Source organism: Carya illinoinensis, chromosome 5 (genome assembly GCF_018687715.1).
Source record: "Carya illinoinensis cultivar Pawnee chromosome 5, C.illinoinensisPawnee_v1, whole genome shotgun sequence".
Classification (NCBI taxonomy): Eukaryota; Viridiplantae; Streptophyta; class Magnoliopsida; order Fagales; family Juglandaceae; genus Carya; species Carya illinoinensis.
The window spans coordinates 14,699,834-14,822,369 of NC_056756.1; the positions used below are offsets into that span (position 1 = coordinate 14,699,834).

Below are 122,536 nucleotides of genomic sequence, written 5' to 3' on the forward strand. Positions count from 1 at the left end.
AAGTCATTAATTTCTGGGCATGATATTTTTTATATTAAACCCAACAATAAATAAGAAGCTCGAATACACAAAATAGCTTCCAGTCCATAACAAATTTTTCCATTCCAACCCAGCAACAAAGAAGCTCAAATACACAACATATATTCATTTGTTGACAAAATTTTCCAATCCAACCCAACAAAGAAGAAGCTCAAATACACTAAAATAATTTAACTGGGAACCCATCATTGCAAAGGTTTTGATCCATCCAACCCAATTTACATCTGTAAATATTAAACAACAAATATATTATTTACGTAATAGAGATTAGTATTAAACTCGAAAATGAGTTAGAATCACTTACGCTTTCTTGACTCTGCATCACTATTTCTTGGAGCTGGGTTCCAATAATGGCTGAAACCGTGCTTTCTCTTTCTTGAATTGCCTGTTGATATTCAAACTCATCAATATTTCCAAATATTGGGATGAATTCATAAATATAAACTTATTAATATACCTACATGTTGGACACATCCATCTCAGAAGGGCCAAATAAATTCCTGCATACTTCCACAACAGGTGTATCTTCTCTTTCCATGACTCAGGTGTCTCCTCCATCTCGCTAATAATGTCGAAACAAATAAAAATACATTAAATCTTTTAATTCATTTATAAAATAAATTCAATTTCATATTAAGATATATGCACCTCTTTACGCTTCTCCTTTGCTGGTGCTTTCTTCGTCTTTGCTTTAACTTTCCACATGTCTATCTCCATCCTGGATGCTCTCCTTAGAGATGGAGGTCTGCCTTTACCTTTAACCACATGTGGACTGTAACGCCCCCAAATTCCATTTGGGATCGAACGAAAATTTGAAGCGTCGAGACATGCAACACAAGGTTACCTGCCCCCGTTCATGACATATAAGATGCAATGTTCCTAACATGCATCTAACAATATGCAATATTCGCAGCGGATAAATTTTTTTTTCTTTAGCAATACTATGCACCAAATTGAAAATATCTCAAATGCTTAAAACATACTCCATACATAAAAACCTATTGAACAACTAAAATCACAACACTAGTCCAAAATAGTTATAATCCAAAAGTACTGGAGATGCAACTCCATCGTACAAGTAGTAATTTAACTACTATATTAACATTAACGACGCACCGTCGTTCAATCGACTGTGTCTAGTTGGTCAGCTCCTGATCCTCCTTCAGGTCCTGTAACAAGATCTACCATTCAAGGGGAATGGTAGTTGGGACTACCACAGTGAGATTTGATTTCAAATCTCAGCAAGTTAACAAAAAACTTCCACACATGCTAATGATGCATGGATGACAGTAAAAGCATAAATGTATAATCAAATTCATAAATAATTAAAGCATAATTGACATAACTTAAATTGAAACATGAACTGAACTTGACTTAGTATGAACTTACTCTGAAACTTGAATTAACATGAAAAATACATACTCCACAGTTGTTGTGGCCCCATGTATTCTACGTGTAAATACATACTCCACAGTTGTTGTGGCCCCATGTATTCTACGCAAACTTGACTTAACATGAAAAATACATACTCCACAGTTGTTGTGGCCCCATGTATTCTACGTGTAAATACATACTCCATAGTTGTTGTGGCCCCATGTATTCTACACATCACAATGCTGTTAAATACATACTCCACAGTTGTTGTGGCCCCATGTATTGTACACAAACTGAATGTACTCAAGATGAAACGTGACTAGAAAACTAAAGGACTGGAGCCCTGACGTAATATAACTTGATTTGAATATAACTTGAAATACATGACCAACTTGAGATAGAAACATTTCGTAACATGGCATAACATATAATAGACAACATATTTAACATGACATACTTGTAATGTACAGTAATACATGACAGAATATATTATGTAACAGATAAAAATTGATGACAGAATAAATTCTGTATAATAGATAATTACGTGATAACTTGACATGTCATGACATATATGATAACATACATACATACACTATAGTTCCTTTACTTAGCACACATACACAGTAGACTGCTAGTAAGTTAAAAGCTAACTTACCTCGATCTCCGCGTTTCTTATAAAACTTCAAGTGCGATCACGAGGAACTGTAATTAGTGATTCTAAAAGTTAGAACTAAATCACTAATAATTTGAAATATGAAAAATACTAACTTAAAGAGTAAAATTTTCATTTTACTCTCTACATGTGGGAAAATGACCGTTTTACCCATAACTTAAGGATTTTGCATACTAACTCCAAAAGTTTTCAAAATTTACATTCCTCATGTAAATTTTGTCCTAAACTTAAATATCAACTCAGAAAAATTTAAAACAAAACACAACTATGAAGAACACACTATGGTCGAAACATCCATAGGCAATTTCCCTTTATTTTTGTTGCAATTCCTTCCAACTTCAAAACTCATGCTTAAACCAAAAATTTGCAACAAACATCTTCCAATCCTAAGTTCAAAACCATACTTAAAACATCCATTTAGAAAAAGCTAATAATCAACACCAAACTTTTTTGTAAAAAGATCCAAGCACTTGAATCACAAGTTTTGACCTTAAATCAAAACATCTCCAAGAATTTCAAAAATCAAATCTTACTTCTAACATATTCATAATATCATCCTAACATCAACCATGCTTTAAATCATCAAACTAAAGTCACCAAAATCACAAAATAACATTTGGAGTTTTTGGTTTTACACTTAGTCCAAAAACAGGAACTTTTTCCTCAACTAGTTTTGATAAATCTCTTGATCTATGACTTATAAATATATGATCTTCAAACCAAACCATTACATGGTTTAAAAAGATGTCCTAAAACATATACGAGCTTCTAATTCAAGATCACATGGTTAGAAATTAACCAAAACATAAATTTAGCCAAGAATATCCACACTTTGGCTTATCTGAATATCTCTTTGCATAAAATTTTATATCTTTGAAACTAACATCAAATATCTACAAAATAATAATATAACATGTATATAAGATGTTTAGGATCCTCCAATAAAATTATCAAAGTCATTAGAATAGGTTTAGACCACCAAAGAGTTAAACTTTCTCAAAACAGAAACTGTTTTTCCTCTTCCAGTTTCTAAGTTTCTAAATCTAAGAACATCTTTCATCAAAACCTTTAATCATGCAAAAATCCTCAACCAATAGTCACATATACATGTTAACAATACTCCATAAAAATTTCGGACCAATATCTATCCATTAGCTTGGTCAAAAACTCCAAACTATAACATATTCTCCAGTTTATCTCCCAGAATGACCTTTTTATAGTTTACACAATATTTGACTGACCAAATGATATTCAAATGGGGCAAATAAGATATCCATGTAAACTAGACTAAAAAAGAAACAACTTATATGAAGGAGACTTTATGATAAAACACTTAAAACAGCTTCGAAATGGGCATGCAAAAGATCTCCTAAAATCTGTCCGAGAGAGAGAGTGTTTGATAATCTTTTATTAGAAGGAGTAATTGAAGATAAGTTCATGGGTGCTGGCTGGACACATTTATGGACGAGATAAGGGAGGTGATAAGGCTGGAGTTGAGAGTTGAGTGTGGTTTTCTCCTACCCAAAATATCTATAAAAGATTATCTCATAATATTCTATCCAATAATATCTACAAAAATCAACTTAAGATATTTTTATCTAATAATATCTATAAAAATCAACTCAAAATATTTTTACCCAATAATATTCATGAAAATTACCTCAAGATATTTCTTTTTATCCAATAATATCTACAGTTTTGAACAGACGTTTTGTCCGAAAATATGAAAAAAATGTTATTGCGCCATAAGACTTTAAATAACCCTCCGAGTCTAATGGCACAAATCATAATACATTTTGACACTTCTAACTATCTCCAATAATCAAAAATACACTTCTGATACCATAGTAAATAATAACACTAACTATGTAGTTAGACAAAAACCTATACGATTAATGGATTCGTGAAAACTTATGGGTTTTTCACGAGATTCCTAAAGTTAATAGAAATTTCACAATTGAATTTCTAGCGGGCTGTTACATGGACTGTGTACTTCCCCAGAATAACCGATCGTAGTGTCCTTTGTCGTACTATCAACATTGAAACCAATTTGAGTTATCGATGGGGGTTCTTCATTAGCACGATACAGCTTAATCATTGCATATAACTTAGTTCCCGCATCCTCAATATGCTTACTCAAACTCACTGCATGAGTAATCATCTGATAACAGATACTTAAAAGACTTGAATATCTATTAGAATCTGGCCGTTGTTCCCCTTCATCATAGTTACTGTATATTAATATGTATCGCCTTTTAATATCCTTCCTCCATTGATCTAAAATGTACATTTTTGACAAATATTTAATATCGTTACACCTGAATACGGACAAAATGTACGGACACAATATCCCCCTCATCTCAAATAATCCACAAGAGCATTTTACAACTGCATCTTCCTCACTAAAGTCCACAATATGTGTAACCAACTTAGTGAACTCTTCCAAACAAACTTCATCCTCTACCATATATGTCTTTACTACACCATCACTTTTATGTAACTTTGGATTCAAGTCAACGATACCGTTGACTTGCTGCTGAACTTCCTTGAACTTAGCAATCGTGTACAACTCTTGGAACCTCTTTTCAATCGGAGATCTAGATATGCAGGGGATTGTGACATTAAATGACTAAAAGTCCGCGAGATTTTCATTCTCAATCTTTTTTTTCAACGCGTTATCAAATTGGTCTACAAACTCCTTTAAGTTTGTCCTAGAATAAACATAACCGTCAAAGAATGCATTCATGCTCTGGCTTCGCTACTTTGTACTCATTTCAACCCAAAAATACTCCTTAAAAAATGCTGGTATCCAATGTTCACGCTCAACGTATAGGCTCTACAACCACGTATTCTCATGCAAGTTGTAAGTGATAAGCAACTGATCCAAACATTTCTCAAACTCATCAACACGTTGGGTGTCATAAACACATTTCATCAATGCATTTTTCATCCCCATCTTTAGGAACCATATGAGCCAAGCTTCTCAAGAACTTTCTTCAGTATATGCCAAAGAAAAAATCTATGCCGGGTATTTGGAAAGACAATTGCGATTGCATTTTTCATTACTCTATCTTGATTAATGATAATAACTTTCGGAGCTATACCATCCATGCATTGCAACCATGTCTCGAATAACCACACAAATGTCTCGGTATCCTCGCTGGAAATCAAGCCTGCTCCCAACAAAATTGACTGCCCATGATGGTTTACACAAACAAATGGTGCAAAGGGCATCCCATATCGATTCGTTAGGTATGTGGTGTCGAATGTGACCACATCGCCGAAATATTGGTACGCTGCTCTACTACGAGAGTCTGCCCAAAAGATGTTCTTTAACCTCCCGTCATCATCTATATCCATCGTATAGAAGAACCTAGAATTCTTGTATTGCATCCGTAAAAAGTATTGTCGGAGCGCTCCAACACCACCTACGCCAAGTCGTAGATGTCTTGCCTTATCAATATAATTATGACAATCCTTTTTCAAAAATGGGAGATTCTCGAATCCACCCGCGCCAGCAACAAGAGATCCGAAACTCTTATTCGTTCGGATGCCAACCAAATCATTTGTATCTAGGATCCTTTTTATGGCATCACTAACTTCTCTATTACATCGAAAGAAGCGGGATTTTTTTGGACTGAGGGCATGGTTATGGATATTATGTACTGTCGTCAACCGAAGCACTCCATCTTGCCTTACATTCCATCTTTCTTGTCGAACGTGGGTTGGCAACATTCAATGTCCTATTCTGGGCCTTCCCACCACGGGCACAAGCAAGAGTGACGTATCTAACAGACTCATCTTCTTCCCTCTCAGTCTGTTTTGTCATCACCCCAAACCCACATTTCTTACCATATTCCTTATAATAACTTAATAGCTCTTCAAAGAAATTAAACTCCATTCCCGACTTTGGCTCCTCAATCATATCATCATCAACCACTTGTACATTTTGAGATTTCTCGGCACTGCCATTATTAGATTCCGTAAGATTTGGTCTATCCTCAGTACATTTTTCAGCTATAGGAAATCCACATGGCGCTTCAGTTTCCCCACCATCAGATCTATTATTGAGCTCTGAACCAACTATTTTGCTTGTAGCAAAGCTTGTATTGCTGATAGAAGTCGAAGGTTCCATGATATGTTGAAATGAGTAACCAGCATTCTACAAAAACATAAAAGGTCAACAATTAAACTGCTGCAAATAAGTTGCCTTATTTATTTATTTTACAAAGAAGCCAACTTATTAAGAATAAATCCAAATTAGTTATCACCACCTGTATGTTGATTGGAAATTGGTTACCAACCAGATATGGTAGAAAAGTTGGTAACCACGTAGGCACTGGTCCAAAGTAATCAGACATGTAATTTGGAATGTTTTGACTAGTTGATGGTATGACCTAACATGTTATTAGATAAAGTTATTGATGTATTTTGAAAAAAAAAAAAATATCAACAATACCAATGTTTACGATTTTTTCAGTCATATAACATACATACCTTGGATGGGGGATTTGAGTTAGATAATATATGCGTAGTTGGCTGTTCTTTCTCTTTTCCTATGCTGGGAAAATATAATAGAACCAGCACCAATGAAGTAATTCAACATAAATCTAAAATCTTAAATACTTTTTAATTCCATTTAATTAGATGAACGCATAGTGTTAATTGCAACCTCAAGTAACAACCAAACAGAATAACGAATGGCACATATGTAAAATCCAATATTTTCATAGTATTAATTGCAACCTCAATTACTATTTTCAATCAATGAACTATTAAAATGTTTAAAGTATCACTTCAGCAATATCATGCATCATATGTAAAATCCAATATTTTCATATTTTTGTTTATGGAAGTAGCAAAAAGTAAAAACTGATGAGTTTAAAAAATAAATTAAAAAACGAAATTGGTATGCTAGCAGAACAGTTTATGCAAATAATGTATATAATAAAAATTTATTGAGATTGATGAGTACTAAGATATCTTGGGTGCATCCTTCATTCAAAAATTGTAGTATTTGCAATCAATCTACATGAAAGAAATAATTGGAATAAATAACATACACAACATATTCTTTCTCATTCATTGTAACAAGTTCCATATAATAAAAATGAACAAAAACTAAAAATCATTTTAGACGCCTGTGGCACTAGACATCTTTAACAAAGTGTATCTATGACCAAGGCATCTCAGTGATCAATGGAATTGTTAGGTGATTTATGCATGTAATTTCCTTGTAGCAACTTACCATCTAGTATGAAAAAAAAATCATTTCAATTAGCTTTTCACCTAACAAATCGTTATTAATTGGCATAAGTGTGGACACCCAAAACATACAAATGAATTTTTGTTGTTACATGTAGAGACGTAGAGCCACTTGGTTTGTTAACACGCCAAGGACACTGAGAAATAATAATGATGGGAATGGTTAAGGCCCAAGGACATATTTCTGCACCATACTCATTCGAGTCCAAGATGTACATGCCTATTGCTCTTTCAAACCATGGTTAACAAAAAATCAGAATTAAGGGGAGTGCCTCCAAAACAAATTGTCAACTTTATTCAAACATCTTGACTTTGGAAATAGGTTTTGGTAAAGACTTATGCCAACCCCTGTTGTTTCATATGCATACTTAATTAAATATGCAATGCAAATTGTAGAATGTGATTTCTTTCCCATAGCACAGGAATGAAAGACAACCTTTGCATGTACAAAGAAAGTAGAATGTCATGAGAAATTGGTCATCAAATGACAGCCAAAAAAAAAAAAAGGGGGAAAAGAAAGAAAGAAACAAGAAACCCAGATCAACAACCCAGATCAAAACCAGAACAAAGAAAAACACAGTTAAAACCATTCTCTTACCCACAAATGCAGATGAAAAAACAAGCTAAAAACCTAGTTAAAGCTCGTTGGCGAGATCTTTGGTTCCAGTTTTGGGATCCTGCGCAAGTTTCCCTCGTTGTTCTTCAAAATGAAATGAATTCCCCCCCCCCCCCCCTCTCCCATGTTACCTTTCTGGGTTGGGTTACTTTCCCTTTTTTTTTTTTTAATTATCGGCCGAGGCCGCACCGGGGTTAACATTGAAATGTTATTTAAAGCTAACAATTTTCATGCTTTACCGATGCATAATTGGTATGGAAACTGTTGCTTTCCCCAAACATTTTACAATGCAAACATCTGCATGTATAATCTAATGAGAAATGATACAGATCAGCCACTGTAGCAGTGTGCAATTTTGCACACCCTACGTGGCAATCCTTTTTTTTTAATTAATCGGAACGCACCGTTTTTTGTGCTATTTTCATTTTACCCAATTCGAATTGAAGCCCCCCCTCCCCGCACATTGAATTCATTCGAGCCCTCGTCCACTGTTCTCCCTAGCCGCGTCGAACCTCCTCTATCCACCGCCAGGCACCAGCGACACCGACACTGAGCTCGTCTGCACAGCTGCCCTCCCCGTGTCTCCCAACTCTCCTCCCTCCCTCTCACCCACCCATCTCCTTTTGTTTCTCTCCTCCAAGGTCTATCTCTCCCCTTCTTCTTTTACTGGGCATTTGAGGTTACTTTTGGGACAGCTCTCCTCCACAATTTCTAACTCTCTCTCTTCCCTGCTTCAGAATCGAAGTCAAATTTCCAAATCTACATTTCGGCAACCAGGTGAGTGGTTTCTTTCCCTAGAGTCCCTCCCTATCTTGCATATTTCAACCCAAAATGCTTGGGCTTTAGTTTTGAGTACTGTTGTTGATGTTTGGTTTGTGGTTTATAGTTTGTGCAAACCATTATTTGTGATTTTGGGTGTCTTCTATCGCACGATTGCTATAATAGTCCGAATGAAGTAAGATTAGTAATTAGAAATAATCATGATTAAGATTATATATAAACAGGTTGGGAGCGCTTGCCATGATGATGGGATTGATTAATTTGAAAAAAGCCCTAGAAAAGTTGATGTTGAGATATGTATGATAGCCTCATTTGTTTCAAAGGAAAATGACACAGAAAGATTGATATCATCCACCAAGAAAGTAGATTTTATTTTTATTTTTTTTTTCCCTCTGAATATCAACAAAGTAGTTGTGAGTTGAGAGGAATGTTGGAGAATAAAGCAAGAAAAGCAAATCCCATTAAAAGAAACCCACATCCTTTTATGGTTCAGGAAAAAAGCTTGGCAAAGTGACTCTCAATAAGGATGGAATTTCTTTAGCATGATGAGCATGCAGTGCTTTTTGTTAGAACTCATTGAGAATTTTTCCTTATTTTTGTGTTGTAGCCTTCCATTTCCTTCAAGTTCCAATCCATGCACATTTCCATTAATCCCCCTGCCGTTTGACCCACTTTTCTTAGAATTAAAATAGCCCCACTTTTCACACCATGAATAATATGCCTTCAGTTCTGTCTTTGAGCATTTTTTTTTTTTTTTCTACCGTGAATAATATGGCTTTAGTTTTGTCTTTGGGTAATGACAAAGTATCCCCTTATGCTTAAATGCTTTTTATTTTTATTTTTACTTTTCATATTCTTTTTGCTTCTCCTTATTTTTTTTTAACTGTTATCAATTATGGTTGGGTATATATAAGACAACATGATTGGGTAGTATAACACGAACCAAGTTCAATTTAATTCAAATGAGAAAAAAAGATAAACTAAATTGCTTTAGCAAGCGTAGCACTTCATGAATATCCTACAAATCAACCCTTGGAATAATTAGAAGTAAATTCCACATAAGGATAAAATAGTAGAGTAAGTAACCAAATCTATGCAAGAATGATAAAGTATCCCCTTATGCTTAAATGTTTTTTATTTTTATTTTTACTTTTCATATTCTTTTTTTTTTTTTTTGTTATCAATGATGAGACTTTAATGTTCCTTTTTTTTTTCTTTTGCCATCATGTGCTTCCCCTTTAAAGTCTTGGAAGGCTTTCATATAATTAGTGTGATGGGGGAAGAGGAAGATGGAATGGTACGCAAGCCTTCGACATCGACTTCGAAGTCATTAATGACGTTCGAAAATACATTTGGAGATCCAAATGTAGATTCACATGTGAGTGCGCATGTTGATGTCTTTTATTGTTTTAAAAAAGTGTGTTTGACGTGCCCATTACTATAATTAATTGCAATTTTGCAGCATAATTTTGATGTAAATATGTCCTACATTTCGCCTCCGAGTAATCCGAATAACTTTAGGCAATAATTTTCTACCTGTGGAGAATTTGAAGAAAATGTTGGTTATACATTTTTTGATGTTGCTAAAGGTATTAAACTTTTATTTGCTTTCACTTTAATGACACTAATTTTGAATTGATGCTAATCCATCTCTATATTAGATTGTTTAGAAATGTTATTTGACATAAATGAAGATTTAAAGGGTACCACTATTGTCCTGGATGATGAGGTACAGGTTGAAGCACCAAGATCCGGAATGAAATTTGAGAGTGAGAATGAGCTTGTGGCCTATTATAAGAAATATGTCAAGCAAGAGGGATTTGGTGTAAAGACGCATAGGACTAAGAGAGATGATGATGGGAGACCGATGTATGTGACCATTGGTTGTGCCCTTGGTGGAAAATACCAACCTAAGAACATTAATATGTCGAAGCCATGTGCAACAACTAAAATGGATTGTAAAACAAAGGTAAATGCGATGTTGAACAAGAACGACAAATGGCTTATCACTACAGTTGAAAGTGCACACAACCATATTACTATCAGTCCCAAGAAGACAAGACTCTTGCGATCTCACAAGCGTCTAGATGACTACAGTCCAAGGATCCTCGACCTCAATGATAGAGCCGGGATTCGAATGAACAAGAATTATTTTTCTCTTATCGTTGACGTGGGGGGTTTTGAAAATCTAGATTTTCAAGAGAAAGATTGTCGGAATTTCATTGACAATGCTAGACATTTAAGATGGGTAAAGCAGGTGGCCGGCGATGCCCTTAATGTGTATTTTCAAAGAATGAGAAATCAGAATGATGGCTTCGTTTCTTCCATGGATGTCGATGATGATGGAAGGTTACGGAATGTGTTTTGGGTTGATGCACGGAGTCGAGCTGCCTATGAGTATTTCGGAGACGTTGTAACCTTTGATACAACATATCTAACAAACCAATACGGGATGCCTTTCGCTCCATTTGTCGATATTAGTCATCATGGGCAATCCATACTACTAGGGGCGGGATTGCTGTCAAGCAAGGACACGCATTCGTTTGTTTGATTGTTCCTCATATGGTTGGATTGCATGAATGGTCGAGCGTCCAAAGCCATCATAACCGACCAAGGTTTTGTAATATATTCCAAAGAACTTTTTTATTTGTTTTATGTTTGTGTTTCTATGTGCGTGTTGTGAGGGTCTGAATTACTAGATCATGTTGGCAAGTGTTGCGATATGGGAACTATTTTTTTAAAGTCATATCCCAATAAGACTTTGGCTAGACTCCTTGGGCGTTGGATTTTTTTAGTTTAGTAATCTACATCATTTTAGGCTATCAGCTTTTGGTTTCTGCATAACTGGTAGGTGTTATGTTCTACAGGAGATGTTTCTTCTTCAAATGAGCCAATGCTTTTATTTCCCAAAAGGACTTTCCAACCTAGCATCATCCAGCGTAAGAGGAATCATGGCTTCTTTGCTCGAGCAAGAATTACGCAAAAGCAACTCATCTTTGCCTCTGGTATTGAGTAAAATAAGGTCCTAAAATTGATGAACTTGTAGCTTTATTTGTTTCTTCATTTTTTTCGTACCTCATGTAGTTTAAGATGGACCGGGAAGCCTTGGCATACAAAAGGGTTTTTACTTTGCAATATTTGACAATATTTTGATGACTTTTTCTTTTTCTTATGTGCGTTTACGAGGAGTTCTTTGTTTGAGTGTAGTAAGTTACATGGCAGCAATTGATGAGTTGCTTTTCAAAATTTTTATTATTGGGATTTTAATTCAGATTCATTTTATGTTGCAGCTCAGTTTCACTTGTGTAATATCTGTACCTTATGCAGTTTATCTACTGAACAGAGTCGAAAAACTCCGAGTATGGTTGTTTGACATTTTATGTAGATATTGTACATTATATTTGCGGTGGCTTCGGGATCTACTCACCGCAGGAAATACACTCAAAATTTACTATATCTTGGTGTTGTTTTGCAGCAAGAGAATGGCAACCTTTATAGACTTTGTGGTGTTAAAGAGGTTCATGGTGGCAGCTTGAAGGATTTGCCATTTGAACATAATAGCCCAGAAAAATATTTTACTTGTGCTGCAGGTAGAACTGTTGTGATGTAACATTGTAGGACCCGAAAGACTCAAACTCCTAATATTGTCATATCATTGGATGCTATAACATTTTTTTACAGTAACAATGCTATAACCTTTTATTGAGAGACCCTGGTGGTTTGCACGCAATAAATGGTTTGAAATATCAATATAATTTTGGGACGAGAAATGGTTTATATCAGTTTTTATTATAAAGTAAAATTATAATAAATCTAACATAAATAAATTATACAGAAGAAATAAATTTATATCATTGAATGATGGGAATTTCTCGAAATGAGGTATATATACAGAATTTCATTTGATCAAAAGTAGTTTACATAACCAAAACATATCCCTTTTGTACATCATAACCAAAACATAGAGGAAGTAAAATTACATAGGAAGTGTTTAAAAATGATGCACTCCGTATAACGTTTAAATTTACAGCGTGAGTTATCCAAACCAAGCTAAAACTATTACAATTACGACAACCCAATACAAACACAATAATTTTCAATAGTTCTTTTGAAGTGTTCTCTCTCTCTTACTTGATCTTCCCTTTTCCGAACTTCATATTCGCACGTAAGTACATCATCCCACATCTTCCAAACTTTATTATCCCTTATATGTTTCTGATTTAGCAAATTAAATATATCCGTCCAAATGAAAAATCCACATCTCGCATCTCCCTGCACACAGTACGAACTTGCAATTAACATGATAAAGTACACCAGGCAAGTAGCAAATAAATATGTGAGAATGACAAATATAAAGTTGCTTTACCATATCATATTTTGGGTAGGCAAAAAAACTCCTTCCAAGATTAAACTTAGTGTGAGATGTCTTTAGTCGTATTTTCAAGCCACACCAACAATTTAGTGATTCCATCACAAAATCATTAGACAACGATGGTAATTGGGATGATACCATGCGTGATTTTGAAAAACTAAAGACAAGTTTCAAACACAGGCGTCTATCTCATTTACAGAATTGAATACATAGTAATAGAGTCTAGTGGATGTCTAAGCAACAAAGAATGATAGGAATTTAAACTACAAAATATTTTAATGGAAATATGGTTAAGGACTAAGCCAATAAAAAGTGTAAAATCAATAAACAGTCATATCAGTGCTTGTTTCAACATTTTAATCGACCATGATGCTTGACACAATAAATACCATAGTCTTATAAAAAAGATAAAACTTGTGCACAAAATCACAATGGCCATAGAAGACCATATTTAAACGCCAACATCCTATTCATGCCCTTATGGAAATTTTTTAATTATAAAGCTTCATCTACATTTTATCAATTGCAAAACTATTATAAAGCTTCATCTACATTATATCTTAGGAACATCTTTGTTCAGTGTATTGTGGAATTCCTATACGCCATAGGGTTTTTAGTCCTCTTTTGCAGACATTCTGAGGATTAATAAGAGCCCTTTACAGTTGCCTTGTTGAGCATGAGCTACTTGAACGGAAAGTTGACTAATTTCGTTGGAAAGTGGAGCCAATTTCGGTTTGTTATTAACCAAATTATTCCTGAAAAATCTGTCTTTTACCCATTCAGCAAGCAGGCGCAGGACTCAGAGTTGTGATTATGGCACCCGAGAAAAGAGAAATCACTGGATATTTGTACTAAATCATCCAATATTGCCGATCTGAGACGAGGGAAAGAGAGACAGACATGTTGAGCTAATACCAAATTGCCAAGTACTTTTTTTCAATGATTCTGGAACAGATTGACTAACCCACAAAGCAGAGATACAGACCACATTACATTCCACAGGGTAAACCCACAAAGCAGAGATACAGACCACATTATACAGCACATAAACGAGAAAAAGGAAAAACAGCAGAAAGATGCAGCAAAGCAGCTGTCGGAATCAACGTTTCTTCAAGAAACCTTCAGCCATCTTGAGGTAATCCCCATACCCACTTCCAGAATGGCCATCATCACCACTCGGTGGTGCTGAGTGTGCGGTTTGGGTTGCAGAGTGACCGGAACCAGTGGAAGTGGTGGAGGAATGGGAGGTGTGGTACTGGTGGAGATAAGTCTCCGCCTTTTCGACATACTTGCCATAGCTCTTTTCCTCCAACTTTCCGTAGCGAGAGGCAGCGTCTAGAAGGTCTTCAGCGGCACCAGCGACCCTGCCCTTGTCAACCTTGTCGTTCTCGTTGCTCAGAGAGGATTTGGCGGCCTCCGCCACCAGCTTGGCACTGGCGATGAGCTCACTGGTGGATGGTTGGCGGTGCCTCTGAGGGTGGTGTTCTTGGAGGTTGGTGTTTGGTTTGTTGTGGGAATCTGAATAATCCATCGATGCTTGCAAATCAAGGAAACGGGCGATCAAAGGCGAGGACTTTGGAGGCTAATAGGAAGGATCACAGGAGAGAAAAAGAAGAGCTGGTCTCCTTGGAGGTTTTGGCCAAGAGAACGTGTAAATAATTGAAGAAGATAAAGAGGATGAGGATAGAGTGATTGAGCCTTTTCAGTGTTGGTTACGCGTCCCTTTCCTCATTCAATTCGATACACGTATCTTGTTGCTGGTCAACTGCCCCCATGTGTGTGAACTGTATTCTAATATTTTGAAGTAGTCTTCTCTGTTTCTAACCATATATTTCTTCTTTCCTTTCATCTGTTCTGCACTTTAATAATGAGTAAGAAAAATATCATTCCTATCATATATTATAAATTATTTTTTAATTTTTTTCCTCGCTAAATATATTATTTTTTTTTTTTAATATCGAAGAACCTTTTCAAGGTAAAGCTTTTCATATCTATTCTTGTAAAGTAAATATTGATCTCGTCTACCACATTCTTAAAAGTTTCTTTACTAAATATATAATGTATTAATAATAAATAAAAAATTTTAATTAGTTTAATAAAAATAATAAAAAATTAAAATAAGTAATATTACGTACAGTCCATAAATAGAGATTATAATAAAGGTCTAGGCAATTTTATTTTAAAAATTTTTTAAAATCATAAAAATATTCTTTTTAAAATTATATTTTTTCTCATTTAATAAAAAACTTACACATACGCCAAAAGTTAATGGTTCAGATGACATGAGATCCCGTCTCTAGAAAGAGGTCTTGAGTTCGATTCCCTTCTCAAATTTGCTAATATTAAATAAAATTAAAAAATTAAAAAATTAAAAAAAAAAAAAAAGAAATTCCACACATATAATCTCCACTTAAAAACTAAATTTCTCTATATCTAACGTACATGAGATCCAGCCTCTAAAAAGAGATCTAGGATTCAATTCCCTTCTCAAATTCATCAATATTAAATAAAATTAAAAAATTAAAAAAAAAAAAAAAAAAAGAAATTCCACATATATAATCTCCACTTAAAAACTAAATTTCTCTATATCTAACGCGTCAATCATATAAACTTGCCTCAAGCATGCAGGAAATTTTCAACTGATTTATATGTGAGCTAAAAATTAAATAATCTGAAAGCAATCCCACTCAAAGATAATGGTTTTAATTCGCTGTTTCAACTTAATGATTATTGTAGGTTGACCCAAGCTCCCCTTTCCTAAATTTCTTCCCCGTGTCTGTGTAAACATAAAGGGGACTGTTACTGAGAGTGATGTTTAACGGAACGAATTGATAGATAAATGTAAATGTATTTTTTTATATTTTTTTATATATCTTTAAATATTAAAAAAAACTCAATTTATTAATAATTATTATTTTTAATTATTAAGTAAATAATAATAATAAATTTAATTGACTAGTATTTTCCAAACATAAAAATCCCACGAGATATCACAGTCGGAGTTCACGTTTTGTTTATTTCGAACCTTGCGAAGTCTAAGATAAGTTTAGAAGTAAGATATCATCTCATTTTATTTTATTATTATAATTTTTTTAAATTTTTATTTAAAATATAATAAATAATTCAACTTTTTCAAATCTCAATTTAAATTTTTTAAATTTTAAAATAATAATAATGTTAAAAAATAATATTTTATTCAATTTTTAACTTTTATCTCAAATTAAAAATTTTCATCTCAATATTCATACCTATGAGATTCCGAATGGGTATTTTATATTTTTCTTTGAAATAGATTTTTTATATATTATATTCTTCTAAATTTACTGTTTAGATATAATATAAAAGTTTGGCTTCCAATTTGTTAAAATTTAACTGAATACATTCGGTTAAAAATGAACAGACAATATTGATTTAAGTGAAAAAGAAAAAATAGAGCTTTTCATCAATTTTATTTATTCATTTTTCAAGCGAATGTATATAATGAAATTCTAATGGGATGTAAGCCAAACTCGAAATATAATTCATCCATCAATGAATTAATTATTTTAAAAATTAAGAAGTTGTATTTAACATAACTCTTTTCTATTTTTCTTAATATATATATATATATATTTATGAAAACAAATCAAAACAAAAAAGCACATATTTGAGCTTTTCTTATTGGAGGAGATAAAATATACTAAGCCTAAATAAAAATGTCAGTTCATCAAAAGGCCTCCAATAAAAGACAATAGAATGAGAGAGAAAGAAAAGAGAAGGATGGGACAAAGATGGAGGAAGGAAAGAGTGTTAAGAAGAAAATTAGAGATTTGACACAAATGAGGGAAGATGTAACATAAAATAAGGGAGCAGTAGATGATAAAGGGGGCTTCCAAATGACTTTTTGGGAGGACTTCAAGTTCTCCTCCAGCTTCTTCAATCTTACAATAGGGAATCTAGCGACGAGATCTCTAACAGAAGATAGAGATTCGATCTCCATTGTACAGTAAGAATGAAAAATCATAAGAGATTGTAAAACAATCACATTATAGTGAATTATCCCCTCCCCAAAACCCTCTGGATGTTTACACATTACGTCGAATTATGAAATTTGTGTGTTTCAATCTCTTTGTTTTCTCTTTATTTATTTACTATTCATTGTTATGGAAATGCGCACTGACACTATATAGTCACACTAGATCACTATTGGTGGGACTCCACACAATACCGATCGAGGCTCTAATAATCTCAAATGGTCGGGATAGACTCTTTTTTCCCTTCTAACTTGTTACTGTATTTGTAGGCACTAATACCTACTTTTCATTTCACTTCACTAACCGAGAGAGAGAGAGAGAAAAAAATAGATGAGACGATGTGCAGAGATATTAGTAGAAACTGGGAGTGCAAAAAATAGAATCAGTACACAACATTTGTAAGATTTAAATGTTTGAACATTGAAATGCTATTTAAAGCTAACAATTCTCATGCTTAACCGATGCATAATTGGTATGGAAACTTTTGCTTTCCCTTAACATTTTACAATGCAAACATCTGCGTGTATAAGTTAATTCTATGTGTATATTAAAACATACTGTTTTATGTACGGTATTTTAAGTAGGAAGATGTTATCTCGTAATTAATTATTTTCACGGTATGTTTCAATAAGAGGTCAATAACATATGAGAAATGCTATTGTACTGCTGAAGTTTTATTATTGTTCACTTTATCTCATTGATGTGTCACTATTATATGGTATCACGTGGCTTGTTAAAAAATTAAAAATATAAATATAAAAAAATAAAAAATAAATAAAAATTTCAATTTCAATATTTCTCTTTTCAGACGTCATTATATAAATAAATATATATATATATATATATATATATATATTAACAAGCCACGTTCCAACTTCCACCACATTCATGATTCATTGTTGGTAATCTAGGAAAATCTCTTTTACAAGTTCCTTTTCCCAAATCCAAGCCCAACAAACTATATTCACTTTGGGGGTTGAATTTTTGGCATGTTGGGAATTGCCACCATTTCTTTTCTTCTGTTTTCTCTTGTTGGCCGTGTGTGGAGATGTTGTCATTTTATGGTGTCGGTAGGATGACAACATGGTGACAGGCGACCTGGAGACCTCTAAACAACAGAAGCCTAGAAAATCCATTTTCAGAGAGACAACATGCCATTGTGTCGATAAAATGACAACACATGGTGACGAATAGGCGCCGTTAGAGCCTTATAAAAGACAGATGAATTTTCTCATATTCCATTATTATAGCAGAGTTCACTTCATATAACAGAGTACACCCCAGAGGAGTGATATCTGAGAACACAAGGAAGGGTTTTGAATCTTTGATGCTATAAAGGATATGGCTAATGCACTTTGTGTTCTCAGGTCACCCCTTTGGGGATTCCTGTTTACATGGCATGCACGACAACTTTATGAGAGAATGACCAAGAAAACCAAAATCACAGAAAGTCCATTTTAACATTCAATTCCACTTCATAGAACAGTGTGCGCCCCAGAGGGGTGACCCTGAGAATACTTTTTGTGGGTTGGCTACCATCACATGGCCATTCTAAGTGTTCTCAGGTTACCCCTATTGGGGCACCCTGTTTACATGCCATCTTAGTTTTTTTTTTTTAATGCTTTTTTTTTTTTTTTTTTGGGTTATATGGAGGGGTAAATATTATTTTGAGAAATTTTGTTCTAAGTGTTCTTTATCTCGAATTTCATTAGCCATCAAATGGTCACTCACGCTTATAGTTTACAGCCTTGCAGGAAAAATGCAGTCAGTGTTGTCTCTTTCCGTTGGTTGGAGCACGAACTCGTCAACCAAAGGTCCAAAAATATAAATATAGGAGGAGCCTGATCTATATTGCAGAAGACGTGCCGTCGACGTGCCAACATGTTCACTAAACCATCCTCATTATTGCCGATATCTTTACTCTGGATTCTGCTACTTGATGTATCGTTCGGTGTGGGACGAAACAGTCATAGAAATGTAAGATACAAATAATTTTTTATGATGATTAATATTACATTCGTCTACATCAATATCGTGTTCGATTTAAGCTTGTAAATAGAAATTTAATAAAATATTCTAAATTCAGTATTATAAGCTGTCACAATTATGAAACCAAAATGTGGACAATGGAGATGTTATTTTATGGTTTTGTATGGCAGCCTATAATCCTATCGATAAGAGAAATAATATTTGCAATCATAATTGTGTAAATACCATACAATCTCTTTGAAAAAAGTAAATTAATACGAGACTCACATGATAAAAAATTAACTTTTTTAATCGTGGACTTCACTCTTTTTCAAAGCGATTACGCAATATTTATACATTCCATGACTGTATATAGCATTACTCTAATATATTAAATATAGGAGAAGTTGACATGAGATCTGGAAAAGGGCCATAAAAGCTCTACCTGTTCTATCAAGCAAATTTCTGATTCGTTGTTCGATATTTTTAGATTATTTTATTATTTTTTATAAATAATTTATTGTTATTTATAAACTATTAATAAATTATTTTATAATTATTTATAAATGATTTGAGTTATTCTTAACATTGAAATGGAGTCCGAAACTAGCTCGGACAATCATAGAATTCTATTACTCCATTCTTACAGTGGCTTGGCTTTGTCACTTTTGCCACACTTGACCAGATAGGAATTGCATATGGCTCTAAGGATGGGAAAGGAGCGTAGAATATCATTCTTTACAGCCAAGCGGGGGTTGTCTTCTTATAGAAATGTCATAAGTTCAGTTCTGGATTATCGAAGAAGATTGTGGTTTTTGAAAAGAGTAATGTTATGTAGTATGTACAATTATTTTTGCATATCTCTGCATAGTCTATTAATATAATTGATTAGATTAATTTTTTTTAATATACAATTAATCATATCAATAAAATATACAAAAAATTATATATAAATAACTGTACGTAAAATTTTTGTCTTGAAAATTTCTTGATATAGTACTTTTATGCTGTTTCAAGGTAACCTCGTATTCTTGCTTGAATTTGAGAGCAAGTAGAAGAGAGATTGACGCATGAGTTGCCTTCAACATGTGTTGTTCATTTAATGTTACATGAGATATTTATAATAGCAATAATAAATATTGTAGTGTCTACTTCGTATATATCTAATCTCTACGATTTTATAAACTTTAAGAGAAATATATTGTGTCCAAATTAATTGATTAATTTGATTTTTAAGTTTTGTGTCAAAGGTTTGTACTCAATTCTATAATAAGAGTATTCTGCAGCAAAGCAAAATAGAGATATAATAATAATAATAATAATAATAAATAAATAAATAAATAAATAGAGACAAAACATCATAATGTGGCAATAAGTGAATCTGAATTAAAATGAGGTTTAAGAATTTTATAAAATTAATAAATACTAATTTGGTCCTATTAATTGTAAAAACAGTTACTCAGTTTTTTATTTTTCGCAAGACCAAAAAAAAAAATCCTTATTTTTTCATAATTTCAGTTTATTCCATGTATTTGAAAATTTTAAAAAGTTATAATTAAATACTCTCGTCCATATTGCTCCTTTAAATAAGCAAATGTCACTTATCACTCTCCTAAGCGTTCAATAGTAATGTGGCACGTGTCAAGATTTAGTCTTATTTGGTTAATTAAAATTGAAAATCTCATCTCATTTTATCTTATTTCAACTCATCGTTATAATTTTTTTAAATTTTTGTACAAAATATAATAAATAATCTAATTTTTTTAAATTTTAATACAAAATTAATATTTAAAAATTATATTATTATAATATTTTATTCATTATTATTTAAAATATTTCATTTTATCTCATATTATCTATATAATTAAACGGGATCTAAAATAGCTTTAAAAGATACTCGCCGCATCAACTTAAAAACATACGAATTAAAAAATGTTGAAAATAAAAAATAATAATATTACAAAATAAATAGCAAACAAACCAACCCATTTCTCACTAGCCACTGTTCAAGATGGATTTGTCAAGCACTCCGAACGTGTTTGTCTTGCCACTCTGAGGCCCTATTTTAACATCAGAAATGATTTTTATAATCGGTAAATACAGTCAGCGTGCAGTCACTTTAAAAAAAAATGAATTAATATAAGACTTACATGAAAAAAAAATTATTTTTATAACTTTTTTTTATTCATTCCGTACAACCATAAAAAAAAATATTTTTATAATTTTATTTATTTATTCCGTACAGTCGTTTGCATCCCGACTGCATCTAGCAAACCCCTTTTAACATTTCAACCCATGTCATTTAATTTTAATATTTAAATATAAATATTTTTTAATTTTCAACATTTAACTCTTTCATCTAATCATTATTATATAATTATTAAAAAAAATTTAAATTTTTAAATAAAACACAAAAAACAATTCAATTTTTTTAAATCTCAAAATAAAAATTATATTATAAAAATATTTTAACTTTATAATATTTTTATTCAACTTTTTCTCTCTCATTTATCATAATTTTATAAAATATTTTAACTCAAATTATCTCACTATTATTCACATATTTCTCTCATCATTTTAACATTAAGCTCGAGGATCTTCGACCCCTCCACCCTGAATTGCATAGGTAAGTGGATTCTATAATTAATAACTCAACTATTAATTTTTTGTTTTATCGTCTTTCAAGCTAATTTGACGATCAGTTGGAGGATGCAACTCAGCAACTCTTTCATTTCTCTCAATAAAACCCACATCCCACATACACATTTATATTTTTCAGCTTGCAAGTATTTTCCAAGAGCTACAAACAATAATAAAATAAAATGCTCAAAACTCAAACTTCATTCTCAGATTTGAGTAGTAATAGTAAAACCCAAATCTGAGATGGTCTGAATTGTTTTCATCACCAACATCCCACATCCAGTGGGAGGGCAAGGGAGTCTCGAGCATAGGGATGGAATTAGGGAATTAGGAATGTTCAAAGAGCACCATTTCAACGGAGGAGGGGTTCATCAGATTGATTTTTTTCTTCAGATTCCAAGCGGCTAAATGCAGCGTTTCATTTGATCCACGTAGGATGTCATGCGCACGGCCTTCCCCTGCACACTTACGTTTAGAGTTTTTCTTTGACAATTGCTTTTGAGTTTTGTTATATACAAGTACGGTCGCGTAATAATCTGTATATTAATATTGATTCATTCATACTTAAAATTTAAATTAATATTATTTTTAATAAAATTTAATTTTTAACCAATCACATCATATTGATACAAATATTTATACACAATTATGCTTGCAATTATATTTTTCTATTGCTTTTACATCTTAGAGCTATTTCTCAAGTTTTACATGTGTCATATTATTATTGGCGTACCACATGGTTTTATGAACATAAGACAAGACTACTATTAACTTGTTCAATGGAATATGATCAGAAGGATCTGATTGTAAATTTCATCCAATCCATAAATTCAACCAAAAAAAAATCCCAATAAAGGTTTTTGTTGAAAGGTGAAAACCGAATTAGTGGTCCTACAATTAATTCTTAAAGAATCCAAACATGGAAGTATCAAAACTATACGACATTCTATACTGCCCTTCAATTACAAATAAAAGATGATACTTGGAGTGCACAAAAGTTATTTAATTTTTTTATTTTAGATAAGTATATACGAGATCTATATAAAAAATAATTAATTTTTTAATAATAGATACTACTATTTTTTAAAAAATAAAATAAAACGTTTATACTCTACGACTATATCTAACATTCCTCTTTATAAATTGGCTTAGAATTAAAACCTCTCGTTCCCATGATGCATCTCATTCGGGAAGTCTCCTCCATTTCAAAAAGTACTCCTTATATGCTGGGACGCCCTGTCGACTCGTCCAGCGTTCCGCTAGTTGCCACAGTCCAAGAAAGTGTACAATGACCCAATAACATAGTTAGAGCTGATATGTTTGTTGGGCCATGGACAATCTTACACTTAGATAGTTATTTTCATTATTCGTTGGGCTGTCGTTGTTTTAAGTGGATTTTAAGTGGCAGTGGATTAATGGGCTTAGGCCTTTTAGAGTAGATCTCTTTTCAGTGGTTATTTTAGTATGCTTTTAGTCTAGGCCCATATGTGGGTCAGCCTTGTTGAAGTCTGCATAGAAATTATTTCTGGAATGATATAGAAATTCTTATTTTTCTTCCATTTTTTCTCATTTTCCCACTCATTTTATTGGAGGAGCTTCCTCGTAGAGAGCAAATTAGTGTTATCTTATTTTAATCATTGAGATGTGTTACACTAGTATGCACTCCACATCTTTGTCAAAAGATGTCATAATCGTTGCTGGTGCACGCCGCGAAATGCCTCTCACTGGGTCTTCCATGCCCTCATAATAAGCTTCAAACAACAACCATGGAATGTTTGGAAAAAGGGACATTGTTTCCACAGCTAGATGAAATTATAGAATTTCATACAAAATATATATTTACTATTAATATATATATATATATATATATATATATAATATGAGTATTGTTATTGACATAATATGGTCTACAACTTACCACTCAAATGATGACACAACCACGTAGTACCACATGGTTTTATTAAAAAAACATAAAAATATATTCAAACTAAAGGGATATCTGAAAATATAAAAAGAGGAAGACTGAAGCTCTTAAAGGTGTAATCAATTTGGTCTCCGGTTGGTCCAAATGGGGATTTTCCATTCATTTTCAACCTCGATTATGGACCGATTATATCTACAGACTGGATCGGATTAGACTAGACCATTATTTATCGTTCCTGTCGGTCCATTTAATCCATTTCGGTATGGGTCACTTTTTGTTAAAGGACCAACTTACCTTTTATTGTGTGTTTCTGCCAAAAAAAAAAAAATCCATTAAATTAAATGATAATAATTATATAAAATAATGAAATTAAAATTAAATGAGCTCTTTAACATAGATTATCTAATTAACTCATCAATAAAATTATTAATTATAATTATATTAATGATGTTATTAACTATACTCAACACCCAATATTATATGTATGAATTATTATAGTTAATACATAATTACTTATATTAAGATTTTAATATTTTATATATGGTTAATAAATTACTAGTCCTTAGATATTTCATTCTTGTAACTTAGGCATCTTACAAAAAATGTATATAACTATTTTAATTAGGTGTAGATACTAGGTAACAAGAGTATGTATAATTGTATATAATGTTATGCTTTATTATATAGTATTAGGGGTGTCAAATCGTGTTAACGGGTCGTATTCGTGTTGTGTCAAAACATGTATATTATATTATATAGCTCAACCCTAACCTGACCCGTTAAGCTTTTCGTGTCAAAATCTCAAACCCTAACACGACCCGTTAACATAACGGATTGTGTCGTGTCAACCCGTTTTAATCCATTAGTAAATATTATGAACTAGGTTAACATGATACAATACAACACATTTCAAACTATTTATGTAAATGGATTGAATAGGTTCAAAATTAATCAGTTTGACCTGATTAAATTTAGCATAATTTTATATAAAATTTAAAATTATAATATTTATAAAAACTATAAAGTTAACTACAAGTCTAAAATTACAATTCAAACAATAAAAATATAGAAATTGAAATTCTAACAATTTTACTTTTAGGTATACGGGTATAATTATAATTTTAACTTTCTTAAGTGTCATAACGGGTTGACCCGTTATCAACCCGTTAAGAAATCGTGTCTTAACTGGTCAACCCGCTTTAACCCGAACCCTTTAAGACTTAAAATCCTAACCTGCTATTATCATATCGTGTTCATGTTAGATTAACAGGTCGTGTAATAAATTATCACCCCTATATAGTATATTAGTTCATTGTCAATAGCTATTAGTTAATATTTGACAATATATTTAATATATATGATTAATGATTATAGGTTGGATGAAAATTACATAAATTATATAACTATTATATAAAATACTATATAAAAAGTAATTAAAATTTTATATGTATTTCAGTTGGTCAGGTCAAAAAAATCACTGCACCAAAATTAAAAAATTAGAAAATTAATGTATCGAAACCAACCATTAGTGTTATTAGTCTGGTCCAATTAAGTTTTCGGGGCTAAATCAGTTAACTTACTATCCTAAAAATTCTAGTTTTTCCCTAACCCTTTTGAATTTGTGTTTTTTTTTTTTTAATAAATCACAAGAAACTACGGGATAATTCTACACCTAAAAATTCATTTGAGCGATAAACTTGAGGTGAACTAATAACATTATTTATTTATATAAGAGTTTTGTTATATACAAATAAAAATACGTACTAATCTATATATTAATATTTATTTTTTTATATTTAAAATTTAAATTAATATTATTTTTAATAAAATTTATTTTTTAAATAATTATATTAAATTAATATACATATTAATATTCAATTATACTTCTAACTAGAGTTTTCTTTTAATAATACGTTGCGTTGGGGATTAGGAGGAGGTCCTAAATGGAATTTAGAGAAAGATGGAGGGGGGTTTATGAAATTCTGAGATCAACGACACGAAAGGACAAATAACGTATATAAAATGGCATATTTTCCTGGTAGTTTCCTGGTTAAATGATGAGCGTTCGCCGCTGCAAGCTCCTCGACCCACCAAAAATAGTTGTCCTTCTCATCCACCCGATAGAATAAAAAGAACAATATTAATTATTATTTTTTAAATATTTTTTTTCCAAGCCCAGGCTCACAATCACAGGTACTCTCTCTCCGTCCCTCTAGTGATGAATTTCATGGTTTTTTTGGGTTTTTCTTTGTTTAATTCCTCATTTTTGCGGAAATTTCAGGTTAGGTTTTTGACACTCAAACGAGTCAAATTACGTATCCGTTTGCTTGCTATGTGAACCGTCCGAATACACAAAACAAAAGCGAAATTCTGAATTTTACGTGGTGTTTTGATTTAATTAAATCCAATTAGCTACACTAGGCTTTTGGTTTTCAGGAAGGAGATTTTTTTCCAAACGAATATTCGGGTCCTGTGTAATGAGAATCTGCGATCCGTAGATTTTGTTTTCGTCATTTTCTAAGCTGCCAAGCGTTGGCGATTCAAAACTGGAGTGATCTTTGTTTTTAATCTGTGCAATCTTTTGCGAGTTTCGTTTAGCAAAATTGAGTATATTTTTCTGTCTTGTAACTCTTAATTGAGTTTCTTTGAAATTATAATTGGCTTAATAATGAGGATTGCGTTTATACTTTACTCTTGGTTAAATATTATGAACATTGAAGAAAATTATGCCAACTTGATTGTAATACGGTAATATAATTTACTTTGGTGCGCATATGATATTAGCTCTGGTTGAAATTTGCTTATTATATTTATATTTATGTGATTAGTTGGATTATTATATAATTTTATTATGTTGTTTTCGGGCTAATTATGTGATTAGTTTGGTTGCATTAAACTATTCTTTTATGTGGCTGTTGAAGTTTTGATTCTGAAAGGACTGACGTATAGTGCATGGGTGTGTGTGATACCGTGTTCCAGAGAAGTCCATTCATTAATAAGGGAAGTGAGAGTAATTGGGAGTTGTAAAGATGTACCGGACTGTGGCCACGGCCGCAACCCGGGGTGGAGTGGCAACAGATAGTGGAGACTCTATTGTGAGTTTGGATCAAGTTCCGCGTTGGAGTGATGCAGAGCATAGGTCGTCTTTGGAGTTTGAGAATGAAGATCCTTCATTTTCTAATTCCTACTTTCCTGATCCTTTGACATCTCTGGGGTCGGAGATTGGTAGCTATGGAATGGTGTCAAGATTTCCTGTTGATCATGACATTAACTCAAAGATATATCTTTGGAGGGGGAACCCATGGAATCTTGAGGTAGATGCTGTTGTGAACTCAACAAATGAGGTGAGCACTTAATACTTTGTAGTCTGTTCTTGCTTAAATAGTTTTATGATGATAATTATTAGGTAAAAGAACAACAAATGGCACTTTGGAAATCTTGAAGCTGTTACTTTCACACCAAATTGACATGTGGTGCTTACCCAAAAAAACTGACACACGGACATGCTTTTGCTTTTATATGGACGATAAAACTTGTGAAAAAGAATTACCAATTTTGGAGTTGTGTTGATGTGTAATATAAGGCCTAAATTTTGGAGAGACTTATTTTCGGAACCAAACTTGGACTTGTCCAAAAGTTTTCGGTTGATCTATTACATAATACTATCAAACTTTTGGGCTCTTTTACATATGTTCTGTATTATGAATTGCTTTTTTTCTTAATCTGTCCAAGTGGAAAAATGTAGCTGATTTCTGTTGCTACTGCACTTAATGTGAAGGGTTTCAGGGTCTGCAAAAACTCCTTTTCTTTTTCTTTTTAATTAATGTATGGATGTACCAGATATGCGGGTGAAAATCGTTCGAGTTCTGATTGAAATGGAGATGTCTAATGATGGTTCTGGAGCACTAACTTTTGATTAAAAATTCCTTAATAAGAGTGATTCTAAAATTTGCTTGAATCCCCACTACAAGTGTCACGATAGTTTCTAACAGATACACGACAAGCTCCCCAAGGGAGCATGGTTCCTTGTTATATTTTCAAATACGTTTTATGCAGTTGATTTTTCCCAGTTGAAGTACAACATCAGGCATGCATGCATTGGAATACTATGTTTAACATGCATAAAATGTAACTGATATATTGGTTGGTTAACAGAACTTGGATGAAGCACACAGCAGCCCTGGTCTGTATGCTGCAGCCGGACCTGGTCTTGCAGAAGAATGTGCTACGCTGGTATGTTAATTGTTTTTTCAGCCCTTACTTTGCCTCTTGAAAATCTTCATTTGTATGCATTCAATGTCAACTAGATGTGGTCTTAAGGCAGCATCATTTCCCAGATCCTTGACAATTCGGCATGACAAGCTGTGCATAGGGTTTTATAAGATAAGATTAAAGATATTAAATATTCAGGATACACTATCATTAACGACTATGTAGATTGCCATTTTTTTTTTTTTATTATCAACAAAGTCTAACTTTCCATTCATGACTTGGTTTGAAGCAATTGGTTTCTTGCTTAAATCAATCCTTCTGATTGGTAAGGCACTTTGCTGGAGATAAGATATTTCCACAGTTGACCAAACTGATATATCTTTGATTATCGACAGGGTGGATGCCGGACAGGGATGGCAAAAGTTACTAATGCGTATGACCTTCCTGCTAGGTGGGGATATTGTTCATTTCTTATATCTATCATTTATCTTATATCTATCATTTATTGGAAAACAAGAAAGCATAAACATATACAATATCAGATGCCCATCTCTGTACCATTTTGCTCTTAAGCTCTGTGCCTACACCTAGGAGACCGTAGACACTGATGATGCCTTGATTTCTAACTTGTAGTTGTAGTACTTGCAGCGATTCCCCTGCCTTCTTTTTTGTTGTTTTTTAATTGACTTCACTGCTGTGGTTTATCTTTAGTTAACGGTGGATGAAGCATAGGGTTTCCATTGATATTACTAGTGATTTTTTAATTTTCCAGATTTTGTTGACGAACAAGTAAGCTACTTTGGTCATTGGATCAGTTCTGGATTTTTCTTGCATCAGACCCTTTAATGTCCATACTTCATGAGGTGGCTGTCATAACTTGTGTTTGGTGATTTACCATGATGTGCATGTTGCATGCTGTGCTCCAATTTCCATAACTCCTGGTTATTTTACTATGATTGAGTTACATGTGTCACTTTGATTCTGACAAGTGTTACATTTGTTGTTTTGTTCCCTTTTCTTTAAGTATCCATACTGCATTCTCAACAAAGGAAAAACAAACTAATTCAATATTTCTTTGTCCATCTTGGCAGGAGAGTTATCCATACCGTTGGCCCCAAATATGCTGTAAAATACCATACTGCGGCAGAGAATGCTCTTAGTCATTGCTATCGTGCTTGCCTTGAACTTCTCATTGAAAATGGGCTTAAAAGGTTGTTTAGTAGCAGATGCTTTGTCATTCTCTTTCTTCTAGTTTGCTCATCTCATGTGCTTTTCCTGTAGTTTCATAAATATGGAACTTACTTTTATTGGCATCTATGATGCAGTATTGCTATGGGCTGTATATATACAGAGGCCAAAAACTATCCTCGTGAACCAGCTGCTCATGTGGCTATAAGTGAGATATTTTCCTACTTGTTAAGCTTTGTTTGTGATATTTTCCACAGATCACCATATTACTTAGTTGACATCTGGGCAACCCATGTTAATTGTGTCCCGTATTGCTATATGTTGGGTTCGTGTTAATTGTGTTCCATATTGCTATATGTTGGGTTCATGTGTGAATTGAATCATCATAAATACCACCAGTACATAAACTGATAACCATCAATGAAGACAATCTGAAAAGCTAAAATGCTGTTCTTAACAGTAGAAAGAGACGAAAAAAAAGGAAAACTGAAAGTCTGTGGTGTGTTCTAGCTTAATAAAGTCCTGCAATTGACCTCTACCTTTTTTTCTGCAGTGATTGCTCCTTGGTAAAATTGTCAAATGGCATGCATCTAATATCCTTGCCATCATGCATAAACTCATTTCTTATTTGTATTTGTGTGCAGTAGAATAGTTTGTTCATGTAGATACATCTGAGAATCTTTTGAATGTTTGTGAGTTATAGTTATTGTGTCAATGGTTGTTTTGGAAGGCCAAATGTTTATAGTTTGTTCCTTCTTGTCCAATTCACCCTTGGTTTACTTTTCAGGAACTGTGCGACGATTTCTTGAGAAGCAGAAAGATAAAATAACAGCCGTTGTTTTTTGTAATACCACAACAAGTGATACTGAAATATATAAGAGGTATAACTGTGCTTATTTTTATATATCTTACCTTCTAGATGTAAAGTGCATTGCTTTATTACATCAATATGATATGCTTTCTCAAGTCTTATATTGAATTTTCTATTATTTACATTTTGACAACTCTTTTTTGGGACTCTTTTGGCTTTAGGCCTTATCCTTTTTACATTTTTCCAATTTAGGTTGCTTCCACTCTACTTTCCTAGAGATAAACATGAGGAAGAGGTTGCCATCTCGAAGCTTCCTTCAGATGTTGGGGATGAAAACGGTGAGACAATTATAGACGAACGTAAAATCAGAATAAAGCCTTTACCCAAGAAGACAGCTCCCAAACCACCCAAAGCTCCAGTCGATCTTCCTGTTAGTGATGTTGGCTTGGTGCGAAGGTCAGTGAACTTCAATACATCTTAGGAAATCAACCGCCATTGCAAATGGTGTGTTCTTCCATTAGAGTCACACCTCTCTTTCTTGTATGCTACACTGTGTTTCTAATTTATGATTGAATTTTGTATAAGGAGTGGTTTAAATTAATTTTGGTAAGCAAAAATCTATTAGCTAAAGGTTAGGCTTCTTAGAAAGCATTTCTTGTGATATTAAATGTAAATTTGCGTCCTTAGTTGTTCCTTGGAGATTTCAATGTGTTTTTCCCATTTCACAAAGTTGCACTCCACTATCGGGACACTTTAAACTTGTGATGGGAAATTTGTGTAGGTGTAACGTCCCAATGGAAGGCCCAAATCACATGGCCTATACTTCAAAAGGACTAGTCAATAATACAATTGGAGCCCCATTGGAACTTTATAAAGAGCAAGAACTTCTCATTCCCAAGCAATGTGGGATCTCATACATCACCTACCTATATCCTTATCATATGGGGTATCTGTCCCCCTTAAATTCCCGACGTCCTCGTCGGGCTTATCTATTGTAAGTGGCACGGCTCAAGTCCCACATTTATTGTTGGGATAGACTCTGATACAAGTCTAATTGTATCATTGACTAGTCCTTTTGGAGTATAGGCCATGTGGTTTGGGTCTTCTATTGGGGTATTACAATAGGCTACCATTATCACAAAATATTATGCAAGGCTTATCTGATGTATCAGGTTGTCATTATTGTTAAGTTTCTTTTTGTCGTGGATGTTGGTATATATTGGGAGTCTGGGATGAGATTGTTCCAGCCTCAGTTACAATCGTTATTGGCAACTGCTTTATGTGAAAGCCTGGAAAACATGATTTAATATTGCCTAGATAAACACCAAACTTTAATAAGCCTTCTACACTTTTTATTCCTGGTTGCTTTTCTACTCCTGTAAGTCCTTTATTGTCAACATCTTAGAAGTGCTTTACATATCCAAGCAGAAATTAAAGAAATTTTAAGAAAGCATAGTGTACAAGAATGTTAACTTAACAATATTTTGTAATTACTTATCAAAAAACAATATTTTGTAATTTGGTTCTTCATATATGACTCGCTGTTTTCCCTTTTGTTTATGCCAATATTTTCCAGCTATTGGTGCAGAGATTTGCTCTCTTTTCATATTTATCATTTTGTCGGTCATTTTTATGGAATGAGTTAAAATATGGCTGGATTATTAGTTTTCAACATACAACTACTTTATTGGGTGATTGTTTTATAGGAATTCATCATACTTGGATTCATTTCTCGATCCTGCCTTCATGTCTTTAATCAAAGATCCAGATCAGAGACGCAAGGAACAATGGGAAAAAACTGCTCAAGCACAAAAGGGTTGGAATTGTGCTAAAGTGCTTGGATTTGGTGACCTTGGTGGACCTCCATTATCTGTCTCTGAAGAATACTCACTCCATTCTAGATACCTTGCAAAAGCTAATTCTCTTAATCTTTCAGAAATTGCAGAGATGAAAATTGTGTAAACGTCCATACTTCTTGTTCTTTCTCTGTTTTACATGCCTGCGACATATTTATTTGTTTTTACAATTAATAAATAATAGCATATTTTCTGCTGTTCTGAATGAGTTTTTCTCCATCATATGAGATCCACCTTGACGGCTGCAATATATTAAACTCTTTAAACCTAGATTCTTCCTTGTCTGTTTTATTCTGCCATTTCAGTATATTTGGAGCCTTTTCTTTTGGGGAACTCTTGTGCACAATATCATAAGGGTGCTTTTGTTAATTATCAAAAAAGCACATTTTTTTTATTAATTATCAAAAATAAATAAAAAATCATAAGGGTGTGCTTTTGTTATGCCTAGATAATGAAAAGACTAAAACTACCTGTGTAATGGGCCCCAACTATGAGATGCATCAACGATAAAAATTTTCATTTTTGTGGAACAAATTTTTTGGTAGGGAGTTTTTTTTTTTTTTTTAAATCCCTCATGGATAACATTAGGTAGTATTTATTGTCTGGGTACATATGTAATTTTTTGTTCATGCATTCAAAGTGGTGGCCGGTCTACATTTAACAACAACACTTATTTCTATTCCAGTTACCGTGGCGGGGTAGATAGTGAGGGTCGTCCTGTAATGGTTGTTGTGGGGGCACATTTTCTGCTGCGATGTCTTGATTTGGAACGGTTTGTGCTCTATGTAATAAAGGTAATTAGGTTAAATGGTAGTTGTGTTAATTGGTTTTAGATTTACCTCTCCTTGATGTTGTTTTTGTGACTAAGATCAACATCTTTCTTATTAAATGTCAGGAGTTCGAGCCCTTGATTCAGAAGCCCTATACTATTGTATACTTCCACTCTGCTGCATCTTTACAACCGTAAGTATTAAAAGAAAAATGCATGACTTATGTTGATGTCCCAGTTCCATTGGTAGCTACTGGCCCTATTAGATACAGAATGAGAGGTACCTTCCGCCATCCCATATATTCCTTCTCAGTGAAGTTGGGATTTGATCAATGTCTCTTGTGTATCCTAGGAGAATTTGCCTACTTAATTATCGGATGCCGTTTTTAGCATTCAATGGTCTTTCCTCTCTGCAAATTATATTTGGCTAGTTTGCCAAGGGTAGTCATATGCTGACTCAGGAATTAATGTATATCAAGGGTAACCTATCCAATAAATCATTTGTTGTCCACAATTTTTTTTTTTTTTTTATTGGCACCGGATGTCCTGAACAATGTCCCAACTAATTTTGGGGGTGCCCAGACCCTCGGCAAGGAGTTTCTCGCAAGTGCACCTCAGGTACTTCAAGAGGAAAATCCCCCTGTCCGATGACCCCTTAAGATTGTTTGTTTGCACTCAAGAGGATTTGAATCTTAAACCTAGAGGGAGTATACCCCCAAGCCCAAGCCCTTTACCACTTGAGCCAACCCCTAGGGGTTCAACAATGAAGTTGTCCCTTATCTTTTGTGATTTTAATTTTTAAGCCACATGAGGTCAGTATAAGTGGTGGTAGAAGTACTTGTAACTGCTGTGGCAGGTTGGTATTCATACAACGAAGGGAATAAGAGAGACACTATGGTGATGGGCATTTAGTGGTTACTTGGAACATCTAAATGCCCCCATGAGCTTAGTCAATTTGGCAGCACATTGTGAGTTCACCGGAGGCATGGGCATAGTCCATATTTGACTTATCCACTCTCTACTGGTCTTAGTCTAAGACAGTATATGTTTGCTGGAACCTATTCGGTAGTAACTTTTTCTATCACAGAGGAACTTTTGGACATTAGGACCATTCAATTTCAAAAGAAGGCAAAAAATGACTTGGATGATCATGTTGAGGCCTGTCGTGAGAACTGTAGAACCAAGACATTTTAACGGAAACTGGGTGTTGAGCTCTTCTAATGGGGTAGGCTTTATGCTTTATATGTCAAGTTAAATCTTCTGAAAGTAATCCAGTTGTCTCTACATGTTTCTTTCAATAATTAGTCAACCAGACATGGGATGGATGAGAAGATTGCAACAGATACTTGGTAGGAAACACCAGCGCAACCTGCATGTATGCACCGCTTGCTTAGTTTTTTAATTTGGAAAAATATATTTGCAACATTGGTTCTGATCTCTTGATCGGCTATATATATATAGGCAATATATGTTCTTCACCCAACATTTGGACTGAAGGCTGCAATATTTGCTCTGCAGTTGCTTGTAGACAATGTGGTATATCTGAAACTTATTTCCTGTTGATCAAATTCTGGAAGCTGAACAAAATTTTAGGTTTTTATTAGATTTTTAGTTGTATTTCTTATGTGGAAAACAATCTTTAGGTATGGAAGAAAGTGGTATATGTTGATCGACTTTTGCAGCTGTTCAGATATGTTCCTCGTGAGCAGTTGACCATCCCTGACTTCGTGTTTCAGTTGAGTGTTCCTTTTAATTGCCCCCCAATTTGATTGCGGTTTTTTTATTATATAATGGGAACTGCATGGCGAGTTGGTTTTTGGTATACAGCAACTATGATATATGTAGGGATTCCCCATTCATTAATATTTTATGGGTGTCCAGGCCATTGGCTAAATGGCTGTTCTAGCAATCCTTTCCTTTTTACTGCTTTTGTTGCATGTCTAAACTCGGATGCCATTTCTGGTCTGCATGATAATGGTAATAATATGCAACTCCGTCAAATTCCATATATGATTCTGATGTCTTAATGACATTTAGCAGGCATGATTTAGAAGTGAATGGAGGAAAGGGTCTCATTGTGGATCCCAGAACGAAGTATGTTTATCATCGACCATAGAATCGCAAATTCCATCAATCAGGCGATATAAGCAGGTCCACACATTGTGTTCTCTCTCTCTCTCTCTCTCTCTCTCTCTCTCTCTCTCTCTCTCTCTATATATATATATATATTCACTGGTGAGTGGAGGCGGCAAAATCTTTCTGTTGAAAGTGGAAGAGACACATGTACATCTCAATTTTTTTATTTTATTTATGGAGCGATGATATGTTTGTGTCTGAAGATGGAAATAATGTTCTTTCATTTTTGTATTTATCTTGGTGAGTTTTTGAATAAAAGAAAATCAAGGTGTATGAGCATCATCTTAAATCTGGTGGTTGGCTTTCATTTTCATATACGGTATTGAAGTTCTTGTTTGCTTCCATTTATTCAACTTGCAGACGCACAGCTAGGTCAGGCTACGCCAACATTTGGTTTGGTTAATTTGTATTTACTTTTGAGGTTGCCTCGTAAGACTGTTCCAAAAACTGTGAATATTTAAGTGAGTTTGAACAAGTACGAGGTGATCAAGATTTTGTTTGAATCTGTTTTAATTTTTCTATTTATAAAGCAATGATACTGTTCCAACACGTACGCCTTTAGGAATATGCTTTTTCTCTTATGGTTAATAATAATATATTAAATATGAAGTTACTTGAATTTATACTAGTCAAGCTGAAATGTCACATGGTAATACATTATAATATTGTGTTTACAAACCTTCCTTTAATGAACAACTTGAATTGAAGTTGAGTTTAGTTATACTTATCAGCATTTTGCTTAATAATGTTATTTATTTAATAAATAAATCGAATCGAAGTCGAGTTTAGTTATCCTGATTGGAAGGACTTGCTCTGATCCTGGTGATTGTCCATCCAAAATGCGTACACTATGAATTATGAGCATCAATCCTCAATTAGAGGACGCACAACCACTACAATTTGCACAAAAAATGAGGGCACTCCAAAATTTGTCATGACGAGTTTTATAAATAGCAGCAAATAGCAACCCAATCAAGGTAAAGCTACAGCATTATACATTGGAGTACAAAAGCACACGTGCAGAATATCAAGCAGATCGTCATACCCACGGCTCAATAAGCACAAACTTGTGTGCATGAATCAATGTTAGTCTTATAGGTTACATGGGTGAGTCCTAAGAGTTCTGCCGTGGGGTATTTCTTGATCATTAAAAAAACAAAAAGGATCATCATAGTATGAGATTCTTGAATAGCAGCAATCAATGCAATTGATCATTCTCAAATTTCTTTAAACTCGGCAATAAAATCAATAGCTAGAGTTATTGAAATGGTTCGAAAGTTGGAAAATTCAAAACATATATCGATCTCAAAATTAATGCACACAATTCACTACACAATAGGGAACATACACCCGCTTGTATGGAAGCATTTCCCTTGTTCAAATTCTCTCTTAAAGATTTCTAAATTGATGTAATATACTGTTGGCATAGTACTCTTAGGTTTCGTTTGGTTATACAAACTATTTTATCCTATCTCATTATTACAATTTTTATAACTTCCCACACAAAATTCAATAAACAATTTAACTTTTTCAAATTTTAAAATAAAAATAATATTAAAAATTATATTCTAACAATATTTTAATCAACTTTTAATTTTATTCTCATCTCATTTGTGGAATCAAATAAGACCTTAATTATAATTTATTTGCAAAATCTCTTACTTAGAAAATACATTAGATGCAAAATTTTATGGACAAGAGACGAAAATGCAAAGAATTTAAACTGTGCGAGTAAGAGCCATTTTACTCATCATCTACACACTATATTTATTTTTTTATTTTTTTCTATTTTTTTATTATATTCTTATTAAACTAAAGAAATTCTTCTATTCATTATCCATATATAAAAAAAAATTATGTATATTGTGTGATATAAGAATGATGAGTATAATTTCGGAAGAGTCCCGCTACACTGCCGCCTGCCCATGACTACTCCATCTTATCGTTAGTGTAAAATCATCCTATCATTTTATTTCAATTTTTTTATTCATATTTTTTTATCATTCTAAAACTTTTTTTAAAAATATAAAAAAATACTAATATATTAATAATCACTTTTTTAATTATTAAGTAAAAAAATTAAAACACAAAAGTGTTAAAGTGATTGGGCAAAATAGCATTTCTCTTGTGTAAATGGATCCGAATAATGTGGTTTCAATGCGTCAAATCAATGTATGCGGCAACACACGAATTCCTGAATCTGCGATGCACAGGATACAAAGCTTGTGGGGCTCCCGTGCAGTGACGTGGCGTGGTGCCATTCTCTCTTCAATATCTTCTTTAATTTTTGTCGAGTTCAGTAAATATGTTGAAGACGGGAACTCGGGGTTTTGCCTTTTCATACTTCTCCGGTGATTTTCCGGTGACGTCTAATCCTTAGAATAAGAAAACGTATTGATTTTTCTTCTTTATTCTTCCTCCTTAATTCTCCTTGAATATGATGAGTTAACTTTTCTCTTAATTCAGGAGTTGAATTTATGATGTTTTTGCTTGGATTCTGGGAAAACGATGTAGGATAAAGGATTTACTTTTTATTATCTTGAACTGAGATTTCTCATTGTTTCTGCCTACTTTATCCTAACTCAACTGAGTGCCATACAAATGAGCTTGAATGATATTTTTAGGAGCGGAATATAAATGAGGTTTGTCTTGGGCCTTTAAACCCATGATATTTATGCGAATAAGACTGTCGCATATAATTCACTTCCTTCTAATGGGATATATTTTAGTCCGATGTCACTGGTATGTATGTGTATTCGAATTTTATTTCTCGTTAAAATCGTGATTGAATCATCAGAAGCACTTTAGATGATTGGTTTTTAGAATGGTTTTAGGGTTGTTTTAGTCATTTTGATATGCGCTTACTAACATCCATGTCTGGACTTGCTTTGTTCTCTCTCTTCTAGGCTTCCCCTAGTGCAATTTGTGGGCACTTTCTGTTATTCCATAAATCAGTTGTGAGTTCTTGGAATTGTGATTTTATTGTTTTTTCTTTTCTTGTGAACTTTTTTTTCCCATATAATTAGACATGATGTAATTTTGGAATATGGGATAAATTATGTCTATGAAATTTTGATAAAGATATTACCAAGCTTTGCTTTGGTTGAGAAAATTGTTGCCTTCTGAAATAGCTTGTGAATTAGCTACCCGTTAAGTAGAGCAAAAGCAAAGTTTAAGAGCAAAAAACATTTCAAGAAAATAAATAACTGTGTAAGATATATTGTTCAGTTAACTAGCAAAATGATAATAGAGAGAAGCATAATCCAGTCTTGCTATATATGTAACTCAATCAATATCTCAAATTAAAGTTAGTTGGCAGTTATCTGACCATATATAACGATGTATTACTGATTTTAAAGTTCCCTAATTCATACCCATTTATTCTTTACAAACTGGTTATATTCTTTGGGGATCTGTTGTTGGATAGCCTCATTGGAATTTTTATTTATGATTTCAATTTTGATTGGATGTTCCAATAATGGCATACCTACATAGATTGACTCCAAATACGCCATTTTTCCTAGTGCAGATGCACCAATTCTCGTTTGCTGGGGTGGAAAACTAGTAGTTTTTCAGGAAAAAAGATTACGTCATTGTGTGGTAGAAATGGTGCAAGGTCTGTCATTATCCACCCTTCCAACTTCTGGAAACAGTGGGGTTTGTGGATCAATCCCTTCATGGAGGGAGCATTACCAGCTAATGAAGAAAGTTCAGAAAGCCTCTGCGACTGATAGACATTACATGCATCAGTGCATGCAAAAATTATTCTTAACAGGTAGTTCCAATATATTAAGGCCCAGAAATTTAAGGGTTGAAGCTGGATGGCTGTTCAAAGGAGGTGGGCAGGGATTGGATGCAAGTTCAGAGCGTAGTGAGAGTGCTAATGAGGACATTTTGATCTTCTTTTTCCAGCTGGACTTGGCTACTCGAGTGCAGGTTTTCTGAGGCTGTTTTTTAGGTTTTTATTTTTATGCATATTAAAATGTTGTAGCATATCTTTTTTAGATTTCTTATTGTGCTAACAAGCTTTTTTTTTTCTCTCTCGTTTTGTCTACACATGGCAGTATGCTCTAAATTTGGAGCAGTATGAAATTGCACAGCAACTGAGAAACAAGCTTACTGAAGTTAGTCATATCTATCCTGCTTATATGTACAATATCATAAGATTTAATATTAAATAAATTACCTGCATTACCGATAATAATAAATAAATTACCTGCATCAAATACCTGTTCAAAAGTATTATAGTTGTTCAATAGTTCTGCCAGTAATGTTTGCCTGAGAATCATGAAATTATCTATGTTGTAATGCATGTAGTTATGCATTTTGATGATATAAATATAGAGATATTACTGAGTTGTTAAATAGTTGTTGGCACTGTGACCTTTTGGAGTTGCAGAGTTAAAACACCAGAAGTAAGTAAATGCTTGCCTGCACTAATTTGTTTCCAAGTACATGCATAGAAGCATCCTTGTAATTAGTGCATTAAATGGTTTTCAGCCTTATAAAATCTTTCTCATGGAAGGTTGAAGCAGAGGTTATCAGGCAGCAAGAAGAAAAGCGGGGATCATCTTCAAAGAGTGAAGCTCAAGATAAGGCTATAAGGATCATACGTCTACGGTGTGTCCTGATTTGTCTCATCCTAGCATCTGCCTAAGGTTTTATTTGAGTGATTCTGTAAAGAAGTTGCTGACATATCTGACACTTTCTATTGTTTTTTCTTCCCATATTTTCGCTCTCATTCTTGTCTTGTGCCATAGCGGGTCAACTTTGAGATTACATTAGAACACCTTCTTTTTTCCTTGCAGGGCAGACCTTCAGAATGCAATTGACTGCGAGAATTATGCTTTGGCTGCAGAGTTACGGGATGAAATTTCCAAACTTGAGGCAGAGTCCTTGGCAGCATCAGCAAAAGCTCTGGCATATGAAAATGCACAATATACATTTCATTTGGGACAGAAAGTGGAGCACAAAATTTTCGGTATACAACCATTATGCTATTTTCTGGAATTTCTGCCTTAGTTTGGTTTGAGCATAAGGTTGGTTGTAGTGTTGCTGTGACCCGTAGTAGTTTTGAGAATCTTATGATTAAGGAAGCTTCAGAAGGAATTAATTTTAACTGCCTTGTCCTTTTATCTATTTCTAAGTAGGTGTTTTCTGTTGTATATGTCCTGTTTACTTGGGCGCTATGCCTATTCCTCCTTAAGTATTAATAAAATTTCTTTTTATTTATAAAAAAAAAAATGCCTTATTGTATCTGTAACTGGTAGAGAAGCCGTAAAGAATCAAAGTGAAATCAGTAGAATCAGGAGTAGGCTCCTTGCATTCTGACGAGTGACCAATATTCTCTTTTTTCTCCCTTTCCTGATTGTTTATGTTATCAAGGACTCGTTATCTTTTCAGGCTATCGTGCTGTAATTTGTGGAATGGATCCCATGTGCTGTGAATCAAGTTCATGGATGGAGATTGCTCAAGTTGAAAAGTTGTCTCGAGGTTCTAATCAGCCATTTTATCAGGTTTAACCAACTCTTTTTCAGTTACAACTTTCAAGGTTTATGGGATTTGTTCATTGTTTTCCTAGTCAATATTATATAAGATTTTATGTTAGTTCCAAATATGATTAACTCCATGTAATATTAGTAACCTGACCCACCCCCCCCCCCCCCCCCCCCCCTCCCGACCCCCTTCTCTCTCTATCTGGATTGGGCGGTATCATTATTGTAAGGCCTCATTGACCTATTTTAGAATGAATAATTCTTTCTGATATCGTGTGAAAATGAGTTTGTTCTTTGTCTGTATTACTTTGGCTCATAGAAGGATGTGGAGCTTCGGATAATCATGCTAGTGTGGTATATTGGCTGTTTCTCTATACATTTTCAACATTTTGGATTGTCTGGACCTATACCCTTACCCATTTGCATTTTCATGTACCTTCCCTAAAATTCAGAATATTGTTCAGTACTGTTTGTTATTCCCCCCTTTTTAATGTTTTCGTTTTCTGCTTTCATTTTTTTCGTTTCATTGGCTAGTTGAATGAGCAGCCACGGTGTGATAACTACTTCCAATTATGCTGTTCTTATTGTTTCCAGGTTTTGGTTGACGTGCGTGCAGACCCCAATATACTGGTGGCTTATGGTAATTTGCTGCTGCTTGATCAGCTACTTAATGAAGTTGGGTTTTATGAGCCTAAGTGTAGTATCGAAATGTTTCTCTGTGAGGTTTTATCTTGTTGCTTTTCAAATTCCCTGTTGAACATGTGAAATGGTTTTCTTTGTTGCAGTTCCTGAGGAGAATCTATTAGCCTCTGACCGACCCGATAAGGTGATTGTCCCTTGTTATTTTCTTTCTTTTTGTTTTGTTTTGGGTTTTTTTCCCCCTTCGAAGGGAAACCTTTTTTGGGTCTGTGCGTGGAGTTGTCCTGAAGAGTGTGGCTAGAGTGAGCTCCCTTCGACATTGTTTGATTGTGTTTCCGCTGCTCTTATTCATGTGCAGGGCAGGTTTGATCATCCCTACATCTCCTTTTTATTCTATGGAATGGATGGAGCTGGAGATTTCATCCCAATCAAGCAGCTGCGTGAAAAATACAATCGGCCCCGGCATGAAATACCCTTTGATCCAGACGATGAGGAGCCTCATGCTGATTCTTAACAGACTAATGGCTGTTGAATATTTGTGTTATGCGTTTAAGAGTAGAAGTACGTAGTGGAATCCGTGTTGATGGCTTTTGTCCGATAGTACATTGGGCCGTATTCAGATTTCAGAGGCTAATTTGATTATAATCCCAAATTCACTGATAATTGGGCCTAGATACGAGTCACGACTTCTGTGCTTCTTCATCTAAAAGCCCTCTTTGTAGGCCGAATATTCAATGCCATACGGAGCCGGTGCCTGGCTTACCCGTTTGATGAACAAGTACAACGTGTGTTTCTTCGACTGTCCAGTGCACTACCTGCCTCCTTTTCCTAGAACCCACTTCGTGTCTTGTAATTTGTAATTCCAATTTCGATGCTGTATCTACCCCAAAATAAAAGGAAGAAGAGTAGATGACTCTCTTTCGCAGATCATGGGTACGACTAGAATTCATAATATATCTTTCTAATATGCTCACAAAACAAGACTTATGTGTCTACGATTAATGGCGGCAGTCCTATTCCTTGTCCTCTTTATAATTATTTAGTTCCCTTAAGACCAATTTGTCAAAAGTTAAATCGTCTATATCAATGGTCTGATCATTAGAAAAAGTAGGTGAAATTAATAGTGCCGAATTAACTTCAATTTCACTCGAAATTGGAACTTAAAATATGGGAAATCAGTCTGCAAGAGCATAAAACGACAAATTAGAGAAAAAGTAGACATGATTAAGAATAAAAAATTTAAAAAAAATCATCTAACCACTATAATGAGTTGATGCCTTGGTTGTCGTTAACCTTGATTCTATTACTATTATTACATCACTCCTAATCATCCCCCACCACCATTAATTAATTAATTAATTTTCAAGTTTTCAACTATCAAGGGTAATAGTCTACTGCACATGCATGCTAGCTAGCTACCTAGCAACATCCAGTTGTGATGCATATATGTATGAGTTTCTTAATTCCTACAATGAGTTTAATTAATTGGTCTACCTTTGGCCAATGCCAAGCAAGCAGCTCGCTCAGTACTTAGTGTGAAAAAGAGAATTAAAAAAATAAAAAATAAAATTACATGCGCGCCCGCATATATATATATGTAATTTTAAATATAAATCCATCATTCAATATACTACATATCATCTATTTTTTTAATTTTTTAATTTTTTATTAAATATTTAGTATATGAATAATAAATAAAAAAAATTAAATTAATTTAAAAAAATAAATCTAAAAAAATTTTAAAAAGAATTTAAAAAATAAAAATATTAAATATGTGGTGTACGAGACTTATCGTATGATCACCAATACAAAAGAATGTTGAAATCAAATGTTGAAGGGATCAAGAGTGGATGCAGACGTTGAGATAGAGGAGGGATACAAAAATAGTTGGGGGGACCTACATCTTGAAATTTGCGATCGATGATTATTTTGAAAATGATATATGATATAATATTACCCCACAAAAAAAAAAAAAAAATCATCCGTGATGATCTATCGATCAATCGTTTCGTTTTGATCTTATCATCATCATGTATAGCTAATAACATCATTAATTATAGCTAGTTGCTACCTTATCAACTTTGTCTTTTTTATTACTTATTTCGTTTCCATTGGACAGACAACACCTATATATATATATATATAATTAATTATCCTTTGAAAGTATTATATATCTCATTTAGCAGTTGAAGAGTGTAGAGATTTTTAATTAAGTCATTTTGCTCATACATCTATTTGATCATGTAGACGTCCACCACACATTCCAGAATTCCATATCCCAGAGGAACCACTTTTAGAGTTTGCTGCAGCTTTGAGGATAGAGATCAACTGTGCTTTTATTGTTCTGCGTGATATTGCGTCAGGAACCATTAACTTCATTTATTATTTTTTAATCATACCTTTATTTATTATTTATTTTATCAAAATTTTAATTATTTTCTTATAAAAAGTCTTTCATTCATCATTCTCAATAGCTAATCGTGGGACACCCAGAGAGTGTAAAGACTTTTAGTGAGAGAGTAGTTAGATTTGGTGAGATAAAATAAATTATGCACATGATTTCAGGTGAGAGTCGAGACAAAAGAGATGGTGACATTCGAGAGTGTGGAGACTAAAAGTGGGAGAGTAGTTAGATTTTGTGAGAAAATGGGTGAGGCTGTCGGGTTAGAATTGGATTTATTAACAGTACTCCATCAGTTAATTTAATGCAATACGTGATGGGATATTTGAATGAAAATAGATAAGAATGTATCATTTTTTGCATTTGAAATAATGGGTTTGGACTTTGGACGCACGATCACATCACATGGCCTCCTTTTGTCGTTATTGAATTCAACAAAGTAAAGGCAAAAATCTAGATTATTTTGTTTGTATTTATTTTAGACATGAGTACAAGAGTTGGTGATAACTTTCAAAGAAAAATACAAATGTTTTAGCAAATAGGAGATCACATATATGTTAATTATTTCCGGATGTTATCATATATAGATTAAATTTTTTTTTTCTTATAGTATCAGATAAGGCCAGGCAGTAGTTCCTCAAATATGAAATCAAAGATCTAACCTTGATTCCACTACTATTACTACATCACTCCTAATCATCCCCTACCACCATTAATTAATTAATTAATTTTCAAGTTTTCAACTATCAAGGATAATAGTCTACTGCACATGCATGCTAGTTAGCTACCTAGTAACATCCAGCTGTGATACATATATGTATGAGTTTCTTAATTCCTACAGTGAGTTTAATTAATTTGTTGTTTTCCTTTTACTTCGCTTACAAGATTACACGGTTTTTTATTACGATGGATTTGAGGCAGAAAATCCCTCTCTTACCTGCTGTTGAGCGGTGCATAACGGTGTTACTGATTACTGAACGTGTCGGTGGTGCCGGCGTCATAAACGATAGACTTACAAACGCTGTATAACGTGCAGGGATGGGACCCATACGCCTACGGATTCGAGGCGGATGAGGAAAATGTGAGTTTGGTTTTTAGGAATCTGGGCATGGAGGATGACCCCGCTTGTGGGCCCATCATTGACGATATTGCCATCAAAAAGTTCTTCACTTCCGATAGACCCAAAGATATCCATTTCTTTGCCTCTCTCTCATCTTTGGTAGGACAAAAGTCAAAAATCTAAACTTAAAACGGTGATCATACGATGAGTCTCGTCCACCACATATTAGATATTTTTATTTTTAAAATTCTTTTTAAAAATTTTTTAGATTTATTTTTTTAAATTAATTTAATTTTTTTTATTTATTATTCATATACTAAATATTTAATTAAAAATTAAAAAATTAAAAAAAATAGATGATATGTAGTATATTGTATGACGCCCCCAAATCCCCACACCCGAGCACGGGGAAATCGAAACGTCCGGATGGTGACAACCCGGGTCACCATCCCATCGACGGGTGCCAAGTGTGTGCAAAAGCAACATATGTGCACGAAGAAACACGCAGCGGATAACGAAAGTCATAACTAAGTACCAAAATTGTTTTCTTAACGTAATATAAGCTGTTTAAAACATACATAGATAAAATATTACAAAACACAAATACAGTTTTAAACTAAATATAAAACATAGCATCAGCAACCTGGTGGAGCCGCATCCTCGGGCTCAGCCTCCTCCTCTTCGTCCTCCAACTCTGCACCAAAAGCTACGGAACCAAAAATGGTACCGCAGGTAAGTAAAACCCAAACACCACCAGATAAAAACACATAGAACTCAAACAACATGGATGCAAGAAAAACCAATGCACATGCCCCGCAAAACCACATTTTTTCCACGCACGCCAAAAACCCATTTGGCCCAATAAAAACATATTCTTAAAAACCACGCCTTGCCATTATCCCAGATAATGGCCCAAACCACAATTTTTCCAGAAAATGGATCAAAAGCCTCAAAACCAAAACTCGCAATTTTCCCAGAAAATGGCCCGCATCCGAAAACCATAAAAACAAACCGGTTATGCATGCACCATGATCTCCCCTAGGGATCATCCGCACACCCTGGCTCTGTGCCACACCGCAGGTAACGACTACGCATGTGACACCTAAACGAGCGATGCCTAGACTCGCGCCCTGCGCGTACCTGGCCAGGCCATCCTCTAGCCCTCGCCAGCGAAGGGCCACGAAGTCGGTGAGTAGAGCGATGCCCAGACTCGCGCCCCGCGCGTACCTGACCGGGCCATCCTCTAGCCCCGCTCCCGTCGTCGCCCAGCGACAACTCAGGGGACATCACTCAGTATTATCCACTCCCGAGTGACCAGAGGAGCTCCACCGAGATAATAACTCATCCCGGCTTGGGTTCGTGAGACACACGCACCCGAAAATCCATTCACGTCAGCAAAACAAGGTTTCTCAAATAAAATAAATACACAAGCATGCGCCATGCAAATGCAATTATCAATGCTCCAAAACAAACAACCAACCATAAAACAATAAATCAAGCAACTCCGTCCTCCATCCATCCGACCCCCGAACTCCTCGGACTCAGTCCGGAATCAACCAACCAGCAGATTAATTAAATCGAAAGAGCAATATATATTTAAATCTGAAAATAGGGTTTAGAAAATACTTACAGCGCTATACGGTAATTTTAGAAAACACCCGGCGTTGCAAACGGCGGAGAAAAAGCAACGTAACAGTGTAATTTACACTGTTGTCGTGGGTAATAAATTACCCATTTTCGAACGGGGACAAACCAAGGCTCGGGATTGATAGGGAATGACCTTGAGATATTTATGAAGCTAAGGGAAATGAGTTTTGGCCGTGGGTGGTGGTGAAAATGGCGGTCGAAGGCCAAAAAGGGGCTGAAAGGAGTTGAGCTCGTGGGAGCTGCTCCGGCAACGGATCGAGGCCGGAAATGGGTGGTTTAGGTCGGCAAGAAGTAGGGGAAGAAGCTGTGAAAAGATGGTGGCCGGAGGTGGTGCGACGGCGCAGGAAACGGTGAAAAACCGTATGGCTTGGAGGAGCTCGTGGCGGCTAACGGTGGCTCGGATGGAGGTGAAACTTGGTGGGGATGTTCACCGGTGAGAGGGGAAGAAAACTGGGTGGGTGGTGTCGGCCACGCCGTCGGCGAGCGGCGGTTCTGGGCTACGAAAGCAACCAGCGACAGGGGCAAAAACAGAGCAGGTGCAGCGACTTCTGGCGGCTCTCGAAAGCTAACGGCTGGTCCGATGGCTCTGAAAATTGGTGGGGATGATCTCTGGTTGAAGGGGAAGAGAATGGTGGTGACGGCGCACCAAACGGTGGCCAGACGGCGGAGAACTGGCCGGTCAAAGTGGCGGCGACGAGAATGAGAAAAATGGGCAGCTGGGCGTACGTGGGAAAGAAAGGAGAAGAAAGAAGAAGAAAAGAAAGAAAAAGAAAGAAAAAGAAGGAAAAAGAAAAGGAAAAAGGGAAAAAGAAAAAGAGGAAAGAAATGAAATGAGGTCCAATCCTCACTCCGGAGACCAAAAACCGATCCGCCGAAAACGATATTAAAAACCGTAAAACGACTAAAATAAATTAAACACATCAAATAAATTAAAACCAATTAAAACACATTAATTTAAAATAAATAAACCAATATATTATTCAAATTAAAAACAACCCTTCAGTGAAAATACACGTAAAAACGGGGTATCACATCCTCCCCCCCTTAAAATAAATTTCGTCCTCGAAATTTGCAAGATCAACCACCAGCGCCAAAAAGGATACAGGATACAACTCTGAATATAACTGAGAGATACATATCATCGACAACTCCCAATAAATCCAATGGTTATTATCTTCACACCATAAATTACTAATATCCACGACGTCTCTGCTTTACCTTCCAAACTTTCATCCCATTCCAACTTTGGTAACTTAATAGCCACTTCCAAAGTTAACCATCCATAAACCAAATTGCACAATCAAAAGATTAATCTCCCATTAAAACTTCGAATCACTACTAATCCTTCAAAATCAACACAAAATATTGAACTTCTAAGAATCTCCAAAAATCATGCTTTCGCGCGCACTCTGATAACTCACCAACATACAAAAAGACTATATCCTCATAAATTAACACCCTTGAGTACAAGCTAACTCTAGCACCTGGAAGCAAGAAAATCCTTTACCACACTTTGATAGAAAATAAAATCTCTCAAAATCATGAATCATCACTCCTATCCCTCAATTATCTCTAGCTACCTTAATCAAATCAAGATTCCTCAATGACACCCATGATTCTCAACAAAAAGACAATATCAATCAATTGCAACTTCCAAATTAAAAACAAGTAACATTATCTCAAAATACGCCAATCTCATCTAAGATAAAGAACATAAGGCTCGAATCCATCCCGACCAACTAATAAAGCACCTATAACTCCTACCCAACAACTTACACTATCAAGATCATCACCTAAATTCTGAATATCATATAAATTTAGAGATAACTAAATACACTACGAACCACGATTGAATTCACCATAACCTTAATGAACCCTTCTTGAAAACTCACTTACCTACTTCCATTCTCATAACCCTAGTAGTAGCACGACTATTTCCTTCAATTGCATACAAAATTAAATCTCAAGATAGGCCATGCTGTTCATATCTCCAATCCATCAAAACTATTGCACTACCCTCCTAACTCCTACTGCTTATTACCTCACGTACCTGCTTAGGCTAATCACCGTTGATTCCCCAGCTTCCACTTTCAAGATTTTATTATCCACTACACATTGCGACCCAACAATCTCTCAAGTTAAATAAAATGTCTATAACTCTCCCAACTGGACACTCAAACTCCAAAGGAAAGTATAGTCTCAAAATTTAAATTCCTATGTGACCTCAAGTCACAATTAATTCTTAGAGATAGTCTCAATAATTAATGCCAACCATCACTCCAATTGGTAACCCACTTCAACTCTACACTCCGATCAACTCACCAAGAACTCGAAGTTATGATCTATTGAATTTAATACTATCACATCTAATCCACTTCAGTACTCACCAAAGCCACTTCTCTCAAGCCAAAAAGAGACTAGGATTTGTACTCTCCGAAATCCATACACCCTCACCACCACTATAAATGGATCTCATGTACCCTTAGCTAAGATCAATAATCATTCTAACGTATAAGTGATCCATTATTTCCATTTCCAACATTCGTACCTATATCGTCAAAATAAACGAAAATCATTTCCCAAAACCTGCATCATCTATTATCCTCAACTCGGTATGAATCAATCCTAAAACTTATCACTATAACCTCGAGCTATAACAATTATTGCCAACCTACATTCCATTGAGTAACACGCCTAGACTGAACACTCCAATCGATTCACCACTATCATGTGTCGATCTCATACGTCCTTAGCCGAAACCAATAGTCATTCTAACGTACAAGTAATCCATTACTACTATTTCCATCATCTGGATTTATATCTACAAATCAACATGAATCATTCCTATATCTGCTTAACTTATACCCTTAACATCAGCAAATAGTTATCGCTTAAAGCTTTGTACTGAAAATGACCTTAAACCTGCTAATAATCCGTTCCCAAAAGTCTCCGGAATATGAGGTCTCAACTTCAATCGAATTCAATACCAACAATTAAACTATTGCTTCCAAAACCTCAATGGATCTATTTCTTCCGAACCGACAAAAATCATTTCCTAAAATCGATTACTACAACCTCGAGTTAACAATAGTCATTTTCTGAACTAAGTCAATATCTACAATCCTCAAAGAAGTATATGAGCTAGATCATTACCTTTCATTCTCAAAGAAATCTACTCTAGAAAAATTTTCATACCAATAACTCAACTCTAATCAACCCCATTTTAATGGTTACAAACTAATCATTCACTAGAGTAGATCAAGCTATAGCACTATGTCTATAAAACTAAGAACTCAATTCTTATTATAAGTCAATCCTTCTACTCTGCAATTCTAAAACCTTAAATCAAATAAGAATCATCTTCCGGAATTTCTAAGATCAAACAACTTACATCCCATAATAGAAAAAAAAAAAAATCAACTCCCAAATCTTTCAAATTCTAAAACATTAATAGATAATAAATCATTTTCTGAAATCCTCAAGATTGATGGCTTTAATCCAAAACATTCACCTTAAAAGCTTGTAAATTTTAAAACCCAAATTGCCACCAAATTGCTCATTCGAATCAGCGAAATTAAAACTTGGAATTTAATTATTTCCTCCAAAGCTTGTCGAACCTAAAACCTTAATTACCAAAATCTTATTTCCTAAAATCTATAAGGCCTCAAACCTTAGATAAAATTATCTTAAACCAATCCTTAAAGTTCGTTGAACCTACACTCTCCTATTCTATAGCTTCATTACATAAATTCTAGAAAACCTAAGACCTCAACCATCTTAAGCGACTTAAAGCTAACTCCCCTCCTTAGTTGCAACTTACATTCCTACTCCCAAGAAATTGTCTAATCCATGTCGTTCCCTTCTAACCACAATATTATAAAAGTAACCCACCTCTATAAAATTCAACCCTACTTCACTAAGTATTTTTTTTTTCCTATCAACGACATTCTCAATAGTACTGTCCTCCTGCCATAGCACAATCCTCAACCCCACTTTAACTTCGGACAAAACAAAACAAAACAACTTAAAACAAAATAAATAAAACAAATAAACAACATACTTGCAATTCAAATAAAATAAAATCAAACCAAACCAAATCAAATGGAATTAAATAAAATAAATTCAAATCAAACAAAATCGAATCAAGTTAAAGAAAAACAAATCAACTTAAATAAATTAAAATAAATTTAACACCAACTTTTAAAACTTTCTGGTACTCCACCTATGGGACATATGGTTTTACTCAGAGCCAAACCGCTCTGATACCACCTATGACGCCCCCAAATCCCCACACCCGAGCACGGGGAAATCAAGACGTCCGGATGGTGACAACCCGGATCACCATCCCATCGACGGGTGCCAAGTGTGTGCAAAAGCGACATATGTGCACGAAGAAACACGCAGCGGATAACGAAAGTCATAACTAAGTACCAGAATTGTTTTCTTAACGTAATACAAGCTGTTTAAAACATACATAGATAAAATATTACAAAACACAAATACAGTTTTAAACTAAATATAAAACATAGCATCAGCAACCCGGCGGAGCCGCATCCTCGGGCTCAGCCTCCTCCTCTTCGTCCTCCAACTCTGCACCAAAAGCTACAGAACCAAAAATGGTACCGCAGGTAAGTAAAACCCAAACACCATCAGATAAAAACATATAGAACTCAAACAACATGGATGCAAGAAAAACCAATGCACATGCCCCGCAAAACCACATTTTTTTCCACGCACGCCAAAAACCCATTTGGCCCAATAAAAACATATTCTTAAAAACCACGTCTTGCCATTATCCCAGATAATGGCCCAAACCACAATTTTCCCAGAAAATGGATCAAAAGCCTCAAAACCAAAACTCGCCATTTTCCCAGAAAATGGCCCGCATCCGAAAACCATAAAAACAAACCGGTTATGCATGCACCATGATCTCCTCTAGGGATCATGCGCACACCCTGGCTCTGTGCCACACTGCAGGTAACGACTACGCATGTGACACCTAAACGAGCGATGCCTAAACTCGCGCCCTGCGCGTACCTGGCCAGGCCATCCTCTAGCCCTCGCCAGCGAAGGGCCACAGAGTCGGTGAGTAGAGCGATGCCCAGACTCGCGTCCCGCGCGTACCTGGCCGGGCCATCCTCTAGCCCCGCTCCCGTCGTCGCCCAGCGACAACTCAGGAGACGTCACTCAGTATTATCCACTCCCAAGTGACCAGAAGAGCTCCACCGAGATAATAACTCATCCCGGCTTGGGCTCGTGAGACACACGCACCCGAAAATCCATTCACGTCAGCAAAACAAGGTTTCTCAAATAAAATAAATACACAAGCATGCGCCATGCAAATGCAATTATCAATGCTCCAAAACAAACAACCAACCATAAAACAATAAATCAAGCAACTCCGTCCTCCATCCATCCGACCCCCGAACTCCTCGGACTCAGTCCGGAATCAACCAACCAGCAGATTAATTAAATCGAAAGAGCAATATATATTTAAATCTGAAAATAGGGTTTGAAAAATACTTACAGCGTTATACGGTAATTTTAGAAAACACCCAGCGTTGCAAACGGCGGAGAAAAAACAACGTAACAGTGTAATTTATACTGTTGTCGTGGGTAATAAATTACCCATTTTCAAACGGAGACAAACCAAGGCTCGGGATTGATAGGGAATGGCCTTGAGATATTTATGAAACTAAGGGAAATGAGTTTTGGCCGTGGGTGGTGGTGGAAATGGCGGTCGAAGGCCAAAAAGGGGCTGAACGGAGTTGAGCTCGTGGGAGATGCTCCGGCAACGGATCGAGGCCGGAAATGGGTGGTTTAGGTTGGCAAGAGGTAGGGGAAGAAGCTATGAAAAGATGGTGGCCGAAGGTGGTGCGACGGCGCCGGAAACGGTGAAAAACCGTATGGCTTGGAGGAGCTCATGGCGGCTAACGGTGGCTCGGATGGAGGTGAAACTTGGTGGGGATGTTCACCGGTGAGAGGGGAAGAAAACTGGGTGCGTGGTGTCGGCCACGCCGTCGGCGAGCGGCGGTTCTGGGCTGCGAAAGCAACCGGCGACAGGGGCAAAAACAGAGCAGGTGCAGCGACTTCCGGCGGCTCTCGAAAGCTAACGGCTGGTCCGATAGCTCTGAAAATTGGTAGGGATGATCTCTGGTTGAAGGGGAAGAGAATGGTGGTGACGGCGCACCAAACGGTAGCCAGACGACGGAGAACTGGCCGGTCAAAGTGGCGGCGACGGGAATGAGAAAAAGGGGCAGCTGGGCGTACGTGGGAGAGAAAGGAAAAGAAAGAAGAAGAAAAGAAAGAAAAAGAAAGAAAAAGAAGGAAAAAGAAAATGAAAAAGGGAAAAAGAAAAAGAGGAAAGAAAAGAAATGAGGTCCAATCCTCACTCCGGAGACCAAAAACCGATCCGCCGAAAACAATATTAAAAACCGTAAAACGACTAAAATAAATTAAACACATCAAATAAATTAAAACCAATTAAAACACATTAATTTAAAATAAATAAACCAATATATTATTCAAATTAAAAACAACCCTTCAGTGAAAATACACGTAAAAACGGGATATCACGTATTGAATGATGGATTTATATTTAAAATTATATATATATATATGCGGGCGTGCATGCAATTTTATTTTTTATTTTTTTAATTCTCTTTTTCACACTAAGTATTGAGCGAGCTGCTTGCTTGGCATTGGCAAGAAGTAGACCAATTAATTAAACTCACTGTAAGAATTAAGAAACTCATACATATATGCATCACAGCTGGATGTTGCTAGGTAGCTAGCTAGCATGCATGTGTAGTAGACTATTATCCTTGATAGTTGAAAACTTGAAAATTAATTAATTAATTAATGGTGGTTGGGGATGATTAGGAGTGATGTAGCGATAATAGTGGAAGTAAGGTTAACGACAACCAAGGCATCTGTTGAACCCAAGGTTTCAAGTTTTATGTGATTATAAATCTACACATGAATTTTGATGATAACAAATGAATTCAAAGAATAAAGGAGTTTTAAATTCAAGTTGTCCATACAATGGAGTCAAGCACATCAAAGAACCAAGCATGAGCAAGAAGGAAACAAGTTCACATTAAAATCATAGAGTAATGTTGTAAATCTCTTAAAATTCGAAATTAGGATTAATACTCAAAATTAATATTTGATCATAAAGCATTAAAATACATTTTCCACATGTGCATGAATATTTTTGAAAATTAAATTTGAAAATTTTGAAAGATGATTGATTGTCATCTTTTACATGTGCATGCCTTGATTAAAGGGTTAAACTTTGAAAATATTAAAGATGATTGATTGTCATATTTCACATGTGCATGTTTTATTTGAATATTTTCAAAAGTGATTGATGCTTTTTTAGACCTATACAAAAGGTAGATGATTTTGTTTGAAAAATTTGAAAAGTAAAGTGTGCTCCTTTTGTCATATACAAAAAGTAAAAGATTATGTTTGAATTTTTTAAAAAGGAAAGTGTGCTCTTTTTGTCATATGCAAAAAGTAAAAGATTAGGTTTGAATTTTTTTGAAAAGGAAAGTGTGCTCCTTTTGTCATATGCTAAAAGTAAAATATTAGGTTTGATTTTTTTGAAAAAGTGAATAATGTTGTCTTTGACAATTGAAAAAGAAGAACCTTTTATTTGAATTTTTTGAAAAAGTAAATGATGTTGTTTTTGACATGTGAATCTTTTTTAATTTGAATATGAAGTCTTATATGCCTATAAATAAATCATTTGAAAGCTTCACATTCATAACACCAAGAGCATACAACATTCATTCAAAACTTTCATTCTCTTTTCTCTAAGCATTGAGCCTTAATTCTTGTTCATTTTGAGAGATATAGTTTGCACTGTATTGTTCTTATTTCACTCATTGAGGAGTGTTTTCTGATAACCTACCCACTATCAACTTTTGTATCAGAAAAATGGTGTGTATAACCCTTGTGCGTGTGAAAAGTATTCTACACAGGGAATAGTTGAATCATCACGTGTAAGGTGATTGCAAGTGTAGAGGGTGTTCTACACGGATCCTTTGTAGCGGTGTTGTTCAAAGGTGTAATAGGTTTCTATCTCCACCTGAAGGAGGTTGAATAGTGAATTTGGAAATCCTCAAGGGGTAGCTTGAGGCGAGGACGTAGGCAGTGGGGCCAAATCTCGTTAACATACTGAGTTTGCTTCTCTCTTACCCTTACTCTTTATATTTATTGTTATTTCATATTTTGTTTATATTTTATATTATATATTTGATTTATAATTGTTATTTTTTTTAATACAACTCAATTCACCCCCCTCTTGTGTTAGTCATTTGGGCAACAGCATCAATTCATTATAGTGGGATAGACACTTATTATTATAGAAAGATATACATATATATATTATATGCTCAGAAAACAAGAATAATGACGCTCTACGTGCCTTTGTTCAGGTCCTCTAATGTTTTTAAGTTTTCTCATTTTCTAAAGTGTTTATCACACTATCACATGGTTCATGTCCTTATTTTCATTGGCTTGAAAATTTTGCTTATTTCATTGTATTGTCCCAGAAAAAAATCCCTCTTATCGATTTATGAATTTGTTCCTAAACATACTAACTTAGGGTCAAACATCAAGAAATAACTGCAAAGGGATTAATTGCTCACAAGTAAAATTCCGGGGAGGCATTGCCAATGATGCAATAAAGTTGATGTGGAAGATGTGAAAAGATAACTTACCCAAAATGATAAGAACTTCTTATTCTTTTTTGACTTTTGCCAACCCTCACCACTGTAAATTTAGCAATTGTCCTTCAACAAATGGGCTTCAATTGATATTCTATTCACAAAACCATGGAGTTCTCAATGACTTCAAAATCTTTACTCGTAGCAATATACATCCTCATGGATATAAGGTAAGATGTCATTTTTGGTAGTCATGTCAGGTGGTCTTCTTGACACCACGGTTCTTAAACATGTTTGAAAAGGGCACAAGACCTTCCAAAAGCCATATCCGGGGTTTCTTATTTGATATGATGTTGCCGAAAGAATGTTCATGCCAAGAATTGGATCTTCAGCCAACTCATGAAGTCGGGACCCAAGTTCTCGGCTTCCCCCCAAATCAAGCCTGCCAGCCCCAACCAAAAGGGTTGCACATGTTTACCTCGCAGACGTGGGATTGTATATTTTTAAACGCCATGTTCCAAGTTTATCCCTTAGAGCCCTCTCCTAAATAGTAGAGCGAGGCAGTCCAACTTGAGTTCTTGGCAGAACCGAACTCGTTGGTGGAATCCAGCCACACAGCTTGGGACACCATTATCACCTTAGGTTTCACATTCTCGACCCCATTGAAAACATGTTTGATGATGCGTATAACTACTGAACAGTTGCAACTTTGGCTGGTGAGTTATCACCACAGATATCCATCTCCAGTAGGCTACTCCCAGGGGACTTGCTCAATCCTCTTTGCTTCATCAGCTCTCTCATCTGATTAACCTGGCTCCATCTTCCATCAGAAGCGTACAAGTTACACATGAGTACATAGTAACTAGCTTCATTAGGACGTAAGTCCAGCATTTTTTGGATTACAACTTCTCCAAGATCAAACCTTGCATAGAGTCCACATCCATGGAGAAAAGATCCAAACAAACTAACATCTGGTTGAACTGGCATGTTCTCAATAAAGTTCAAGGCTTCTTCAAGTTTTCCAGCCCGAGCTAATAGATCTACCATGCATGCATAATGCTTCATTGCAGGAACAAAGTTATAGGTCTGGCACATTAGATTGAAACACCTCCATCCCTCCCCAATCATCCCTGTATGGCTACAAGCTGATAATATAGTAGTAAAAATTACTTCATTGGGCTCCAATTTTTCTTTCAACATATCATTGAAAAGTGCAAGGGACCCACTACCATCCCCTTGCATCCCATAACCACCAATAATTGCACTCCACGTGATAGTGTTCTTCTCTCCCATCCCATCAAATACTATACGAGCGGACTTCACATCTCCGCATTTGGCATAGAAGTTTAGAAGTGCAGTGCCAACATAGACACTGGATGATTGTAGGCCCTCCTTTATAGAGAAAGCATGAAGTGAAGAACCAACTTGAAGATCACCAAGGGAAGCACAGCCTGAGAGAGCACAAACAAGTGTGACTGCGTCAGGTGAGACAGAATTTGATCTCATTTGATTAAAGAGCTCAAGGGCTTCACATGCATAACCAATTAGGAAGTAGCCAGAAATAATTGAGTTCCAAGTGATCACATCCTTGTCAAAAACTGTTTCAAATATATAACGAGCATCTCTGATCATATGACATTTTGCATACATATCTATAAGAGCATTTCTAACTGGAGGTTCTCCTAACCCGAGTTTAATCCCCAGACCATGAACTGACCTTCCCAAATTTAAATTGCCTAACTGTGCACATGCCGAAAGCACAGTTGCAGTCGTTACAGAATTTGGCAATAGATCAACCCATTTCTCATCCTGAAACAACTTTAATGCCTCATTGGGGTGGCCACTCTGTGCGTATCCTACAATCATTGCAGTCCATGAAATAAGATCAATAGTAGAAAGCTCATCAAATACAGAACGAGCATCTCTAACTTCCCCACACTTTACATACATGTTGAGAAGTGCCGTCACCAAAAAAGAATTGAATTCAAAACCATTCTTGATCACGTACCCGTGAAGCCACTTCCCTTGATGTAAAGCCCGTAAATCTGTACACGCAGTAACTAAGCTCCCTACTGTAAACTTGTTACCTTCAACCAATCCTTCCCTCATTCTATTAAACAAAATCAAACCTTCTTCCGGACAATCATTCTGCACATACCCCACAATCATTGATGTCCAGGAAACCACATTTCTATCAAGAATTTCATCGAACACCTGGCGAGAATTCCCAATATCTCTGCATTTCGCATACATATCAACTAGACCCGCCATGACGAAACTATCAGGGCTCCCCGCCTTAACAATCTGGCAATGTACCTTCCTCCCCTCATCAAGATTGCGCAACTCACAGCACGCCTTCAACACAATCGAAAAAACAACATTGTCACACTCACTTACGCATATTCTCATACGGGAATAGAATCGAATAATCTCCAAATGCAAATCATTCAAAAAGTACCACCTGATCATCACCTTCCAAGAAAGAAAATCCGGCTTTTCTATCCTATCAAACACCAAGCGGGCATGCCCAACATGCGCAAAAGAAGCATACAGGCTAACCAATTTAGTATCGCATTGAAGTTCACCGGTGAGGCCGTGTACAATGAGCAAGCCGTGGGCCTTCTTGAGAGAATCGAGTTTCCTGCAGAAACCCAGAAGAGAAAAACACGGGTTCGAAAAGATGGACGACATAGAAGCAATGGTATGAGCGAGTTCCGGAGGCTCCAAGGGCTGTTGCTGGGTTGCATAGGCGAGAGTCCTGCATGGAGAGCAAGATTTTTTTGCGAGAGGGAGGTGTGCTAAGGTGGAGATGAGTTTCATGGTTTGTTTTGCTCATCTGAGCTTCTTGGAGACGAAGTGCAGTGGCATTCCTGCTGTCCCCTTTTCCGTTTCGCTGATGAGCTTAATCAACCCTTATTTTTATTTTGAGAAATTATTTTATTTTCCGCCTTTTGGGGCTCAAATTGGGGAAATAGTACAAGTAGATTTTCAAAATGATATTTATAATTTTAAAATGTATAAATAAAGTATATTTTTTAAAAAAAATAAATAAATATGATATTAAGATTAAAAATTTATTTTTTAATAATAAATTCTATTTTTTAAAAAAGAGAATTTGCCGAACTTTCCTTTTATTTTAACTCTAAAATTCAGATAATTTTTTTTAATCAAATATACTAATCATTTTACCTTCTAAGTTATTGTTGTTATGGTTATTATTTTCAATATGGCCATTAAATTTATAAAATTATTTTGAAACATAAGTTGCAATATATCCCTTCTTATTATATGTGACTATGAATTTTTTTTTTTTTTTTTTTTTGAGGTTTCCTCAATGAAATTTTGGAATCAATTCATCTCATTTGTAAAATAAAAAAAATAAAAAAATAAAAAACGTGTTTGAATGCAGAATTTCTTTCTTTTAAAAAAATGCTTTTATTAGGATTTAAAAATTGGCAGAATCCATTAAAAGTACAGAGAAAAGAATAATCTTGTAAGATAATTTTTTTTACAGATTTGTATAATTAATTTAAATTTTTGTTTTTTAAGAAAATACAAAATAAAATGTTTTAATGATTGTGATTTCTGTTGTAAAGATATTTGGTAAAAAAAATAGAAATTTTGGAAAAGGTTTTTATAGACTTTTACATGCAAGAGAGAAGGGAGGAATCAAGCTAATAAATGGGAGAGAACTTAAGAAATTAAAAGGAAATGTAAATTTTGCATTATCAAATTATATAAAACTTATGCTCTATGGTACCCTACTTCTCACTATATCAATTAAGATAAATTGAAAATACGAGACATCATATAATATTTTATCATCTTTAGCTACAATAGGTCGATGCGGCATATTTTCAATAGTTATATAATTATAGATTATATAAGCATTGCTTTTTTTTTTTTTTTTTAAAGTGAGATCGATCATTAAAAAATAATTTCTTTATTTAGATATATAATTATTCATTTTTTTAAAAAATAGTACATGTCGCTTGCACAACTCATGACTATATTTATTATTATTTAAAATTAATTTTTTATATAAATTTAATTACTCAATTTTTTTAAAAAAATAATTATATATAGTCATTTTTGTGTATTATTTCTACATTTCACTTATATGATTGGTCTAAATCGTTATTTTATATTAAAAAAAATGAGGTAGTCAATTATATTAATAGAGTGCGTAAAAAAATACGGAAAAGTAAATATACATAGAATTAAAAAAAAATACATGAAATTTTGAAGGCAAATATTTATTTAAAACATTGCACGTAAATTTTAGATAATAAAATAAAAATTAAGACAATAGTTAAAAAAAAATTATAATTATAATAGTATATAAATACCGTACAATTAATTTTAAAAAATAAATAAATATAGTATCTACTAAAAAAATAATTTAAAATAAAAGAAAAGAACAGGCTACTCACGTCCAAGATAAGAGAAGAAAAGGACAGAAGGTGGGCGTTGGTTACGGGGAACTGTGATTGGTGGGAGGAGTATCTAAATAATTCATATAATAATAAAATAAAAAAAGGGACAACCATTGACTGAAGACCACAAAGTACTACAAATCAGCATTCAGACACCGACAGGCCGACGCATTTGCAGCCTACCACCCCACATTTCTGAATGAAAGATCTCCTCTGCTGTCCCCCCACGCGCCCTTCTCTCCCACGTGTGCTCTTTCCCTCCCTTCAAACTTGAAATTATTTTGTTATATAATATTTTCCAACAAAATTATTAAACTAAAACTAAATTATTCTCTCATTTCTTAGGATTTTCAAATATACATACATTTTGATTTTCCCATTGTTTCTGAATAGATAATTAAGAAGCCATTTAGATAAACTAATTGGATATTTTAAAATAGTGCTTATGGCTCAAACTGAATATTCTGTAGTAGAGAGATTTCTTGTAATTACATCTAGAAAGAATTACTACATTGATCGCTCTCACATCTCCTTTTATTGAGAAAAAAAATTGATGAGAAATGATTTGATTTTCAAAAAAATAAAACAATACAGGTAAGTATGTATTTGCTTTTCGGTAAAATTAACTCCACTAGTTTATATCCCTTGAATGCGTCTACAGCATGTATTTTTCTCCCACGTTCTGTTCAAACGGAGAATGCGAGAATAAATTAAATCAAAATATCATATATGTGCTATGTATAAGTAATGTTATATATAGTTATAAAATATGTAAATATTATACAAGTTATTTTGAAAAAAAGTAAAATCTATTACTAAAAAATTAAATTTTTTTTCATATGAATCCTGTATTTATTTATTTTTTTTAAATGATTACACAACATTTACGTACTCATGATTGTAAATATCATTTCTCCTTTTAATAAAAGTCTTAATTACTGATTAAAAAAATTAAATCGGAATAATTCCGCTTAATACTATTACTAGTATTAAAAAAAAAAATGGGCCACGAATTTTTTTCACGTACTATTCTCATCGTGCTGGTAGAGAAGTGAAAAGAAATCTATCTGTTCATCAGAAAAGTAGCAATCAAATGCCATCTCAGATAATCTTTCTGGGCGAGTGTCCTCAAGCAGATAGCATGCTTTTCAACCCTACATTCTTCCTTCTTCTTGGCAGGAATATTCATTAGCACTCACCTTTTTTTGAGAGAAATTCATTAGCACTCACCTATGGGTCAATATTCAATAATAAATGACTATCAAGAGAAAAACGCCCCCAAAGATCCAAGTGGCTGTAAAAACACACGAAGTGAAGGAATGCTATTATATATGCCGGAAGAAATCATACAACATTATTTCGGAAAATACAAAGTTTGTAAACACTCAAAGATAGATAATCAAGCCAGCCCAAATTCTAGGCCAATAAATGTACAATGGCAGGTCACCATGTCTCAGAACCACTTTTCTCAGCTCCCCTCAGCCAGAGAAACAACTCCTTACTTACCTCTATAAATTTCTAAATCAATATATCAAGGCCTCTTTCCACAATTAGGTTAATGGGATGGATGCATGATTACCTGCAGGGCATCTCTGCCGGCGGGGTCGTCTAGTTGTCTTCCCCCACCCTGCTAGGCTTCTATCCTCAAGTCCCACTTCAATGTTACTAAGCTGCTGTATCAGTGGAGTGCAAGCTGGGGTTGGCACAGTGGGTGAGCAACTTGCCGCTGACCGCCGCCTCCCCCTTCCACACCCGTTCCTAGTAGAGCTCCTCCTTGTCAACCCAGAATGCCATGAATGACCTGTTGCTCGCATCAGCCCCCCAAATGTCTGAAGATCTTCTGTTACCTCATGCCTAGAAAGAGAAGCAATGCCTGGAAGGATGTCTCTTTGGAAGTCTCTTCGCTGCCTTCCCCTCCTTGCCAGGCCCTTCCGGGGCCGATTTGGTAATGAAGTAGCTCCTGTTTCCTCCAGCTTTAAGTTTTCTGGAACCAACGGTTTAGGCATATAATCTTCTTCCTTTGTCTCCGTTAGTTTTAATGTCATGGATTCAAAGGAATCACTTCCTTCCTCCTCATTATCCTCACCATCTTTGACTCTCAAAATTGCATCAAACTTGCTCTCAATTTCATCTCCACACAAGGAAACTATTTCGACAAACCAGTTAAGGAGGTCTGTTTCAGAAGCTTCCGATGGCTTGCAAGTGGTATCATCAAACTGATTGTGGAAACCTGACGATGAGATTACAACTATTGCCTCAGCTGCTAACACCATGAGTTCATCCTGTGCGTTCTCAGCTTTGTGTTGTAATAATTGCAAAGGAGCAGCATGCTGCTTCTCTGCACTATCTCCATGAATGGAATCCTCCTCAGTCTGAACTATGGGAGCTTCTAAATCTATCCCTGCTGTAATCTTCACTGGAGTGCTTGGAGAAGAAGGTACCAAGGCCTCTTCATCATCACTTATACAGGAATTCAAATCGATGTTATGTCTGAAAATGGAAATGTTTGCATCTGTTTTCTTATCTTTAACTGGAGTTTCTGCTGTCCGATCACCCAACTCAAGAACTGCAGGTTCACAAGGCAAGTTTATATCTAGGACTCTGTTTTTCCTGTTATTCTCCACTTCACCACCTTCAGATGGGAGAGGATGAGACACAGAGGGAGAGGTGAAAGAAGAAGACTCATTCCTAGAAATATTCGACTTTTCAAATATGGGAAACCCGAGAATTTTTCTGTTACTCAGGTTGTCATCTATTTCTATCCTCTTGACCTCAGCATCGTTAAAACATGAAACCGATTTTGTATTCTGGGTAAAAATGTGATTTCCCTTCTCCATTTCACTTTTGTTGGAAAACTGACTTGGTGAAGATTGAAAGAAACTTGGCTCCTCTATGTTTGAAACCCTCCCAGCATTGGAGGACTCATTCTTAGAAGAAGGCTTAGGTCTGAGCCATGGCAAGCCTGAAAGATGGTCTTCATGCTTCTGTCCTTCATCTATGATCTCAAAATCTTGCCTGGGAGCTACTTTGTTGGATGAGCTGTTTGAAAGCACCACATTCAAGTTCTCATCTTTTACAGATTTCCTGTCCGTGTGATCTGAGCCCCTCGGGTGCTTTGCAACACCATTACAGATAAAGTGATCAGGAGCTCTGTTATGATCATTGACGCAGTTCATATAATCGTAGCTTCTTGAAGGGAGGTGAACCGATAGTTCCTTGGACGCAGATGACAACCCCTGACAAAATCCATTTCTGTAAGACGCATCACTTCCAAAACCTGGGTTACATCTAGAATTGCTCTTAAGATGCCACGCATCTCCAAAAAATCCATTGCTCTGCACTGATGACTGAGAACTTTTACTCAAGGTAGCAGCAGATGAGTTCAAGCATGGTTGTTTGTTACCTGATATTGACTTCTGGCTTAAGGTACTACTTTGCTTTTCCCAAGATGAGACTGAGTGAGACCAAGACTTGGCCAAATCAAAGGAAGGAGCAATAGGATATGGACTGGGCAGATGGGAGGCCACCATTGACCCGAGATGCTTATTACTGGAGATTTCATCACTTTTATTAGAGATTTCCGAAGCACAAACTGTTCTTTCATTCCACGAACCTCCTTTGCTTTTATCAGTCAGATAGTAACCAGAAGTTTCGTGAGCTTTGTTAAGCAAAACTTGCATTGGCTGGGAAGATATTTCTGGTTGGAGACCTTGAGAAGCAGATTTCAAGTTGCTTTTACTGGGCCCTGTAAAACAAAATGGCAGCCATATGAATAATATCTAACCCGATGGAATAATTCTACCCAATAAACTCCTTAAAAAGTAGTTACACCTATTGCAAAATTCAAACAGAACCAATTCAAGGATTGTTTGTGAAACTTGATGAAGAAATTATACCTGCTTCGAGCACATGGCAAAACCATCCCTTTTCATTTCCATTGTTCTCTAAGTGCCAATTGTTGCGAGTCCCATTATCACTTCCATGGTGGGAGTTGAGTAAAGTTCCCTTAGGCAAACTTAGAAACTGTAAGTTTGGCTTAGCAGACAGGTTGGGGCCTTGAGTCTCACGGCAAAAGGCACCCTGGCTCAGAAGGTCAACATGTCCAGAAGCACTTGCTTCCTCAACCGGGATAGGCTCATTCAAGTCGGCCAAACCATTTCTGCTCTCTAAACACGAATCAGATGTCAAAGCATCTCCTTGAATGCCACACTTCTCACCATTGCCAAGAAACAGCCTTACACCCTTCTCTGGGGCTAGTTTATGGTTTCTATTGGAATGATAGTTTGACACTCCAAGCACTTTTTCTTCGCTCAAGTTTTCTCCTTCTTCAGTATCAATATATTCATCAGCTGGAAGTTGAAGATCAATCATTTTTCTCCTGACCTTTGTAGGTCTGGAGTCCAGTATCTCTAAATCCTTTGAATTACCCTCATTTTGGGATGGAAAAAGACCGCCTTGTGTGCTGTTTCCTTTCACATAACTCAAGGGAGAATGAATGTCCTCGACACCTGAAACTGTTGGCCTAGCATAAACAGAGTTTGCTGGCGGGAAGCTGGGGATATGCCATTTTTGGGCATTTTCTGACGTGATTTGAGTTACTAGGGGACCAGATGACAATGATGTCTCCACGGGCATCAAGTTTTTATGTAGTTCTTTCCTCTTGAATTCATCCATCAAATCCCTCTGTATTCTGTAAAGGCGATGGAGCTCATGCACCTGGATGATGACAATAAATTCATAATATATCTATTTACCTGAGTTTCTATAATTCAAACATACATAAGCAAGCAAGGCTGAACTTAATTTTGATTAAACTCAATATGGTAAGAACCTAATTAATGAACCATATGGTACTTGAAAGGGCCAAGAAAATTTGAATACCTGTTTTTTGAATATAGCCTCATGTTTAAGCATTGTCTGCTTCACTACATCCTTATCATGACCTGGATAAAGATCTGTGGCAGCCCTCGGCGGGCAACCATTATAATACTGCCCATTTACAAAGGTTTTATCACCATAATATGGGGGCCAGCTACAGCTGTTAGAATTCTCATTAAGATCCCTCATTGGGTAATATCCTGGCAAAAAACTTTTACAATGCACTTTTGTTCCCATTCCTGAAAATCAATGAAGAAAAATTTCAAATATAACATGCGTAACAACCATAAAAGTAACAACGATATATATGGTTTGTTGTAAAGATTCCCACTAAACAGAACTGTTCCCCCAGTTTTTAGTAAGGGTGGAAAAAACAATGGCAGATAATCATACACATACATAGAAGAAAATGCTAACTGTCTAAGAATTTCTCAGTTGAGCACAACGGTCATTTGATATCTTTAAAAAAGATTTTTTTTTATCAGTAGATAAGTAGATTCGAAAAAAATAAACCTTTTACAATTTTGTTTTAATAGAAACTGCTTTCTGTAGCACCAATACACCATCAATACCGCTTGAATCATGTCCCCATGCCAATTCCCAAACATAAAAAATCAAACATAGCACGTGCAACTACGGGGACGCTTCGTAATTTACAGTGATTGATATGGGTTTGATTATCCTGATGGAAGTTTTTGCCCAGATCAGTGCTGTCACAAAACAGAAACTACTGGAACATGAGCAACATGGCCACAAAAGTCTGGAGAGAGAAGGTATGGATAAATGGCTGTGATGCTTGAAATCAACTTAATTCTTGACACAAAGGGGTAATTCATAACCAATAAAGCAAGTTAATATTTCCTAGGCAATGCAGGAACCAGACGAGCCAATAGGCAATGTTTATCGAAAGTGGTAACACAAAAGGCTACACAAGTTCAAGGGCATGCTTGATTAAGTACCAACATTCTCATCTTGTATGAGCCACGAGGACCAGTGTTGCATTTTATGTGCATGTATGTCACTTCATATTCGCTTGCTTGCATTTCCAACATATTTTCTAAGATTTTCCCTGGTTACTATCCTATTTTATTTTTGCTTCTCTGTTCCATTCCTATTTATTAATTTCATGTCCTAAATCTTCTTCAACTTTAAACGGCTTGATTATGTTATCCTACCTCTCCCTCCATATACTATGTCCCATGACCTTATAGACCTAGCATGTAAATTAAACAGCATAACTTATCCTAAAGCCTCTTCACTCTATAAATTCAAGAATTGCTCTCAGCCCCAAATTGCTATATGACACCTAAAGGGAATCTACAACATGATAATAGAATGGGGCTACATTTTAGGATACTTACAAGAATTAAGGAAAAGTTAACTCTTTTCTTTGGAGAAAAGAGTGAGCAATTAGAGTAGATTCGCATATGTAGAATGCTGTAAATCGATATCTGGCCTAAAGGGAATGAAAGATGGGTGAAAGGGTGAGAGAGAGAATACTGCAACATCAGATTATCTGAAGTTCCCTTTATGCCAAAACCAGTTACTAGGCGCATAAAGGAGATCCATGTTATTTATGAGTATATCATTGTCGAGAGAAAATTTAGGAGTTCTTGCCAGTGTTTTTGGTACCATACCGTACCGTACATTCCGTACCGGTCACCAGGCTGGTACAGGTAAGGTACCTGTTTTGTACCGGCCTGTATTTCGGCCTGTACCGGCCTGCATACCGGCATGTACCAGCCGGTATTTCGGTATTTTGGCCTTTTATGTTTTTTTTTTTTTTCATTTTTTTAAGTTATAATCTTATTTTTTTTTCCAATTCATATCGGACTATTTACAATTTATATATACATATGTATTCGTGTATAATTTATTCATATATAGATTATTGTTTTAAAATATAATTTATATATATAATTTATTTATATATCGACTATCCCAAAACGGTACACGAAACGGTACCGATACCGAAATATTTCGTTCCAGTGCCTTGACCAGTACGACATCCGGTACGGTATTCAAAACATTGGTTCTTGCGCCTTCAAAGAGATCAATTTAATGGACTTCCTTACCATAAACGAATTGACTCTAAAAAAACAAGCATCTAGCACAGCCTGAATGCACACTTGGAAAAATTACTTTTAGAAACATGAGTAATGAATTTTTTTCACAAACACTGTTGATCACCTAACATTTATTATAACCACATTGGAAAATTTAAATAACACTCAAACAGCCATCTGTTCTGGAGAAAATGACAAGGAAATAAAAGATCTAAGAAAGTATAATATTAGTTCATTCAACCAAACAGGTTTGATGGTTTCTCTTATCACAAATCATTTCTCTTATCATTTAAATTTTTTAAGATGCATAGATCCTCTCTCTCAGGGAGTTCATTACAAATATTATATTCAACTACGTTCCTCACATTCCACATTGATACTGCCCATTAACACTGACAATATCAATATGATGCTCCTTCTATAAATGCTACTGTAAGAATATAAATCTACATTTCTCAAGGAACAGTTCCATGGTAACACAAGTAGAAAAGGGATATGCAACAGATAATTCAATTATAATCAATTGGGCTTTCAAGGTCAGATATTTGATCAAACCACTAACTCATCATTACACAACTTTCCTTCACTAAAACTTCATCTAGAATAAATGCAACATCTGTAATGATTTATGAAAACCCTTCACTAATGCAGTTAGAAGCACACACCCAAAAGATGGCATATACCGGCAACATAATCCAAAAAGAACTGGTAATCTCCTTAAGCTTTTCCCATCACACAGTTTGAAGGAGGAAAAACAGTATGCTGCAACTTTTAGAAGCCTGAAGATCAAGAAGAAAAGCTTCGAGTTTTCTATGCTAATTATCGAGATGGGAGTAACTCCAGCAGAAAAAAAGTTCATAGGACAGATCCTACGCAGCTACAACTCAAAATTAACATACATGAGCAAATATGAACAACACAACGCGGCAAACAAATACTACAATCACCAATCAAAACCTAATACCCGAACCATTTTTTTTTAACAAGAAAAAAAATCAGAGACAGATTAAGCATCAGAAGAAAAATCAGTGGGGTTTATAAGCCGCAAAGGAACAACAAAAAACAAATGCGCAACCCAGCCATAGAAAAGCCGACAACTTAACAAAATAAAAAAGAAGGAAAAAGTATAAAATAAAATAAAAGGAAACCCAATTAACCAAATTATCAAGCAAAAACAAGAAATCGATAAATTAGCAGGTAAAAATAAATTTTACCTCAGACCCACATCCTCTTATCACCTCTCTCTCCTCAAGAATCCTGCGCCGATTGAATCATCCAACAGAAGCTCCACATCATGGAAAATTCCGAGTCCTAAACTCTCACCACTGAGACCAAGCAGCTAAATAAAATAATACCAATAATTATTAAACAAACAACAAAGTGGGTGTTTATACAGCACCATTGAAGGAGCTTAGATCGTTACCGGATTGAAGAAAAGGGGGAGATTTCGATCTGCTGGGCCACTCTCTTTCTCTCTCAAAGAATAGAGTTTTTAGAGAGAGAAAGCTTCCTCCTTTTTTTTCTTTTAGAGAGAGGAAGAGAGAGAGATCCCAGATAAGAAATCTTCACACAAACAAACGACCTTCTAAGAACAGTGACATGAAATTTGTCAACATCCGGTCTCTTTTTATTCCCTGCTTTTTCTTCACTTCTCTCTTATTTCCTTTCCAATTTATACATAAATATAAATAATAATAAAATCTAATTTCTTTATGTTTCTTGAGATAATGAAAAGAAATGTACATTTCTAGATTCTCTCTCTTTTGTTACAGATATTAAATAAGTATATTTCTACGGCATTGACAATTTAGAGTATCTTCTTATCCAACGCATATATGTACTACAATAACTGTATTTATATAGACACACCTGCATTACTGTAACGACACTCACCAGAAAACTTCACAAATACACCATCTTTCTTATAATTCTTCTAAGATTTGTTAACCTCAAAATTAACGCCACCAAATTCATAACGTGGAATTTTTTTCAATGATTTCGAAAGTAATTTCCAATTTAAGTAGTGTTTAATTTGCTAATGCAGCAGACAAAATGTGGGTCCCATTCTACTACTGTGGGAAGGATGAGGTTTAGGATGGAACTAACAAATACCCTTGTGGGTCATAGATATTTACGTGAATGGGATCGAGGCTTTTGTTTCGCTGGGTCTTGAATTTGATTGGCCGATCCTCTGTGTTCTCTAGGCAGAAGAAAAGAAAAAGTCCATTTCTGAGTTAAGAAAGCACAATTATGGCTTTTAACACGTGGCTGCCTTTGGATTAATATCTTAAGATCATGCAATGGGGCGCGAGGTGAATTAGAATCTTAAAACTGTTCGGTTGTTCGGTTGTGATTGGCTGTTCTCCTCAACCCAATTTATTTTAAATTAATTATTAATAAAATCATATATTTTAATCTAAATTCATCTTAATAAAATTTATATAATATTAATGTTTATAATTTAACTTAACCCAATTCAACATCTAAACGTAATCGATTCGCAGTCAAAAAATTAAGTATTGATACAACCTTTTCTTTCAATTAATGTCCAACATCTCCAAAAATCTCACCTAATGTAATCGATTTTCAACTCTAATAATTTTAAGATATGACTTAAATTTTATTTTAAATAATGACACGCTTAAAACTTTGAATTAAGATTTCTTTATAATTTAATATATGTTAAAAGATCCATAAAAAATTAATATAATATATAGGATTTTTAGACAATGAATTTCCCGTAACTTTTTTTTAATCTCTTTAATTTTAACTCTAAGTTACCAATTCAAAATTCAAACATTTCCAAAACATGTACGAGGTTATGGATTTTTTTTTCCTCCATATGTCGATGTTCCTTGCTATGGTAGAAATAAAACAAGTGTTTTAAATAATAAGAATCTCGATAAAATAACAATAATTTGCAATCGATGTATTAGCTCATTCGTTGATTAGTCAAACCTCGCGGGATCAAATGGGTCTGCACGATTTTATTTAATTCTTTTTATTTTAAAATTAAATTAAAGAACACCAATAATATAGAAGGGATCAAATTAAATATTTTTAGCACTTTTTATTGAGTAGCTCTACAGTCACACATTAGGGATTCCGACAGTACAAATTTTTTTCATATATTTTATTTAACATTTTTAATTTTTTTTAAAATTCACAATATTATTAAAAAAAATAAACCACTGTTAGGAGTCCCATGTGTGAGTTTAGCATTTCTCTCAAAAAATAAAAATAAAAAAAGAGATAGACCAAACTTAAAGAATATTTTTATAATTCTTACTTTTGAGCAGAGCCACTTGAAGACATTCATTCCAATTTACTTTATTAAATGTATATTTTCCAAGAAAATGAAGAAAAAATCATATAGGTCATTGTCAATAAGGAAAATCCAAAACAAATTTAATTTGATTGTTGTAACCATTAAGAATCAAACCACAAAACAGAAAGAGCCTAGATATATATATTTATTACTTTGTGGGGACCTAGTTAGGTGGTTTACGACAGGACCAATACCTATGCTCTAATAACTTTATTAAAGTGTTTCACACATCTCACATTCATATATCAATGGGATTCTCTTTCTTTTATTTTCAATAAATTATAATATCGGTCACTGTATTTAGAAAAATTTAATAGATTATTAAGCAAAATAAGTAAAAGAGTTATGTTACGTACAGTTATTTTTATATATTTATTGAACACTTCATTAATATAATTAATTAAAATAATTATTTTATATTAAAAAAAGACATAACTAATCGTATTAATAGACGTAAATGTTTCTCGGTCCATAAATTTTGCTTTGAATATTTATGGAGCTCAAGAGTCAAATGCATTACAATATGATTTTTCCAGCAAAACTAGGCTTCATGTACTTTCTGTGGAATTACAGATGTTATGATTCATAGTTTCGAGTTAAAGAAACAATAATTACCCTCTCTTTCAATTGTAGACTCAAAAGAATTTAGGGTAGAATTGGACAAAGCGTCTTAAGAACTTTAATTAAAATATCCCTTTACAGAATTTTGACGGAACATCGACAGGGAAAATGCTTTCCTTGCTGAGCAAGCTCTTCTGACTAGTCCAAATATTGGAATAATTTTGTATTTTAAAAAATAAAAATAAATAATATAATTAAAATATCTATAATAATAAAAATATATAGTAAAAAATTTATTCGTCAACGCACTTTTTTGCGCTATCGTTAGATCTCAAAGAATTCAAGATAAGATCTTCTTTATTTGATTTGAAATAAATATAAAAATTTTATATGCAGTCATTTTTAAATATTTTTTATATATTTATTAATGTAATTGATTACGTCATTTTTTTAATATAAAACAATTATTTTAATCAATCACATTAATAAAATATATAAAAATTACATAAAAATAATTATAAACAACAGAACTCAAAAAAAAAAAAAAAAGAAATTATAGTCCAAATCCATCTGAATGTAAACAATGTTATCTTAATTACCGACTCTCTAGCAAGCAGACACCAGAAGCTACATATTACATGCAGACAGAGCACCATGATCACCATCAGTGATTCAGTGGTAAAAGTGCGTGCAAAAACTATAGTGTTTACCCGATAAGAACTAATACTGCACTAAAACCTTTAAACCAGGACCACAAAAAATATTTATCCGAAAAGACATTCCCATGCCACTCAGTCCGATTCGGAAAATATCTTATTTTATTTTATTTTTATAATTTTTTAAAATTTAAATTTAAATTTTTTAAATTTTAAGATAATAATAATATATTATTTAACTTTAATCTTTTATCTAAAATTATATTATCTACGTATGAATTGCGTAACCTGAAAAATAGTGACTGATTTGCAAAGGACAGTATATACTATATTTTTTACTAATATCCAATTAAAATAAATTGGAGGGTCTGATAAATGTGACCCAAGTCGTCATCCTCAGGTTATTAATCATTAAAAAAAAAAATTATTTATTATTTATATTTATAATTTTACTTACCTAACTATGCATGTGACTTATCTATTACGGATTCGTTTGATTATACAGTTTAAATGAGATGAAATATTTTGTTAAAAGTTAAATAAAATATTATTATAATATAATTTTTTAATATTAATTTTATTTAGAAATTTAAAAAAATTAAATTATGTATTATATTTTATATAAAAATTTAAAAAAATTATAATAATAAGATAAAATAAAATAATTTAGATTTAAATAAACAAACAAGACTTTAGAGTCAAGCAGTTTGTGTATATGTGCATTGTTGGTTCCTCGAGGGCGGTCCATAAATTAATTTTCCATAGTCACTTTCATGGAAATTATGTGAAGATTTCGGAGTCCCGTCCCAACGAGTGGAAGATATGGCTAAACATAGGTTTTTGGGGGCCCACCGATAGTTGTGGTAAAAATGGGTCCCACAAACTTGATCGACCTAAGCGTTTATCAGTTGCTTTGATTTTGGGTCGTTTTCCAATAATTATAGCACTCCCACCTTCACGTTGAAGGTAGTGATATCCACGAGTATTTAATTTTTATTTCAGAGTTTTTGTTGAATTTTCAAAGTTTTTAGAAACAGATAGATAAGACAAATATTTTTGTATTTGTCTTTTCCACTTTTAAGTTTTAGAGTTACCATGAATTATTTGTTATAATTTATTTGCAAATCAATTAATTGATGTGACATTTTAACAAATTTGAAAAAAATAATGATAACAAAAATGATAAATATATATTTTTTAAAATTTTATATATAAAAATTAGAAAAATTATATATTCAAATCTCAAATACACAAACTTCACACAAGTTATTTATAAAAATATAGACACCACCATGAAAAAATGTAAAAACTCACTTTTTCTCAATAAGATCCATATTTTAACAAAAAGTCTACACAGGACTTGTAAATTTGGAGCTAGATTACTCTAAAAATGATAAATGCACATATATTTTGAGAAAAAATATATATTAATTATGGCATGGTCAAAGTGTGTGTATATATATAGAAAATTTCCATAAAAAAAAAAATATATATATATATAGAAAATTTATTTGAAAGCCTTATTTTTTACGCATCTAACATATTGCTGACGTGGAAACTTTTCACGTTAGTTATAATATAAAATAATTGATATTTTGATTTTTTTTTAAAAAAAGTTATAATGGGTTCCACTATAAGTGGTGTATTAACACACTAACTTATATATAGGAAAACTTATATATATATATAATTCAGATTAACATATTTCTTCTAACCAATTCATTAAATTGTTAGGTATCACTTGAAAATATGGAAAATAAATAAAACATGTATTTATCACGTATTTAATGACATGAGCTAAGATAGACTCAATTAATTGAATGAAAACTCTATTCACATGGCAACCAATGGGCTTTATTTAAGGGAAATGCTTCCATGCAGCCTGAGCGGTACCATCCAAGTGTACCATTTAGGTAAAAAATATTATTTTTTTTATTTAGTAATTAAAGAAGTAATTTTTAAATATATTAATATATTTTTTTACTTAATAATTAAGAAAATTATTTAAAAAAATATAGAAAAAAAATAACAGCGGACCGTCGGTAAGAATGGGATGGCAAAGTAGCCCCATCCTTGATTTAATAGTCAAACATGGGGAAGTTTTTATTTGACTATAAAAGGTTTCGATGCTAAGAGGATATGGGATAATTTAAGTTTATTTGTTAATAGTAATTAGTTAAAATGTTTAAATGGATTTTGCAGGTTCATGGAGATGTATTTAAATGTATAAAATAGGTTGAAATACGTTTAATTTTTATATGAAAAATTTTAAAAGTAGTAAATTCCATCAATAATTGATTAGTTGTTGTATTAACGGAATAATTGTTTTATTTATATGTTTTACAAATAAAAGACCCATCAATTAATAGTACTGAATTAAGATGAAAAAAGTGATATTATTTCAAATGAAATAAGCTATGTGTATTTAGATTGAAAGTATATCCATATGAACAAAACTATTTCAGATGATATGAGATACTCTTATCGTCTTCAGCCTAAGACTATATTTGGATAGTGAGGTAATCTCAGATTATCTATACATAATAGTGAAAAAATAATGATAAAATATTAAATAATAATTAATAAGAATAAAAAATATGTGAAAAGTAAAGATAAAATATTGAATATATACTACCCAAAGACAACTAAATAATCCATCACATGATTCAAGATGAATAAGTTCACCATACAACTCAATATTTACTCCTTTCAAAAGCAGTCCAAGTACACAATCTTGGTATCTAATATAAGAAAAAAATTTAATAATTTTAACTATAATTTCCAACAGCGATTGATAGAATTCGTGGATAATCCTGTCGATTGATAGATCGCATGCAATAATTAATCAGACAGGCAGTTTGTTACCTCTACGCATTGTGGATGAAAAGCTTCTGTCATGACTAAACCACCCAATGAAAAGAACAATCAGTACATGAGATTCAAAGCCTTGAACTCGAAGCCAAGTGGGTTTGGGGGTTTAGCTATTGAATTTAATTCAAGACCAGATCGAGATCTCGAAAGCTTGTTATTGAATTATGCCAGCGCACTTTTTAGAGGTGAAAACAACAATACACATTTATAATCATTACATCATTGATGAATTAATTGGGGGGAAAGTAAGGAATTCATTTTGTAGCAAATTATGCAGGAAATTAATAAGGTTTTCTACTAACACTATACGAAATTAACTTGTCTACAAAATTAAAAATATAAATTTAATTATTGAAATTATATTCTAGTTACGTCGTTTTTGCGTGGATCAATCATCCATTTTATAAATAAGCCCTACACGTGAAATATGTATTTGAATGAGATGAAATGTGGAGCCGATATTCTCACCAACTAAGTTTCTTTAATTTTCGACCTTATTGTAAAATTATCGTTGCTCGCTCGCCATATGTTGCATGATAAAGATTTACATATAAACAAGATTTCATAAAACTTAATGAGTATTTGATATTGTCTGAGAAGCTCGCTCAAGTAGCTAGTGTGAAATCTAATTTATGTGTTTATTTTTCTTACTCCAAACCATAGAGTCAGTTAAAATTTATATAAAATCTAAATCATGCATTGCAAATGGGTCTTTTCCTAAGATAATCAAAAGCAATGTCACATCTTGTGTAAATCATTTTCAAATCAGGGTCATATGTATAATTTTGATTCTCCTAACTAAAATTATGTAAAAAATATAAGAAATTTTGACATTTTTTTACTATATTTACACTGATCATCTTTTTCGAAGTAGTCAATTACTATCAATATAGAATTTGCCAACTTAGCATTACGAAACCCATATCCGTTTCATCAATTTTGCAAAATGTGAAAATTTCTTGAAGAGAAAGGTTTAAGGGGGGGCATTTTTTTTCCTTTTTTTTTAAAATTTATTTTATGGCAAGGTATGGAGTTTAGGCTGGTCCATTCACAGCTCCATATTAGGTATTGATCACTCAGCACAGCAAATAAAACAAAGTGGCTAGATTTAGTCCAACGTACGATCATCGATCCCATGCAAACTAGGCATTATCTAGAATTGCAAGATTATAGCTGTCATTATGTAAAAAGCATGTCACAAATTTGGTGCTTTGTCAGCCCAAAAAAAAAACTTTCAAATAAGAATAAATAGTATTATTTCACCAAGAAATTACTTTAAAAAGAAAAAAAAAAAGGCAATCTTATGTTAGCTTTGATGTTTACGCCATTTGTTGTTGTTGTTGGGAGTTATTCTTCACATGACCAGACCATTGATTTAATCGAGAAATTATAGAATTGATCAACAACCTTGGAAAATGCTTTAAGTTTCTAATTACCTCGGCAGTGCTACAGGCAAACTACTGTTTAGATAGGTATCCCATCCGCAACAATATTAGCTCAACATTTAATACCATAATAAACCTTTACACCATCGTTAATTTGATGGGGACTAGACTAACTAGATGAGGAATACATCTACGATGCATTTAGAGCGGGGGATTTATATCTTAGAGTTCGTTTGGTTTCAGATACGAGATGAGATGAGATGAGATGAGATTAAAGTTAAAAGTTGAATAAAAAATTATTCAAATATATTATTTTTGTCTTGAAATTTGAAAAAGTTGAACTGTTTATTTTATTTTAAATGAAAATTTGAAAAAATTGTAATGATTAAGTAAGATGAGATATGATGATAAGAGATGTTTTGTGAAAGTGAACAATAATCTTTCAAATCTAAATCATCTATGTGGATTAAATATACATTAAGAGAAATTATATTTACAGTGTTATGGTGTATAAGTTTTACGTACTCTATTTTTTAAAAACGAAGATAAATCTAAAATTCACATAAAAATTATTTTTTAAATAATAGATTCTATTTTTTACAAGAGAATCTCTAAAATATATATCCCAAAATGATATCTAGGATTACTAGTCTAAATTTTAATTTTAAAAATATGAAATCTCAAATTATAATAAAAGATTACTGCTACATCTATAAAATAATTATACAAAATAATTACATAAATTGACGTAATTTTATCTAATCTATTATATTTATTATATAATAAAAATAATTTTATAATCTAATTAATTATATCAATCTATATTAATTTATAAAATTATTTTTATGTAATCTAACTAAAATATTTATATATATAATAAAAAATGTGTAATCTAAATCGGTCATTCAAGATGATTTGAGTATTAATGATGCCAGCATGTGAGTGGGCCGTCAAATAATCGTTCAACTTTTGCCAAGGCAGAGTTTCAGACCACAATGATGGACCGCAAAAAGTTAAATATCCTCTTATAAACTTCCCAAATTTCATGCCTTCTTAACATCAATTTGGCCCCTCCTTTATTTTTATATATATAGCATTTAAATAATTAAAAACTTTATATGCAGCCACGCTTATTTATATTTTTACATATTTTAATAATATAATTAATTTTATATTAAAAAAATTAATCACACAAATAGAATGCATGAATAATATACAAAAATAATTATATTTAACATTATTCTATATGTCTTTCTCTCACAATAAATAATAATTATAAGAGATTTAAATCTCCTAAAATCTGCCTAGAGGATAGATTGAGGAAAAATTGCCTAAATTGATTGTTTAAAATTGTAATTTAAATAATTAGCTATAAAGTACAAAACGCATTGAAGGATTCTGAAGGATAGAATCGGTATCTGGAGGATTCTGGGAGGCGCGGTTTGTAAATCAGCAAGGCCTTTACAGGGATGTAACCGAGATTCTCTACAAATTGTCCGTACGTACAAATATCGTTTCACGTATCCACTCTTCCTTCCAGTTCCTGAGCCGTTGCGGCGTAAATTCTCTCTCTCTCTCTCTCTCTCTCTCTCTCCCTCTCTCTCTCTCTCCGAAGACTCTTCGCTCTCAAATCCCTATGTCGATCTGTGCCCACGAATCTTGGGCCTCTAAACATCCTGCCTCAACGGAAAGCATGACCCTGGGAATCAACTAAATAACGAAAAAGCCCTTTTGACTGACGAAACTACCCTTTTATATGTGGTCCCCACGCAAAATCTGAATTTGTCCTTTGTCCGTTTGCGTCTTCACGAAACCTCATCCCAATTGTGGATGTGTGTCTGTCAGTCAGTCAGTCTGTCTGTCTCTTTCCTTTCTATCTAAGCTCACGACATCCAAAGATTGAGAGAGAGGGAGCATCTCATCTGCTTTCCCCCGGCTTTTTAGAGAAAGTCACTCCAAACCCGGGATTTACCATAGTTGTCCTTTTAAGGAGGTGGTAATACCATACCACATATACTTATGACAAATGCTTTCCCGGTGAAACTCCGACATTGGTAACCCCATCCACGCCTTACTTTCATCTCGGTAAAACTTTAAAGGGATAATTAATTTACAAGATATTATCTCGTCTAATTATTTTAATAATTTTATTAAAAATTTAAATAAAATATAATACAAAATTTAATTTTTTTAATTTAAAAATAAAATATTATTAAAAAAGTATATTATAATAATCTTTATTCGAATTTCGACTCTAATTTCAATTCAACTTAACTCACTATCCAAACTTCTCTTAAAAGTAAACTTTTTTTCACAAAGCTCAATATTTTAAAATGAGAGATATTTTTTTAAAAAATAACATAATTTAATTTAAAAGATAAATTTTAAATTTTTAAATTTTATAAATTAAATTATGTTGTATGAATGCCTATGCCAGTATGCTGTAACGACTTTCAAATAGTAACATTCATTCCTATTTTCAAGATTATCGGCTAGGATATTATCTAATTTCTATGATTTTGTTTTTTGCTTATCTCACGTACAAAAGTTGGAGAGCATGATTTATATACACCTTAAAATTACATTTTGCACTCATACGAGTTTTAAATTATCAGAATTTTAAAATTTGTGCACTCTAATTACGATTTGATCATATGTTCTATTTTTAATCGATAAGTTCTAACCGTTAAAATCGATTAAAAAAATGATAGTTTAACAATAAAAGTTTACTTAGCACCATATTTGGCAACCATATTTTCTGATTTTATTTTTTATTTTTAAAAAAGAAAGAAATATACATATATATATTTTTTATATATAAAATGATTGTCAAATAGATTATTTGTTCGCCATACTCATTTACAAATTGACAGCTTTAATAGTTTATGGTGTAAATTAAAAATATGGTAATAATTTATAAGTATAAATATTGAGAAATTCTTTAACTATAAAAAAATTATATAAAAATAAATTCACAAACTGACATAGTTTGATGTGGTACAAATTACTTTTATTATAAAGTAGATCTAACGTATCATATAAAATTATATTGGTTTATAGGTTTATTTTTATAAAATCTCTTTATTTCTAAACATATTTTTTTTTTTTGAAAAAAAAAAAACCCGCTTGAAAGCCAAGGAAAATTTAAATTAAAGCTTCAACAAAAGTAAAAAGCAAAGGAAAAAAAGAAGAAAATAAAAGAAAAAGAGATGAGTTAATGTGATGAGATCATGGGCTTGCATAGGGCCCACTATTTGATACTCTTCATAGCGTTATCAAGGGGTCCGAGGGTTGAGTTGTCATATTGGTCATTTAAACAATGTTACTTTAGTCATATAATGTAAATTAAAAAAATATATATATATATATTGAAAAGATGGAAACTTGGTGGGTACAGGGATTTTATTCCCATCTGAATGGTCCAAGTCATCTCCGGTTTGTATGGAGGGAGGAAGGACTAATGTTACAGTACCTAAAATAAGGGGGGATAGTGAATGACGTTGAAGTCCGGTGGCTATCTACGTTGACGTTGCTAGGTGGACATGGGCGGGCCCAAACCAAAAGTTTGGTAAAATATGCATATCAATCATGTGCATCGTTTTGAGGTTCATTTATTTGAGCTCGTGCACACAGCTCAGAATAAGATCGTCTTTTTACGCTTTTGTGGCTCCAGGGCAGGTGTGGAAATAATGGTCGAGCCTTTTTGTTCACCGACCATTGAGCCCAGTTAGAAGGCCTGCACTTTCTTGGGCTGAGATCTGGCCTTCCTGATGGACCCTCCTCCTCCTCCTCGTCGTCCCAAAGTCATTTATGTTTTTCTTGAAACCGGATGTTTGGCCTGTTCCTAGTTTGACACCCACGAATGCGGGTAATGATACGTGATCAATTCAACCTCCAGAAGCGAAACTCCAATTTTATTATTTTCTAGGACTAATGGTTCACCAACTCACATTTATATAGTGAGTTATAAGAGTTATGAGAAACTGTAAAGTATTCTCATTATAATGATCTTTCAATCCAAAAGACCTGTAAATATAAGTCTTGTGCCAAATTTCGTAAATATGTATATTTTCCTCTCTATTTCTATTTGTTGCATTTATGTCTAATTTGCTGCTATGAACATATGTATGGGCATTGTACTACTATCCTAGAACGCCATCGTGGGCTTGAAATGATACTAACCAAGACTCGAGTCACACTATGGGCCGGGCGTGATTCTTTCTTCCTTTCCAATTCATTCCTACAAAATAGGTCGTAACAGTACAATTATGCAAGAAATTAAAGTCATAGGTGATAATGTCCATTGACTAGATGTTAAGATTAGTGTCATCGTCAAAGATTAATCCGAATCTTTTTAAGAATTGATAAAGGGCATTGTTAATCGATCATCTAACTCAGAGAGAGAGAGAGAGAGAGAGAGAGAGAGAGAGAGAGAGAGAGAGAGAGAGAGAGAGAGAGAGAGAGAGAGAGAGAGAGAGAGAGAGAGAGAGAGAGAGAGATCTTGTGGTGCTACGGATGGCACAAACCAATATTATTTGACAACAACGATCACTGGGATGACAACACTGAGAGAGAGCGAATGGAGAGGAGTGTGTGGAGGAGAAATGAGCTCGGCCTGAAAACCATTGTATCTTGTACTACAACATCAAATTTTAAATGATGATTGGATTACTGATGTGTCGCTATAAGGTATAGGTTGGTGTAAAACAAAGAAAACCACCACATCTGGTCTGCACACTGCACTATTACCCTTATTACATCATAGTCGTCCATCTGCGTGATGTGTGATAAATTGTAAAATAGCTTGAAAGTGATGTATCTTTATCTTATTAATCGTATTGATAGATTAAATAGAGAGAAAGATGACAAATTACTCATATAATCTGAGATCATCTCTATATTTTTCTTGATCCATTTGGATGGTCTAATGCATGAAAAGATAGATATTATAACATTAAGTTGTTATGTGATGCCTATCATGTTGTCGATCTGAAAATTCTAGTATTAGCTAGATGATTAATATAGGTCCAAATGACAGGCCTTTCTCTCTAATTTCGATTAAGTAACGGAGAGGCTCTGATCAAGTCATAGAGCTCATACATAGAAAAATTGGACATTTAACACACTACACACACACATATATATACATTACCCGAATTTGTAATATTTATTATAGTGATGTTAGGCTATCACCTAGCAATGATCGCTAGGCGTGCCGCCTAGGCATGCAAAACTCAACTTTTTAATTTTTCATATTTTTTATTCATATTTTTAACACCTTTTAAATATTTAAAAAAAAAATTAATACATTAATAATCACTTCTTTAATTAGTACGTAAAAGAAAAAAATTAAAAAAAAATTAAATATATGAACGGTCAAAATGAAGTTGCAAAGTGGAGGGACAAAGTTGCATTATTTTATTTATTAACTTCACTTTTCAAATTATTTTAAGCCTAACGTAACTTTCCAAAGTATTTTAAGCCTAAATTACTAAAACCCATGAACATCTAACATGATGACGTGCAAAATGTATTAACATTCGATGTATAGTTTGTCTAAATAAATTAATCATTTAAATGATATATATTTATTTTAGTAGTTGATCTCCATCCTCACGACGTGCAAGCTAGATCATATAGTATCAATATCTATCTATAATAATAAGCGCCTATCGTGCTTCTACAGGAATGAGCAGTGAATTGTTGCGTTCCATTTTTTTTCTTCCGTTTTTATTACATAGTTACTTTTTTAACCTTTTGTTTTATTTCTTTGTGTCCGTTTATATAAGGATTTTTTGGTCTTTAGTAACTGTGTCAGAAGGTTGGCTGCTTTATATTTTTCTTTCTACTTTTCTATTTTTCTCGATTCTTCTTCTCTTTGTCTCTCTCTTCTCTCATATATATATATATATATATATATATATATCTCTCTCTCTCTCTCTCTCTCTGAAGCTCACGAACCCAGATCTCTGCCAAAGCTTCAAGATCCACTCCACCCCACCGAAAAGTCTGAACTTTTTACTAACCAGAAGATTACTCACCTGCAAAAGCCACGACGATCGATCAGGATCTACGATACCCGGTATTCATTTCTCAAGTTTTCTCACTCACCGCTTTTTTCATTCTCCCAAAATTAAACTTTTTGGTGGTTCTTACGGTGACCGTTTTGCTTTTCACTGTGGCCGTGGGTTGTAAAATACCCACTTTTGAACGGGGACAAATCAAAGCTCGGGATTGATAGGGAATGGTCTAAGGATTTTTTTGAAACTAAGGGAAACGAGTTTTGGCCGTGGGTGGTGGTGGAAATGGCGGTCGAAGGCCAAAAAGGGGCTGGACGGAGTTGAGCTCGTGGGAGCTGCTCCGGCAACGGATCGAGGCCGGAAATGGGTGGTTTTGGTCGGCAAGAGGTAGGGGAAGAAGCTGTGAAGAGATGGTGGCCGGAGGTGGTGTGACGGTGCCGGAATTGGTGAAAAACCGTATGGCTTGGAGGAGCTCGTGGTGGCTAACGGTGGCTCGGATGGAGGTGAAACTTGGTGGGGATCTTCACCGGTGAGAGGGGAAGAAAACTGGGTGGGTGGTGTAGGCCACGCCGCCGGAGAGCGGCAGTTCTGGGCTGCGAAAGCAACCGGCGACAGGGGAGAAAAAACAGGCAGGTGCCGTGACTTCCAGGGGCTCGTGGCGGCTAACGGCTGGTCTGATGGCTCTGAAAATTGGTGAGGATGATCTCTGGTATGAGGGGAAGAGAATGGTGGGGGTGGTGTATAACACAGCCTTCGGACGGCAGCGGTTCTGGGCTGCGAAAGCAACCGGCGACAGGGGAGAAAAAACAGGCAGGTGCCGTGACTTCCAGGGGATCGTGGCGGCTAACGGCTGGTCCGATGGCTCTAAAAATTGGTGGGGATGATCTCTGGTAGGAGGGGAAGAGAATGGTGGGGGTGGTGTATAACATAGCCTCCGGACGGCGGTGCACCGGGCGGTTAAAGGGGCGACGATGAAATGGAAAGGAGAGCTCTGTGTGTGTGTGTTTAACCCGTATCATGTGCATTAAAGCCTTGAACGTTTTTCACCTTCATCCTTATATATTATTGTGATGATCTATAGAAATACAATAATGATTTGAAGACCCACTACTGGGGTTAGTATTGAACAGTATTAGAACTTTATATGCAATTTCTCCTCCTTGTATATTTATATATAGTTAGTTAGGTTCTCCTAATTTTCTTTTCTCATTTTCTAAAAGATGTAAATTATATTTTATTCTCTCAAATAAGGCTGATCTTTATTTTAAGATATTTGAGGTAGAAGACTGACATGATTTTTTAGGCTAAGCAAGTACAGTTAGGGATTATTTTTATGAGCAATGATGCAAGTATAAATTTTTTTATAATTCTTTATATATTATTTTAAATTGAAAGTATTTTTATAAAAAGCGATGCTATTTTTATTGGTTATTTTATAAAATCATATCTTATTTAAAATAGAATTACATAAAAAAACATTTTGAAAAAAATTATGTGTATCATTTTTTTTTTAATAAGATCCCAAGAAGGATTAAGATTTAGATGTAGTGGTGAAGTTGTTGGTGATTTTGACAAAAGATTATCGAGATGATTAGGAGTAAACAGTGGTTGTGAGAGCTTAAGCCAAACTACTAATTAAATCAACTACCTAATCAAAAGAAAATGAGCCTTTTGTACTGTTAGACAATCCATGAGAGAATATTAAAGCAATAGTGCTTAAATTAATATATATATATATATATATGTATATCTTTGGGCTGTTACAATGTCTCCCTCTAGAATAGATCATTTTTTCCCTACCTGAATTGATGCATTCAACAAAGCTAAAAATTCAAGCTGCCGACACAATAATTGAGGTGCTGCTGTGCTATGGGAAATAGTTTTATAATATGAAAAGGAATATATGAATAAATAAAGAAACTTGGTGGTGGAACGGATGAAGGAAGAAGAGCATATAGAAAGTTGGGTAACAAAGCTAAAAATCCAAGCTGCCGACACAATAATTGAGGTGCTGCTGTGCTATGGGAAATAGTTTTATAATATGAAAAGGAATATATGAATAAATAAAGAAACTTGGTGGTGGAACGGATGAAGGAAGAAGAGCATATAGAAAGTTGGGTACAGCGAGGCATGTACGTATCTTTGGATCCATTGAAAAGATTGGAAAGAAATGATACCACGCCATTTTGGTTAGGTAAATGTCACAAAACGATGTCCATTCTATTGACTCAGTATATAATCGAAATGCAATGCACGTTGATTAAGTATTATTATTAATAATTAATAATAATAGAATATGATGAGACATATGCTTCCCAGAAGACAAGGGAGGCCCCCAATCTTTGAAAGCTAGCTATTGATTTTATTTAATAATATATGTTTGCCTTAATTATTAAAACCCTCCCAACTCCCATCAGCTTTTTCATATATATGGTCTTTCCCTCACTAAGAAATTAAACCCATCCGATCCTCCATCGACCATGTACGTACGTGGTGGTTTGCAATTAGCTAGCTGCTTCCATGATCATCATCACATTTTGGTGCTAAAAGTCAATTGGAGTGGACCTAAGATTTATTTTTCTTTAGTTGTTAGCTCTTTGTTTTGGACCAATTAATCATGCACCACACATATTTTATATATATATATATATATGTATATAAGAAAAATATTTTAGATATAAATAAATTATACAAAAGTTAACTTACAAGCTGATATAATTTGATATGATATATGAGATTGTAAAATTAATTTTATTATAAAATAGATTTAAAAAATTATATTAATTTAGAAATTTATTTTTATAAAACTTTTAGACGCGACACTTCTCAATATATAATTCACCAGCGGCGCCGACAAGCTCTTAATTTCGTGTACATTAAATAATATATTTCTCTGCGATTATTGCAGGAAGATTAACTCTTGATTAAGAAAATCAGCCTCTAATAAGCCGGTCCCACAACACAGCATGTTGATTAGTTTTTTAATGGTGCTGAGTTGTGTTTGGGATTTTGACCCTATAACATTTTCTCACTAAATCATCTTCTATGTTTCAAAAGTTCCAAACAAAGATCTTTGTACAAGGTCTTCATTAGAGCATTAAATTTCTCTCTCCTGGCTGCTATATAGATAGCTTGATACATAGATTAATGCTTACGGTGCACAATTATTGAGCAAAAAGTTGTATCAGAAAAGATTGAATACAATTTTATATATATAAATATTAATGATTTTTAGAGCTAATTAATATAAAAGTATATATTTTTCTTGCATAACATGAATAATAATTAATAATGAATTGAGTTGATCATGATCAGTTTATTTCAATTTCCAACCAGCACGTTTCCTAATCGAATGTGGTCCACTCAATTATTCGAACCCATCTTATAAAAAGTATCAGTAACTATTCATGTGTCGGTAAAGAATCCAACATTTATTGACTTGTTGAATTGAAGATTGCAAAAAATTAATAAAAACCGTTCAGTTATTTTTCTGTCGACTTCTCTCTTATTTTCTTTCTTTAACTTAAAAGTTTAAGCACAATTTTTATTTTTTTATTTTTTGCAATCTTTAATCAATCATAATTAATGTTTTTATATATTTTTTTTGTTAAGATTAAATACCAATACTGTAATTGAATGATTGATTAATAATGAACGGGTAGCGTAATGTATTAAATATGATGTTATATCATGTTGATGGTGTTGCGAGTAGAGTAGTTAATCTAGGAATTTAACGGGTCGAAGACATACTTAGTCGAGCATCCAAACAAGTCGTGATTCACCAAAAAGCAAAACCGAAAACCGCTTTAAGGACACCTGGTTTTCATTTGGTGGGAGGAAATCCACTTCTCAGCACAAATACATTGCATGTGGGTTTCCCTTGTGTTTATTATCACGTACACAAACCTCCCACATTCCTCTCACGAAATAAAACTGTTTTCCATTGACCCACCCCGACTCCTATCATTTCGCTCCTCACCTTCTCTTTCCTCTCACTTATTTTCTCTACTTTTTTTTTGCCCTATCTTATAGAATTTGCATGTAGGTTTCCGTTTTTGTTGATAAAGCTCTGTACGAAGAGATTTTGGCCGTTGTCTTCTTTGGTTTTCTCTTTTTTGCTCTGTTTGGAGGGTTTTCTGATGGAAAACGGTGCGGATTCGACCTCCCGGGATTTTTTCAGCTGTACCCATGTCTAACATCTTCGGTTTCAGTGGTAAACTCTCGATTGCCTTAGAAAAATATAAATGATATACTTTAAGTGTTCTTCTAAATAATATACTTAGTAAAGAATTCATCAAAATTAAGCAATTAACTTCTCTCTCTCTCTCTCTCTCTCTCTCTCTCTCTCTCTCTCTCTCTCTCTCTCTCTCTTAACAAGAGCGGTGGTCCTCTATTTTAGACCAGACAACTCTGATCCGTAGGATTTTTACAGGTCTTCTGTAGCTGTCAGGCGCCGCATAGCTATGACACTACATTGCTCTTCTGTAGCTGTCAGGCGCCGCAGCTATGATACTACATCACTCTTGTCTCTTGTAGAGAAATACTTCACGAGAGATGATTTATCATAATTTTCTCTATAAAAGAATTATTCAGTTCATCTTCTTTTGTATCTCATCTTCTTCACTTTTCTGAAATTAGTCTGCATTCTTACTCTGCAATCTCTTTCTGCTTTCTCACTTTGCAATGGCTCAGCAATCTTCTCCTTACCAATATATGAGGTATTCTGCACCTCGTTCACCAGTTGTTTCTACTTCTTCCGTAGGTGTTATAATGCAATCCAATAATGATCTGACTAATAAGTCAGATCATGAAATTATCTACGAGCTTGTGAGTCTCGGTACCCGATACTCATAAACGCTTGTCGCATATTCTCAGCGACTACAATCTAGGACTGGTGGGGTTGACAAACTCTACGAGAATATTTCTATCCTTCAGCGGCTTCTTATGGATTCCAACATGAAGATAGAAGCACTAAAGCGAGAGAACAGATATTTAAAATTTTTGCTTAACTCTTCTTTTCGAGTGGCTACTCCTTTAGATAGGAAAGACATGCAGATTTTTAAAGAGAAAGAGCGTTTAAAGATCGAGGCAAAAAGCCTCAAATTTCTGTAATTTTGCTTTGTGATAATAAAATAATACTTCACAAATATTCATATTTGTGTTTCTATCTTTTGTTAGATCTTCTATGTGTTCTATTTTATTTCTCATTTAATAATGCACAATTTCTTACAAAACCGTAATATGAATATGAAATACTAATTGTATTTAAGAGATGATATTTTAGATTTAATAATTTCATTCATCTCCTCCATGAATGTTCTCTAAATCCCAACTAAAGCTTCTCATTTTACAAATCTTTGCTTGTTATTTGGAAAAATTCCACGGGATCAAGATATCAACAATCATGACAGCGCTGCTGCTCTCCTTCTAAACAGGTTGATTCACATGAATAACCTCAGTTGCTTCAGTATACTGAATGAGATGTACTTATTTCTTATGTTCTTTATTTTAGGGCATTTCACCTCTCTTATCTGCTGTTGAGCGGTGCATAGCGGTGTTGCTGATTGTTGAACGTGTTGCTGATTACTATTATTTACTTTCATGGGAAGGTTTTACATTTATATTTTGCCTCCACTAAGCAAACGTCCCTTGGAGTGGCTCGGGAAAAAATATTTATAATTTATTTTTTTTGGCACCGATGATGATCATTGAATATTGATGATTTTCTTCTTTCTACTTTTGACTTTTAAGACACATTTTGTTGGATAATTTGCTTTGTCATTTATTATTTTTCAAACTTTTTGTAGACATGTGGGATAAACTAATTTTTAGGAATGAGTCATGCGTTCTTATCGCTAAAAAATACTATTTCCTACTGATATACGAATCTATCATTGTAGTGTGGAGACACTCTCAATCTATTGTGCTTTCTATTTATCCCGTGATAATATATTATGGAGTATAATATAGGAAGTGGGTAGGGTCGGTTGCAAGGGTTGTGGGATCCTTTTCCTTATCTTACATTTCTTTCCTGTTTCAAAGTAAAAAATATAAAAGCAATTTGCCCAAAGTTTGACAATAATGCTTCTCCAATGAAAGCAACCACTCACCTACTCTCTCTCTCTCTCTAGATTGCTTGTGAGGTATGAATTCAATTTCGTTAAGTTTGCCTACGCCATACGGAATCAGAAATTCTAATTGGATAGCTGGGAAAGATTAGATGCGTACAGTATTGCACATTAATATATGTTATAATTGGATTATCATTCCCCAACTCGCATCAAATATATTTAATTATAATAATATAATATAATTTTGTATGATTTCTCATTTATCATCATATCTTTAATGCTCCAATGGTCGATGTAACATCAGTTGTCAATTGCATATATATATATATACATATTTATATATAGTTAGTTAGGTTCTCCTATTTTTTTTTGTTATTTTTTAGATGATGTAAATTATATTTTATTCTCTCAAATAAGACTGGAAATTTTGGTAAGAGTAGGCATGCATGCTGTTTCAGCTTAAAGAAATGGCCAGTGATGATTCTCGAAAGCATAACCGGCCAATAAAGAAAAATATATATGCAAGTTGATTTGTAGGCATTTCTTCATTCTTTTGGACATGGTAAAAAGTATCGAATTGATCATAAATTGATTCGATCATCTTCGTTAGGAATTCATGTTAATTTAATTCCTATTATATTGATCTATTTTTGATCGATAAAATTGAAGATAATTAGTGTGTGAGATATTACATTGTTTAATAATGAGAAATTCTTATTCTTAAAAACAAAGTAAATAATAAATATATGTATGATGAGTTTCATCTTTTATTAATTAACATCGCGCTCGTCATTATCTCTATGCATGTATGTTATTCAAATATGACTAAAGATATACAGTAATACATTATAAGTCATCATGAATCCGCAGAAGGATTTGGTTGCAGCAGTGATTTTGAAGGGTGATAAGACATCTAGATGATTGAGGATAACAGTAACCTTGAATAATTGAGTGGGCCCCACCTGATTAGGAAACGTACTGGTTGGAGATTGAAATAATTCAATAATTGCCCTTACTACTCATTTTTTTATTTTCCATCTGTCATTGAAAGAAATAATATTGCTTACTTTATAATGGTTCACAGACGCCTACGCATTCGAAGCGGATGAGGAAGATGTAAGTTTGGTTTTTAGGAATCTTGGCATGGAGGATGACCCCGCTTGTGGGCCCATCATTGACAATATTGCCATAAAAAAGCTCTTCACTTCCGATAGACCCAAAGATATCCTTTTTTTCCTCTCTCTCATCTTTGGCAGGAGAAAAGTCAAAAATCTAAACTTAAAAGCTAAAGCTGGATGGTGGTTAGAATAATTTTCGGATCTTATTTTTATCTAAATATATTTTTTAAATTTATTAGTTTGTCTTCATATTTTTTTCTTCTTGCTTAACTTGCTCTTTATTTTTAATAGTTGGTAAATCTAACAGAGAATCGTTATAAAGATAGCAGCAATAATATGTATATTAATCTAATATAATTGGTCAAAAGGCCATCGTGGAGCGTTAGGCAGCTGTGGGCTCGACTGCTCTGCATCGCGTGGGGCTGTGAAGATTTAAGAAATCGTAGTCATATCCAGAATCGTATATTTGTGACCTTGGTGCCTTTTGATAAAGTGGGCTTTTTTTTTTCCAAAAAATAATTGCAAGCGCATGTGATGCTTCTCTTGTCTTTACGTCCTAATTGGAGGTTCCGGTAACTGTAAAAATCAAAGTGACACCTTTTTCATCACGAGTCAATCGGATTCCCAACAAATATGAAAGCAGAAATTTGATTTTTACAGTTTTGAAAAAATTATAATGATTAGATAAAAGCACAAATTTGAGAAGTTTTGAAACATAGGGCATGCCATTAACCCATGATGTAAGCAACCGATCAAGTGCTTATAATACTGCTGGCAACCTATTCATGATTAGCTTTAATTAATTTAGACAAATCTCAAAAAGTGCGATATGATTCTTGAAAGCAAAGCAAATCATATAAAATGTGAAAAATTTTCAAGTGTTGAAAATTTGAAATTGTCCATATCCTAAAAGGCTACCACTTACCATCTCAAAAAAGAATCAAGTAATCTTGCTCGTATTGGACATTTGAAAGTGATCGTATTTAAAACCTTATCCCTTGCCTTCTTTGAAAGACTTTTCCAAGAAAAGAAAAAGTTAAAATGCATGCATGCATGCATGAAAAATATATCTTTTATGAGAATTTTCTTACAAAATTCTAAGTGAAAATTCTTATATGTTGACGATGGTGGAGATCAAGAATCAAATAGATAGCTCATGATGCGAAAAAGTTGAATTATTTTTTATATTTTATGTTAAAATTTGAAAAAAATAAAATATTTATATGAGATGAAATAATTTGAATTGTATAATTAAACCAAATCTAACATATTTGTTCAAGTGATAAAAGTCTTGATTTTGGTGCTATGCTTTCTCTAGGTATGAGGCTTGAATTATATTAAATGCATATCATAATTTCTAGAGGTCATTCGGATTGAAGAAATTTTATATTAAATTATTTAATGTGCACTTATGAAATTTTTAATTTTCTTTTTAAATTATAATCTTAGGACAACATTTATATATTTTATTAAAAAATAATATTTATAATTATAAAGCCTAAAAGTTTCGTGCATTATTTAAAAAAAAAATGATAAATGTGAGCCAAAATATTGTTGTTCTAATATTTTAAAATTTGATTAGATTTCAAGATCTGATCGATTTGAAGTGTGACTGATAAGTGAGGAGCCAATTAAATAACAACACCTGCACTACACGTGACCCCTTTTCCATCACCACCGCATGACACGTTTCAGCTCTTGCATTTAATTGCTCACCGAAACAACCGGTCTCTGTAGATCTTTCTTTTAATTTAATATAATATTATTTGATCTCGAAAACGGGCGGTTGATTCTACAATGTAACTGTTGGCCTTGCCACGTGACAAGACAAAGAGCTAATATATATCGATCGTTTCGTTTTGATCTTATCATCATCATGTATAGCTAATATATATACATCTATATAATATAAATTAACTTAGTTGTTGACATTAGACATCGACTTCTTGAAATAAATTATTGAACTAAGTTTTAATATATCAATTTCCAAACTTCATCAAGAGATCTAAATATATAAAAGACTCTCTACTTAAATAAAAACATATATATTTATTTTTTGAAATTTTTATTAATATATATAATAAATCCTAAGCTTGGTAAATGGGGGGTACGTGGTATATAAATCCTATGTATATATAGCCCCATGGTCGGGAGCTGCACGTAATTTCTCAAACCAATCATGACTCATATCAATCTCGTTTTACCCCGACAATATCTATCCTGCTTGTACACACAAGATATGAATGTTCCTTTGTTTTTGATATTTTCACTATAAAGACTTCTTAAAATAATCCATGATAAGTTTCAAAATAATCCATGATATGTAAAAGCATTATTCTCATGCAAAAAATATGTTACATATAGATATAATAATAGTTATAAAAATATGGAATCATTATCATGATCGATGTTGAATTATTGCACTGCGTACGTACTGGCCTACCTTATAGGAAACAAACATGAAAAGCGACAAAAATTCATCAGGCAAATGTCATACAAATATGACTACAGTAATAGATTATAAGTCATCATGAATCCGTAAAGAGATTTGGTTGCAGCAGTGGTTTGACAGGGTGATAGGACGTCTAGATGATTAAGAATAACAGGCACCTTAAAACGGTCTTTATGGCTCATTTGTGTTCACTTCTAACTTGGTCTTGCATAGCTGATTCGGTTTTTGTTTCAGAAGGTACATATTTCCTTAGTTTTATTTCTTTTTTTATGGTAAGGAAAATCTGTTTACACATAATCTGCCTGTGTATATATATGTATATATATATAATATAATTAAAACTTACAATGCCTTTTGTGTCTAAACAGGAATTGTCCTCATCAAGAGATCTAAATATATAAAAGACTCTCTATTATTCATTTCAAGACCTGTAAGTGCCTTTATATATATATATATTATATATCTCTTTTTGCTGGTCCCTACTTATAATTTTTTTGTGGATCCTTGCTTTGAATGGAAAATTAATTTTGAGAAATATTTTATTCAAGAATTTTGATATGTGATATCGATCTACGTTTTTTATAAGTTCCATTTTCATGGTATTTGTGATGACCCGCTTTTAAGTGTATTTTCTCTTAAATGGTTGTTTTTATTTTAATTAATATATCAGTTATTTATTTTAATTTATTTGAGGTTGTGTTTTATTTTTTTTAGTTGTTTTGTGGTTTTAATCTTTTTGGCGGTTTGTTTCGTTTTCTCGGAGTGAGGACTGGACCTCATCTCTTTTCACATCTTTTTTTCCTTTTTTCTCTTTTTTCTTTTTCTTTTTCCCTTCTTTTCCTTTTTTCCTTCTTTTTCTTTTTTTCTTTTTTCTTTTTCTCTCTTCTCTCTCCCCGATCCGGAACCCCCCCGTGCTCTCTCTCTCTCTCTCTCTCTCTCTCTCTCTCTCTCTCTCTCTCTCTCTCTCTCTCTCTCTCTCTCTCTCTCTCTCTCTCTCTCTCCTCCCTCTCCCTCACGCCGGCGTCCCCTTCTCCAGCCCCTACCGCCGCCGTCCGGCCACCGTTCGGCCTCCCACCGGTCCCATTCTCTTCCTCTCCCTCCGGTGCACCACCCCTCCAAAGCCCACCCCCAACCGGCCGGCCGTTTGGTCGGAAAAGCTCCAAGAAGGGCGCACGGATTTTGCTCCGATCCGCCGCCGTCGCTCCACCTCCGGCCACCATTTCTTCACCACTTCATCACCGACTCCTTGCCGTCCTAACCCACCCATTTCCGGCCTCCAACGACCACCGGAACAGCTCCTACGAGCTTAGTTTCCGTTTTGGGTAATCCAGCCATTTCCGGCGATTCCGCCGCCACCCACGGCCAACCACCACTTCCAATAGCTTCACAACCATCCCTAGACCATTCCCTATCAATCTCGTATCCTAGTTTGTCCCCGTTCAAAAGTGGGTTTTTCAAACCCACGGCCACAGTGAATTTTCACTGTGACGTTGCTGTTTTTCCACCGTTTGCAACGCCGCTTATTTTCTAAAATTACCATATAGCGTTGTAAGTATTTTCCAAACCCTATTTTCAGATTTTAATATATATTGCTCATTCAATTATTTACTGTTGTTGGTTGTTGATTCCGGACTAAGTCCGAGGAGTTTCGGGGGTCGGATGGATGGAGGACGGAGTTGCCTGTTTATGTGATTTATGTTTGTTGGATTATTTTATTATGCATTGTTATGACATTACATGGTGCATGCACGTGAGTTTGTTGATTTATGTGAAAAGCCTGTGTATTGGCGTAAGTGTATTGCGAGTGCGTGTGTATCACGAGCCCAAGCCGGGATGAGTTATTATCTCGGTGGAGCTCCTCTGGTCACTCGGGAGCGGAATAAACTGAGTGATGTCCCCTGAGTTGTCGAGAGAGATGAAGGGAGCGGGGCTAGGGGATGCTTGGCTACGAACGCGCCGGGCGTGGAACCGGGCATCGCCCTACTCACCGACTCCGTGGCCCTTCGCTGGCGAGGGCTAGAGGATGCTTGGCTACGCACGCGCGGGGCGCGGAACTGGGCATCGCTCGTTAGGTGTCACATGCGTGGTGGTACTCTACGGTGTGACACTGGAGCCAGGGTGTGCGGATGACCCTTAGGGGAGGTCATGGTGCATACGGTTAAAATTGGATAATGGTTTATGAGGCCAAATGGGACTTTTGGCGTGGGCCAGATGGACTTCTGGCGAGATATTGGGCCGGATGGACTTCTGGTGAGATATTGGGTCAAATGGACTTTTGGCGGCCAAATGTGACTTTTGGCGTGTTTTTCGGAAAGGATGTGTTTTTGGGCCAAATAGGTTTTTGGCGTGTGTGGAAAACTGGTGTTTTATGGGCTTTGTGCATTGGGCATGGTTCATGCATCTTGTTTGAGTTTTATGTGTTTTTATCTGGTAGTGTTTGGGTTTTACTTACCTGCGGTACCATTCGTGGTTCCGTAGCTTTTGGTGCAGAGTTAGAGGACGATGAGGAGGAGGCTGAGCCCGAGGATGCGGCTCCGCCGGGTTGCTGATGCTATCTTTTTTATTTGTTAAAGCCGTATTTGTGTTTTGTAATATTTCATCTATGTATGTTTTAAACAGCTTGTATTACGTTAAGAAAAATTCTGGTACTTAGTTATGACTTTCGTTATCCGCTGCGTGTTTCTCTGTACACATCTGTTGCCTTGCACACACTCGGCACCCGTCGATGGGATGGTGACCCGGGTTGTCACCATCCGGACGTCTCAATTTCCCCGTGTTCGGGCGTGGGGATTTTGGGGGCGTCACAGTATTTTTCCATTTCATGTGTTATTTTCTTATCTTCATTTCCTTGTTGATTTAAAGTATACATCAGACTTTCATTCAAATATATTTGAATACAATATTTGGATTACCATTCTATTGACTCCTCAGTATATAATCGAAATGCAATGCACGTTGATTAAGTATTATTATTAATAATTAATAATAATAGAATATGATGAGACATATGATGAGACATATGCTTCCCACCAAGGAGACAAGGGAGGCCCCCCAATCTTTGAAAGCTAGCTATTGAAATATGTCTCCAATATCACATAAATTCAAAGCTTGAACGCTAAAAGATCTTCTACTTGCTTTTGTTATGGGCGGGGTACGTAATTTCATTACTTATTTTCCATTAGGGATCATAAGCTTTGATTTTATTTAATAATATATGTCATAGAACTTCATGGAAAGCTAGGGAAAGGTAGAGGAACATGTGGTGGAGCTGTGGTGGCGAGGTGGTGGCCATACGGTGGCTCACGGCGGCGGATTGGCCGTTTGAAGCTATTCTCAGCCTTGGAGAGTGAGGGAGAGTGAGAGCTCTACATAGGTCCGTTGGCCATGGAATTTCTTGGGGAAGTTTGTGGTGATGAGAGGAACAAGGTGGTGGTGGTGAAACACCATGGGTGGCCGTGTACGGTGGTGCACGGCGGTGCAACCGAACGTGTGTGTGTGAAGACCCATCGGAGAAAGAGTGAGAGTTAGGGAGAAAGAAGGACATAGGGAGGAAGCTCTTGACATGGTGGTTCCGTTGGTGGTGCTTGGTGGCCGTTTCGGCCGTGTATGGTGGTCCAAAGAGGTGAAAAAGGGTTGAAGACCCATTTGTTTGGAAGAGAAAAGAGAGAGATCGGGTGGCCGGTAAAGCACACCACCGGTGAGGTTGTGTTCGCCGGTGAGGGAGGAACACACCGGTGAGGGAGGTGAGGCACGGCGGCTGGAGGTGGCGCCGTCTGGAGCGTAGACCGAACGGTGGAGGAAGTTCATGCACAGTGATAGGTTGGAAGCTTCACGAGGGAGAGAGAAAAGGGAGAAAGAAAGAAAAGAGAAAGAGAAAAAGACTGAAGGGAAAGGGTAGGGGCCTGGGTATTTAATATCAGTCCTACGTTTCGGGATCTTCAAAAAAATCTAACGATGAGTTTAAACACTGATTTGAAAACGCGTAAGTATTTTATTTAAAATAAACACTTTAATAAAACACTAAGAGAAATTAAGATAGAATATTATTTTATAAACTAAGGTTTATAAAATAATATTTTCTTCATCATTATATAAAATGATAAGGTATCATTAATTAATCAAAGTGCATAAAACACTGAGAGGAATTAAGATAGAATATTATTTTATAAACTAAAGTTTATAAAATAATATTTCTTCATCATTATCTAAATTGATAATATATCATTAATCACTCAAAGCTTTGAGTGATTTTATTTAATAATATATGTTTGCCTTAATTATTAAAACTCTCCCAACTCCCATCAGCTTTTTCATATATATGGTCTTTCCCTCACTAAGAAATTAAACCCATCCGATCCTCCATCAACCATGTACGTACATGGTGGTTTGCAATTAGCTAGCTGCTTCCATGATCATCATCACATTTTGGTGCTAAAAGTCAATTGGATTGGACCTAAGATTTATTTTTCTTTAGTTGTTAGCTCTTTGTTTTGGACCAATTAATCATGCACCACACATATTATATGTATATATATATAAGAAAAATATTTTAGATATAAATAAATTATACAAAAGTAAACTTACAAGCTAATATAATTTGATATGATATATGAGATTGTAAAATTAATTTTATTATAAAATAGATTTAAAAAATTATATTAATTTAGAAATTTATTTTTATGAAACTTTTAGACGCGACACTTCTCAATATATAATTCACCAACGGTGCCGACAAGCTCTTAATTTCGTGTACGTTAAATAATATCTTTCTCTGCGAGTATTGCAGGAAGATTGACCCTTGATTAAGAAAATCAGCCTCTAATAAGCTGGTCCCACAACACAGCATGTTGATTAGTTTTTTAATGGTGCTGAGTTGTGTTTGGGATTTTGACCCTATAACATTTTCTCACTAAATCATCTTCTATGTTTCAAAAGTTCCAAACAAAGATCTTTGTACAAGGTCTTCATTGAAAATCATTCTTTTGGTTGTGTGGAACAATATCCAACTTTTGGAAGAATCATTTGCTTCGTTAACATAATGAGTAGTGGTAAGCTTGTGTTAATAAGTTATGTAGCATTTGTTTTGAAATAGTAATATTAGTTTTGTAAAAGTTAAGTTTGGAGACTATTTTTTGAAGATCAAAGAAAACAACAGGCCTGGTCCCTACTTATAATTTTTTTGTGGATCCTTGCTTTGAATGGCAAATTAATTTTGAGAAATATTTTATTCAAGAATTTTGATATGTGATATCGATCTATGCTTTTTATAAGTTCTATTTTCATGGTATTTTTCCATTTCATGTGTTATTTTCTTATCTTCATTTCCTTGTTGATTTAAAGTATAAATAATTTGGTTGTATGTATTTTTCAACATATGAATCAACGAAATTGTTTATAGCATTTAAAATGCATCATGGAGGTATGGATTTCGCATTAAGCAATTATTATTTATTCATTTAATTTTGGTTGTGTGGAACAGTATCCAACTTTTGGAAGAATCATTTGCTTCGTTAACATAATGAGTAGCGGTAAGCTTGTGTTAATAAGTTATGTAGCATTTGTTTTGAAATAGTAATATTAGTTTTGTAAAAGTTAAGTTTGGAGACTATTTTTTGAAGATCAAAGAAAACAACGGGCGGAGAATATCCCGTATAAAGATTTACCAGAAGAGAAAAAGGAAGAACTCCGTAGAAAACAGAGAGAAATACATGCTAAAAAAAAGGCATCTAGCAGCGATTCCCTCCAATTAAAAGATTCAACTTCGTTTGATGGTGATCAACTGACTATATCAATTGATGAACGTTCAAATGATGATATCCAACATATAAACATCATTTAAGACTTTACTGTTCTACAAAAGGTGTCAAGGAGACAACAGATTTTCCATTTTGATATTGACATCGGTGAACTGATTTCATCTCATGAAGTATGTGTTCCTCCTGGTGTAAATTTCTGTGTGGTTGATTCAGAGGCAACTTCATCATTAAACAATGTGACAGATCGTTCAAATTGTTCGAGTCATTCTATGGATTTCTGACACGTAAATTAGGAAATATATACATAGATGAAACAACCGTCTCTAATCAGTTTATGATTCAACAGGTTTTCCTGAAATTATTTTGTCATCTTTCGTATTCAAACATCCTTATGTTCTTTTTCATTGAAATTTGGGAACATTCTATTCAAATAGGCTCCATGTGTTGTTCAGGAACAGTCAAGTTTTGAAACAAGTATATCGCCACCTTGTAGGGGTAAGAAACCAGTATAATTATATTATTCATTCTTCTGATTCCATTGTCAACTCTTGTCACTCTTCCAGTAGTGTCCTTGGTCAAATCATTCAAAAAACAATCGATGAGTTTACACCTATTGTCTTATATTCACTTTTGAACTCAATAGGTGAGGGGCATCGCCGCTCTGCTGGACTTAGGCAATTATTACAAGTCGTGCCATCTGAAGCATATTCTTTGCCGTATGTGCCTTCTTGCAGACATTGTAAAGCAAAGCGATTCTATCATGAAACAAACTGATTTTGTTGTGCTGATGGGATAATTTCTTTGGCCACAAATGCCGTCCCTGATCAACTTTATGATCTTTTCACCTCTAACACAGATGAATCTGCACATTTTAAGACCTATGTTCGAACTTATAATAACAAGTTCGCGTTTACATCCTTTGGAGTTGAATTCGATGAAGATCTTTGCAGACGGAATAGAGGAATTTATACCTTTCGAACTCAGGGACAGATCTATCACTATATCAATGATTTAATCCCTTTAAATGGCCGTCCTTCTTATCTTCAATTGTATTTCTATGATACGGAGCATGAATTAGAAAATCGCATTTCTGATTCAGACAGAATGAATCCATCAATTATAGCTCAACTCATCGATATTCTTCACATCAATCCATATTCTCTGTTCTTTCGATCTCTTGGTGATTTGTCAAATTTGGAAAATCAAGTAATCCATATAAGATCAGATGCTGGTCTAGATCAACGTGTATTCAATGTCCCGACATCTTCACAAGTTGCAGCAATATGGGTTGAAAATGAAGATGCAGATCAGCTAAGAGGACGAGACATTTATGTCTTTAGTCATTCTGGTGGAAGTCATATAATTCAATATTATTTTGGCTGCTATGATCCACTTCAGTATCCGTTGTTATTTCCTCTTGGCGATACTAGTTGGCACCAAGGCATTCAAAGGGTCAATAGAGGAAGCACATTAACAAGTAACAAAACAACCCGATCAATAGATCCTCATCGATCAATATCAACAGAAGAATTACTTAGAAGAGAACATCGAGGTTATAGTGTAATCTTAATGTTCTCATTTTGTACTTAGTTTATAGACATCCAATTTTATAATATTTCATTTCCCTACAACTTTTGCAGCATTGAACAGAAAAAGGAATGATCCAATTGTTTCGTGTCGTGAATATTATTGCTACAAGTTACAAATCAGAGAAAATGTCAGATCAATTTTGTTACTGTCTGGTCGCCTATTGCAACAATTTATTGTCGATATGTATGTTAAGATCGAGACGTCAAGATTAGATTATTTTCGTAGCAAACAACAACATATTCGATCTGAGTTATATCAAGGTATTGTTGATACCATTACACTTGGGGAAATTGATGCTTCTAATGTTGGAAAACGGATTATTCTGCCTTCATCATTTATTGGGGGTCCAAGAGATATGCAAAAAAAATATATGGAAGTAATGGGTTTAGTTCAGCGTTATGGTAAACCAGACATTTTTTTAACAATGACGTGCAATCCAAACTGGCAAGAAATTTCAAATGAATTACGCCTGCATGAGGAGAGTCAAAATCGGCCTGATTTGGTTGCTCGGGTCTTTCGTGCAAAATTAGAAGAATTAAAGGATCGATTATTCAAGCAGCAGATATTTGGAAAAGTCTCGGCATATGTTTATGTTATTGAGCACCAAAAAAGAGGGCTTCCACATGCGCATTTTTTAATTATATTACAGAGGAATTGGAAACTCTATGCGCTTGAATCTTTTGATGAGATCGTATCGGCAGAAATACCTGATAAAAACACAAATTTACACTTGCATAATGCTGTTATCAAGCATATGATGCATGAACCATGTGGAGTGTTGAATCCAACAAATGTTTGCATGAAAAAAAATAGTTGTTGCAAAAGCCAATATCCAAAAAGTTATGCATTAGGTACGACTGTTGGAAATGATTGCTTCCCAATATATAAGCTTTCTGACAATGGAATAACTGTCAAACTGAGAGGCCATAATTTGGATAACCGTTGGGTCGTTCCATATAATCCATATTTGCTTGCAACATTTGACTGTCACATTAATGTGGAGATTTGTTCTACGATAAAAGCAGTCAAATATCTTTATAAGTACGTTTACAAAGGGCATGATCGTGTTGCTTTCAATTTGATTTCCGAACAAACCAATCAACAAATTGACGAAATCCAACAATTCCAATCGGCCCGATGGATTGCTCCACCTGAAGCTATGTGGAAAATATACGGCTTCATTGTTAATGAAATGTACCCATCAGTATATAACTTACATTTACATCTTGAGGATAAACACCAAATAACTTTTCGAGCAAATGAAGACTTAATCAATATTCTCAACTCTGATTGATCTGCAAAATCAATGTTAACAGAATTCTTTGCATTAAACCAAGTAGATGAAAATGTCAGGACATTGTCATACAAAGAATTTCCAGAATTTTATGTTTGGAGCCAACAATACAAAGAGTGGACTCGTCGGAAAAAAAAAACTGTTATAGGTTGAATTATTACAGCAAATCCATTTGAAGGTGAGAGGTATTATCTGCGGATATTGCTAAATCATGTAAGAGGACCTTTGTCGTTTGAAGATCTTAGGACAGTTGATGGTGTCGTGGCTCCAACATTTCGTGAGGCAGCAACTATGCATGGTTTGCTACAAAGAGATAGTAGCTTACAAGATTGTTTACATGAAGCATCTCTATATCAAATGCCATCCAGTTTGAGACGACTATTTGCAACTATTTTGGTTTATTGTAATCCAACCAATCCGAGAGAGCTTTGGGAATGTTTTGAGCAAGATATGTCAGTTGATTTTAGGTCGACTGAAAATTCTATGTCGGATGTAAGAATGCAAGTTTTGCGCTCAATCTCTTTTACACTTGAATCAATGGGGAAAGACATTAATTCGTTCCATCTTCTTGATGACAACATTTGTTTTGGTGAAGACCAACTCGAATCTAGGGAAATCGATGATGAATTGGCTGTTGAAATTCCAGAAGAAGATATTGTTGCATCAGAAGCCCTTAATAGTAAACAACGACATGTCTATAATTCAGTTTTGGGAAAAGTTTTTTCTAATGAAGCTGCTACATTCTTTGTCGACGGCCCTGCTGGGACGGGGAAGACATTCCTGTACAAGGCACTTCTTGCCGCAGTAAGATCAAGAAAATTAGTCGCACTTGCAACTGCTTCATCTGGTGTTGCTGCATCCATCCTTCCTGGAGGTCGAACAGCACACTCGCGCTTTAAGATTCCACTAGATACTGATGAACATAGCATATGTTGTGTCAGTAAACAAAGTGCCATCGCAAAGTTACTACGTGTGGTAAGGTTAATTATATGGGATGAGGCCCCTATGCCAAGAAAACAACATATTCAAGTATTAGATAAAATGCTACGAGACATTAATGATTCAGAGTTAACATTTGGTGGAAAAGTTGTCGTTTTTGGTGGCGATTTTCGCCAGGTTTTACCTGTGGTTCATAAAGGAACAAGACAAGAACATGTTGACGCCAATTTGGTTTCTTCTTACTTGTGGCCTACATTGATCAAGTTTCATTTGACTGAAAATATGCGAGCAAGATTGGATCCAGTCTTTTCAGAATATGTGTTAGAATTGGGCAATGGAATGCCACCAATCACAGTTGATGAAACTATAAAAATTCTTGATGGCATGCTTGTTCCTTACGAAGATGACTGTACTTCTTTGGATCATTTAATAGATGCTGTTTTCCATGATATTCATGAATATTCAATAAATATTTCAGCTATGATGAATCGGGCCATATTAACACCAAAGAACAGTTATGTTGATGAAATAAATGCATTGCTAATTCATAGATTTCCTGGTGAGCTTAAGTGATATTATAGCTTTGATGAAGCAATAGATACATCTGAACAGTCAATTATGGAAGATTTTTTAAATACTCTAACCCCAAATGAACTTCCTCCTCATGAATTGTTACTGAAGATAAACTGTCCTATCATGCTGCTTAGAAACATTAATCCTTCAAAAGGACTATGCAACGGAACACGTCTAATTTGTCAGGCTTTTGATCAAAATGTCATTGATGCAAAAATCGCAGTTGGGCATCACAGCGGAAAAAGGGTCTTTATTCCAAGGATCCCATTCTTACCAAATGTTAATGAAAATAGTGGCTTCTCATTCAAACGAACTCAGTTCCCTATCAGATTAAGTTTTGCAATGATTATAAATAAGTCACAAGGGCAAACATTGGATTTTGTTGGAATATATTTACCTCAACCTGTTTTCTCACATGGTCAATTATATGTGGCTTTATCAAGGGCAAAGACTGCATCTACAGTAAGGATTTTAATACGGCCAGTGTCAACTGAGCGATCAGAAAAGAACTGCACAAAAAATATTGTCTATACGGAATTATTAAGATTAGCATCTTCAGATTAATGTTAAATGGGTAATGATTCGATTATAAAATTTCAGTTTAATTACTTCAACAACATTGTGCATTTAATAGAATTTTCTTTTCTGTATATTTAGTATTGTATTTTTTAATTTATTATACTCTTAAATTCTCTTTGTAATTTTTTTTATTTAATATTGCGTTGACTATACTTACACATTTAATATTTTTGTGTGTGTGAACAACTTTAAAGATGCGGACGGTTTATACATCGATAAAAGATATCACTCCAAGTACAAGAGACTGGAAAATCAAAATGATTGTGGCAGAAAAGTCACCCAAACGAACAGGCCAACGCTCACCAGTGAAGTACCAAAGCCTAACATTGATTGATCCAGAGGTATAATATTTATTTCTATCTATTGTTCTATATTTTTTTTAGTGGATTAAAAACTGGTAAATGATTTTGTTATTTTTGCATTCTATCTATTGAGTTTTGTTTTTATTTTTTATTTTTTACTGCTAATTTGTTGGGTCTTTTGATGTTTGACTTTTTAAATCTTTGGCTTCCTTATATAAATGTCGACGATGTTCTATTAATTTAGTTATCTTCCTGTAACACATTTAAAAACAAAAATTTTACACATAACTCAAAACAATTTAAAATCAAAGAAAATCATTATAGTCAATTATTTATTTCAATTTATTTTTTGTAAATTATCTGTTACAATTTTTTATATTATACAGGGAAATCAGCTGCAAGCTATAATATTTGATAAAGATATTGACTCGCGACAAGATACTTTGCACATTTTCCAGTCATATTACATCAGTAATGCATATGTGAAGCCATTGGATCCGAAGTATAGAATTGAAACATATGAATATCTATGAATCTTGAATGCTAAAACGATAATTGAGGAAGTTCCAAAGGATGAAGGACACTTGGAGCTACCAAAGTACCAACTCATTCCATTCAATGAATTAGATGCCTACAAAAATTCAATTGCAGAAATAGGTAATTCACTCTTTACTTTAGAATATTTAATTATCAATATACTAAAAATTTAAATCTGATTTGTCATACATTTTAGCTGTTGCAATCCAAATCAAGCCATGTAAAGAGATAACTTTAGCACATGGACCAACAACTATTCAAGAGATATATGTTATCGATCAAGGGTAAAAATATTTTTTTAATAGTTCACTCTTTTTGAATTATGTTCCAATTTTTATTTATTGCATATTTTGCTAATTCTTTTTTTTTATTCCAATTTTGTAGCTTAAACCCATATGTTTAACTATGTGGGGTCGATTCGTGCAAGATGAATGCAAAAAAATCTCGAAAATGATTGAGACAAAGCCAATTATACTTGGAACCAAAATAAGAGTTGGTTCTTATAATGGTATTTTTAATAATTAACAATCTTATATTTTCTTTTACATTATATATGCTTGCATTAATTATGATGCCTATTTCTAATGAAGGATTATCTCTATCATTACGTCCGAAAAGTAAATTTATGATCAATCCTGTTATTCCTGAGGCTACTTCATTGCAAGAGCGGTAATCATTACAAATAAGTCATTATTTGTTTCATACAATTTGAATATTGAAATTTTCATATTTTTATTTCTTATTTTGTATTTGTTTTTATGAATTTTAAGGGCAGCGATTAATGATTTATTACTCAAGAGTATTATTGCAAAAAACTTGACACACCCATCTGCATCTCTATCTTCTGTTGGCATTCGGGAAATAATCAAGAATTGTGATGTTGCTGAATTCATCAAAAGTTTGCAACCCATGGCGGTAAAATCCTATTCTTAGTAACAGATTCAAATATTTATACAATCAATTCTTCTAAAAAATTGTCTCTAACTAATGTGATGCAGAAAACAAAATTTTGGATAAAGGCGAAGATAATTGTGGTTGATTTGCGCCAGATATTTTTTTACATGTCATGTATTGGCTGTAATAAAGGAACTGGATATGATTATAATGATACATTCCTTTGTTACCATTGCAAACACGAAAGCATTTCCCAACCACGGTATGTATCTTTCAAATCTTTTGTTTGATAATTTATGTAATAGATTTAATGTATAGTTTTTATTGATTCTAACTTAAAATGATATTTCCAACAAATTTATAGCTGCTGAGCATATGTTGAACTCGACGATAATACAGGAAGACTATCTGCTGTTATGTTTGGTGAAGTTGTAGAAGAAGCATTCGGTTGTTCAGCAGTTGAGCTTATGAATCATACTGGAGATGTACATCTTCTTATTTTCCATTCGCTTTATTGTTGCGAGTAAAAAAATCTATCTCAAAATTTTTAACATATTTAATACATTATCTATAAATACATTGAGGTTTATATTAAAAAAACTTTTAAAAGTAAATTATAACAAAAATCGTTGAAATTGATTTTTATATACTTGTCTATTATGTCAATTTTATTTTTATTTATAACATGCATAGTAATTTAATTAAAAACATTGCATTCAAAAATTTGTGTTAATTTAGAAGACATAAATTTTCAGCATATAAGTTATTTAAATTTTTATTAATTATGCAATTATAATTAAAAATTCCCTTTGCAGGAACATTTGTCATATATAGAAAATCTTGTGGCACAAGTTTCACAGAAAGAGTGGAAGATTGAAATTCTTGCAGACCTCGATCGACTCAACCAAAAGCAGTTCAAGAATTTCAATGTCGTCTCTATTGATGCTGTACAGGATGACACAAAATGATGGATCAGAGTAAAAACATCAAAGTACTCATATATATATTTTTATCATTTTGTATTGATTTAACAGTGAAGGTTGTACATCAGACTTTTAACTATGGTCCATGTCTTTGGGTGCCACAATCTATTATTGTTGTAGAAAATAACTTGTTATGTTCCAATTTCTCAGACATACAGTTGTTTTAATATAATTGCTGTATTTTTTTTTTATACTATTATTTGCTTTTATGGAAAAGTTTTACATTTATAATCTGTCTCCACTAGGCAAACGTCCTTTGGACGTTTTAATTCTACTAGTATATATATATATATATATATTTATATACTATACTCAGCAGTCTTACATGATATACATATTTAAAAATATATAAAAATAAAAGTCCACGACGTGTGATATAAAAGTAATTCTCAATAGAAGAACTCATATGGTGCAATATGTCCCGATCGGATAACAAAATATAATTAATTTGTAGAGTAGTGTACAATATTTAAATAGTGGTTATATAATTAATTAATATGGTGGCAGGCCGGGCTCAATGCTCATGCGATTATTGATGCATGTGCAGGCATGGAAGTGATGGCTTCTGATCATCACACATTAATTATTTCCTTACAAAACCCCAACTACGAATGATGTTGTGGATATTAATAAATAATGATCATAAATCTGTTCATTTTAAAATTTGAAAGATTCATAATTATAACATTCTAATTAGTGACTTTGTATATATGTTAATCTCTTAAATATATATTTATTTAAAATATATATGTTAGGATACTAAATATGATTGAGAATGGGAAAGTCTAAAATGAATAAAAATATTTGTGTTAGATTTCTCTCTATTACTGAACAACTCATGTTCTTAAAAGCTTTAAAGTCATTACCAAGCTTGTTTGGACATAAAAATGATAATTTATTTATTTATTTATTATTATTATTATTATTTTTTATAGAAAACAATTTCATTCAATGAGAAGAAACATTACACATGAAAATCTGTCCAGAGAACTTGAGAAAAAAATTTTGGACTAGAATTTCACTACATAGTAATGTCATCTATATTCTAAGCTTACTTTGCTAGTCTATGTGCAGCCTCATTGCCTAGGTGCCTCACATGTTGCATAGTACATTTTCGGATCATCTGCATTAGAGCTTTGAGTTTGTGTATAAGGTTGCCCAGAAAAGACAAAGAATCTCCTGCATCATAAGCAAAGACTCACTCTCTACAATCAACTCATCCAACCCCATAGGAAGGCATAATTGAAGCCCTCTAAAAATAGCCAGTAGTTCAATCTCAATAGGATCTCTACCTTCATATTCTTTTTTGTTAGCCACTATCACAATTTCACCCTTAGCATCTCTCAGAAAAATACCCACTCCTGCTTTACATTAATCATGAAAAACAGCTCCATCCACATTTAACTTCATTGATTTTACAAGTGGAGGGGTCCAACAATATTGTAGAGGATTCAAATGATTATATCTACCTTTACACTCCTTATAATGTTGCTGCAGAGATAATGCATAGGACACCACTTGCTCAGGAAAAAGTTCTTTATCTTCGTGAAGATTCTGATTTCGCTTGTACCACATTCCCCATGCAATGAGGGAAAACAAAAAAAAACTTTTCTAACTCCACTTGTGAACTAATTTTCATCACTTCCTACATTAGCTCCTTAAAACTTCCTCTAAATCCTGTCGGAGGCAAGTAGTTCAGTTGCTTCTTCTAGCGTTCTTTGATGAAAAGGCAAAAGTAAAGTGTGTTTCCACTGTCTCCTTACAAAAAATACAGTTATCCTTCAGATTCACCTTTATGGTTTTTAAGCTGTGCAAGGTTGGCAGGCTATCTTTGCAAGCTCACCATGCAAAAACCTTTACCTTATTAGGTGAGTGTAACTTCCAAAGTTTCCTCCGTATACTGTTTTGAATTTCTGCATTTGATGTTTTACCTGAATCTCTAGTGTTTGCAAGGGCATGAAAAAATCTATAGGCTCTTTTCACACTATACTAACCATCCTTTTCATGCTCCCATTTTGGTGGTAACAGGCTTGTGACTTTCTCCACATTCCACCATTTTGTAGTTGGATCGATTAAGCATTCCACTTTTGCCTCCCTCAATTGATAGCTGATTTTATTGCTGCATGTAAGAATGATTTTATTATCTAGTATCCAGTAATCTATCCATATATTTATATTCTTCCCATTTCCTACCCTCCACCTATAACTCTTCAACAGATCATTTTTGGCCTCCCATATGCCTCTCTATATATAAGATGGTGCTGCACCTAGCTTTGCTCACCGAAGCTTGAGATAGGAAAATACTTTGAAAACTTTATGCACTAGAGAAGACTCCTCATCCGTAATTCTCCATCCTTGTTTAGCTAGAAGGGCCATGTTAAAAGTTTTGAGATCCTTGAATCCCATGCCCTCATCACCTTTTGAATCACACATCTTCCTCCAACTTATCCATCTAATCTTATTCTCATTCTATATTTGGTCCCACCAAAACTTGGCCATCATATTTTCTAGCTCAATACAAAAAGTTCCGATCAACTTAAAACAACTCAGAATAGACATGGCCACTGCTTTAATAAGTACTTCTATATCCCCTTGTGAGAGTAATCTTTTCTTCCAACCTTACAAATTTCTTCCACACTTTGTGCTTCAAATGAAATCTGAGAGGGATTTATTTTTCCAATCCCAAATATTTATCATATTGTTGAAAGTTGAAACTATTGGACACGCTAAAAAGATATAATCTCCTCTTGTTGTGATAAACTGACCTTCTTGTTGAATACCATGAATGTTTTGTCTCTATTAACCCTATGACTAGAAGCTCTCTCATAATGCTCCAACATTTGCTGAATTCTTTGGTTTTCTTGCATATTAGCTCTGCAAAAAAGGACACTATCATCTGCAAATAGTAGGTGATTGATTCTTAGTACCCCTACGGCCCTACAGATTTGAATGCCTTCTACAACTTTGATATGTGCTGCTTGCTGTAAAAGTGAAATTAGGCCTTCAGTACATAGTAAAAACAGATGAGGGAAGAGTAGGTCACCTTATCTCAAACTTTTAGAAGGTTTAATTGGACATTAAGGTTCCCCATTGATCAAAACAAAAAAAAGATACAATATTGACACACCACATAACCAGTCCAACCCACTTTTCTTGAAACCCCATTTTTCTCATAACATACAAGAATTCTCACTCAACCCTGTCATAAGTTTTGCTCATGTCAAGTTTTAAAAATTTATATCTAGCTTTACCATTTCTCTTTTATTTTAGGAAATGAATCACTTAATAGGCAGCTAGAATATTATCATAAATAAGTCTATCCAGGATAAAAGCACTTTGAGAGTATGAAATAACACTAGGTAGAACAATTTTAAGTCTGTTTGCTAACACCTTCGAGATTAGCTTATAAATCACATTACAAATACTTATTGGCCTATGGTCAGCCACTACCTCAAACTTCTTCTTCTTGGGAATTAGAGTAATGAAGGTATGATTAATGGCCTAAGTGAGCTTGCCATGATTCAAAGCATATAGTACAACTGTGCTCACATCCTTACTAACAATTCCCCAATATTTCTAGGAAAATATTGGAACCATACCATTTGGGCCACGTGTTTTTGTAGGATTCATTTGTTGTAAAGCCAAGAGAACTTCATCTTCTGTAAATACTTGTGTAAGGGCCTGATTTATCTTTGCGTTTATTGTTCCACCAAGTCCATCCAAAAAAACCATATCCATAGTCTGAGTTGAAGATGTGAACAGATTCCTAAAATAATTCAGAATAACCTCATCTTTGCCTTCCTTCACCTTCCACTGCCTATCTCCACCTCTTACCCCTTTAATCAGGTTCTTCTTCCTTCTTTAAGAGGCTTTGTTTAAAAAAAAATTTATATTTTGGTCTCCTTCCTTAAGCCGAATAGCCTTTGATCCTTGCCTCCATAGAATTTCCCGTCTCTCCAACCTTTATGAACCTCATCTCTAATTTTTCTGTGCTCCTCAATCCCTTGGCACAAAGGATCAAGAATACGCAACTGCTTAAGTTTATCTCTTGACTGTTGTAGATTCCTTCTAACATTGCCAAAACATTTCTTATTCTACACCTTCAACTTCTCACCGCACCTTGTGATCTGACTCATCACACTTTTTAGTCATTATTAACTAAAGTACTATGCCATGCCTCAGTAATGACTTTTTGACAATATGGAGCCTCAGTCTACATGGCTTAAAACTTGAAAGTTCTTTTGCCTCTACCCTTGTAGTTGTCCCCATGTAAGTTCAAAAGGATAAGAAGATGATCAGAGTGAGCTGCTACTTCATGAATGACATTAGCATCTTGAAACCAGGATCACCATTTCCAATTTGCTAAGCATCTATCAAGCCTTTCACTGATACTGTGCAAACCATCTCTCCTATTATACCATGTAAAGGGAGCTTGCTTATAACCCAAGTCATGCATTTCATAGTCATCCAACATTGCATGAAAAGCAATTAGTTGTCTTTCAAGTCTAGCTATCCCTCCTCTCTTCTCTTGGTTACTCTAAATTTCATTAAAATCACCTAGTATTAACCAAGCTTGATCATTTGGGACTTTTAAAGCTTTGATAAGGGACCAAGTCTCATGTTTTTTTGATGAATCAGGATGACCATAAATTCCTATTAAAAGCCACTCATTAAAATCTTCGTCATCTTCTTTTACTCTAACATGTATATGGGATTTTGAATAGCTTAGAACAATGACAACTATCTCCTTCTTCCAAGGTAAAGCAATACCCTTTTCCTTTACTACTTACAACCATGCAACATTTATACCACAACCCAAATTTAAGTCTTTCCATTCATTTACCTACCAGCTTAGTTTCTTGAATAAACAGTATATTGGGAACTTCATTCTTGACTAAATCATGAAGCACTCAAATTTCCAATGAATTCTCAAGCTCACGAGAATTACAACTTAAGAGTTTCATTAGTTTTGGCAGAGCTGGTGACCGGCTTATACCAATTTCAAATTGTTGATAGTAACATCATCCTCCATTACACACACAGGAGGAAAGTACATCACCCTTAGTTCTACTCTTTTTAGCCTTGTGGGTTGAAAATATGACCCTCTCTCATCCTCCAACACCCTGTTAGATCACCTTAGGAAAATCTAAAAGAATTATTGGGATTAAAAAAATAAACAAATAAATCACTTCAAGAAATAAAGTAATACGTACTTGTGCCACGTACCTTTCCAAAAAAGGCAGGAACATTTTCTAAAATTATACTCATTAAATTTGATATCATTACACCTCATTTAATATTAATTTATTATCCATTTTTTCTTTGTTTTGCTATTTAAACCTAGATTAAAAGTTTCAAAATATAACGTTCTTGTATAATCTAGTAGAAAATAAATTCAATTAATTGATGTAATCATATAATTTAATTAAAAATAAATTTAATTCTTTAAAAATTGACCTCATTTTACTTGAATTTATTTTCTGCTAGATTATGCAACAATGTCATGTTTTAAAATTTTTAATTTAAATTAAAAGGATAAAAAGAAAAAAATAACTGAATAATAAAATAATAGTAAACGAAATATAAGGTATCACTACTCTTAATTTTGATTCCCTAACCTTTGTTAATACTCACTTGTTTATATTCAAATTAGCCAATCCACCATCACCACATACGTGCCCATGTTCACACAGCTTATAAGGCACAGCCATACAAGCAATCTTTTCTTATTGGGCTAGATTATTCGAAAATATCGAAGGGCTGCTTTCAGATATGTCAATCATATTCTAATTAATAAATAAATAAATTGATTTGACATTACATCACACCCATCATTTTTGACTTTTCCTAAATATATATATATATATATATATACACACATATGATAATTACTCCTCATTACCCCCATATATATATATATATACACAACGTAAAATGCTAAAACTCTCGAATTTGAGAGTATTTTTTTTATGGAATGCTTTTTTTTTTTAACTTAATAATTAAGTAAATTTTTTTAAGTGATAGTGTAAATTGTTTTTAAAAAAAAATATTTAAGAATTTAAAAAAATGAATGAAAAAAATAAAAATAAAAATACATTTGGTGAGAATTTTCAGAATCTTTTTTCGGTAGTTGTAGCATCACTCATATAGAACTTTGATTCGGTGGGTGGTACGCTTCCATGCTTAGATGTATTTAATGCCGAATGTGATTTCAATGATTTAGTTGTCTCAATTAAATCACAGCTAAACGTGTGAGCTTCATGCAAGGTCTGCGCGCCGGCCTTAAGCAAGCAAATACCATCTCCCACGTCTCTAAACTCCGGTCCCTCGGCTTCTCGGTCGTACCCTCCCAATATATAGCTCTCTTCGATAATCTCTTTCTCCAATGATCTATCTGCGTCCATATATATACTGGGAGTTTCAGAGAATACAGTTCTGATTGAGCAAAAACATCACAAATTAATTCATTCGTAGGTGGAGTTCTTTGCGAGTCTTCATATTCCGAACAACTTTAATTTTTCCGGTACGTACTTCCCTCTGGCCTCTAATACTTCGCATCCCTCGATCGTATATATGCTTCCGATCAATTTCGATTGATGTCTTCAACGTCTCTGTTCTCTGAAAAAATATATATTTTTGTTTTGTGTTTGAAATTCAAAGATTTGAAGATAATCAGCTTTAGGAGCTTTAAAACCAGCAAGCCATTAGGTGGGGTATTTTGATCATTCGATCTCGCTTGATATCGATCTTCGTATATATTCTTCGATCGATCACGTACAGTGTGATATGAAGAAGGGAGATTCAAGGGTACTAATCATGATCAGATGGCTGGCAGTCGTAGTGCTAATTTTCGTGGTGTTTAATGTATATACGATATCAAGAACAAATTATGTGATGACCCATTCAATGATCACCAAGAGTCAAGCTGGTATGCATTCAAAACACTTGAATATTATTCTCTTCCTTTTTTGAGTGAAATCAATTGAGAATAGTCTTGCATGTCTAACTCAGTCTTCGTGTCACCTAATTTTATTAGAGTATATCTATATATCGATTGTATATATGAGAAATTCTATATATATATATATATCCTCTGTTTCACTCACTGAGCTATCAATATTACTTTTACTTGATTAACCTTGGAGTTGTACGTTGATGTTCCTTTAGTTTTGGTGTAATAATTGGCTTAAAATCGACGTGTATTCTTGGTGATAAATTGGTCCCAACCATCCCAAGAATGCTTTGGTTGGTAAAGCATAATGTAAGGTTTTGTAGACTTCTTCCCTTTTATGATTCATCTTTCTTGCTTTTTTTTTTTTTTTTTTTTTTTTTAAATTTTTTCAAATCCAACCATTGAGCCAAATATGCATGGAATATACACTTTAATTACTCCCTCCGGCTTAATTTTGCTTTCCCTGTCCATCCTCTGCACTTGCTTCTACCAAGTCAACAAAAACTAAAGTACTTAACACAAGGCCTAAAATTATACAAAATATGGAAGTAGAGTAGATTTCTCCGGGTGACGGTCCAAGTTCTTGAGATCAGATGAAGAAAAATAGACGCATGAAGTTGTTTTTGTTTTTATTTTTTTTACATGTATTTTTTTAACACTTAAATAATTTAAAAAAAAAAACTCATAATATTATTAAAAAAATACTCACTTAATCATTAAGTAAATAATAATAATAATAATAAAATAAAAAATCTCAACGATAACTCCCAGTGAGAGCTACCTGCTGGAAAAGTAGCGTTTTTGGTATTTCAATAACTCGATCTCGGGAAGTAATAGAATGTTTGGTGGAAAGAATCTTGAAAGATATTTATCCTGTTTGGATTTCTTTTAAGTCAAGCAAATTATATATCTATGAGAATATGAGGTATTCATTTTTCCAAACATTCTTTCCTATATTGGATCGTGTAATATTATTTACGTGAATTTTGTTATATACAAGCACAGTCGCGCACTAATCTGCATATCAATACTGATTTATTTATACTTAAGATTTAAATTAACACTATTTTTTAATAAAATTTACCTTTTAACTAATCACATTATATTAATACACATATTAATATACAATTATTCTTACAACTATATTTTTCATATTTACCTTCTCTTTCCATTGTTGCAGATACAAGCCGCTCGGTACCCAAATCAATTAGCCATCAGGAAAAACACGTTACAGCAAAAGATATCAGCTGCAACCGAGCCCACAACTTCTACGACATCTGTTCAATCAAGGGCACAACAGTTCTGGACCCCACCATCTCCACATTCTTTCAAATGGACCCCATAAACTCAAGCCCACAAAAGCCCTTGGTAGAAAAAATCCGACCCTACGCCCGAAAGTGGGAGAATTTCACAATGTCCCGGATCAAAGAGGTCACCCTTGTTTCAGGCCCACCAATCACAAAATGTCAAGTGCAACACGAGGCCCCCGCCCTGGTATTCAGCGCCGGTGGGTACACCGGAAACTTCTTCCATGAGTTCAACGACGGCTTCATCCCACTCTTCATCACCATCAACACGATCTTTCCCGACCAAGACATCGTACTCGTGATATCCAAGGCTCGTGATTGGTGGGTCAGCAAGTACTCTGAACTGTTGCGTGCTTTCAGCAAGTACCCTATCGTAAACCTGGATAATGATACATCCACCCATTGTTTTCCTTCTGCCAGTGTGGGCATGATCTCGCATGGCTTCATGACCATCGACCCAAAACTGATCCCAAACTCAAAGACCTTCAAACATTTCCGTGCCTTCCTTCACAAAGCCTATGGCCAAAACCGCAAGGTCCAAAACCATCTCTCCGTGTCTACCCCTAAAAAGTCTCGGCCAATTCTTGTTTTGCTTGGTCGCAGTGGGGGAGTAGGCCGCCTGCTCTTGAACCAAAACGAAGTGAAACTCGAAGCAGAAAAGGTTGGTTTTAGTGTTGTTGTTTTCGAGCCAAAGGCTAGAACACCTTTGAGAGAGGCTTATGCGTTGGTAAACTCGAGTCATGCAATGGTGGGAATACATGGTGCGGCGCTCACGCATTCGTTGTTTCTACGGCCTGGCTCGGTGCTTGTGCAAGTGGTGCCGCTTGGGGCGGAATGGGTATCGCGCGTGTGCTTCGAGATATCTGCTAGGGCCATGGGGATAGAGTATATGGAGTATAGGATAAAAGCGGAGGAGAGTAGTTTGACGGAGAAATACAGCAAGGATGAACCGATAATAAAAGACCCTGTTGCTTTCCGAGGAAAGAATTGGTCCCCTAAGATAATGAGCATATATTTGAAGGAACAGAACGTTAGGCTAGATTTGGTTAGGTTGAGGGAGTACTTGAAGGAAGTGTACGTGAAAGCAAAAGTATTCATGGACAAGGAGGGATGATATTGTTGCTGGTACTGCATGGTATTAATATCCTGATCGATCAAAATCAAGGACATAAACAACTTTTTTTTTCTTTCTTTTTGTAATTGTTGATTCATTTTTAATTTATTTATAGAATATCTAAGAGAGACTCTGAGTGAAGAAGCAACGCATTTGTTCAAAGATTCGGCGAACTCAACACAAAATCAGCATAGTGCAACTGTGCATGTTTCCCATGCATCGATCTCAACCATCATATACATATATATATATATATATATATATTCTGAAGAGGGTAGCAAGCTTATATATATATATAGCATGCTCTATTGCTACCTGAATTCAGTGATAGGTACTGATGATAGTGATCATGCCAGATTGGCAATGGCTTCCAACGCTTAATTAATTAGCTTTATTATCGCATACGATACTTGAAAGTAATCTTCCTGCTTGTTTTATAATATCCATGTTAAACCGATCCAATTTAGGCTTTGTTTGGATTGAGATAGCTTCTTAACTTATCCCATTTCATTTATTCATTATAATTTTCTCAATCTCTCACACAAAATATAATAAAAAATTCAATATTTTCAAATTCTAAAATAAAAATAATATTCTAATAATATTTTATTTAATTTTTAATTTTTATCTCATCTCATTTCAATTTACTATCTAAATCTCCCCTTAAGTACATGTTAAATTAGTTCGATCAATTGGCGGATCTAATGTCCCAGCATAGTATTAGTTTAATCAAGGATGACTATATATATTGATGCAACGTAGAATAAGAATTATTTTAACGGTTAGTTAATCAACAATAACTAAAATAGAGAAAAAACTCTTAGAGTATGGCTTATTTATAAAAGCCAAAAACTAATCCTGAAACCCACTTCTCTAGTCTAAAGGGATTTCAACCCTTAATGTAATTGAGATACGAGAGATCATGAGAAATTGTAAATTTCATTATAGTGAAATATTTGCCCTCTAAACGACCAATGCGTGTAGGCTCTATGTTAAACTACGTAAATTTGTGTGCCTTCATCTCTATTTACATTTTATGTATTCTTTTCCTATTACTATTAGGGATGTACATGCGGGCACTGTATCAACATCCCAAATTGTTATTGTAAGCTTCAGACTACCTCATCAAGGCCTACACCACCTCCGTGGGCTGAGAATAATTATTTCTCATATTCTAGCCTGTTGGGTGATTTTATGTTTCAACATATATATCAGACCAATACAGTACTAGATGCTTATGGCTAGACATCATTTGGTCGTTGCTGGAGATTTATGACTATTTTAGATACATATAATATCTCAGTAAATTTGTAAACAGTAATGAAATAGTTTGGGTTAAGATATTTTATTAAATTTTGATAAATGAGAGCGAAAAACTTAAATAAAAATATTATAAATTTTTTAATATTATTTTTGTTTTAAAATTTTAAAAAATAGTACTTTTTTGTATTTTATTTGAGAGTTTGATAAAATTATAATGATTAGGTAATGAATAAATAAAAAAGTTAAAGATTTAAATTTGAAAATTTTTTTATGTAAACTGAGTGATGTTTGGAAAATAAATATCTTAAAATACTTGAGATCAGTTATATTGCCAAACGTATCCTAATTCTTAAAAATTTGTTTGGACTGATCTAAGATCACACGCATAAAACAAAAAAGTAATATTACGTATAGTTATTTTCGTGCACTCCTTACATACTTCACTGATGTGATTGACTACATCAATTTTTTTTAGTACTCAACTAATCACATAAGTAAAATGCGTAAAAGAATACACAAAAATAATTGCACATAGAATTTTTGAAAACAAAAAGGCCTTTGTGCTGGCCAGGCAATGGAAATTGCAATTAGAGCTCTTTCTTTTGAGTTATATAACATGATCGGATCTTCTTTCGGATTTATTTTCATATTGGACATTAATTGTAAGAGATTAAAGATTCTTTAAATTAAGTTTGTCTTACTTGCAATGAATTATATATATATATATATATATATTTATATATATATATATGTGAAATGAGCATTGCAATATTTATTATTATTTATTTAAATATTTTAAATAGTATTTTTAAAATTTGTAGGTAGTTTTTATTTTCAATTAAGAAAAAAAGGCATGAATCTCATTGTAACATCTCTTTCTCTAATAAAGTCATTTTCAGAGGAGTTTTGCTACGTATAAGCAAAGTCGCATACTAATTTGCGTACCAATACTAATTCTTTTATATTCAAAATTTACATTAGCATTATTTTCAATAAAATCTACTTTTTGACCAATTACATTAGATTGGTGCATATAGTAGTACGCAATTGTACTTGCAACTAGATTTTTCCTTTTTAGAGTTCTCGGGAAACCAATGTGCTACTAAACTTTGACTTAAACACCATTTTTGTTAAAGAAACGGCGAAAGATTCCATAAATAACTAAGTCAGTTTTTATTAAATACTTAAAATTTAGAAGAGAGTATGTGGAAGTACTTATTTAAATCAATAAATTTTCATGTGCTTATCAAAATAACTTATTATAAAAAAAATATAAAACAGAATATAACATAAACTGTTTAGGCCTCTACCTTGCCCCCCTGGGCCAAGTCATATCCTGTAGTTCCATCCTCATAAAGATTATCACTTGGGGTGGTTAAAACATAAAATTATATAAAATTGAGTCGAATGCTCAATAAGCAACATATCATATACTAAATATAAGAAACATAAGGTTTTTTTGAAAAATATGCACACTCATAAATACATATGTAAATAACATGAACACGAACCTAATTTGTACATGAAATGCATTAACTTGTCTTTCACTTGTCATAGGTTGGTACCCACTATTGACTCCCATGAGTTAGGGTTAACGAATCTAAGTAGATCCCGATTTCGTAGTGGTTACGGGTTATGGAATTCATATATAAAGAAGATACACTTGGTACATTGCCAGCATGTACGACCTGTCAATGCAATATGTCTCTAACATATGGTACCGTCTTCATATATAGCATAGGCCGTTACGAATTTTATCATTCATACTTCATCATAATTGTATTTGCATATTTGTCATACCATGAATTTCAAGTGAAATTGTGTCCTATCATATTATAGATTTCAAATGAAATCTCATATTCTTTTATAAAATATTACGATACATGTTTCTTCACAAAAATCATGATTTTTTGTAAATTATTTTAATGCATATATAAATCTTCACATAAAATCATGAATTTTCACAAAATATTTTTATGCGTATGTCATTGAAGCTAGCAAGAAACCTATACATAAAATCATGGTATTCATTATTTTATCACCACTTGGATACATAAAAAAAGGAGTTTCCAATAAAGGGTATATATTCACAATATTTTAATAATAGACATGTTATTTACCGTACATACGTGTAAGGGTATGATCATGTTACTTACCTCGTACCGCTAATCTAATATTTTTGGGACGTGGTTGATTACCTATAAAATAGGTAAGTAATTTATTCTAATTACTCACATACTTCATTATTAAAACTGAAAAAGTATAAAATCCACAAAATCCTAGAATTTTGTCACTCCTTAAATAATTTGATTTTTATAAAATTTCTCTAATAATATTACACAATTAAATCCTATTATTCCGTATATTGACCTTATAATATTATCTATGCAAACAAGTGTTGACCCCCAAAGTATACACACATTAAATCCATAATAGGCCCTCTACATTCCATTTACTCATAACCCCATAATATATAAATATGCACCTAGCTAAGATATACCAATCGGTAAGGAACAATAGAGAGGGGGAGAGACATGATAACGTGGGGGAGAGAGGGATAGTGTTTGTTAGAGTAAGAGATATAGTGTCTAACCTAGAGAGAGAGAGAGAGAGAGAGAGAGAGAGAGAGAACAACATGAGGGAGGGAAAGCTTACCAAGAAGTAGGTAGCGATAGAAGCTTACAAGTTGATATCGGGGTGGTGCTTAGTCCACTTATGGATGGTTTTAGTTTGGCGTTGGAGAAATAGAGAAGGGTGGCTATTAAAGTTGATGTAATTTTCATAATTATTGATATGCGTGTTCTATTTAATACTTTGCTATATTTAGCTTGTTATATTTAATTTACATGTATCGAGACTCATATATATTCCCATTTAATGCCTTGTGTGTATCTGTGTGATTATATAGTCTGTAACCAAGAAGTTTAATGGACAAGGAATTTACAGAATCAATCCTACATAGAGGATTGAGTTTTCCCTTCATTTCTCTGTTTTTGCTCTTCATTTTTATTTTAACTCCAACAATTGGCATAAGAGTCAGGTTCATTATGAAAACGGGCGATATGGCAGCACCTAATTCTTCTCCTACTATTCCAATATTCAGTGGAGAAAACTATGACTATTGGAATATCAAAATGAAGACTTTCTTCATGTCACATTATCTTTGGAATGCGGTAGAGAAAAGGGGTCACTGTTACTACAGAAGGAACATCTGAAACAAACCAAAACAAGATAAATAGACAAAGAGATGCTAAAACTTTGTTTACTCTACAACAAGCTGTTAGTGAAGCTATTTTTTCAAGATTGATGAGGGTCACGACTTCAAAGCAAGCTTGGGAGATTCTGCAACAAGAGTTTCAAGGTTATCTCAAAGTTAAAACCATTAAGCTTCAAGGTTTAAGAAGAGAACTTGAGAATCTGAAAATGAAAGGGTTTGAAAATGTAAAAGACTATTGTTCTAGGCTTATTGAGATCATAAATCAGATGAGAGTATATGAAGAAGAAATAATAGATGCAAGAATAGTTCAAAAAATTCTTATTAGTCTTACAGAGAAATATGACCATATGGTTGCTGCTATTGAAGAGATAGAGACCTTTCTACTCTTTTTGTTACTGAATTAATGAGATCCTTATATGCCCATGAACAAAGAATTGATAGAAGAAGTGAAGGTTCCTTAGAGAATGCATTTCAGTATAAGGTTAACTTGAAAAATCAGAAACCAAGAGATTTTAAAAAGAAGTACAAAAGTGGAACAAAAGGAGGAAAAAGTTCTCAAAGAAAAGGAAACTTAAAAGGAGATTTTCCTCCTTGTGGTATTTGTAAAAAGACCAATCACATTGAAAAGGATTGTTATCATCAAGGGAAGCTGCAATGCACTAATTGCAAGAAGTTTGGCCATGTTGAAAAAGATTGCAGATTCAACAATAAAAATTAGCAAGCCAACTCCACAGAAGAAAATGAGGAGCAATTGTTCTTTGCATGTCAAGCCATTGTTGACTAGAAAAGTGAAGAACGGTTCCTTGACAGTGGCTGCAGCAATCACATGACTCCAAATGAATGTACGTTTTCAAATATTGATAGATCTATCAAAGTAAAAGTGAAACTTGGAAATGATGATTTAGTATAATCAAAAGGAAAAGGCACAATCACCTTGAAAACTAAGAAAGGAGCCAGATTTATTAATGATGTTCTTTTAGTTCCAAGTCTTGATCAAAGTTTATTGAGTGTTGGTCAAATGATGCAAAATAGATACTCTTTACTGTTTGATAAAGAAGTATGTACCAATTATGATTTAAAACATCATAAGCAGGTTGTGGCAGAAATTAAAATGGAAAATTATAGGAATTTTCTCATATAATGGCAGTATAAAAAAGCTATGGTTGCTAAGCTTGATGACACAACTCTTTGGCATTGAAGTTTTGGTCACTATAACCTTAATGCCTTGAGAGTTTGAATCAAAAGAATATGATCATTAATCTACCGCTACTTGATTCTAATATGTCTGTATGTGAGGGTTGCATGTTAGGGAAGCAACACAGACAACCTTTTCCTAAAGGTAAAGAATGGAGAGCTAAAAGGGTATTGGAACTTGTTCACATTGATGTGTGTGGTCCAATAAGAACTCCTTCTCATAGTCAAAACAGGTACTTTATATTGTTTATTGATGATTTCTCAAGAATGACATGGGTTTAATTCTTTAAAGAAAAGTCTGAAGTTTTTGGCATCTTTAAGAAGTACAAACTCCTAGTTGAAAACCAAAGTGGCAACAAGATAAAGACATTAAGGAGTGATAGAGGAACAAAATTCAACTCAAAGAAGTTTGATAAGTTTTGTGAAGAAGAAAGGCTTGAACATCAGCTTACGCCCATACTCCTCAGTAGAATGGAGTTTCAGAAAGAAAGAATAAGACTTTGATGGAAATGGCAAGATCCATGATACTTGAGAAGGGACTTCCAAAAAGATTTTGGGCAGAGGCTGTTAACACATCAGTCTATTTGCTCAATAGATGTCCAACAAAGGCTATGCCAAATCAAACTCCAATAGAAGCTTGGAGTGGTCAAAACCCTACTGTAGGTCACTTTAAAATTTTTGGGTGTATGTGTCATATTCATGTACTACCACAGAAGAGGCACAAGCTTGAAGAGAAATATGAAAAATGAGTCTTTCTGAGTTACAGTTCTCAATCCAAGGGATATAGAATCTATAATTTGGATTCAAAGCAACTTGTAACCAGTCGAGATGTTGAATTCAATGAAAATGCTAGTTGGAAATGGGATGAAGAAAAGATAAATACTCAATTTGTTTCTATACCAGAAGTGTTGGAAACAATGCTATTAAATTCTGAAGATCAGAATGGTAGAAGAGAAGCAATAGAAGATGAAGAAAATGTCGAGCCAGTGGTATCACCAAGAGTTGAACTAGTAACTCCTTCAACTGCAATGTCCTCACTTGAATCCCCACTAAGAAGGTTAAGACCTTTGGTTGAAATTTATGAATCATGCAACTTTGTTTCAATTGAACCTCAAAGTTTTGATGAAGATGTGAAAGACAAAGTATGGATTGATACAATGGAGGTGGAGATTAGAATGACTGAAAAGAACAAAACATGAGAGTTGGTGGACTGTCCTAACAAAAAAGACATTATTGGGGTTACGTGGATCTATAAAAGGAAGCTTAACTCTGATGGTTCTTTGAAGAAATACAAGGCAAGACTTGTGGCTAACTATAATGAGACCTTTGCACTAGTTGCAAGGTTTGGACACCATTCAAACCATTTGTGCACTTGTAGCTTAAAACAGTTGGAAGATTTTTCAACTTGATGTCAAATCAGCCTTCTTGAATGGAGTTTTAGAAGAAGAAATATATATTGATCAGCCAGAGTGCTTCATAAAAGAATAAGGCAAAGTGCTTCGATTAAAGAAAGCTTTATATGAGCTTAAACAAGCTCAAGGGCTTGGTATGACAAAATTGACAGTTATTTCAATGAAAAAGAATTCAGTAAAAGTGAGAGTGAGCCTACACTATGTCAAAGCCAAAAGTGGAGGTATTTTGCTTGTCTTTCTATATGTTGATGATTTAATTTTTATTGGAAACAATATAGATATGATGGAAGAATTCAAAAGAGATATGATGAGCACTTTTGAGATGAGTGACTTGAGACCTATGTACTATTTTCTTGGAATGAAAGTTCATGAAGAAGGTGGAATTTTTATTTCACAGAAAAAGTATTCTGAAGATATGTTGACAAAGTTTCAAATGTTTGGAGCAAACTTGTGGCTACATCCCTTATTGCTAATGAGAAACTCAAAAATGAAGATGGAGCAAAGGAGGTTGATGTAAGCACTTATAGAAGTCTAATTGGCAGTTTGTTGTATCTAACTGCTACTCGACCAGATTTGATGTTTACTTCTAGTTTGTAGTCCACATTTATGCAAAGTCTAAGTCAAATTCATTTTGGAGCAGCTAAGAGAGTTCTTATATATGTGCAAGGAACCATGGACTTGGGAATTTGGTACAGGCCATGCTCATAGCCCAAGTTAACAGGTTTTACAGATAGTGATAGGGCAGGATCACTTGATGATATGAGAAGCACCTTAGGCTTTTGCTTCAATCTGGGAAAATGAGTCTTTTCATGGGGTTCAAGAAAGTAACCAATAGTTGCTCAATCAATAGCTGAAACTGAGTATGTGGCTGCTGCGAGGGTTGTTAGTCAAGCTATTTGGCTAAGGAAAATTATGGAGGACATGGGTGAGAAACAACCAGGACTAGTTGATGTATTTTGTGACAACAAGTCAGCCATAGCTATGATTAAGAATCCTATTTATCATAGTAAAACAAAGCACATTTCAATCAAGTATTATATTTTTAAGGGAGTTTAAGCAAATGGTGAAATTAATCTGAAATACTATGTCAAAGGAATCTAATGGGCATTTAAAGTTAGCAGATTCTATCCATTTAAAGTCAGCAGATTCTATCCATTTAAAGTCAGCAAATTCTATCCACTTAAAGTCAACATATTTTATATCATGTATTACTTTGACAGCTATCTTCTATATTTATAAATCTTTTATTCTTTTCTTAATTAGGATATACTAGCTGTAGGCTATATTTAGGCAAATCTGAATATGGTAGTTTAGCTGATTTTAAGGGCAGAAGATTAACTTGTATTCTATATATATATAAGTGGGAATTCTCCACTGAGAGATACACATTTTTTGCTCAAAGATCTCTAAGTTTGTCATGGCATCAGGGCCACAATTCTGAATTCTCATGTATCTCTTGTCCAACTCAGCTTTAGTTCAGTCTTTTTTCTTCTCACGTGTCTCTTGTTCTCAAGTCCAACTCAGCCCTCCCTTGTTCTCGGTTATTCTTGATCAAGTTCTCTCGATCTCATGTCTTTAGATAAGTCTGATGCTTTCTTATTTCGTTTTCATGGCAAAAACTACTCAGCATGGGCATTCCACTTCAAGATATTTGTCAACGCAATGATCTATGATGTTGATGGCAACAACCCTGCTCCTGAAAAAAACAAAGACAAGGATCAGCACGCCAAGTGGGAGGTCAAGGATGCTCAAATCATGGCGTGGATTCTAGGATCTGTCGAATCCAACATCATCTTAAACCTTTGACCTTCCAAGACTGCAGCCAAGATGTGGACTTACCTCAAGAAGCTCTACAGTCAGCACAACACTGCTCATCGGTTCCAGCTTGAACATAACTTGGCCAATCTCTAACAGGACATTTTCTTTATCTCTGATTTTTACTCTAACTTCATCAATCTTTGGGTTGAATATACTGATATATTCTATGCTACCTTACCTCTTGAAGGTCTTTGTTCTGTTCAATCTATCCATGAAACTACTAAGAGGGATCAATTTCTTATGAAATTAAGATTTGAATTTGAAGGCACCAGGTCTAATCTTATGAACCGAGAACCTATCCCCTCATTGGATGCATGCCTTAATGATTTATTTCGTGAGGAGCAACGCCTTCTCACTCAAACCACCATGGAACAACGTAGATCCACCTCTGTTCCCGTGGCTTATGCAGCACAAGGC

General features: G+C 34.1%; 9 protein-coding genes and 1 long non-coding RNA gene across 18 annotated transcripts; 6 read left to right on the plus strand and 4 right to left on the minus strand.

Annotated features, from left to right (window-relative positions):
• Positions 1-5,044: 5,044 nt before the first annotated feature.
• On the minus strand, positions 5,045-6,447 carry LOC122310115 (protein FAR-RED IMPAIRED RESPONSE 1-like). The gene is made up of 3 exons (XM_043124001.1): positions 6,391-6,447; positions 5,753-6,248; positions 5,045-5,658 (listed from the first exon to the last, which is right to left on the minus strand). Exons 1-3 carry the CDS (start codon positions 6,445-6,447, stop codon positions 5,045-5,047), a joined length of 1,167 nt encoding a protein of 388 aa, XP_042979935.1.
• Positions 6,448-10,419: 3,972 nt separating this feature from the next.
• LOC122310116 (protein FAR1-RELATED SEQUENCE 5-like) lies at positions 10,420-12,357 on the plus strand. Its single transcript, XM_043124002.1, has 4 exons — positions 10,420-11,160; positions 11,615-11,752; positions 12,038-12,106; positions 12,223-12,357. The coding sequence occupies exons 1-4, from the start codon at positions 10,420-10,422 to the stop codon at positions 12,355-12,357; spliced, it is 1,083 nt and encodes a 360-aa protein (XP_042979936.1).
• Positions 12,358-14,028: 1,671 nt separating this feature from the next.
• LOC122308729 (nodulin-related protein 1-like) lies at positions 14,029-14,797 on the minus strand. The gene has a single exon (XM_043121934.1). The coding sequence runs from the start codon at positions 14,648-14,650 to the stop codon at positions 14,219-14,221; it is 432 nt and encodes a 143-aa protein (XP_042977868.1). The 5' UTR covers positions 14,651-14,797; the 3' UTR covers positions 14,029-14,218.
• Positions 14,798-18,008: 3,211 nt separating this feature from the next.
• On the plus strand, positions 18,009-19,223 carry LOC122311340. The gene is made up of 2 exons (XR_006242765.1): positions 18,009-18,315; positions 18,879-19,223. It is a non-coding gene; the product is annotated as an uncharacterized LOC122311340 (long non-coding RNA).
• Positions 19,224-25,699: 6,476 nt separating this feature from the next.
• On the plus strand, positions 25,700-35,185 carry LOC122309988 (protein GDAP2 homolog). 3 transcript variants are annotated; one of them, XM_043123844.1, is made up of 16 exons: positions 25,700-25,857; positions 26,644-27,008; positions 27,820-27,897; positions 28,272-28,327; positions 28,968-29,087; positions 29,202-29,272; positions 29,852-29,945; positions 30,128-30,331; positions 31,582-31,833; positions 32,417-32,525; positions 32,627-32,694; positions 33,806-33,875; positions 33,962-34,036; positions 34,144-34,235; positions 34,541-34,651; positions 34,997-35,185. In XM_043123844.1, exons 2-15 carry the CDS (start codon positions 26,694-26,696, stop codon positions 34,614-34,616), a joined length of 1,680 nt encoding a protein of 559 aa, XP_042979778.1. In that variant the 5' UTR covers positions 25,700-25,857; positions 26,644-26,693; the 3' UTR covers positions 34,617-34,651; positions 34,997-35,185. The 3 variants fall into 3 exon arrangements, with proteins under 3 accessions (XP_042979778.1, XP_042979777.1, XP_042979779.1); XM_043123843.1 differs by lacking the exon at positions 34,997-35,185 and having other exon boundaries at positions 34,541-34,949; XM_043123845.1 differs by lacking the exons at positions 25,700-25,857; positions 34,997-35,185 and having other exon boundaries at positions 26,621-27,008; positions 34,541-34,949.
• A 1,680-nt stretch (positions 35,186-36,865) lies between these two features.
• On the plus strand, positions 36,866-41,751 carry LOC122311230 (clp protease adapter protein ClpF, chloroplastic). Of its 5 annotated transcripts, none has more exons than XM_043125684.1 (10): positions 36,924-37,027; positions 37,543-37,593; positions 38,166-38,572; positions 38,701-38,760; positions 39,162-39,256; positions 39,445-39,617; positions 40,040-40,152; positions 40,726-40,771; positions 40,917-40,957; positions 41,129-41,751. In XM_043125684.1, exons 3-10 carry the CDS (start codon positions 38,243-38,245, stop codon positions 41,282-41,284), a joined length of 1,014 nt encoding a protein of 337 aa, XP_042981618.1. In that variant the 5' UTR covers positions 36,924-37,027; positions 37,543-37,593; positions 38,166-38,242; the 3' UTR covers positions 41,285-41,751. The 5 variants fall into 5 exon arrangements, with proteins under 5 accessions (XP_042981620.1, XP_042981616.1, XP_042981617.1 ...); XM_043125685.1 differs by having other exon boundaries at positions 36,958-37,027; positions 38,161-38,572; XM_043125686.1 differs by lacking the exon at positions 37,543-37,593 and having other exon boundaries at positions 36,866-36,998.
• A 12,852-nt stretch (positions 41,752-54,603) lies between these two features.
• On the minus strand, positions 54,604-57,486 carry LOC122308810 (pentatricopeptide repeat-containing protein At2g03380, mitochondrial). 2 transcript variants are annotated; one of them, XM_043122044.1, is made up of 2 exons: positions 57,026-57,486; positions 54,604-56,908 (listed from the first exon to the last, which is right to left on the minus strand). In XM_043122044.1, exons 1-2 carry the CDS (start codon positions 57,371-57,373, stop codon positions 55,244-55,246), a joined length of 2,013 nt encoding a protein of 670 aa, XP_042977978.1. In that variant the 5' UTR covers positions 57,374-57,486; the 3' UTR covers positions 54,604-55,243. The 2 variants fall into 2 exon arrangements, with proteins under 2 accessions (XP_042977978.1, XP_042977977.1); XM_043122043.1 differs by having other exon boundaries at positions 54,604-57,486.
• A 2,815-nt stretch (positions 57,487-60,301) lies between these two features.
• On the minus strand, positions 60,302-67,569 carry LOC122310186. Of its 2 annotated transcripts, none has more exons than XM_043124063.1 (5): positions 67,357-67,569; positions 67,148-67,258; positions 63,871-64,106; positions 62,886-63,705; positions 60,302-62,734 (listed from the first exon to the last, which is right to left on the minus strand). In XM_043124063.1, the coding sequence occupies exons 3-5, from the start codon at positions 64,102-64,104 to the stop codon at positions 60,540-60,542; spliced, it is 3,249 nt and encodes a 1,082-aa protein (XP_042979997.1). In that variant the 5' UTR covers positions 64,105-64,106; positions 67,148-67,258; positions 67,357-67,569; the 3' UTR covers positions 60,302-60,539. The 2 variants fall into 2 exon arrangements, with proteins under 2 accessions (XP_042979997.1, XP_042979996.1); XM_043124062.1 differs by having other exon boundaries at positions 67,148-67,272.
• A 28,239-nt stretch (positions 67,570-95,808) lies between these two features.
• Positions 95,809-100,547, plus strand: LOC122310117. The gene is made up of 7 exons (XM_043124003.1): positions 95,809-95,814; positions 96,256-96,366; positions 96,586-96,646; positions 96,795-96,890; positions 97,008-97,703; positions 97,792-98,935; positions 99,254-100,547. The coding sequence occupies exons 1-7, from the start codon at positions 95,809-95,811 to the stop codon at positions 100,545-100,547; spliced, it is 3,408 nt and encodes a 1,135-aa protein (XP_042979937.1).
• Positions 100,548-110,037: 9,490 nt separating this feature from the next.
• On the plus strand, positions 110,038-113,377 carry LOC122309479 (xylan glycosyltransferase MUCI21-like). The gene is made up of 3 exons (XM_043122979.1): positions 110,038-110,365; positions 110,503-110,770; positions 111,975-113,377. Exons 2-3 carry the CDS (start codon positions 110,629-110,631, stop codon positions 113,213-113,215), a joined length of 1,383 nt encoding a protein of 460 aa, XP_042978913.1. The 5' UTR covers positions 110,038-110,365; positions 110,503-110,628; the 3' UTR covers positions 113,216-113,377.
• The last annotated feature ends 9,159 nt before the right edge of the window (positions 113,378-122,536 follow it).

What these genes read in the sequence shown, in the direction of transcription:
- LOC122310115 (XM_043124001.1), bottom strand. Translation starts at nt 6,447, where the DNA reads ATGTCTGATTACTTTGGACCAGTGCCTACGTGGTTACCAACTTTTCTA. An exon ending in CAACTTTTCTACCATATCTG is followed by an intron (nt 6,249 to 6,390) that starts GTTGGTAACCAA and finishes ATGTTTTTGTAG; the next exon opens with AATGCTGGTTACTCATTTCA. An exon ending in GAGTGCTTCGGTTGACGACA is followed by an intron (nt 5,659 to 5,752) that starts GTACATAATATC and finishes AAAGGATCCTAG; the next exon opens with ATACAAATGATTTGGTTGGC.
- LOC122310116 (XM_043124002.1), top strand. Translation starts at nt 10,420, where the DNA reads ATGTTATTTGACATAAATGAAGATTTAAAGGGTACCACTATTGTCCTG. An exon ending in GCAACTCATCTTTGCCTCTG is followed by an intron (nt 11,753 to 12,037) that starts GTATTGAGTAAA and finishes TTTATGTTGCAG; the next exon opens with CTCAGTTTCACTTGTGTAAT. An exon ending in ACAGAGTCGAAAAACTCCGA is followed by an intron (nt 12,107 to 12,222) that starts GTATGGTTGTTT and finishes GTTGTTTTGCAG; the next exon opens with CAAGAGAATGGCAACCTTTA.
- LOC122308729 (XM_043121934.1), bottom strand. Translation starts at nt 14,650, where the DNA reads ATGGATTATTCAGATTCCCACAACAAACCAAACACCAACCTCCAAGAA.
- LOC122309988 (XM_043123844.1), top strand. Translation starts at nt 26,694, where the DNA reads ATGTACCGGACTGTGGCCACGGCCGCAACCCGGGGTGGAGTGGCAACA. An exon ending in GCGTATGACCTTCCTGCTAG is followed by an intron (nt 28,328 to 28,967) that starts GTGGGGATATTG and finishes CCATCTTGGCAG; the next exon opens with GAGAGTTATCCATACCGTTG. An exon ending in GATGTTGGCTTGGTGCGAAG is followed by an intron (nt 30,332 to 31,581) that starts GTCAGTGAACTT and finishes ATTGTTTTATAG; the next exon opens with GAATTCATCATACTTGGATT.
- LOC122311230 (XM_043125686.1), top strand. Translation starts at nt 38,243, where the DNA reads ATGGTGCAAGGTCTGTCATTATCCACCCTTCCAACTTCTGGAAACAGT. An exon ending in ACTTGGCTACTCGAGTGCAG is followed by an intron (nt 38,573 to 38,700) that starts GTTTTCTGAGGC and finishes TACACATGGCAG; the next exon opens with TATGCTCTAAATTTGGAGCA. An exon ending in AGTGGAGCACAAAATTTTCG is followed by an intron (nt 39,618 to 40,039) that starts GTATACAACCAT and finishes TTATCTTTTCAG; the next exon opens with GCTATCGTGCTGTAATTTGT.
- LOC122308810 (XM_043122043.1), bottom strand. Translation starts at nt 57,373, where the DNA reads ATGAAACTCATCTCCACCTTAGCACACCTCCCTCTCGCAAAAAAATCT.
- LOC122310186 (XM_043124063.1), bottom strand. Translation starts at nt 64,104, where the DNA reads ATGGGAACAAAAGTGCATTGTAAAAGTTTTTTGCCAGGATATTACCCA. An exon ending in AGGCTATATTCAAAAAACAG is followed by an intron (nt 63,706 to 63,870) that starts GTATTCAAATTT and finishes GTCATCATCCAG; the next exon opens with GTGCATGAGCTCCATCGCCT. An exon ending in TTGCCATGTGCTCGAAGCAG is followed by an intron (nt 62,735 to 62,885) that starts GTATAATTTCTT and finishes TTTGTTTTACAG; the next exon opens with GGCCCAGTAAAAGCAACTTG.
- LOC122310117 (XM_043124003.1), top strand. An exon ending in TGTGCCTTCTTGCAGACATT is followed by an intron (nt 96,891 to 97,007) that starts GTAAAGCAAAGC and finishes CCTCTAACACAG; the next exon opens with ATGAATCTGCACATTTTAAG. An exon ending in GGCTTCATTGTTAATGAAAT is followed by an intron (nt 98,936 to 99,253) that starts GTACCCATCAGT and finishes AAATCATGTAAG; the next exon opens with AGGACCTTTGTCGTTTGAAG.
- LOC122309479 (XM_043122979.1), top strand. Translation starts at nt 110,629, where the DNA reads ATGAAGAAGGGAGATTCAAGGGTACTAATCATGATCAGATGGCTGGCA. An exon ending in GATCACCAAGAGTCAAGCTG is followed by an intron (nt 110,771 to 111,974) that starts GTATGCATTCAA and finishes CCATTGTTGCAG; the next exon opens with ATACAAGCCGCTCGGTACCC.